The 125,703-nt window shown below is 35.5% G+C and overlaps 1 protein-coding gene and 2 long non-coding RNA genes across 4 annotated transcripts; all 3 read left to right on the forward strand.

The window, feature by feature from the left end:
* The first annotated feature begins 35,062 nt into the window (after positions 1–35,062).
* On the forward strand, positions 35,063–51,678 carry LOC127842359 (uncharacterized). The gene is made up of 3 exons (XM_052371820.1): positions 35,063–35,575; positions 49,311–50,275; positions 51,668–51,678. The coding sequence occupies exons 1-3, from the start codon at positions 35,238–35,240 to the stop codon at positions 51,676–51,678; spliced, it is 1,314 nt and encodes a 437-aa protein (XP_052227780.1). The 5' UTR covers positions 35,063–35,237.
* Positions 51,679–53,314: 1,636 nt separating this feature from the next.
* LOC127841878 (uncharacterized) lies at positions 53,315–53,773 on the forward strand. 2 transcript variants are annotated; one of them, XR_008031389.1, is made up of 2 exons: positions 53,315–53,545; positions 53,652–53,773. It is a non-coding gene; the product is annotated as an uncharacterized LOC127841878 (long non-coding RNA). The 2 variants fall into 2 exon arrangements; XR_008031390.1 differs by having other exon boundaries at positions 53,315–53,537.
* A 15,575-nt stretch (positions 53,774–69,348) lies between these two features.
* LOC127841870 (uncharacterized) lies at positions 69,349–100,004 on the forward strand. Its single transcript, XR_008031378.1, has 11 exons — positions 69,349–69,715; positions 70,328–70,385; positions 74,252–75,055; positions 87,014–87,229; positions 87,638–89,728; positions 91,554–92,077; positions 93,979–94,178; positions 94,981–95,054; positions 96,911–97,147; positions 97,647–97,716; positions 98,055–100,004. It is a non-coding gene; the product is annotated as an uncharacterized LOC127841870 (long non-coding RNA).
* The last annotated feature ends 25,699 nt before the right edge of the window (positions 100,005–125,703 follow it).

The following is a 125,703-nucleotide window of genomic DNA, read 5'->3' on the forward strand; positions in this document are numbered from 1 at the left end:
TCAGAATTAAATATCTGGCTTATTTCGCATTTTTCGACATATGTTCTTCTTAACTTTTATTTTAATTTATATTGAAATATATATATAATAAGTTTTTTACACAGTTTATATAAATTCATAAATATTTGACAAAATCGTATATACCCGCTTTAAGTGAAACACTTTTTGGCAGAATAATGGTCCTTGTTATCCCCCTCAAAGGCTGATGGATATAGAAATGGCCTTTTCCGTCCGTTAGTCGGTCAGTTAGTCCATCTTTCTGTCACAAAGCTTGTTAGGGCTATATCTATGAAACTATATAAGATATCAACATGGCACTTCATGGATGTGTAGATATCAATTAGGAGAAGTGCCATGCACAATACACATAACTCAAACTATCTTTAATAAGAGTTATTGCCCGTTGTTTCCGTTTCATGGAACATTTTAGCGCTTTATCACAGATGCCATGCAAGATTTCAACATGAAACTTCATGGGTGTAGCAATATTAATTAGGAGAAGTTCCGTGACTAAGAACCATGACCCTTCACTTTCTTAAATAAGAGTTATTGTCTTTTGTTGTTTTTGTACAATGGAATTTTACATGGTTATATCTCAGATATGATAATTCATGGATGTGAAGAAATCAATGAAAAGAAGTTACATGAACATAACCATAACCCTGCATTTTCTTAACTCATAGTTAATGCCCTTGGCTGTTTTTGTATGATGTAACTTTTCAAGGCTATATCTCAGATGCAATACCATATTTCAACATGTAAATTCATGGGTGTTAGATATCAATGAGGAGAATTCATAAACCAATTACCATACACTTAATTATTATTTATGAGTATACCTTTATATCAAAGGATTTGCACCCATCCACAACTCAATTTATGTTTCGGGGGATATGAATTCAACGAATGTACTGGTTCTTTTTTTACACACCTGAGTACAAAATGCGGTGAGCTATGGTAGTAGCTGGCCCAGCGGCGTGTCGTCTGTTGTCATTTGTAAGAGGTCAGTTGTCAATTAGCTCCAAACCGCCAAGCGTATTTTCATCAAAAAGCACAGATTTCATAGTTGTTATGTCACATCATCAGTGGTCGTTTATAGTATTTTGTTCAAATCTAACCCAGCGACTACTTTAACTACCTGCTTTGACCAGCGCGCTTTCTCTGTCAGTACGATCTCAGACCAGAAAGTGGTTGACGATTGTCCGTGCTTACTAAAGGAAGAGGTGGAGGAGAGAGTGCGTAGTCTGAAGGCAGGGAAATCTCCAGGAGTGGACAACTTCTTTTCTGAGCTGATTAAGCACTGAAGAGAAGCCTTATGTTTAAATGATATTAAAGAAAGGAATTTTGATGTGTGGAGTGTTGCCAAAATTATGGCCTTGTGTCTGTTTTTTGCCACTAAAGAATATATATTCTCAAAATGTGTTTTATTATTTCCTCTTTTACTTCTGTGTGAATCTTTCCATAACTTTCATAGTTTAAGTACATCAGTAAAGAACGGAATTTTGACAGCCACCAATTTGTGCTGAGTTATGGCCCTTTGTGTTTTTAAAGCGGGTATATACGATTTTGTCAAATATTTATGAATTTATAAAATGTGTAAACAATTATTATATATATATTTAAATATAAATTAAAATAAAAGTTAAGAAGAACATGTGTCTAAAAATGCGAAATAAGCCAGATATTTAATTCTGAAAGTGAAAACGGCTGTACAGCCGAATTCGCCAGCATGTATACCATACATGTACGATGTGAATCTAAACTTAGTTTAACGGTTTATTTGAATTCCCGCAACGATATCTATTCATACGACACACGAACACTAACTCCGATCCTAATACAAAATCGAATGCTTCGGTTATTGTAGGAAAATATGTACGTCACAATCGGCTCGGGGCGCTAATTTGTCTTTGCTGCATTTTATGAAATTCGGATTTAATGTATAATTTTTCTTGCCCATTTTATGTTATTGTAACATATTTTATCAATATATTACAATTAAACATATATATAAAAATCGTATATACCCGCTTTAACCAGGTTTTCCGAAGGAAAAAACTGGTTATTAGATTGGGGATGTCGGCGGGCGGGCTGGTGGGCCGGCGGGCGGAACAAGCTTGTTGGGGCCATAACTTTGTCGTTCATTGTCAAATTTTAAAATAATTTGGCATATTTGTTCACCATCATTAGACGGTGTGTCACGCGAATGAATTACGTCAATATCTCCAACGTCAAGGTCACAATTTGAGTTTGAAGGTCAAAAATGGCCATAAATGAGCTTGTCAGGGCCATAAATTTGTGATTCATGGTGAGATTTTAAAATCATTTGGCACATTTGTTCACCATCATTAGACGGTGTGTCGCGCGAAAGAATCACGTCGATATCTCCAAGGTCAAGGTCACAACTTGAGGTTGATGGTCAAAAATGGCCATAAATGAGCTTGTCTGGGCCATAACTATGTCGTTCATTGTGACATTTTAAAATCATTTGGCACATTTGTTCACCATTATTGGACACTGGTTATTAGATTGGCGATGTCGGCGGGCGGGCTGGTGGGCTGGCGGGCGGCACAAGCTTGTCCGGGCCATAACTTTGTCGTTCATTGTCAGATTTTAAAATCATTTGGCACATTTGTTCACCATCATTAGATGGTATGTCGCGCGATAGAATTACGTCGATATCTCCAAGGTCAAGGTCACACTTTGAGTTAAAAGATAAAAAAATGGCCTTAAATGATCTTGTCAAGGCAATAACTATGTCGTTCATATGTCGTTCATTGTAAGATTTTAAAATCATTTGGCACAGTTACTCATCATCAACGGACGCTGCGTGTCATGCAAAAGAACTAGGTCAATATCTCAAATGTAAAAAATAGTCACAAAATGAGCTTGTCCGGGCCATAACTATGTCATTCATTGTGAGATTTTAAAATAATTCAACACTATACACCATCATTTGACAGTGTGTCGCGCGAAAGAATTACGTCGATATCTCAAAGGTCAAGGTCACACTTGGAGTTCAAAGGTCAAAAATGGCCATAAATGAGCTTGTCCGGGCCATAACTATGTCGTTCATTGTGAGATTTAAAAATCATTTGGCACATTTGTTCACCATCATTGGAAGGTGTGTCGCAAGAAAAAAATTACGTCAATATCGTCAAGGTCAAGGTCACACTTTGAGTTCAAAGGTCAAAATGGCCATAAATGAGCTTGTCCGGGCCATAACTATGTCATTCATTGTGAGATTTTAAAATCATTCGGCACATTTGTTCACCATCATTGGACGGTGTGGCGGGCGAAAAAAGTATGTCGATATCTCCAAGGTCAAGGTCACACTTTGAGTTCGAAGGTAAAAAAAATTGCCATAAATGAGCTTGTCCGGGCCATAACTATGTGGTTTATTTTAGATTTTAAAATGACTCTGTAAATTAATTTTGTTCACAGTCATTGGACGGCGTGTCATGTGAAAGAATTCAAGAGTTCAAAGGTCAAAATGGTTTTAAATGATAATTGCATAATAATTCTTCCAAATTGCCATAAATTAGATTCTCTTGTTTTGTGAAGACAGCATGCAAAATAGTCTGTGTCAATGCGGAACATGAGGGTATACGTCACGTCTGTGACAAAGCTCTAGTTTTGTTTGCAGATTTCAGTTTGAAATCCAACTTTTCTTTTACAACATTTATGCTTGAAATTGTTCAATCTATAAACAAGAAATATCTTTAAAAATGATATATGGCGTAAATAGTTTAATGAATGAGATCAAGGATAGCGAATGTCTTTTTCTGTGCAGTTCTTAGCTGCATCACACGCAGTACGGGATGTTACGGGGAGTTTTCGCGGCTTATTTTACATTATAACATATTGCTGGTCATAAACCTATAGATACAAAACAGAAAACCAAAAGAAGAATGGAAGTGAAATTTAAACATATGAGTCAACCGGCCACACGAGAAGTATCCGTATTTATAGGCGCGTTCTTCGAACAAACCTGTTTTAGTGGTTTGTCGGGCATTGCTATTTGATTCGATTATTAACAGTATCAATTATCATCGTGCTAATGCTTAAAGTGATATTATGGGCATTTTGCACTGTTGAATTGAGCTGAAAAGAATTAACAGGTCAAAATAGTTAGTTAAAATGTGGTTACTGATTAATTATCTGCAACTCACCTTGCTACCAGTTGTTTATAAAAATATATTTTATATTCGATATTCTTACGTGACCCACCCAGTCCTGTAAGCTGAAATGATCCGTAAAACAATTTCGTGTCTTTGTGTCGTATGAACAAACCTGCACTAAAACTTAATTTAGGTTCAACTCGTAAACGCATGATCAGTTGTCAAACGAAAGTACGGTTGATATTCAAATGCATTATTTTTCTCTTTCTGGTATATTGTTTTAGTATGATGATGCTGCATTAATTAATATAAGTGTATATGAAGTAGAAACATCAAAAATAATCAACGGTTGCGATAGACACCTATAAACTGTTACATGCTCATAATATCACTTTAGTACATTAGGCAATATGGACGAATAATTATTGTTAAATTTATCAACAATAATATTTATAATTGTATTGTTGAAAACACATTAAGAATCTATTATTTACATACCATAATTATATTGCTGAATATCTTCATTTAACATATTTCTGGTCTAAAGAAAATTCCAGGTCACCTAGTTCACGGATAGCGTCTTTATTATATAACGATTATTTTACTGGCCGCCAACTCCGGTGATGACCTGTATATAAACTCTGAATGTCCGCGAATTGACCCGATATACCTCGCGGGTTGAAATGCAATGCTTTAAAGTGAGGCCTCGCTTCCATTGCTCTTTATACTTTTACATGTTAACATGTTGACAGGAATAAGGAAGTAAGTACTAAATATGAGAACATAGCCTTTTAAGTATAAACGCTCTTGCGCTGGTAATTCTCTGAAAATAAAAGGTGTACGCACAAACTGTATTGATGTCGAGAATTGAGTGTAAAACTGTTCTATCTATTAAGCCTTTTCATTCGAGATAAAATTGTTTCATACAGTAAAACAGTGTTACAAAGACGCGGATATGTTTCCAATGTTCTGGTGGTATACTCAAATCAGCCAATGGAATAAATGAAGTGTATTCATTCGTACCTAGCCGCGGGAAATTTTATTGGAATTTTATTGGACACTTATAAAGGTCAGGCTAAGGTGAAAAGCTGGCTTATGCAGCTTACGCCGAAAAAAACACTTTTAGTAGGAAATTTTGTTATTGCCTCTTTCAAAAAGCACTTTTGATATTTAAACCTTCAGACTGGAGGAGGATGTATGGTACATTGTCCTTTAGTGGTTCAATACAGAGTCAAGAATAAACACTTCAGCCACTAGTTCATAACAATCAGTGTCCTCCGTAACAAGGAAGATTTTAGGCGGGCTAGTCTATTAATGATGACAAATTTTAAACTGAAACTGAAAGACACACTCAATTAACAATGCTTTCATTGTTACTTCTTACTTGGAAAAGTATTTTTAGTATTACTAAGCATTGGTTAAAGAGGTTTGTACTTAGAAGATTCAATCTGCACTCTTATTATACAATTTCAAACAAGCCCCACAATAAACTTTGCAAACAAATTGTAATTGACGGACATGTATATGTTAACATAAAATATATCAATGTGCTATGTTTTCTCCTAGTTCATCTATGACAGTATAGTACTTGCATATAACTGCATATACAATTATTGTTATCATTTATGTCAATGGTTTTCATACCTAGATACAACAAATAATGTCCCTTTTGCCTTATAATAATGTCTTGAGCAAACGTGTTGGTTCAAATTGAAGTCATAAGTGAATTTTAATGAGTTAAAAATTTTACTGCAATTAACATTATAATTTCACCATTGGTAATAGGGCCTATATAGGAGTCACTTTGTCAGTCGGTCTGTCTGTCGGTCTGTCTGTCTGTCCATAAATTTTGTCCGGACCATAACTATGTCATTTATTGTTAGATTTTAAAATGACTTGGTACATTTGTTCACCATCAAGGGACGGTGTGGTGCGCGAAAGAATTACGTCGATATGTCCAAGGCCAAGGTCATACTTGGAGTTCAAAAGTCAAATGCTTGTCCTGGCCATTACTTTGTTGTTCATTGTGAGATTTTAAAATAATTTGCCATATGTGTTCACCATCAGCGGACGGTGTGTCCTGAGAAAGAATTACGTCGATATCTTAAATGTCAAGGTCATACAGTTTTAGCTCAAAGGTAAAAGATGGCCATAAATGAGCTTGTCCAGGCCAATACTATGTCGTTCATTGCGAGATTTTAAAATCATTTGGCACATTTGTTCACCATCATTGGACGGTGTGTCGCTCGAAAGAATTGTGTGGATATCTCCAAGGCCAAGGTCAGTATACTTTAAGTTCAAAGGTCAAAAATGGCCATAAATGATCTTGTCCGAGCCATAATTATATCAATGTTTTTTTTCAAAGTCATTGGACGGCGTGTCATGTGAAAGAATTCAAGAATTAAAAGTTCAAAATGGCCATAAATGAAAATGGCATAATAATTCTTAAAACTTGCCATAAGTTAGGTTCTCTTGTTTTGTGAAGACAGCATGCAAAATAGTCTGTGTCAATGCAGCATGTGGAGGTATACGTCAGGTCTGTGCCAAAGCTCTAGTTAATTTTGTTTTAATTAGTCCCCTACCATTTTCACTGGAGGGGACTTATGGTTTTGTATCCGTCCGTCCGTCACACTTTTCTGCGATAACTCTAAAAGTTCTTAGTATTTTTTCATGAAACTTGGAATATGGATAGATGGCAATATGGACATTATGCACGTTATTTCATTTTGTTCCTACATCAAAAATTCCAGTTGCTATGGCAACAAATAGACTAGAAATACTGCTTAAAATGGTGATGTTTATGTCCCCCACTATAGTAGAGGGGGACATATTGTTTTTGCCCTGTCTGTTGGTTGGTCTGTTGGTTGCTCTGTTGGTTGGTTGATCTGTTGGTTGGTTTGCGCCAACTTTAACATTTGCAATAACTTTTGCAATATTGAAGATAGCAACTTGATATTTGGCATGCATATGTATCTCATGAAGCTGCACATTTTGAGTGGTGAAAGGTCAAGGTCATCCTTCAAGGTCAAAGGTCAAATATATGGGTCAAAATCGCTCATTTAATGTACACTTTTGCAGTATTTCAATATTCAAGCTAGCAACTTGATATTTGGCATGCATGTGTATCTCATGGAGCTGCACATTTTGAGTGGTGAAAGGTCAAGGTCAAGGTCATCCTTCAAGGTCAGATGTCAAATATATGTAGCCAAAATCGCTCATTTTATGAGTACTTTTGCAATATTGAAGATCGCACCTTGATATTTGGCATGCATGTGCATCTCATGGAGCTGCACATTTTGAGTGGTGAAAGGTCAAGGTCAAGGTAATCCTTCAAGGTCAGAGGTCAAATATATGTGGCCCAAATCGCTTATTTTATGAATACGTTTGCAATATTGAAGATAGCAACTTGATATTTGGCATGCATGTGTATCTTATGGAGCTGCACATTTTGAGTGGTGAAAGTTGAAGGTCATCCTTTAAGGTCAAATATATGGGTCAAAATTGCTCATGTAATGTCACTTCTGCAATATTGAAGCTAGCAATTTTATATTTGAAATGCATGTGTATCTCATGGAGCTGCACATTTTGAGTGGTGAAGGATCAAGGTCTAGGTCATCCTTCAAGGTCAAACGTCATATAGGGGGACATTGTGTTTTACAAACACATCATGTTTCTGGATCCTGCGATAACTCTTAAAGTTCTTCATATTTTTTCATGAAACTTGGAATACGGATAGGTGGCAATATGGACATTATGCACGTTATTTAATTTTGTTCTTACGTCAAAAATGGTGGTTTTCTGGATCCTGTGATAATTTTAAAAGTTCTTAATATTTTTTTATGAAACTTGGAACATGGATAGATGGCAATATGGACATTATGCGCGTCATTTCATTGTGTTCCTACGTCAAAAATTCTGGTTGCTATGGCAACAAATAAAAAAAATGTTCTGACAATGGTGGAATTTCTGACAATGGTGGAGCCGGTAGGGGACTTTTATTGCTTTGCAATAGTCTTGTTAATTATCCTTCTACAAACACCCGCAACCTATTTTCTGTAGACATAGACTAAAATTCAAGGATGTTTTGCGATAAATCATGTGGTTTTACTGCAATAAATCATGGAGTTATTCTGCAATCAAAACCTATACATATTGATGGGCTTTTTTACTTCTTTGAGTGTGACCTGCATGGGTCAGCCATCTCACAATTTTGATGCAAGCATTTTTCAAATGGAATATATTCACAATATGTCACAATAAACAGCCTTTCTAAACTGTTTGACATGTACTTTTAAGCTTTACACTGTCAAAAGCATACATTTGACATTCAAAAGTACAATATGTGTTCCTGTTTTTTTGTTTGCATTTCTGATTTTGCAAATTGTGTTTCCCACTCAGATTACGTGTTATGCTTATTTAAATGCAAAAGGCGCAGGGATATAGCTTTGTCATTGTCCGTGCGTCAGTCATCAGTCCGCCTATCAGTTCGTCCATCTGTCTGTCTGTCACTAACGTTTAGGGCTATATCTCAGACACTATATAAGTTTCAACATGAAACTTCATAGGTGTATAGATATTAATGAGGATAAGGCGGGGGATATCAATTCAACGAAATTGCTTTTTGTTAAGAATTGAAAATTATAAAACTGGTGAAACCACTGTTGTAACATAAGATCGGCTTATAAACCACAGTTACCACACCATTGCATTTGACCATAAGTAAGTTGTATAGTCAAACTTGAGATACCTTGTTTAAGTGCTTTTTCTCAGATTTGTGCATGTATTGAAGTTTGTCACTAAATGCTCTATATTGATACATGTAAACATTGGATCTAAAAAGTTTCAGGAAAAAAGCAAAAATTCAATTATAAACATTAAATAGTAACCCTCAACTCGAACCACTGGCCCCTGGAGTAAAAGTCTACCTCTTATACCAATCGGCCATCTGTGCTAATACAATGAGGGATGTACATGTATTTTTATGCCCCCATTTCGAAGAAAAGGGGGTATATAGTTTTCGCACTGTCCGTCGGTCGGTTGGTCGGTCGGTCGGTCGGTCACACTTTGTGTCCGCTCTCTAATTCAAATAGTTTTCATCCGATCTTTACCAAACTTGGTCAGAAGTTGTATCCAGACAATATCTAGGTCAAGTTCGAAAAATGGGTCATGCCGGGTCAAAAACTAGGTCACGGGGTCACTTAGTGCATTTCAATGATTAAGCATGGTGTCCGCTCTCTAATTGAAGTAGTTTTCATCTGATTTTTACTAAACTTGGTCAGAAGTTGTATCAAGACAATATCTAGGTCAAGCTCGAATATGGGTCATGCCGGGTCAAAAACTAGGTCACTGGGTCACTTAGTGCATTTCAAGGATTTAGCATGGTGTCCGCTCTCTAATTGAAGTAGTTTTCATCTGATCTTTACTAAACTTGGTAAGAAGTTGTATTAAGACAATATCTAGGTCAAGTTCGAATATGGGTCATGCCAGGTCAAAAACTAGGTCACAGGGTCACTTAGTGCATTTCAAGGATTAAGCATGTTGTCCGCTCTCTAGTTTATGTGGCTTTCTGATTTAATTTTGATATTTTAAGACATTTTTATGCCCCCGAAGGAGGGCATATAGTGATCGGACTGTCAGTTCGTCTGTCTGTCCGTCTGTCCGTCACACCTTGCGTTTAGATTTCGAAAAATGCTCATAACTTCTATGTCGCTTCAGATAGCAATTTCATATTTGGCATGCATGTGTATATGGACAAGGCCTTTCCATACGCACACAAATTTTGACCCCTGTGACCTTGACCTTGAGCTTAGGGTCCGCGTTTAGGTTCGAAATCTGCGTTTAGGATTTGAAAAAACTTAATAACTTCTACCAAGCGTTTACACAGTTATACTTTTATGTAGTGACAAAGTTACAGTTGGGGGCATCCGTGTCCTGTGGACACATTTCTTGTTATACTTTATATAAGCAATCGTCATGGTTTCAAAAAATATAACCATAACAACAGAACACTCCAAATTATTGAATCGTTTTGCATTGCAACGCTTTATAATTATCAGATTTTTAAATCCTCAGAAGATGCATATATAGTGGATATTTAAGATAATGATAAATGTTCAGTAGTACTGTTTCCTCACAAATATCCTAACTGCAACGAAAAGTTACGAATCTGAAAAAACTTTGTTAAATTTAGTCAATTTACCAAAACATGAAAAAGGCCCCTTTAAAAAAGTCAGTGTAGATTCACTTTAAAGAAATAACATTAGATTAAAGCATGCACTTTTACAACGGAAATAGCTTGAACAAGAAAGATCATGTGGCGCAAGTGAAAACACATGAGTAATGTAGTGATGACTGATAGCCAGATAAATGCAGCAATCTGGAGTTGATTTTGTAGTCTTATCCATTTATAACTTTAAATATTGTTTGAATCTTTTTTTTCAAATTGATTTAATTGCATTTTCATAAAATGCATTAAAATTTCAGACATTGTAGGAAATCCTGCGGGCATGTGACATGGAACAATTATTATTGACAAAGGGTTTAAACTTGGAAAAAAATATATGGCTAACATTTCTCACAAGAGAACAAAAATCAATGTATTACTAATGTGTCAAACCAAGCAATAGACATAACATAGACAACATTTTAATGTTTGTCATATTGACTATGGATCCTTGACGATACAGTTAACCTGTCAGAATAATGTTGTTCATCTGATATATGATTTTATTTTTTGAACGCACAAGTGCCCAGCCAAAGAAAATATGATAATAGTGTACTATATCTATGCATAGAAACATAATTTTACAATTTCTACAAGTATTTTGATTTTGCATAAATAAATGTGTTTTCATGACAACACCACACCCAAACTGCAACAAAAAATGTCCAAGATGACAGTAGCCAAATGCAGATTGACGACGAACATGACGAAGCTATTTGTACAAGTCTTATGATACTTGAAACTGTTGATGACAAAGTCTATGCACCAAGCAATGGTGCTCAGTAAACACTGGAAACAGTGGGACAAGTTGAAGATGGTGTAGGCAAATTCATTGAAATACCATTCTTCAATAGGTACAATTCAGAACTTGATTTTCCCAATTGGAAGATTTTGCGACTCATTTTGAGCTCCACTGGCCAAAGGCCAGCAGGGCTTATGTCATGGTCCTGTGTCTGTCGTGTGTGAGTGCGTCCGTGCGTGAGTTAACTTTTTCTTTAAACATCTTCTTCTCCTAAACTACTGGTCCAAATCTGATGAAATTTCTCAGGAATGTTCCTATGGTGAACCTCTTTCAAATTTGTTCAAATTATGCCCCTGCACGGGGTCAAATTTGACCCTGCCCCGGGGGGTCAAAAAATTGAAAATTTGCTTATATAAGGCCTATTTTGTGCAAACTTTAAAAATCGTCTTGTCCGTAACCATTGGGCCTAGGGCTACCAAATTTGCTATGTAGTGACATCTTATTGTCCTCTACCAAGTTTGTTCAAATTATGCCCCTGGGGTCAAATTTGACCCTGCCCCGGAAGGTTAAAAAATTGAAAGTTTGCTTATATAAAGCTTATTTTGTGCAAACTTTAAAAATCTTCTTGTCCATAACCATTGGGCCTATTTCTACCAAATTCGGTAGGTAGTGATATCTAATAGTTCTCTACTTAGTTTGTTCAAATTATGCCCCTAGGAACAAATTTGACCTTGCCCCAGGGGTCACAAAAATGAACATATGCTTAAATAAGGCCTATTTTGTGCAAACTTTAAAAATCTTCTTGTCCTTAATTATAGAGCCTAGGGCTACTAAATTTGGTATGTAGTGATATCTAATAGTCCTCTACCAAATTTGTTCAAATTATTCCCCTGGGCTCAAATTTGATCCGGCCCCGGGGGTCACAAAACTGAACATATGATGTTTACCAGTGGAGATTACTGCGGCCGTTTGGCTGTGACCAACAACAACATCAACATCTTGTAAACATGAGATAAAACCCTGTCATTTAGTGCCATTTTAGGTCAGATGGTGACTGCTTACAAAGGCATTGAAGTAAGAACATGTGTTATGAATGTTTTTCTTATAAACTGAAAAAAGTCGGGTTTTATTTAAATATGTCGAAAGTGACCATATATCCGGATGAAAATTTTTTGGATGACATGTTAATTTCATGTCCTTTTTGTAGTGTTTAAACCAGTTTAATAATATATTATTGATGTTAAAAACACAAATTCTATGAACATGATATAATTATTTCAAGGAAAGTCAATATATGATACTGCACGGTAAACTCAAACTTTGTATCCAAGAGAAGGTGTTGAAATTAATGAAGTGCAATGTTCTTAACTATCGTATATGCTGCTTTTTAATAACTAATGATTCATTGTTCCATTTGTGACTCGTGACTGATCATGAATTGTTGAAATGATTGTCAATTGCTCAACAATCCATATATATTTCTGACCATTTTATAATTTTCTTAATATAAGTTATGAATTGATCTTAGAAGTCAAATGTATTACTTAATTAAATACATTTATAAATATAAAGAAATAATCTTTAGATTATCATAATATTCTCAGGCCTGTTGGTCGTAGGGATGTGTGGGTTGATGAGCAATTTCTCCTTTTATCACAATTATTTCTACCCTACCTGATCATTTCCTTCATATTCCATTTTAATTCAATTGACATCTGCAACCTCTTTCAAATTGGGAAAGTCCAAAATGTGTTGTTTGGTAAAGGGTTAAGGCATTTTGATTCCTATGGGACTTGTGAATCTGTTTCAAATCAAATGCGTAGATTTGATCTTCAGCATCTAAAAATATGAGAAATAGAAAGAACGACAATATCTTTTGGAGAGATAAATGTACCTACGTTATAAGCAAAGGACCTGTGCAACAATTCCGAAGCTTTTTTGTCTGTTTAGTTAACACGGTAGTAACTTTTTCCATATATAAAAATGCTCACCCTTCCAACTTTAAGCGCCCAGTGGGACGAGGGATAGAAAGAGAAAGTCACATGCTTGAGTACATTTCAACCCATGCGCATTACACGTTTTTTTCGCAAAGAAAAAACAGTGGAGCGATACAGGGCCATCATGGCCCTCTTGTTTCCCAATCTGATGATTTCACAACGCGAAAAATTCTCAAGGGCATGTGTACCGGACCCGTTCCCAATTGGGTGAAAAAAATGACTAAAAGTAGATCACAGTTACAGTACAGATCTTGTAAAGTTAACTCCGACATTAAGATATGACAAATTAAAACATATTCCAAACGAATTCATGCGCATAATTTCACTATAGAAATAAAACTGTTTATCTGAAAAATATTTAGGTCTCGGTAAAATTTAGGTCAATGGATATAAAAAAAAACTGGTCAACAGGTTAAAGGTTACGCAAAAATTGTTAAAACTGTAGAAGCTACACTTATGATTCATTGGTCTGAATTTGTATCATCGCAATATCATAAAAACCGTCAATTCTAAGTTAAGTGTATTAAAAACTTAGGTTACCATTTAAATGCTTAGAAAAACTTATAGACACTATAAATGCTATATTTTGTTATAGTCAAATGAAACTTGGTCTGAATGGTTAAGGGTCACATGGTTTATGTAGATTTTATAAATATTAACATACTATGCACCGTCAGTGCCCCCAACATGCAAAGCCAATAGGTTTATTATTTTTTATGTTGACTAACATCCTTAATGTTAGTTATGATCCTGAAGTCTAGATTACATTTCGCACTCCATGAACCACATCCTTTTAAACACTTTGACCAAAACTACTTATAACTTGTTATACTCTGAACCGGCTTGTCACTTAGGTTTCGCAAATTTATTTATAATGTTGTAAATGCATAGTGATTCTCTACAACAGTGGTTTAAATTTGAATGCAGTTGTATAAGCTGGTCACAAAAAGAGGTTGACATAATTTGTATAACAAAATGACTGTTAAATATTCTTTGCTTTAATATATTCATTTCATCTTGTATTTTGGTCCTATAAAAATAGTTTTAGCAAATGTGGTTATTTGCCTGTCAGCTAACCAACTGAAGGGAACGACTTATTTTTCGTGGGAATGTTACGAGTTAGCTATGCGAGAACGGCTTACTTAGTACAGGGAAAAAATCGAGATAGAAAACAGAGGAGTGCAAAACTAAATAAAAGAGGAGTGCAGTATTTTGTTTAATGCAATCCTCCTTTATTTAATGCACTGCTCTTTTTTCATTGCATCACTCATCATTTAGTTTTGCATCCCTCTTTTTTCCCGCTTTCTCTTGACTTAGTTAGTCATTTCCACGACATAGCCTACTCGTTCCATTGAGTTATTATCAGGGCTAGTGCTGGCCCAAAATTTCTTTGAGCCACCCAGTTTTCGTGTGTCGACACGCGAAAACTGGTCATCAAATAATAATATATACTATTGATTTTTTTATATTTCTTTTAATGACAGCAAGCACAATTCACATATAATAATATAACATACAGTTTTCAATATTATAGTCAATAATGATTATTGTACTTGTCAAAAAAAAACATACATCATTTAATAGATGTACATTCAATCAAAATTAACAAAGTAATAGTGCAATTTTTAATCAGCAAATTTTTTGACAAAATAGTTGAATGGCATGTAAAATATCAGCACATATTTCAATCTCAAAATACATTGCAAACACATCAATACATATACAGTGAACACAAGTCATAGCATATCTCAGTACAATTCTATTTCATTAGTATTCTGCGCTGCTTTTTTCCAGCCCACAGTTTGTAGATCCCTTTAAAGTCTACATCTTTACAATCTTTTCCCTCAATAGAGATTTTCAACAGATTTTCCAAATTTTTAACACTCAAACAATTTCTTAAATCTGTTTTAATAACATTCTGTCTACTGAACACCCGTTCACAATCTACTGTAGACACTGGGGACACTAGCAATCTTTTGGCAGCTTCTGCTGATGCTGGATAGGAATTCACATTTTTAATTGCCAAATTTGCTGCAGAGTGTATATCAGTCACTGACTTGTTACCAGAGTTATGGCTGGCTCTTGCAAAATTGGCAAAGCAGAGCAGTTCAGACTGTGAGCCTTCAATACCTACAGTCCCTAAGTAGTCAGAGACAGTGTCAATGTCTGACAGTATTTGAGTGACTGGAATGCTGGGGTCAAATAGATTGCTCATGGCAGTAAGGACAGACCCATCACTGTTGTCAGAAAACCTGCTGTTGAGACTTTTGACCATGTTGTTAAGGAACTGTGTGCACACAGACTCAGCTTCAGTTCTTTGTTTGACACTGTCTGTGATGGTATGACCTTCATAATCAAACATGCACAAGCCATCTTTATCAAACTATGGTGTTTGGGGGGTGACCTTCAGAAATTTTGTCATCATGGGACCTGACCTAGTCTCTGACAGGTGCTCAAGAGTCTGAATAGTGGCTGTCAAAAGGGGGGTAACCTCAGAATAGCACAAGTCTTTCTTCTGGTACATTTTTGACAAAATGGCTATGGGTTTGAGCACATCACACATAAAGTGAGCAGTGTACAGAAATTTGTATGTTGCGATGGGTTTGTACAGGCTCAGGGCTTTACCAGATTTATCTTCGAGAAACAGAGAAACCAGGCTTGGGTAGTTTGTGACCAGGGCATCAACAGCACCCTCAAAACTTAACCAACGTGTGTGGAAGACCTCTTTGAACCTTAGAGTTTGACCTTCTAAAATAGACTGGATAGCAGAGAGCTTTGACATGTTCTTGGGGGAGTTTCTAAAGTACTTGTAGATTGAATTTAATGTCTCCTGAAATTTGACCAAATAGGGAATGGAATCTGCACTGCTGCAACAGCTCAAGGCTAGCCTATGGGCAATGCAGTGTGTAGCAAGGATGCCAGGGACACGTTCTTTTAACCTTGTGACTACCCCCGACTTGTGTCCGACCATGACCGATGCCCCATCAGTACTGACACCACATAAGTTGGCAATGTCTATCCCTTTGCTCAACAGAATGTCACACACCTTATCAAAAATTGACTCAGCATTAGCACTACATAAATCTGATATGCCTAAAAAGTGTGTCACAGGATAGACTTTTCCAAAACAATCACTGTCCAGAATTTTAACGTAACATATCCAATTTTGTGACACAGAAACATCTGTTGACTCATCTAACATAAGACTGAATTTTGGAGAGTGTTTCAATATGTCCAACAATTCTAAATGCAAAGACTCAGCTGTACATTCTTGGAACTCGCTAATTGATTGGTGGTGCTCATAGGTGGTATGGCCGTCAACCCTTAGATCACATAGTTGTGAGACACCTTGATTTATGCAATGAGCATTTAGGGCAGGAATCACAGAACTAGCAAGATTCTGCTTAGCAGCAAAGTATACATTCTTTAGAGCTGCAGTTACCGCTGCCTCACTTTTTGTTATGGCCACGTCACAGGCGGACTTCATGAACACCGACTGCTTGCTGGCATCAACGGCATGAGTGTGATCTGAAAATAAAAAATAAATAATAAATACAAAGTATATCTGCAGATATTCATAATAGACTTTAGCATTTCAAAGTAATTTCACATTTAAATTTGTATCATCTTCAAAATTCTTACCTTTAGACTTTGCATGTTTTGTCACCAAGTCTTTTTTCAAGATATTGCAACCTACAGTGAAAGTGTTGGAATTCTGCACCTTAATACATAAGTCACAGTACATTAATTTTGATTCATTGTCAAAGCGTAGCCAATTGTTATCAACTTTCCAAGACTCTTGGAATGCTCTAGTTTTGTGGGATTGTTTTTTTTTTGTTTGGTTGCTCAGACTCTTTTTCGTCCAAAGGACGCTTTAATGTTAAAGAAGCCATGTTAGCGACTGTACAGACAAAGTGGTTACTTCCATTTTTATAGTCAACTAGATAAATTACTCTTCCGAAGTGTTACAAACTCGATACTTTAATTTTACTTTAAATACAATAAACCGCTTGTGTTTTTCACGTTTCTCTTTAATTAAAATATGCCGCTGTTAGTTAGCATAGTGTGCAAGTAAAACGATCAAATTAATTTATTATAACCTTTTCATTTCAATCGAAAATCGGCAGAAAGTTGTAACATCAACGACATAGAACTAATTATGTAATTATCACTCTTTAATTTAGATCGATAGTCAGCTTGGAAATAATTAATTTATTGTCACGCTTATTTTCATTTTTAATCTTATAATGCAACATTTGCGACCGGCCGCTATTTTGTTTGCAGACGACAATATTAACTGTGTATTCAAAGCTCCACCCATTTATACGTTTCATTCAACAACGTCATTTCATGTGAAAGCGAGCTCAGTTTTGATTGGCCAGCTACCATGCGCACTTCAATAACAATATGGTCAAACGATGTCTCGATACATGTGCAGACCGGTTTTCGTTCACTGTTCAAATTGCGAATTTTTTCAGTGAAACAAAGAGAAAATTATAGAAAACCAGTTTCGGGTTAAAATGGCGGCTGTTTTCAATGAAATTTTACGAGATTTTAGCATTTTCGCAAATCGGATTTTTCTTGAGCCAAATTCTCAATATTTTCGCAAATGGCTCAAGTGGCGAACAACAGCGCAAGCCCTGATTATGTGGTAGGAACGCGATAGAAAAAGAGGATTGCATTTAAAACAAAAGAGGAGTAAATGTCACATCTATGGAAACGTACATCAGAGATCTAGATAATATATTTTTTAAACCTCAATCAAGTGTCTTAATATCATGCCACTTGAAATAAAAGAGATCCCAGTGGACACAGTTTTATATACCATTTATTGACGCAATATATTTAAAATGTGCTGAAATCATTATGTTATTGATAGTATACTACAGCATTTTTCTATCATGTATAATACCAGAAAAATGAACTTGTTCTGTAATTATATTTCCGCTAGGTTATGTTTTTGTAATGTTCTTGGTGTTGCTAACCCTTTCCCAAATAAGAAGCAAAGTGGAAATGGCTTTTGCAACCATCATACAACCTGAACAGCCTGCGAGTAACTCGCAGGCTCTTCAGGTTTTATGCTGTTTGCTGCTTATCAGTGGCTCATGGTTGGAAATGAAGCCTTTAAAACTTAAAACTAGTAAGAAATGTATTGTATTTAATTTAACTTTCAAATGGACTTCAAATGAGTCAATTTGAAAGTGTATCTAAGTGGTAAAGGGTTAAACTACATTCGGCAGCAATCATCTATACACAACATGTAGTACCTTTTAACATAATATATTATTTGATAAAATTCTAATTTGCTTACTGACATGGAAATTACATGTACTTATTTTAATATTTTCATCAATAGTAACTTTGCATAAAACAGGGATACTACATTATGAAGCTAACATTGACTTATCAATGCCAATTTGAAGTTTAAAACACCAAAATTGTAAAATATATAGAAGCTTTTAGTTGAATTTGCTATGATAACATTACAATTGTAAGAATTTAATATTCATCCTCTACATATACACCATCTATGTACTGCAGCAGGAAGATTTTAATACTTAGTCATGTCAGCACACTTTAACCGCTGCTTCAAAACCATTAGTGTTCTTCTTAACAAGGAAGATTATTGACAGCTGGTCTGTTGATAGTGAGAAGTGTTCAATCCTAACTAAGTGATGTCGGAAACATATATAGACTAGAACAATACCGTCTTTGTGAGTATGCACTTGACAAAGTATTTTGCTTTTATCAAATAAAAACCCCTGTTTAGTCAACAAGTTTCTTTTCAGAAGATTAAATGTGTACACTTTTGATTGTATTATTATAGTGAAACAGCCTATTTACTAATATGTTGAATAAAAACCCTGTTCACAGTGCTCTGTTAATTCATACACATATGCACCTAGCTTAATATGTTCTTCTTAGCTAACACTATCACAATGTGTTGACTGTTAGCTTTTGTGATGACATTTTGCCCATTGTTAAACATGCATTGTCCGTTGTCAAAATTTTACACGGTTAACACACTAGAGATTATTTTTGGTTCCAAATTCATGAAATGCTCACTGATGTCCTGACTCCTGAAGAGGCCCTCCCTGCTGTCCATTGAGAAGAACTGTAAAGTATTTCATTGATTCATAACCAGTGTGTCTAGTTTAAATATTGATGGATATTCTTCTGTCACTGTCACTCTTAACTATCAGTTTCTTGAAATATTAGTTTTAACAGCAATTTTCATACCAGTTTAGTGCAAATTTCTTGATTGTTCGATTAATAAATTATGCTGTTTTGAACTGTTTACTGGTTTAAATATTTTATTTCGATTACTGTGTAAAAGTGTTGTGATTGGTCATAGTTCAGTGTTCTTTTGTTTATTTTCAATGTCTAGTGGACATTGTCCACTGACCAAGTTATTTGACCAAGTTCTTCATGGGATACAGCACTTATTCTAGATCATTAAGATTTTGTTCCCTAAAAAAAGAGTTGATCTTTTTAGCAAGTGCATTATTCATCTGCTTGCTTAAATGTTATGATTGTGTTCAGTCCGTTAATATTTAAGACCTTTCACTGTTAATGATTTAATCAGTAAACTCAAATTGCTTGCCTTTTTTTTTAGGAATATAAAGAATAAGTGTCTCTTTAATTATTGTTCTCCAATCTTCATACATACAGTGTAACTTTAAATAGATAATCGTTGTTAACCAGGTTTTCCGAATTATTGTACTCCAATCTTCATACATACTGTGTAACTATAAATAGATAATCGTTGTTAACGAGGTTTTTCGAAGGAAAAAACTGGTTATTAGATTGACGAATGTCGGCGGGCTGGCGGGCGGGCGGAACAAGCTTGTCCCGGCCATAACTTTGTCGATCATTTTGAGATTTTAAAATCATTTGGAACATTTGTTCACCATCATTAGACGGTGTGTCGCGCGAAAGAATTACATTTCCAAGGTCAGGGTCACACTTTGAGTTCAAAGGTCAAAAATGGCTATTAATGGGCTTGTCTGGGCCATAACTATGTCATTTATTGTGAGATTTAAAATCATTTGGCACATTTGTTCAACATCATGGGACGGTGTGTCGTACGAAAGAATTACGTCAATATCTCCAAGGTCAAGGTCACCACGACTAAAAAAAGATTTATTTTGAAATATATGGGATTAATTATAAACAATCAGTTCAGTTTGAGTTGTCTCCCTTTATCATACTATTTTTCACATTGAAAACCTGATTTTGTGACAATTTTATTGTAGTTTTATTTGAAGAAATATTACATTTTAAATTTAAACTGCATATCTAGGGGAAGTTTCATTTATTGCAAGTCTATATGAGCTTTTGTAAGTATTGTAAACATTGTAACAAAAGAAGTCATTGTCTTTTATGATTTACTTTTTAATTCAGTAATATGGTTCAAATGATGTCTGCACAACACAAGGAGCAGGTGTCTAGATAATGTTCTTAAACTATTTTACCACATGCTATACCCTGTTTCCAATGTAATACAACCATTACATATTTTTTTTTATTACACATGTGTAATACAACATTTTTAAGCGTTTTCATTGGCTTAGTTTTCGTTTATTGACCAATCGCCGTTTGTTATTTTGCTTTGTAAAAGCTGAGGCATTCCAAATGACGTCAGGAAATGTAAACAATATTTGAGATTAATCATTATGTTTGCGTAAATATTTATTTAATTTGCTCATTTAAAAGCATGTGATAAAACAGATCTGACACTCGTTGTCATATCATACCATATTTTATTAAACTCGTCCAGGAAATTCGTTAGTAAGCTCGCCAAAGGCTCGCTTACTAATAAAATTCCTGAACTCGTTTAATAAAATATGGTATGATATGACAACTCGTGCCAGATCCTATATAACTAAAATATTCAAATAAGAAATAGATTACACATGGTAGGAAATTAATCGTGGTAAAAGAGCAATATCTCTTAATCCCGTATTTTTTAGAACTGTCTTCAAAAACGTCGTAAAATCCAGTTATTGTTTGGAAATTAGTTAAAGAGTCAGCTTGTTTAATAAATCCTATATTGCTTGTATTCATAACAATCCTTTAATAAACCAACATTATCTTTGCACCCCAAACATAAAGATTTGTTCAAAATTGAAAAAGTTATTTTTGGAAAAATATTTAGCACCATGGCCATCAGCCTAAAATAATGTAATGTATTGTATAATAAGACTTGAAAACAGTATTGTTATAATGGGGAAATTATATGCTTGTTTATAGTGTTATTTTTACAGAATGTTAATTGTTTGTTGAGATTGATTATAGCAGTAGACAAAGCATACTATTCAGTACCTATTCATATTCAATGTAAGGAAATAATACTTGGTATTACAAATACAACAAGATGTGTTTGTGAAACACTATGTCCCCCCCCCTATATTAGACCTTTGACCTTGAAGGTTTCTCTTGACCTTTCACCACTCAAAATGTGCAGCTCTATGAGATACACATGCATACCAAATATCAAGTTGCTATCTTCAATATTGGAAAAGTTATGGCAAATGTTAAAGTTTGACGCAAACAAACAAACAAACTGACAGGGCAAACACAATATATATAGACTGGGGGAAATAAACATTAACGATATAAACACATTGTGGCTAGAGATTGACAGTATATATTTTATTGTCAGAGGAAATTTAAAAGACCTACACAGTATAGATTTGTAAATAGTATTAAACACAGATTTGACATACCGGTATACACAATACAATTAAAGCAGATGAACAAGTACGGGTCTGGTCAGTTTGTTAAAATATTTACTTATTTCTCCCATAATGATATGAACACTGTATTATGTGAATTGGGAATAAGACATCAATTTGGGAATAAATTGTGTTTTATCAAAAGTGCATAATATGCAGTTTTATATTTTGCATTTATCTAGTTTTACAAATTATAATTAAAACATATACTTGCATATATAATAGCATTATTTAAAGTGATTTTACTTAAAAACTGGATTTTTTATGAATTAAAAAAAAATCCTCATGAAATGAAACTGTGTCCATGCCACGCATGGACACGGTTTAAAAATACACTTTAAATGATACAAATTCAATCACTGTTAATGAAAAAGTCATGGAAAATTTCTTATTAAGCTTAAATTATAGATAATATATTACAAAAATATATGTAGATCATGAAATGAATAGTTTTGTTTGAGAAAATAACCAAAATGATGTCCATTCTCAGTTTGATGTCTTATTCCCAATTCACATAATAAAGTGTTTATAACAAATCATCGCATACAGTGTTCCAACCAAGATGCTTATTTGTTGAAATCATAATTGTATGTCCCAATTTGTGTTATAATTCATCCTGATCTAAGACAAACAATGTTTTAAAGTTCTGGATGGGGTTGTAGAAATTAACGCTGATTTGTTCATGCTGTAGTAAAACTCTTTGTTGAGGTAAATTCTCATTTTGAAGATTCTTTAGGTCGACAAAGTTTGGCATGATACCGTCTGGGAAGTGGTCTGAAAAAACCTGTCTATAAAACATTGGAATATAATTCTTCTGGCTATTTGCTCTTTCCCAGTCTGTTTTTGTATAATTACTATATTAGTCCCTTGGTAAATTTTTTTTTTTAGAAAATGTACTGACTCTGCTTATAAAATTGTGGCATTCAAAGATGCAGCAGTAGTATTTTCCTAGTGTTTATATTGAAACCAGAAGTAGGTATACCGTCCCGCACGAACGACAACTCTGTCAAGATGGAATTATGAAAATCCGGAATTACTCAATTGCAACAAATTAAGCAACTTTATTCATTGAAATTTAGAAACAACCTTATATTATGATCCTGCTTATAAATTCATGTTGGGTTGCTGGCTGAATTCATGGTAAATTTAAAGAGTATTACTCTTAATACGCAAATGATTTTCTTTCTATAAATTTAGATCGATGTATGCTTTTAAAGTGGCACTGTGGATTGCACTTGGTGTTGGTCTGGTCAAAGCTCAAGTCAATTTTACTGATGTAGAAATATTTGTTCCTCTAAATAACTTAAATCATGTGCAATCTGTACAATCCATTTAAGATCAACATTTTGGTAATGTCGTCATAGTGATAATAATAGCTTTTGAACTAATTGCACGTTTACAGATAGTAAAAAAAAATCAATATTACTAATAGATTTTTACTTGCATATAACTGAAGTAGGGGCTAGAGTTATTGGTGTGAAATAGTGATTTTATTGAATATGCAAGTTCAAATGAAGTGTCATAATTTCAATATTGAGGAACACTTAAGTTATTTAAAAAGTGTTTGGCAAAGAGTTGGTCAAACGTGGTCCATCTTTGATAATAATGAGGTTCTCAAATACATGTTTAGCTCACCTGAGCACAAGCTCACCTTGTGATTGCCTTGTCTGTTGTGTGTTTGGCGTCGTGCGGCGTAAATATTTGCCTTGTTTACACTCTAGAGGTAACATTTATTGTCCGATCTCCATGAAATTTGGTAAGAAGATTTGTCCTAATGATAACTTGGGCAAATTCGATAATGTTTCTGGTTGGTTGAAAAACATGGCAGCCATTGGGCTGGGCATTTTACCTTAAATGGCTTTATTAAAAGCTTGGTAACACTATGGAGGCCACATTAATTGTCCTATCTTTATGAATCTTGGTCAGAAGAATAGTCCCAATGATATCTTGGACGAGTTCGAAAATGGTTCTGGTTGGTTGAAAAATATGGCCACCAGGGTTGGGGCATTTTTCATAATACATGTATGGCCGTAGTATTAACTTGTTAACACTCCAAACGTCACATTTATTGTCCAATCTTCATGAAACTTATCAGAATATTTGATATCCTGGATGAGTTAGAAAGATGGTTTTGGTTGGCATTTTTCCTAATGCTGCTATATATTTCTTTCGTAAAACCTTGTTAACACTGTAAAGGCCACATTTATTGTCTGATCTTCATGAAACTTTGTCAGAATTTTTTTCGCAATTATATCTTTGTCAAGTTCCAAAATGGTTCCGGTTTGTTAAAAAACATGGCTGCCAGTGGGCAGCACATTTTTCCTTATAATTATGGTTTTGGTAAAAACTTGTTTACACTCTGAAAGTCACATTTATTGTCCAATCTTCATGAAACTTGGTCAGATTTGTTTTAATGATATCTTGGATGAGTTTGAAAATGGTTCTGGTCTGTTGAAAAACATGGCCACAAGGGGAGCTTGCAATTTATCCTTATATGGCTATATTAAAATCTTGTTAGCACTATTAAAGTTACATTTATAGTTCACTCTTCATGAAATTGGGCTGGACAGAACATGTCAGTTTCTTTGTATCTGAGGTGAGCGAATTTGGGCTTTTCAGACCATCTTGTTTGTTATAATCTGTGGATTTTCAATATGTTTGAGTATTTTAAATAAGAAGTATGTGACCGATAATGATTAGTTTTTAAAATTATATTGATAACATGAACGATTAATCCATTATTGGTCCTTAATTGTTATTGTACTTAGTGTAACTAATTAACAATTGTTTTACTAAGTTGCTTTTCAAATTAATTGAATTTATGTCACTTTCAAATGACTTTGCAACTTTAAATTGAAATTAAAAAAGATATTATATCATACAAAAAGCAGCCATTAGTGTTTAAGTGCATGTATAGTTCTTCAATAGGTCTTTCATACAAAGCTATGGGTGCTTCTTTGATCCTGTCATTGAGAAACAAAGAAACGTACTTGGTGAGAGCCGTTACGCCTTGAATATATTAAACATGATATCTCTCCCCAGTGAATTCTGTTCTGAGATAAATGGCCATGCAAGCTCAATATAAGATATATTATACCTATTAAAAGGTTACTAAAAGGAAAATAACTTTCAAATTAAAAATAATTGACCAGTCGCCAAATACGCGATTGCACCGCCCACTGAGTTGTGTTTTCATAAAACGCTTTATCCATTACTCCGACAGTCTTTGTTTGTCGTACACTGTGGCCGCAATAAACGAAATCTGATTGAGTATTGCTTGAGTTTGATTGACAGCTGGTGAATGATAAATTGTGTGTATATGCCCCCAATAGAGTGGCATATGGCAGTCTCACTGTTCACCGTCAGTCCGTCAGTCTGTCTGTCTGGAATCGGTTTTAAACTATTTCAGACACTGACCTACGTTTTGGTGTAAGAGTGTACCTACATTACCATGGAGTTTTCTAGCCATTTTTGCTAAAGAAATCTGGTTAAATAGAGTTTTGTTTTTATCGAGAAAAGTGGCAAATTTGGGAATTGTTTGTATCAACAAAAAGGACCATTTCGGGATTTTTTCATCATCAAATATTGACACAACATTTATTTTCCTGGCCATTTTGGGAAAACATTTTATAGATTTTATTTATATATCATGTAGGATGTTTAAAAAATTAAATTGAGATATAGAGTCTAATAATCATAAGACACTTATTTCTAAGTGTCTAAGGGGGGGAATGGGGAATTGGGATTTTTTTTATAATTTCGGGTTTGGATTGGGTCCGTTTGCTTTAGGATTTACGGCCTATTTTACATAGCAGGAAAACCCCTAATTGACTTTGAGTTTCGTTCTTGAACATTTTGATTTTTGACGAAGTAACATGACTTGGACTTGAAACTTTTCTCTATAATAGATCTAGCTGCTGTGCTGTTTCAAAGTGCAGTAGAAGGCATTGTGTTTCACAAACGTAGTTCGTGTTTTTAAAATTTACTGGTTGATAATTTGAACGGGCAAAAAAATTCAGCAAATCCATATTGTAATATATTTGAATACTGTTAACCAGTATTGCGATAGGTATTTGATACACTGAGAGCAATTTGAAACAAGCAAATTTGTTGATTTGATATCCTCCACCATAACTAAAAAGTGTTTGACCGGCTGACAGATGGGCTGACAGCAGACGGATGGACTGATGGATGGACAAACAATGCCAAAATTATATCCTTCTGCCTTTGGCGGGGGATAACAAGTGAATTCGTTGAATTGATATCCATGGCTATAACTAAAAGGTTTGTGACACACGGATGGAGGGACTGACAGACTGACAATGTCAAAACTATATCCCTCTGCCATTGATGGGGGATAAAATTTGTATGAAAAACTAGAACACTGATGGTAAACATCTTGAACATAATATTATCATAAAATTAGTTGTTGTCTAACGGAAACGTTTTTTTTAATGTATAATTTGCTGTACAAACTGAATTATTAAATGTAAAAGTCAATTTGCTTATTTAAAAGTAATTTATACTATTTTTAGTTTGATATGTACTGTAAACTTCACATTTGCATATCGATGGTCCCCATTTCAAATGTCGAACTTACAAAAACTCAACTTTCCAGGAGGGCTATTTTTTCATTTTCATAACTATATGCAAAAAGCAGCAGTTAAAAATTATTCGGCTTCGCATTTTACAATAATATTCAGCTTCCCATTTTTTAGTATCAGCTTCAAATGTTTGCATAATTTTATTTCCACAATCACAGTTCAGCATTTTATCATATGGCCAGTTTGGGGTGTTTTGATTGGTAAGGTGGTTCACCATTATTTTCCGTAAAGCCTTTGGCTTTACATGTATCAATAGCATGTCTGTCAGACGCTGCGCATACGGCCCGCAATTATAAAGATCCGGAAAATACACCATGCACTACGCTCCGCACAGTACCGTAGGTTTCCACGTATAGCGCGCACCCGTGTATAGCGCGCAGGCTGTTTTTTAAATGCAAAAATGGAGAAAAAAATATTTCAAGACAATAAAACCACCAAATCGGACCGAAAATGGCCGCCATTTTACTATTACACAGTCCAATAATCCGGGGCATTGGAAAGCTTAATTAAGCATTCAAAATAGGAAGCGTCATTATGATTAGGAGCAGGGGTTGCATAGCACTATACTTTTCTGACAATTTTATAATTTTCTTGCAAAAGATTAACAGTCCACGTGCATTTCGTGAAAAACGTGAGAAAATAAGAATTAGTGTACATCGTGTGTTTTTTCCTCGGGGAAAGCGTGGGCATTACCGGTAAATTTGAATTACGCATAGAAGACAGGGATACAATTGTTGAGGTATGCGGGCAAAGGACGATGTCAATATCTCTCTGTGTTGTAGTTCAGGCGATTGCTAACGATAGTTTGAAACACCACAGTTGAACGTTGAATATTTATACACACAAAATGCAATTGCATATTGTCACAAGTCGTGGCACATATTACTCAATATCATCTGCCAATTACGAAGTGCAAAATGATCCCCTTTCACACCTACCGTTACCCGTAAAAAGACCTCGTTCGCACCTACCTTTGCCTGCTCTCGACAACAATCCCCATCGGAATTCATCGAAAAGGAAGTGTTAAAACACAAACAAAGAAATGTCCGCAAGTTTATTCAAACAAATTTATTTTGACAAAACTTCTTCTACAGCGTTCATACCTACCAGTAGCGACTTATGGTTGTTTCGACAATGGCCCCTCAGTCAGTAAGATTATAGGGTGGTGGTTTTCTGGAAAAAAAACATTGATTATTTACGATTACACAACATATTTTTACCAATTTAGCAGCCAGGATAGCGTTGTATCAATGTATAACGCGCATCAACTTTTTAATTTGATTTTTGGAGGTAAAAAACTGCGCGCTATACGTGGAAACCTACGGTACACATTGAAGAACCCGGATAATCATTGTCTTTTCGGCGCTTGAAGCGAGAGCACGATTTTATCGGTGAGTTTCACATGGCCCGATATTTTTTAAATTATATTGGCTCCACCTAGGACGTAGTCCAGGTATTTGTTGATTTTATTATTACAGAAAGTTTCCGTTTATACAGTTATTTGCTGTTATTTATTTGTTAATTGTAACTCTGGTTAAAATTAAAATGAGCCAGTCCGAGAACGAAGTTCTCGAGTACACTGCAAATGTTCTGTTCTCATCTTCGGAAAGCGAAGGTGAGTTTTCAGGGTTAGAGGCAGATAGCGCCGAACCAAAACAGTGCCAACAACGAAAGCTTAAATCGGTTGTTAAGCGAGTACATAAAAGTTCGACACGAACTGACGTAAATAATAATTCTAAAAATGACTCAAAACAGACAAAGGGAAAGTAAAAAGCAACAAAGAAAACAACCCCTTAGTCAACAAGTGTAGGCTTATTTGATTTAGATAATTTGTCTGCCAATGATATTGATGTACTGAGAAAAAAGCTGGGCATTTTTGATATGCCAGTAGAGGAAGTGTATGATGACTTTGAGGGTTTTGACCCCCAGAATGCCCCAAATTTGAGAATAGAGGTTGAAAATGAAAATGAATTTACAGATTCAGATGCAAATGATTCTATAGGTGCACGAAAATATGCCCAAGACTCTAGCAATAACATGACATCTAAGTTGAAAAAAAGTCTTTTTGACGATTCTGATCAGGTTGAAGATCGATCAGACTGGAAATTGCCCAAGATTAAAACAAAAGTTAAAGGACCAGCTATTACACAATCTTTGGCTGACTTAATTAGTGTGGCTTGTACATCACAGTGTGACATTGAATTTGTTTTAGAGAAGTATCATGTTCCTGAAAATTGTGAGAAATTAAATCCTCCCACTGTTAACAATGAGATATGGAAAATTTATGATCGTCTTTTCCAAGACATACAATCACTACTTTCATCAGGCATTGTCCCAATTCTGAAATTGGTCCAAGTGCTTAAGCAGTCATTGATGACCAATGAAGAGGCTAAAGAGTTAATCTCTGACTCTCTGACATTATTGGGTCAAGCCCAGTTCAATTTGAGTGTCCGTAGGCGATATCTTCTTAAACCTAATCTAGACCAGAAATACAAAAATTTGTGTAGCATAAACATGCCTGTGACAACCCAACTGTTTGGGGACGACATTGCCAAGGAAGTGAAGAATTGCGAGACCAGTCTTAATCTTGGAAAGATGAGACCGCAGCAAAGTTTTCAGCCCAATTTCTTTCCAAGGGGAGGATTCCGTGGAAGGTTTCCACGTAATTTCAATAGAGGTCGTGGCAATGTAATATACATGCCATATGGACAGGCACCTGCCTTCAATCCTCGAGGATTTAGAGGACCCATGAGAGGAGGACCTAGAGGCAGTAGAGGTTTTAAACCCTCGGCAACTGTATCAGCCCCAAACGAGGGCAATTAGGAGCGGTAGGTAGACTCAAACACTGTTATAAGTCCTGGGAATTTTTTACCAGTGATCAATGGATTCTGAATAATATAAAAGGCTATGTCCTGGAATTTGAGTCAAAACCTTTTCAAACAGTTATTCCAAATGAAATCTCTTTTAATGAATCAGAAATTCAGATTATTGATCAAGAGGTGGATGATTTATTGAAAAAAGGAGCTATTGTCGGTTCTGAGTGGGAGCCAGACCAGTTTATTTCAAATATATTTGTGGTCAAAAAACCTAATGGAAAATTTAGACCAATTATAAACCTCAAAAGGTTAAATAATTTTGTTCATTATGAACATTTTAAACAAGAGCATTTTAAGATAGTGCTTGAATTAATTCAAGAAAATGATTTCTTTTGTTCTGTGGATTTACAAGATGCTTATTTCTCGGTTCCTATTCATCCAGATTATCAAAAATATTTGAAATATACATGGAAAGGAGTTTTATATGCATTTGTTTGCCTGCCGTTTGGGTATAGTGCAGCACCCAGAGTATTTACAAAGTTGTTAAAACCAGTTTATGCATGGTTTAGGTCCCAAAGTATTAGATGTGCTTACTATATTGATGATTCTATTAATATGAGTTTAGACAGACATATATGTTTACAGAATGCTGAAACAATTTGTTCCACATTACAGTCTCTTGGTTATGTGGTAAATCCCACTAAGTCAGTTCTAGTGCCAACACAAAGGATTGTGTTCTTTGGTTTTATAATAGATTCTGTTAAAAAATTATTCTTAAAGCTCGAAGACTTTTGTCTAGTAGAAGAGTAATAGTTAGAGACCTGGCATCGTTTATAGGTCTTTTAGTTAATGCTTTTTATGCAGTTCTAGAGGCTCCTTTGCATTATAGACAACTTGAACGTTTAAAATTAGAAGGACTTGGAAATAATAACAGTTTTGATAATGAAATAATGTTAAATGGGAGAGTTATTCAAGACTTGCATTGGTGGATTGGGAATGTTAATTGTAAAAATGGTAAAAGGATTAGACCTAAGAAAGTCAGTTTCATTTGTCAAACTGATGCATCTTTATTAGGTTGGAGTTGTGTTGACAACGAATCTGGTAGATTTGTTAATGCTGAATGGACGAAAAAAGATTCCGAATATCATATTAATTTTTTGGAGCTTAAAGCGATTTTTCTTGGGTTACAGTCATTATATGATAAAACCAATGATTGTCATATAAGAGTTTTTTCTGATAATGTATCTGCAGTGACCTATGTTAATGATATGGGAGGAATGACTTCTCAAAAAATGGATGGTTTAGCAGCAGAAATTTGGCAGTGGTGTTTAAAAAATAATAATTATCTTTCAGCTGCCTATGTGAAAGGATCAGAGAATAATGTTGCTGATTTTTATTCTCGATATTTTAATAAATCATCAGAATGGATGTTGAAACAAGAGATTTTTTAAAGAATTTGTTCAGAGTATTTTATACCTGATATTGATCTCTTTGCATCAAGCCTTAATTGTAAATGTAATAAGTTTGTTTCTTGGGTTCCTGAACCTCAAGCTTATTTCAATGATGCTTTTTCAATTTCATGGTCAGATTTTGAACCATATTTGTTTCCGCCATTTGCCTTAATTGGTAAGGTACTGAACAAACTAGTACAAGATAATGTTAAACGAGCTATATTGATTATTCCATTATGGAGATCTCAATTTTGGTTCCCAAATGTTATTGATTTATTGATATCAATTCCTGTTAGATTACCTCGTCACAAGGATTTGTTGACCGACCCAGAGGATGGAACATCACATCCACTATCCAAAAGTATGGACTTGGTCGCAGTGCAGCTATCAGCCGACATTTGCTTGTGCAAGGAGTTCCTTCAGGAGCAGTCTCAGTTATCCTTAACTCATGGAAATCAGGAACAGAAAAACAGTATAGTTTGTCATGGCGTAAGTGGTGTATTTGGAATCAAGAACGAGGTAAAAAACCCATTAAAACCTCTGAGACGCAGGTAATAGCTTATTTATTTTACCTGTTAAAAAACAATAAGTCTTATTCAGTGCTGAACACACATAAAGCAATGCTTTTGCAGACTTTAAATATTTTAGGCAATAAATGGTGTGAATCTCAACATTAATTAGTAGGTTTATGAGAGGTGTAGCTATTATGAAACCTGTGGTTCCAAGGTACAAATTTACATGGGACGTGTCTTGTGTTTTGCAACTATTAAAGTCGCTTATGCCTTTGAAACAGTTATCTTTGAAAACATTAACGCTAAAGTTAGTTGGTTTGGTGGCTTTGGCTGCTGCCCCTCGTGCACAAACTATTGTGTCCTTGAATATTGATTGTGTTAAAATTGATTATACTACTTGTGAAGCGGGGTTTTATTTCAAAAATTTGTTGAAAACTACGCCAGTGGGTAAAAAACAAAGTTTTTATTTAAAATTGCAGCACTTTCAGGAAGAAAGTTTATGTGTGTTTCATACCTTAATTCATTATATGAAAAGAACTAAGCATCTTAGACTTTCATCTCAGTTGTTTGTGTCTTATGTTTCTTATAAAGAAGTGTCTACAAGTACTATTGCACGATGGTTGAAGGATGTTTTAGTTATGTCAGGTATTGATGTGGCTATTTTTAAGCCACATTCATTCAGATCAGCAGCAGTTTCTGCTGCAGTTAAAGGAAATTGTTCCATTAATAATATCCTTAAAACGGCAGGGTGGAATACTGATTCCAATTTCTACAAGTTTTATTATAGAGACATTGTTGAAAGGTCTGATGTACCATTTGTTCAGGCAGTTTTTTCGCAGGTTTAATTGTATCATTAAACTTAGTGTTTTTTCATATGTTATATGTTAAAATATACATGTATACATATACAAAGTGAAGGTTTATTTAACCGTATTGTTTTCATTTGTTGACGTTTCAGGTATTTGTATGAACAGTCACAAATGTTTTTCTATTACCTTTGTATTCTGTCATATATGGTTGGGGTATGGAATGCCTATTATCATATTGTATACCTATTGTGTATTATTTTGTTAACATGTTGAAATAATACAATCTAGACAGGAAAGGAACTTAAGAATTGGTTTTATATCTGTGTCCTGCTAGATTTGTTGTCAGTCTTTAAAGATGCTATTGATACATGTAAAGCCAAAGGCTTTACGGAAAATAATGTCCCCTCATCCAAGCGTTTGTGACGGATGAGGGTCATTATTAGAAGTAAAGCCGGAGGCTGAGCATGTATCAACCCACCCCTGTTGTTGTATAAGGGTCATATGGAAGTGTTATTCTTCTTTTTCACCCTCCCAGGTTGACATTTACTGACAACAAATAACTTTTAAACAATGATTATCCGGGTTCTTCGATGTGTACTGTGCGGAGCGTAGTGCATGGTGTATTTTCCGGATCTTTATAATTGCGGGCCGTATGCGCAGCGTCTGACAGACATGCTATTGATACATGCTCAGCCTCCGGCTTTACTTCTAATAATGACCCTCATCCGTCACAAACGCTTGGATGAGGGGACATTTTCTGGGCATGTGCGCACTGATTTCCTGCCCTACACAGTGCAAAAATCACGATATGTCAAAAAAATGTAGGTTCAGCATTTTGAATGGGGATCATCGATATACCACCTAAATAACTGTTTATGAAATGGAATACTCTTATCAGATAATAATATCCGTTCACAAGCTATAGCTTCAATGGATTTTGATGTCTATTTAAAATCAAGTTCAAATAATAATGATTTATTAGTATTACTGCTATATAGGATTTCATAACGAGGCTGAATGTGTAACGGTCTTTTCCTTTGCTAATGCAAATTTTGGAGAATACGAGTTACCCATTATCTTAACATCGATAATTGCTCAAAACAAAGATATACAATAGGCGTATAATACTAATTACATAAGTGTACCTAAGTACAATTATCAAAAGTATCAAATCGATTTGACAAGAACAAGGTGTTGAGAGTGGGATTTAAATCTCTTTGGTCAAAACAATAGACACTATGTAGACAGGGACGTTTTTTACTAGCTAACCGCATTCCGGAGGATTTCGGATATAGTCGCTGTATCACGGTTGATATCAGAGGTCTTATTTTGATGTTAAGAGTGATCACCCATCAATAGTAATTTGTGCTGGAATTTTGGGGTTTTAATACTGGTTCCCTTTTTTGTAATGTGAAATATTATATAATGACTGTGTATGCAGAAAAGAAGACTAATTCTGAATCAGAGACGCAATAGCTATCGACTTAAGAAGTACTATAGATCCACAAAGATGTTAACAGATAGTAAAATTCAGTAGCAGCATAGCCAAATGCACATAGTAAAACAAAGAACAAAGAACATCTTTAGAAATAGCATTAATACAAATTTCGAAAGTTTAACTTCAGTTGTCAATAAGTTGTGTAGAAATGAAGAAGTTATAGCAAAAGGCAATTTTGGGTGGGTGTAGTCTATGTGGGCGGTGCGCCCCATGGTTGATAATGGGGCCATGTATAGTTGAGATTGACCGTATTGTCATAAGAGAGGTTCAGTATCAATTTGAAGTGAATCGGTGTAGAAATGAAGAAATTTTAATAAAAAGTAATTATGGGTGGTTGTGGTCTAAGTGGGCGGGGTGGGGTGCCCCAGGGTGGATAATGAGGCCATGCATAGTTGAGATTGACCGTATTGTCATAAGAGAGGTTCAGTATCAATTAGAAGTGAATCAGTGTAGAAATGAAGAAGTTTTAGTAAAAGGCAATTTTGTTTGGGCGTGGCCTATGTGGGAGGGGCGCCCCAGGGTTGGTAATGGGCCATGCATAGTTGAGATCGACCGTATTGTCATAAGAGAACTTCAGTACCAATTTGAAGTGAATCAGTGTAGAAATGAAGAAGTTATAGTAAAAGGCAATTTTGGGTGGGTGTAGTCTATGTGGGCGGTGCGCCCCATGGTTGATAATGGGGCCATGTATAGTTGAGATTTACTGTTTTGTCATAAGAGAGGTTCAGTATCAATTTGAAGTGAATCGGTGTAGAAATGAAGAAGTTATAGTAAAAGGCAATTTTGGGTGGGTCGGGTCTATGTGGGTGGGGCGCTCCAGGGCTGGTAATGGTGGCCATGCATTGTTGAGATTGACCCTATTGTCATAAGAGAGGTTCAGTATCAATTTGAAGTAAATCGGTGTAGAAATGAAGAAGTTAATGTAAAATAACCTAACAAAAATGAATGAAAATCTCTGACCCGGCCCCACCCCAACCCCCATAACTTTTGACCCAGGGGTCAGATCAAAATTCCGAATAGTGCAGGGTCGCACATATGCTCATAGCTACCATGTGTGTAAGTTTCAAGGTTCTAGTGCTTATAGTGTAGGAGAAGATAGTGGCCAGGACGGACGGACAGACAGACGGCAGGGATTTTCAAAAAGCGTGTGGATAACTAGGAAAAATGCAACTGCCATGTATCAGAAAGCATATGCCAGTAGTTAAATAAGAATATCAACTAACAGCATGCATGTACTGGCCGATATTCTCTTCCATATATGTACATCATTATATTAACTGTCAGTTTTAAATACTGTTTGAGGAAAATGTTCAGATATATTATACTAAAATTGGTTTATGTAAGAACCTACTTTATTGTCATTATAATTCTATGTTCATAACATAGCATTTATTAGAGCAATTAAAAATGTGGTGTGTTAAACACTTTGGGATAAAGTTTGTATCTACACAGCTTGTTTGTGCAGTTTAAAGTAATCAATACACTCAGTACCCAATAGTACGGTGACAGTATACATAGTTACACTGTTTGCTCCTATCATACAAGCGCCATTTGACAGTAAACTTGGTTGCTGTTTAGTTCAGTTCAAAATTTCATATTACTTGCCTGTGTTAAATAATAATTGTGTGTGTTTTCTGGGATATTTATTGTAAACATATACTTGGACATAAATATTTCAATTGATTTTAGATTGTATAATCTTGTTTGTTGATAGTGAATTATCAAGATGGCGACATCTGCATTTTCTAGAAATTTTGATTTGGTTAAATATTATTGTTGTACAATCTGCAGGAAAGAACGGTCTGTAGAAATAGATGCAGATTTTTACTGTAAAACATGTCTTAAATACTTCTGCAGAAGATGTATAAACTCCCACAGACAGCATGTTTGGTTGTTTTTAAAAAAATCTCCTTATGGAAAGGATAAAATAATGAAGTGGCCACTTTCTAAGAAGATGGAGACTTCTCTTTTAACATGCGTCATACACAAGAGTGAACAAATAACAAAGTACTGCGAGGACCACAGTCAGCTGTGCTGCTCTAAATGTGTTGAACTTAATCACAGGTAGCTTATTATTACTTATTTTATATCAGTATACATTATTGCATTGTATTACCTGTATGCAACAGCGGCGCCGGAAGCACATTAACATTGGGGCGGCGGATGGGGTGGGTATGGGAGAGGGTATCCCCCTCCTGTTGGTGGGGGTCCGGCCTAACCCGGATTTTTTTTTCAAATTTTAGCATCAAATGGCGCATTTTGGTGCTTTGCTATGCCTGATACCTGACCTTATACACGTCTATTGCAGGCAAGTGATCGCTATATGTCGCAGTTTGTACTTTGTAGCAGGCGACACAACAACAGGGATCATGTGGGTTGAAAGAACGTTCTTCAGGATTTTTTTGTGCCGCAATTCCATTTTAGAAATAAGAAATTTGTTGGTTGCAGGTTTGGAGTACACATATTGAAATGACACAAAAAGTGGTAAAAAACATTAAATAAGTTTTAAAAATTATAGAATTACTTTGAGTTATTACAATTAATTCAGGTATCTTGAGGTATCTTTAATTCTGTGATAATTAAGGACTATTGGATGCAGGGTTTTCATTAGGATTCTTTGTAGCAGGCTTTAGAGTCATTTGAGGAGGCCAACCTGGGGGGGTCCGGGGGCATGCTTCCCCTGAATTTTTTTTAAATAAAGGTGCCAAATCGTGGCTTCTGAGCGATTTTGGGCACATATTTTACATAACTTTCCTCAGTTAAAATAGAGGATATTAATGTGAATTGTTAAGTCCTCAGGTTGCATCAACTCTCAGGGGTGTCAATTGTCCCAAATTTGAAATCCTGAAAATAAAATCTGGCTGCCGATAGGGCCCACGGTGGGTTCAGGGCACACCCTGGACAGGGGGCCAGAGGCCCCCGGAAGCACCTGCAATTTAGCTTATTTGAAACAAAGAAATCGCTTCTCCTGAGCTTTAAGACACCTGTATTTTTAAGAGATTCAAAACAGAAAAAAATACTTTGGCTAGCAAATATCACAATCTATTTCTTTAAATTTTCATGTAGATGCATGGATCTGAGGTGGAATGTCCCCGTCGGGGAGGAAGGGCCCGGGCCCTAGCTTAATGTATAATTTCTGTGCAGTACATAACATGTATTCTTTACAGTAATAATGAAAATCTAAATTAAACAAACACTGCAAATTTTAACATTTTAATAAGTTGTAACTTCCAATAATGACAATGACTTTTCAAAATATATAACTAAACCAATTTAAATGACTAGTCCACAAGTAGTTATTGCAAATAAGACTCACCCTCCTGTAAAATGTGGTAACAAATAAATCCACTTACTGCTCGGAGGATCAAAACTCTGCGGAGAAACCAAACATCAACTAAATCTGTCGAAAATCGAATAAAAAACGAAATGTAAGTGTAGCAGGAAAGTGCATTTAGCCGGAGGTTCCGGTAAATGATAAAACGTTAACAAAACTGGAACAAGATAACTTCAACAGCAAACTATCGTTCTTACTCGAAACACAAACGAAAAAGTCGTTTATTTTTCTCTTTTTTTTTGACATATTCAATTGTTGACTTTGTCACAGTTTGTGACCTTGAATCAAAGTCGTACAGTCTCGTTACCCGCTCCGTGATTGGACAATTATATCGATTGGACTAATGAGAAAGGAGTTAACATATATCGGTTAAGGTTGTTTACATTTGTACTTCCGTTTCAGACAGTTAGTTTATTAACGAATACTAAATATCTCGTCATCGTCGTGAAAATTTGCCAATGTTTTTTTTTTAATTTTTTTTTCTGAATTTGAGCCGGCCTGAATAACATTTGAGGCGGTCAAATCGGCCGCCGGCCGCCTCCTAATGAAAACCCTGTCGATGTCGGCACATTTGTTTCATGTCATACTTTCCTTTTTATTAATAGAAAGAAGCAAAGGCTTAGATCATACGGACAATTAAAGATTCCCAGGTTTAATTACTTAATAATTAAGGGATTATCGTTATAAAAGAGACCGATTAATTACCCACGGTAACAACATAATTGACACGTACATTTCCGAGGGCGGGTGATGACAATCAACAATACACGTGTTATAACTGCGAAAGCGTGATAACCTTGCTTCGTGGTAAAGATATTTTCAAATATATGTGTATTGAAATGATTTTTTTAAAGGTCTTTGCCCAAATTTCATTTTTGCCAAAAATATTGGGGCGGCGGCCACCGCCCCTGCCGCCCAGCTCCGTTGCCTCTGTGCAATTACCATCATGCATGTTAATTTGTTTGGATTATTCTATTAAGTTATATAAGGTTTTCAAAATCATTTCTTGTGTGCAATTTTTTCTTGTGCTTTAATTTGTTTATTTGTGTTTGTTTGAAATAACATTTCAAAGTTCAAGCATATGGCAACATTTTAGCAACACATGTAGTATATAGTATAGCAATACCTTAAGGCTTTAATCAACCTGCCTGATTAATGTCTCATGTATATGTTCCTTTACTCTATTTATGGAGGATAGTTCACACTTGACATTTGCTTGTTTGAGCCTTCATTTTTAACCTTCTCATCAAGACCTTTTCTCAGTTTTGTTTATGCTGGTTGTTAATTTATTGTCTGTCATCAACAATTTGCATATGAACATTATAGAGGCGCCACATGTCTTGCCCAATATCAATGGAACTTTGTATTAACAGTTCGTGTAGATTAAATATACACTCAATAGTGCCTTTTCAACGATTTTTAGTTGGTCGCGTTAGATTGGTCGAGTAAATTTACAGACCTTGTTTTGCTAAACAGTATATGCTTAGAAGCCTTAGCTATGCTAAGAACCGTAACTCACTATGCTAGGAACGATTACCGCTGCCTGTCTGCACTGCAGATGACGAATACTTAGGAGCGTCTGCTCTACTAATCAGTGAGTGTATTTACCAGATTGTAAGACGACATTGGCCTGTCTAGTGTTTATCATTTAAATCTGTACATATTGGCTGCTTTCAGGGAAAACAGGGTTTAATGCATGTCAAATAAGATTAGCATGTACACACTGATTAGCCTGTGTTAACACTGATTAGCCTGTGTTAACACTGATTAGCCTGTGTTAACACTGATTAGCCTGTGTTAACACTGATTAGCCTGTGTTAACACTGATTAGCCTGTGTACACTGATTAGCCTGTGCACACTGATAAGCCTGTGCACACTGATTAGCCTGTGTACACTGATTAGCCTGTGCACACTGATTAGCCTATGTACACTGATTAGCCTGTGCACACTGATTAGCCTATGTAGCCTATGTACACTGATTAGCCTATGTACACTGATTAGCCTGTGCACACTGATTAGCCTATGTAGCCTATGTACACTGATTAGCCTGTGTACACTGATAAGCCTGTGTACACTGATTAGCCCGTGCACACTGATTAGCCTAAGGAGGACAACAGCAAACAACTTCAGCGCTTTGATTATAATTTTGTGGCCGGTTTGTTGACATTTGTAGTTTAAATCTGAGTTTTCATGTAATTTCCAGACCGGGAAATATATGTCCTTGACCCAATATCCTGTGACCTTAAAATACTTTTGGGAATGTCTGGTTTGTCTGATCTTCATTAAACTTTTTCAGAGTTTTTATGTCCCCCACTATAGTAGTGGGGGACATATTGTTTTTGCCCTGTCTGTTGGTCTGTTGGTCCGTTGGTCTGTTGGTCTGTCTGTTTGCACCAACTTTAACATTTTGCAATAACTTTTGCTATATTGAAAATAGCAACTTCATATTTGGCATGCATGTGTATCTCATGAAGCTGCACATTTTGAGTGGTGGAAGGTCAAGGTCAAGGTCATCCTTCAAGGTCAGAGGTCAAATATACGTGGCCAAAATCGCTCATTTTATGAATACTTTTGCAATATTGAAGGTAGCAACTTGATATTTGGCATGCATGTGTATCTCATGGAGCTGCACATTTTGAGTGGTGAAAGGTCAAGGTCAAGATCATCCTTCAAGGTCAGAGGTCAAATATATGTGGCCCAAATCGCTTATTTTATAAATACTTTTTCAATATTGAATATAGCAACTTGATATTTGGCATGCATGTGCATCTTATGCAGCTGCACATTTTGAGTGGTGAAAGGTCAAGGTCAAGGTCATCCTTCAAGGTCAGAGGTCAAATATATGTGGCCCAAATCGCTTATTTTATGAATACTTATGCAATATCGAAGATAGCAACTTGATATTTGGCATGCATGTGTATCTCATGGAGCTGCACATTTTGAGTGGTGAAAGGTCAAGGTCAAGGTCATCCTTCACAAGGTCAAGGTCATCCTACAAGGTCAAACATCATATAGGGGGACATTGTGTTTCACAAACACATCTTGTTTTCTATTCATAAAGCCACTAAGTTAAAAACTAGTTCCAGCTTTTTAAATACATGCCGGACAGAGGGACATGTTTCTTACATGCCGATGGTGATACCTTGCAAATACTTTACACGTCACATTAAAAGCTCACCTGAGCACAACATTCCCATGGTGAACTATTTTGATGAAATTTTGTCGTCCTTTGTCCATCATCAACATTTGCATTTTGAACACCCAAGGACGGAATTTAGTGGAAAATCTTCATAAAATTCATTCAGAACATTTTGTCCTAATGATATGTCAGCCACGTTTCAAGTCTGGTCATGTGAGGTAAAAACTAGGTTACATGAAAGAACAATCTTGTGAACACTCTAGAGGACAACAAAATTGCCCAGTTTTTTTATGAAACTTTTTGTCAGAATGATATACCCAAAGCATTTTAAACTGGGTTGTGTATGGTTTAAACAAATAGTTTGTTAGATCAAATAAAAAAAAGCATGTGAACATTAAAAGACCACATTTATTGTCTAATGAAACTTAGTACCATTATCCAATTAAAATCTTAGCCAGATTGCAATCTTCCTGAAAGCTCAAGAAGAGTATCAGACATTCAGCCCAGCAACCATATTTTACAGACCAATACAATATAAATATGTCATCGCTTTAACATATTCTTGGTCTATCACAGCAAACATACTTTTAAGCTCTACTGCCAAAGGCAGAAGAGCTTATGGGATGGCATGGTGTCTGTCTGTCTGTCTGTGTGTGTGTGTGTGTGCGTGCGTGCGTTAGACTTTTATTGTTTATCCGATAAAGTCCACAGTTTTCAACCAATTCTTTTCAAACTTGTCCAATGTCTTTATATTAATGAGGACTGGAACCCTATTGATTTTAAGGTCACTGGGTCAAAGGTCAAGGTCACAGTGACTCGAAATAGTAAAATGGTTTCCTGATGATAACTCAATAATGCTTAGGCCTAGGATCATGAAACTTCATAGGTACATTGATCATGACTGGCCGATGACACCTTTTCATTTTCAGGTTACTAGGTCAAAGGTCAAGGTCACAGTGACTCGAAATAGTAAAATGGTTACTTTTTCTTTTGATTAGTTGATCAGATAAAGCCCACAGTTTTCATCCGATTCTTTTCAAATGTGTTCAGTGTCTTTTTATTAATGAGACTCGAACCCTATTGATTTTCAGTTCACTGGGTCGAAGGTCAAGGTCACAGTGACTTGAAATAGTAAAATGGTTTCTAGATGTTTACTCAAGAATGCTAAGCCTAGGATCATGAAACTTCGTAAGTGCATTGAACATGACTGGCTGATGACCCCTATTGATTTTCGGGTCACTAGGTCAAAGGTCAAGGTAACAGTGACTCAAAATAGTAAAATGGTTACTTTTTCTTGTTTATCAGATAAAGTCCACAGTTTTCATTTGATTCTTTTCAAACTTGTTCAGTGTCTTCATATTAATGAGGACTCGAACCCTATCAATTTTCAGGTCACTGGGTCGAAGGTCAAGGTCACAGTGACTCGAAATAGTAAAATGGTTTCCGGATGATAACTCAAGAATGCTTAGGCCTAGGATCATGAAACTTCATAGTTACATTGATCATGACTGGCAGATGACCCCTATTAATTTTCAGGTCAAAGGTCAAGGTCACATAGACTCAAAACAGTAAAATGGTTTCCAGATGATAACTCAAGAATAATAAGGCCTAGAATAATGAACCTTTATAGGTACATTGATCATGACTGGGATATGAACCCTGTTGATTTTCAAGTCACTAGGTCAAAGGTCAAGGTCACAGTGACAAAAAACGTATTCACACAATGCTGCCACTACAACTGACAGCCCATATGCGGCATGTTTTACAAACAGCCCTTGTTTAAAAAGAGCAATATCAAAGCAATAAGTCCAGAATGACTTCCCCTTGAATATGAGAAAATTTTGAAATCCCGCTTGTTTACGTAATTAAGTCCACAGTTTTCATCCAATTATTTCAAAATTTGCACAGTATCTTTATATCAATGAGGACTTGAACCCTATTGAATATAAGCAGTATCGGAGAAATAAGTACACATAATCTCCCCTTGAATTTGAAAAAATTCTCCTTGTTTGCGCGATTAAGTACACAGTTTCCATCTTATTCTTTCCAAATATGCACAGTGTTTTAGCAGTAGAGCGATTCAGGCCCTCATGGGCCTCTTGCTTATTTATTAAGTCCATATCCAGCAACATAAAATTATACAAATATTTTATAGTGTTTATCAGTAGAGCGATTCAGGCCTTCATGGGCCTCTTGTTTATTTAAGTCCATATCCAGCGACATAAAATTATACAAATATTTTATACAAATAAATACAAACTGACAATAATAATAATGCATGTCATTGGTAAAAAACAAATCATTCATTTGTACTAAGCACATTACTCACATGTTTAGTCCATTTTCATGAAAGTTGGTAATAACATTAAATTTTGTTCAAATGATATCAATAGAGTTCAAAACTGGTCATGTTGGATTTAAACTACAGTCAAACCTGAATTCAGCGGTAAGTCAAGGGAAATGATCAAAGTGACCGTTGTCCACAGGTGACCGTTGAATTCGGATCACAATTTTAAGAAGGTTGGTCAGTTGGTAGTATTACTACGTCATTACCCCACCCAGTTGTTTGCATACAGTGTAAAACAAATGCTCATTGCATTAACAAATCATAATAACAGCATTAACTTACGCGTGTACATTGAATAATAGAGAATAATATCTTTTAGATTGATTTAATTTCATATTGTTAAATTAAACAATGACTTTATCAACGCTGGTATAATTGTTTACTCATGCATCTCATTCATTCAGTAAATAAAGCTTGTCACGTTCCGTTGTGGAGTGGAATATAGTGGCCGTTGGCCGTTATGGTCAGTTGGCCGTTAAATTCAAGTGTAATATAGAGTGTTTTTCGTCGGGGGGATTCCAGACTGACCGTTGTCTGCAGGTGACCGGTAAATTCAGGTGGCCGTTAGGTCAGTTTCGACTGTAGATCACTAGGTAAAATTGAAGAAAAGGTTTGTTGACATACTTGTAGATAACATTTATTGCATATTTTTTTCATGACATTTGGTAAGAACATTTGTCCCAATCATATCTCAGACTAGATCGCAAATGATAAGTGGATGCTGTAGGGTGAAAAACTAAGAACATTGTATTATGTGAATTGACATGACGCCGCCTGTCAATCAAGTTCTTATCTAAGAACTGATCTACCAATCAGCCATCGATTAATCAGGCGCGTTAGTTAGCAACGAACTGTCCGCCATTTTCTAGACAAGCTATGTATAGGTTCACTTTTACTTAAGCGAGTTTCTTTTGTTATCCACTTAAAAAAAAGTAGATTAAAAATGGTTAAACGGTGTCGATGGGGACTATGTAACTCGGACAATCGATATCCTGAAAGATGAGTTGGTGACATTTATTTTATATCGTTTCCAAAGCCGACAAGAGATCTTGAGAAGTGTAAGAGATGTATAAATGCATGCGGTCGTCACCACGAACAACTAAATGTCAACACTGTCAAAGACAATTATAATATATTTTTATCGGATATACTAGCAGATTTAAATAGTTTATGTTATCGATCTGATTATCACATAATATTTCGCGTTTAAAAAAAATAGTTTTATCAGTTACTAGGTCATTAATATACAGAAGCGAGGTTCATCTGCATTACTTAAAGAGAAATAAAACCCAGCATGGAGCCTAATTTGTGCTGTGTTTAATTACTCTGATAGTAATGCACTTTATTGCCATTATACATGTTATTAGAAGTTGACACGTGATATATTATATTAATAACGGTATCTACACATGTGGTGACATGTGATGTCACCAATGAACGCTTTAAATCCACCTTTGAGATCGAATAGTTTTCATTTTTTATGTCCCCCACTATAGTAGTGGGGGACATATTGTTTTTGCCCGGTCTGTTGGTCTGTCTGTTGGTCTGTCTGTTGGTGTGTCTGTTTGCGCCAACTTTAACATTTTGCAATAACTTTTGCTATATTGAAGTGTATCTCATGAAGCTGCACATTTTGAGTGGTGAAAGGTCAAGGTCAAGGTCATCCTTCAAGGTCAGAGGTCAAATATATGTGGCCAAAATCGCTCATTTTATAAATACTTTTGCAATATTGAAGATAGCAACTTGATATTTGGCATGCATGTGTATCTCATGGAGCTGCACATTTTGAGTGGTTAAAGGTCAAGGTCATCCTTCAAGGTCAGAGGTCAAATATATGTGGCCCAAATCGCTTATTTTATAAATACTTTTAAAATATTGAAGATAGCATCTTGATATTTGGCATGCATGTGCATCTCATGGAGCTGCACATTTTGAGTGGTGAAAGGTCAAGGTCAAGTCATCCTTCAAGGTCAGAGGTCAAATATATGTGGCCCAAATCGCTTATTTTATGAATACTTTTGCAATATTGAAGATAGCAACTTGATATTTGGCATGCATGTGTATCACATGGAGCTGCACATTTTGAGTGGTGAAATGTCAAGGTCATCCTTCACAAGGTCAAGGTCATCCTACAAGGTCAAACATCATATAGGGGGACATTGTGTTTCACAAACACATCTTGTTTTCAACGAGTTTCGTTTAATTTATTTGAAAAGAAAGCGGAAAAGAAATAAGGCAAAAACGGTGTGAATAGGTTTTATGTAACTCTGACATTCGGTATCCATAAGTTAGATTAATTAATTGTATACCATTTTAATCGCGGAAATGCGGTCTTGACAAGAGCAACAGGAAACTTCAATGTGTAGAATTACCAAGATCACCCTTATGGAGCATTTATTTATTTAAAAAAAATGGAAATGTTATGTTAGAAATAACTACGCATTATTAAGTATGAATTATATCACGTGTGCTTATAGAATAATATAGAAGATTGGTACCAACTTTGCGTAACTTAACGAAATCCCTGTTATAAATCGAGTTTTGTGTGTGTCAGAAACAAGTGAAAACGATTATATGTTTCTATTTTAATAGTATCGAATCAATAAATGCCACATAATAAGATTTATTATTACTGATATAACCAATAAATGCCGATCTTGGGAGAAGTCGGTACCTGCGCCAGCGTCTGATACAGGTAGCTTTACTGAATTCCCCTTCATACAGCGCTACTTTATATTTGAATGACCAAACTTATTGTGCTGTCTTGCACTTTCAATTAAAGTGATTGATAAATGTCCCATAAGCAATGTTTAATATTATTAATATCACTTTTATACGTAATAACATGTGGGATTTTGGTACACTCTGTGTCAGAAAGCCTGTAAAACTTCACCGAAATCCCAGTTTAAAGCGCTATTTTGTTTCAAATACACGAGTGGAAATGTTTCGTAAATAACATGGGTAAATGCCGTTGAAGAAGTGTTAATTTATTGCTAATACCAATATCACACGTTATAAGAGGTTCGATTTCGGTCAGCGCGCAAGCGTTTGAGAGCGTTATTCATGTACCGAAAAACCCGTTATAATTAGCTGATGTTCTCTATATATATATTTTTTGCATTCGCAGAATAACTTAATGACACAAACCCTTATACAAGTGTCATATGGTGTCAAAAAGTCCATTAAAATAATCCGGAATATTGCGTTAATCTACATGCAGTATATAGGCAATGAAGCCACTTTGGTGTTCGCTTGTCTAGGTTTGCTACCAACTGAGCCACGTGATTAAGTGGGCGGAGCAATCATAGATAAGGCGTCATGTCAATTGGGAATAAGACATCAAACTGGGAATGGGCATTATTTTTAAGATTTTCTCAAACAAAACTATTCATTTCATGATCTGAATTTATGTTTGTACTATTTTATCTATACTTCAAGCTTAATAAGCAATTTTCTATTACTTTCATTTACAGTGAATTTTTTTAATTTTTTGAAAAAAATAATTTTAACTGAATTTTTTAAACTGTGTTCATGCGTCGCATGGACACAATCTCATTTTATTAGGATTTTTAAAAAATCAATAAAAATCCAGTTTTGTAGTAAAATCAATTTGAATAATGTTATTATATATGCACATTTATATTTTAATTATATTTTGTAAAACTCAATAAATACAACTTGTAAAGCTGAGTATTATGCACTGTTAAAAAGCACAATTTATTCCCGAATTGATGTCTGATTCCAACTTCACATAATACTGTGTTCAAGTCACTATGTAAAACTGCATGATTACAAATCGATGTCTTATTCCAACTTCACATAATACTGTGTTTAAATCACAATGTAAAACTGGATTATTACAAATCTTATAAAAACTCTAGAGGCCAAATTGATTCTATAATGCTCATGAAAGCATTTGTTTCAATGATATCTCGGCTGATTTGAAAACTTTTGAAGTAATAACATATGTCCAAATGATTTCAAGGTTGAGTTCAAAGCTAGATCACTAGGTCATATTTGAAGAAAATATTATGCACACACAGTAGAAGTATAATATGTTTCCTCAATATTCTAGAAACTTGCTGGACATTTATTTGTGTTATTTCTCCACAAAATAAGATATGATTTAATAAACATGTCTTCAATGCGGCGGGTAGTTTTGCTTATAATGCTACAGTAAAATTACATGTATCTTTTTTCACTCAAGAAGTCACACATGTAACCCGCTTCTAATAAAACTTGCTCAAAACATTGATAAAGTGTGCTGTCATAATATCTGTTCTGCATAAACATTAAACAATTTTTTAAATGACCACCAGATGTTGGGGCTGTTTTAATCACCAGGCCAGGAAGTGCTATAATTGTAATCACCCTTTTCGGTGTAGTTCGGTGTGTGGCTGTAGTGTTAGTGTCCGTTTTGTACCATCTTTGTTACCACTTTAGATTCACATTTTAATATATTATCAATGGAACTTTAAACTTTGTTAGAATGTTTATCTAGACAGTATTAAGGCCAAATATGAATCTGATTCATGTGCGCGGCCGGCGCATACAAAACTTCATTATTGAATACGCCTGAAATTGGTGCCAAGATTTCACGTTGCATGCAGCACAACCGTGTATATGAATTCATTACACATCATATGTTTGGCCTATAACAAAGGCTTATTAAATAAAGTAATTCCAATGTTTTTCACACTGTCATACACCGTATAAAAACAGATGTGTATGCACTGTTTGAAATTCTTAAAAAATGATTTAAAAGTTATTGGTAAAAAGCATCACTTACCGGTGTGTTTACATCCATTGACATGAATTAGTGAAAAAAGCATCACTTACCGGTGTGTTTACATCCATTGACAAGAATTAGTGAAAAAAGCATCACTTACCGGTGTGTTTACATCCATTGACACGAATACGTGAAAAAAACATCACTTACCTGTGTGTTTACATCCATTGACATGAATTAGTGAACCCTTTTAAGTCATGTGATCCTGCTTCCTGAATATATGTCAAGGCCGAGTTCAAATTTTGTGTCATTTGTGTGTTGAAAGTAGTTTACCAAATGAACAATAAGAACATCCTTTGTGCAACTACATAGACCATATTTCATGACTCATTTTGGAAACAACTCAGAATGTGTATCGGTATCTTGACTATATCTAGGCCAAGTCTGAAAGTGGATAACATGCGTCTAGAAACAATGTCACCAAGTCAAATCTTAAACTAAATTCTGAACACTCCAGTGGGGTCAACAATAGACCACCAGTTGAAGCCTTCCACAAATTATGTCCAGGAACTCAGATTAGCCCTTAAAGGGACTGTCAACCACGACGACGAAGAAAAGTTGTAAAATACCGTATGTTTTTACCATTATATGTTTATATTGATTAAAATAGCACGACTGGTATAATACATAACTTGAAAAAAGTTGTTAAGTTTTCATATTTTTAGTATATTCGGTAATAAATTTTACTGGGTATGTCTACCAGGTAACTACCAGGCAAAAATATAAATAACGCCAGTAGATTGAACATCATCGTCACGTGCTAAACCCAGGAATGCAAATTGTGCATGCGTAGTGAATTGTATATATCTTATATGTAAAATGATCAATATACTTGCGTTATTTATAGTGTGTATATCGTTATGTCACATATTTTCGCGATGTACTTTTGATTTCACATCGTGAACTTGTATTTCCTAATATACTGAAAATATGAACTTTTTTCAAGTTATGTAATATACCAGTCTTGATTTTTTAATCAATATAAACTAATAATTGTAAAAAAATGCGGTATTTTACAACTTTTCTTTTCTTTCTAGTCGTGGTTGACAGTCCCTTTAAGGGCCATGATGGCCTTCTTTATTCATACTATGTTTTTTGTTTAATTATAATATGACATGATATTTACATTCTTTATACTCAGAAGAAAGTCAAGTGTGGGCTATTATGCAACCAATTATGATGGGAGCTAAACATTTTGAAACTATTATATTCAAAGAAATGGTTTCATAAATGATAACATGTTTAAATGCAAGATCAGTTCGCCATATTGATGCCAAAATTGCTATGTGCCTTCTCATTTCAATGTCATATGATACCTTTTTGCACCAAGGGGGCAAATTATACTTTTGAAAAATCACTTGAAATTTGTCCATTGCTTTACATTAGACGGTAACAAGAATTTATCTCTTGATTAAAAATTATGGAGTTTCAATATTTGTCAATATACTTGTGATTTGTGTCAAAATGGTTGAGTGTATGTGTGTATGTGCTAGTCCATTGTTAATTTTTACAGTATTTAACAATAAGTATGAATTACCACATCATTCTTCATCTATTTATTAATGAAGCTAATGCCAATTTATGCAAGAAAGCAATAAGTACAGAGGTATTAAGTTCTCATAATTTATAAAAAAAAGAAAAATATTATACTAAAAGAGACATATAAACGGCTTATGCAAAAACATATTTTATTTTATACTTAGATTGCCATTTCATAAGAATTATTTCAATTTGAAACACTGAAAACACTGAATGTCTTAATAAAAACACACTTTGTCCTGTGGCACTTTAATCAGTGTAATAATGATGAGTTAAATATTCATAACTCTATGTTATACACATGCATTCTAGTAATGACATTGCTAAAGAGTGGTAATAGCATTATAATGAATAAATGCACAATTTGTTGTTCAATGCGGTCTGCATTATTTCCCAAACACTCAGTAGATAGATACATATTTATTTATATATTTTTATTTTAATAATAATCCATATAGTATTGCCTCTAGAAAAGTAACATGTGAATTGATGTAACATGCATTGTTATTGTATGTGCCTAAATATTTTTTTTGTTAAAATGCCCCTTTAAATTTGTATTATAATTAATATCGTTTCGGGGTAAACAGTTGGTTATTGGTCAGTTGATTACTATTCAATCACTTACTGTCTCCTGTGTGGTTGTTTTTCAGACTATGCTTACAAGTAACTCCATTACCTCAGGCTGCCAGAGGGAAGTCAACCAACTTCAAGAACCTGTCTGTCAGCACGGAAAATACTCTTTCACAAATGAAACAATGTCAGACGTATCAGGAGGACAGAATGATGTCTCTTAAGGTTTCATACAAAGAACATGAGAGGCTTATTGTGGATGGTTTGCGTGTGAATATAATATCGTATTTACGCGAATGTGAAACCAGCACAGTTAATACAAGACATGTATATATGCAAAACCCAATCAGTGAAATGCGTGAGGAAATCAAGTATTTATTAGCAGATTTTGAGAAAAGCACTATTAAGGAGAAGAAAGAAGAGCTAAACCTGAAACAAGCTCCTCTCAAAGTTGTGAGAAACAGCTGTATTAGACTTCAATATGAATTGTTCCATCTCCATGTAGCCATACCGAAAGTACTGGGTAAAGAACCCTCTTTTATTGCCAGGAAAAAATGTCTGGAAAATATACAACAATCTGATATATTTATAAAAGAGAACTTTTCAAACAAGGTGTTCACTGTGAATGGGAAGTCTGTCCACAATGTGAAAATGCGAAGTGATTCAGACGAATGCAGGATCACAGCAGTATGTGCTCTCCCAAATGGACAGGTCCTGGTTGCAGACTACTTTAATAAGACAGTAAAGCTTCTGAACCAGCAGTACCATGTGGTGAGTCACTTGGATTTCAGGGATTCGCCAGAGGACATGTGTCTTATCACACCCACTGAGGTTGCAGTGGCTATGGATGATGAGGTCCAGTTTATCACAGTAAGCCAGAGCCAACTTGCCAGAGGCAGGAAGCTTAAGTTACAACATGATTGTAATGCTATTGCCTACCTTCATGATGACCTATATATCTGCTCTGGTACTGCCCTGTACAAGTACAGATTGAGTGGCAAACAGGTCTGCAGACTGTATGAAGATACATCAGCTTATTCAACAGGTAAGAATCATGGTGGATTCATCCTAATAACATGTGTGATATGTACAGAGATTTTCTAGCCATTTTAAGAAAAAGAGTCTCGTCAAATTGATATTTTTAAAATGGATAAAATGGCACATTGGGGAATTTCGTAATCGACTAAATGGACCGATTTTTTCTTAACAACAAATATTCGGTCTTTTCGAAACTAAGGGTAAACAAGAGTTGTCTCGCATTCAGGTAGGTATCGGGTAACAAGTAAACGAACCAAAAGAAAACAAGTTATCATATGCTTCTCAGATCTCTGAAATCGTAATATTTACTGTTCATTTCAATTTACGTATACAGTTATTTCTTTATTGATTGATATACTTATATACTAGTTTGTGTTCATTAGTATTTTAATGTATTGCCATATAACTTTGCAACCAAAAGCTCTTCATCAGTATAAGTTAAGCACCACTGATAATTAAGCTTTCTGCTTTTAAAACTGTGCCTGTTTTATTATTTAATTGATTCCCAACATTTATTACGTTCTTGTCAAGTATTTCATTGATTCATTCACCTCAGTAATGTGGGTTTATTTTAAATATTAAATATTCTTCTGTCACTGTCACACTTGACTATCAGTTTCTGAAAGAAAAATTGTTTTAACAGCAATTGCATACCAGTTAACTTAGTACATTATTTTCTTGAATTTACGGTTAATACATTATGATGTTTTTTAACTGATTTTTTGGTTTAAATATCTTCTTTATTATACTGTGTGAGAGTGTTGTGATTGGTCATAGAAAGTTCAGTGTTGTGTTGTTTATTTTGAATGTCCACTGACAAAATTAATTGACTTCTTCTTCGAATACAGCACTCCTAGCACTCTCTTATACTACGGTTCATTACATTCACCTTTGCCGTGGGCTTACGGACTACTTTCTACCGCACGTGTCTTTTAGTCACATGATCATAGTCGCATATTCAAAATGGCAGTGCCCATCAGCTTTGCTTTATCTGATAGTATTTGAAGTTTACAACTGGGCACATATGCTATTAAATTTTATTTCATGCACATATTTAACTAAATGCATATTGCAATATTAACAATGAGTCAAAGCTGTATATCTGTATTAGAAAATAATATAATACTATACAGAAGCATCAATAATTAGTTGCTGCTTTGACAAGATATTGAGTGAATGAGAAATGTTGAATATAAATATTGACCAAAGTAAACAGTCTGTTAATGTTTTACCAATGCAATGCCAGTTTGGTACACATAGACCCTGAAGATGTTTACTCAAACTAATTCTATGTTAAAATACACATCTTAAAATAAATTGCAGGCCAACATCAGTACAGTTGTTTTGTTATTGTTGTTTTAACAATATACATTTCATTGTCCCATGCTTTTCCTGACAGGGGACAACTAGAAGCATCTATCATACACTTACAAGTTCATTCAGGAATAATGTTTAAAAATACAAAATTATATAAGAGAAATATGACATTCTGTCAAAACAATACAGAATCAAAACTGCACAGCATCAAATTAACCTTTACATGATCTTTTAAATAAATAATAAATTGCAATACTTGTAATACTCATGCCCTTTCCCCCGGCTCTTTAAGCACCTTAGTGCCTGAATCTTTAATTTATTACTTTATCTCACCAATTTGTGTTGCTGTAATTCTTCAATATCATGAAAGACATTAAAGATTCATCAGGTTTTTAAAGGCTGATTAGTTTAAATATATATTTGTTCAATTATTGCACTTTCTTAAGTACAGTAACATATGGTTAAGTGCCTAACATTAAATAAATTCAAAGGAGTAACCCAGTACCCTGTAAATCACACATATTTTCCTCTGTGCAAATTTCTGGAGAAAGACCTGCATTGCTGATACAGTAGTGCATGTCCTTGTTTTGTTCAATGTCAATATCATTATTCAGGATATTCAGAAGGTTCAGCATTGCATCAAAGTACACACATTTAAACAAACATGATTACATATAACAGGATTTTTTAGGTATTCTTCGCAAGTGTAAAGGATGAGTTCAATAATAGAAAGCAATACTAGAAAAAGGGACGGTCGCTAGGGGGGTGTAAATTCAAATGTCCTTAATTAATACTTTTTATGCCCCCAGATCGAATGATCGGGGGTATATTGTTTTTGGCCTGTCTGCCTGTCTTTCTGTCTGTCATTCTGTCCCAAAACTTTAACCTTACAGGAAAGTTTTGCAATAACTTGAAATATTGAACATAGCAACTTTATATTTGGCATGCATGTGTATCTCATTGAGCTGCACATTTTGAGTGGTGAAAGGTCAAGGTCATCCTTCAAGGTCAAAGGTCAAAAATATAAAACTTTACATAGTAGAGTTTTGCAATAACTTTTGAGATATTGAACATAGCAACTTGATATTTGGCATACATGTGTATCTCATGGAGCTGCACATTTTGAGTGGTGAAAGGTCAAGGTCATCCTTCAAGGTCAAAGGTCAAAAATTTAAAAATTTAATATAGTAAAGTTTTGCAATAACTTTTGAAATATTGAACATAGCAACTTGATATTTGGCATGCATGTGTATCTCATGGAGCTGCACATTTTGAGTGATGAAAGGTCAAGGTCATCCTTCAAGGTCAAAGGTCAAAATTTAAAAACTTTTTCACTATTTAAGATAGCAACTTGATATTTGGCATGCATGTGTATCTCATTGAGCTGCACATATGAGTGATGAAAGGTCAAGGTCATCCTTCAAGGTCAAATGTTAAATTTATGGCGTCTGTCCGTCCGAAAACTTCACCATTGGTCATAACCTTTTCAATATTGAAGATAGCAACTTGATATTTGGCATGCATGTGTATTTCATAAGGCTGCACATTTTGAGTGGTGGAATGTCAAGGTCAAGGTCATCCTATAAGGTCAAAAAAACAAAACAAAAAATTTCAAAGCGGCATTCTCATGAAGCTGCACATTTTTATGCCCTCTTCAAAGAAGAGGAGGTATATTGCTTTGCTCATGTCGGTCGGTCAGTCCAGCAGGTTCTTGTCAGCCGATAACTCAAGAACGCTTTGGCCTAGGATCATGAAACTTCATAGGTACATTGATCATGACTTGCAGATGACCCCTATTGATTTTGAGGTCACTAGGTCAAAGGTCAAGGTCACGGTGACCCGAAATAGTAAAATGGTTTCCGGATGATAACTCAAGAACGCATACGCCTAGGATCATGAAACTTCATGGGTAGATTGATAATGACTCGCAGATGACCCCTATTGATTTTGAGGTCACTAGGTCAAAGGTCAAGGTCACGGTGACCCGAAATAGTAAAATGTTTTCCGGATGATAACTCAAGAATGCATACGCCTAGGATTATGAAACTTCATGGGTAGATTGATAGGTCAAAGGTCAAGGTCACGGTGACCCGAAATAGTAAAATGGTTTTCGGATGATAACTCAAGAACGCATATGCCTAGGATCATGAAACGTCATAGGTAGATTGATCATGACTCGCAGATGACCCCTATTGGTTTTGAGGTCACAAGGTCAAAGGTCAAGGTCACGGTGACCCGAAATAGTAAAATGATTTTCGGATGATAACTCAAGAACGCTTTTGCCAAGGATCATGACACTTCATAGGTACATTGGTCGTGACTCCCAGATGACGCCTATTGATTTTCAAGTCACTAGGTCAAAGGTCATGGTCACAGTGACAAAAAACGTATTCACACAATGGCTGCCACTACAACGGACAGCCCATATGGGGGGCATGCATGTTTTACAAACAGCCCTTGTTAATGGTGGAAGTTCAAGGTCAAGGTCATCCTACAAGGTCAAAGGTCAAAAAAAAAATCAAAGCGGCGTTATCATGAAGCTGCCATTTTGAGTGGTGGAAGTTCAAGGCCAAGGTCATCTTTCAAGGTTAAGGTCATCCTTCAAGGTCAAAGGTCATTTTTTTATATTCAAAACAGCGTTATCATGAAGCTGCAAATTTTGAGTGGTGGAAGTTCAAGGTCAAGGTCATCCTTCAAGGTCAAAGGTAAAAAAAATATATTTCAAAGCGGAGTTCTCATGAAGCTGCACATTTTGAGTGGTGGAAGTTCAAGTTCAAGGTCATCCTTCAAGGCCAAACGTAAAAAAATGAATTTAAAAAAATCAAAGCGGCGCAATAGGGGGCATTGTTTTTCTGACGAACACATCTCTTGTTTCTTTCATACACTTGCATACTTTTCCATTAATAATAAATGATTAAAATAAAAAGGAAAACACAACTTGACTTTTAATGTTTAATCCCTCATGTTCAGCTTTATTTATTTTTCAACATACAGTACCATACCAATAGCATATTTTTGAGTCTCTTTTCTATCTTAACCATAATAAATATACATGTACATGCAAGCACTTCAAGATAAAAATATTCTAGCATTAAAATTTGATCTCACCATTTTATCTATATGAATGCTATTCATAATCATGAATTCTATTATTATGAATTGGTACATAATATTGCACTGATAAATGTAAACATTGATTGAGTGAAGTTTAGTTATTAAACAATAACTGTGATAATTTACTCATTACTATTATATTGTAATAATTACAATTAACTAATTAAGATAATACATGTTTATGGTATTTTTGTTTAAAAAATATTAACTTATATTGTGAATAATTTGTATATGGGGCCTATTGTACCACAAGCTTTTTCAGAATATCAACTTGGCTTGGAAATATAAAACTTTAAACAAATTTCATGATACATGTACATTACATTAATTAAGAATGGTTCTAAATGAAATCTTAGTTATTTATCAAAATTAAAGATAACACATATATCCTAGTAAACCTGTTTAAAGGAAAGTGTAAGAAAATTTGACCTCTTTCCAATTGGGTTGACTGGAAAGTATTTTCTCTTGAAATACAAGGGAAGGAATTAAGAATTCAGCAACGTTAAGCATTTCATTTATCATAATAAATTATATCTGTAAGTGGCAATAAGACCTAGAACTGCAGTTTATACATTTATAGTTTTAAGCAATGTGAACAGAAACAATCATCTACTATTCTACATGTACATGTAGGTTAGTCAATTTACTCAGAACTTGATATAAATGACCAATAGTATGATCCCACAATGGTGGCAGTTCCAAATTAGCAAGTTACCGGTAACCATTAATAGTGATCAAGAAATTAACTATATATTTATTAATTGTACACATGTAAACAGCATAATCCTAGACACTGGCCCTGATAGCCAGGGGTAAAAGATTCGAGTTCCGGATTGGCTGTACAATTGTCCCATCCTGCAACATTTGGTGCCCAATGTGGGACCATGGCGCAATCTATTCTTAACAAAATCTGTTCATGGTTTGAATGGATCAGGTTTACAATGATCCCAGTGACTTGAATTCTCGAAAAAAATCCAGCTTGGCAGAGGAGAATGTTAGTGCACGAACTTAGTGATTGTCACTAAACGGGAGATGTTTTTTGGCATTTAGCTCAATCAGAAAAGCAAGGGGTCCCTGGTTAAAATCCCGGGCTGGCTGCACAATTTTCTCATCCTGTGTCATCAAAACATAAAATACCATAGTATATTTAAAATGCCCAGTATGCATTATGCTTGAGCATTAATTATGTGTATAATTTTTACCACAGGAGTTTGAAATTCTATACATGAAGCTAATCTTGTGGCCAAATAATAAAAATAGACCCCTATATAGTAAGTCTATATACTATATTAGTATATAGGGGTCTAGTTTTTTATTATTTAGCCATTAGATTATTAGCTTCATGGAGAGAATTTCAAACTCCTGTGATTTTTACTGAAAAGCATTAAAAGCAAAATATTGAACAAGCACAGAAGTAACATTTCTAAAGTAATTAATGGTGCTTGGTAAGCATTAAAGGGGCCTTTTCACAGATTTTGGCATGTTTTGAAGTTTGTCATTTAAAGCTTTATATTGATATATTGATAAATGTAAACATATTGGATCTAAAAAGCTCCAGTAAAAAATATAGAATAAAATTTTAAAAAAGGGAAAAGTGGAAAATTCTAAAAATGAGCAATATCTCTGTATCCCATAATTTTTAGAAATGTCTGCAAAAATATGTAATTAGATATATGCTCGTTTATAATGAACCAAAAAAGTTTCCAACAGTTTTTTACAGATACCTGAAGTGTTTCATTTTGACATCAAAGAAAAATACTTATAAATTCATATGGACACAGTAACAATAAAAACTATTTTCATATTATTCTTCAAGTCTTTGTTGGTTCATTATATAAACACATGGCCAATTGTTTAGTTTTAATCAATTGGGAAATAAATATGGACTGTTGTGATAAATATATCAATCTATACTTATATGGCCTGTGATATATGTGATTTGAAAGTATATGTTACTGTCACATGTGACTGTACATAGTACTCAAAGAACAACAATACAATGAAAAGATACAACTCATTCAAAATTAACAAATGTTTTATTTATCAATACAATACTTGCAATGAAGAGTTTTTTTTTTCATTATGTTGCATCACAATTCAAATAATTTGTTTATTATGTCATTGAAACTCATCAACAGGTCAACTTTTTTTACGCCTTCTCAATCTTAACAGTTTTCAGTTTTTCAGAACATAACTCGTAGGCACCAAATTCAATCTATGTCAAAAACAAAGAATTAAAAATAACGAAAGTTGGCAAGCCAGTATAAAACATGATTTTATCGTCTGAGGCATTAACATATTTGATGGCTATTTCTGATTTGTAGCTCCATTGGCCAAAGGCCAGCGGAGCTTATATCATGGTCCTGTGTCTGTCGTGCGTCCATCCGTGTGCTTACTTTTCCTTCAAACACCTTATTCTCCTAAACTACTGGTCCAATTCTGATGAAATTTCTCAGGAATGTTCCTAGGGTAAACCTCTTTCAAATTTGTTCAAATTATGCCCCTGGGGTAAAATTTGACCCTGCCCAGGGGGTCACAAAATAAAAAAAATCATATAAGGCCTATTTTGTAAAAACTTTCAAACTCTTCTCGTCCATAACTATTGGGCATAGGGCTATCAAATTTAGTATGTAGAGACATCTAATAGTCCTCTACCAAATTTGTTCAAATTATGCCCCTGGGGACAAATTTGACCCTTCCCCAGGGGTCACAACATTGAACATATGCTTATATAGGGTCTATTTTGTGAAAACTTAAAAAATCTTCTCGTCCATAGCCATTGGGCCTATAGGGCTACCAAATTCGGTATGTAGTGGCATCTTATAGTACTCTACCAAGTTTGTTCAAATTATGCCCCTGGGGTCAAGTTTGACCCTGCTCCGAGGGTCACACAATTGAACATATGCTTATATAAGGCCTTTTGTGGGATTTTTTTTTTAATCTTCTTGTCCATTACCGTATGGCATAGGGCTACCAAATTTGGTATGTAGTGACATGTTATAGTTCTCTTCTTAGTTTGTTCAATATGCCCCTGGGGTAAAATTTAAAACTGCCCCGGGGGTCACAAAATTGAATATATGCTTATAAAGGGCTTGTCAATAACCATTGGGCCTAGGGCTACCAAATTTAGTATGTAGTGACATCTTATAGTCCTCTACCAAGTTTGTTTATATTATGCCCCTGGGGTCAAATTTGACCCTGCCCTGGGGGTCACAAAATTGAACATACGCTTATATGGAGTCTATTTTGTGAAAACTTTAAAAATCTTCTTGTCCATAAACATCAGGCCTAGGGCTATCAAATTTGGTATGTAGTGACATCTTATAGTTGTCTACCAAGTTTGTTCAAATTTTATTCCTTGGGTCAAATTTGACCCTGCCCCGGGGTCACAAAGTTGAACATATGCTTATATAAGGTCTATTTTGTGAAAACTTAAAAAATCTTCTTGTCCATAACCATCTGGTCTGGGGCTGTCAAATTTGGTATGTAGTGACATCTAATAGTCCTCTACCAAATCTGTTCAAATTTTATCCCTGGTGTCAAATTTGATCTTGCCCCGGGGGTCACAAAATTGAACATATGCTTATATAATGCCTATTATTTTCCGTAAAGCCTACGGCTTTCACATGTATACTGAGCATATCGGGATGACGATATCAAGTGATCCGCATTTTAAACGAACGCTTTAAACACCACGTGACTCACCCGGATGTTCAACCCGTTTCTTACCATTAATCGTTTTGGCGTGTTATCGAGTGGTTCGGTCGATTTTACTGTGTAGCAAGGTAATTACCCGTTGAAATATTTTGATTTATTTGTTTAAATAGTTTACTATTGCCTTACTAAGGACGTTGTCCTAGTATTTTATTTGTTTTTGGTAACAATTAAGAGATAAAATGGAGGACGAGCTTTCGCTCAAAGAAGACACTGAATTTTCGGGATTCGGGTCTGATGAATGTGTTTCGCCTGTGGCTCCACAAAAGACATTAAAGTCTGTAGTTACTAATGTTACTAATAAAACGAAAGGCAAGGCAGTTGGTACGAAGAGTGCCAACAATAAATGTACAATTAAAAGTAAAGTAAAAAAGACTGACAGAAATAAGTCGTCAGCTTCTACAAGTACATGTACAAATTCAAAATCAAGTTCAAATGTGTTGGATTTTTCTAAATTGTCCAAGCAAGAAATTGACAATCTGAAAGTGGCTCTTGGACTTGGTTCTGTTGACGTGGTCACGGAAAATGATGACATTGCTCAGTATGGCCAAAATTTAGATCATTTGCCAAACATCCATGTGCAATTTGACCATGATCAAAGTGACAATGATGTAGAATTAGATTACAATAACAATAATAGCAGGAATATTGGAGCTGATTTTTCAGCAGCTTTGTTTGACGGTAAGGATGATAATCCTACCTCAGAGGATTTTTGGGATTTGCCAAAGTTAAGGGCACCTGAAAAGGGAGCTGCCATTTCCCAATCTTTGGCTAAGTTGATAAACACTACTTGTTCTGCTCAGTGTGACACTGATTCAATTGTGGCTAAGTATAAACTGCCAGAAAATTGTGTCAATCTTGGAGCACCTTTGGTTAATAATGAACTTTGGAAAGTCTTAGACAAAAGAGCAAGGTCACAAGATCGGGGAATGGTAGAGATCCAGAATTTGGCAGCAACAGGAATTGTGCCTATGATTAAGTTGGCGGAGATGTTTAAAACTCAGATTTCAAGTAGTCCTGAAGCTAGGACATTAGTTTCTGACATCATGACAATAATGGGCCAAGTACAGTATAACCTGTCTCTTAGACGCAGGTATATGATTAGACCAAACATAAACAAAAAGTATTCCAATCTTTGTAATATTAACACACCGGTTTCCTCAATGTTGTTTGGTGACGACATTAGCAAAGAGATTAAGAATTGTGACAATGGTGTTTCTTTGGGAAAGGATATGAGAATGCGAGAACAAGGGTACTCTGCAAGACCCTTTAGAGGCTCTCGGGGTAGAGGTTTTTATCCTGCTACCTTCACTGGAGGTTTTGAACCCTCTCATGCCATGAGGTTCACACCATACCCTCAAAGGGGTTCATACAGAGGGGCATCTCGATCATTTGGTGCCAATAGAAGAGGGAGATCCACTTTCCCCACTGCTACTGTTACTATGGCAGACCAGTCAAAAAACTAGTGGTGAGTACTGTGGGAAAATTGAAGTTTCATGTGCAAGCATGGGAGCAATTTACACAAGATTCTTGGATTTTACAAGCTATTTCTGGCTATAAAATTGAATTTCATACTCAACCGGTTCAATATGTCATTCCAAATGAAATTCCATTTAGTCTTGACCAATTACAAATTGTTAATGAGGAAGTCAATGTTTTACTTAAAAAAGGAGCGATTGTACGTTCAAGTGATGAAGACAATCAGTTTATTTCTACTATTTTTATAGTGCCTAAGCCTAATGGAAAGTATAGACCAATAATTAATTTGAAATATTTAAATGAATTTATTGTTTATGAGCACTTTAAACAAGAGACGTTTAAAATGGTTTTGGATCTCATTCAGAAGGATGATTATTTTACGAGTATAGATCTGCAGGATGCATATTTTTCAGTACCCATACATGAACATGATCAAAAGTTTTTGAAGTTCAGATTGAATGGAGCTCTCTACAAGTTTGTATGTCTGCCGTTTGGGTTATCCCCAGCACCAAAATTATTTACAAAAATTTTACGGCCAATTTATGCTTGGTTTAGATTTATGGGAATCAGATGTTCTTATTATATTGATGATTCAATTAATATGCATCAAATTAAAGAGATCTGTTTACAGAATTCAAACAGAATTCTAGACACGTTGAGATTGTTGGGATTCACTATAAATGTTGATAAGTCAGTGTTACATCCTTCTCAGAAAATAGTATTTTTTGGTTTTGTTATCGATTCTGTCCAGTTTATGGTGTTTTTAACAGTTGAGAAAATACAGAGGATTGTGACTGATGCTGAAACTTTATTGCATACTAGGCATGTGAGAGTACGTGAAATTGCTTCTTTCATAGGCAGACTAGTTAATGCATTTTTTGCAATTCTTGAGGCGCCTTTGCATTATCGATGTCTTGAGCGCGATAAGTTGAAAGGGCTTGGAGATACCAATGACTTTGATAATGTTATCGAGTTAAGTAATGAAAGTAAGGATGAGTTAAAATGGTGGGTCAAGTATGCTGTCTCTAGAAACGGAAAGATTATAAGGCAAAAGGATATTTTGTATCGCTTAGCAACTGATGCATCTTTGGAAGGCTGGGGTTGTTCTCTGGCAGAGGGTGAACAACATGCTAATGGTAGATGGAGTGAAGAAGAATGCATACATTCGATTAATTATTTGGAGTTATTATCCATCTTTTATTCTTTGCAATCCTTATTTTCTCGTTACCATGATATTCACATTCAGATTCAAAGTGATAATGTTTCTGCTGTGTCTTATGTTACAGATATGGGAGGAATGAATTCACTCCCTATGGATTGTCTAGCTAAACGCATTTGGGAATGGTGTTTAGAGAGAAATATTTTATTTCAGCAATATATATTCCGGGAAAGACTAATATTAAAGCAGATTTCTATTCTAGAAATTTTTCAAATTCTACGGAATGGATGTTAAAACCTGATATTTTCTTTAGAATTTGTAAACACTTTTTTCAGCCAGACATAGACCTTTTTGCATCCAGGCTGAATAAACAATTGGATAAATTCGTTTCATGGTTCCCAGAACCAGGAGCTTATGGTGTTGATGCTTTTTCTATGTCTTGGAGAGAAATGAAGCCATATATTTTTCCACCATTTAATTTGATCAGCAAAATAGTTAATAAGATTATTTCTGATGAAGTAGATCAGGCAATTTAAGTTTGTCCCGAGTGGAAAAGCCAATCATGGTATCCCTTGGTATTGTCTAATCTAATCTCTTTGCCAGTCAGGTTACCAAGGCATCTGGACCTGTTGTTTCTTCCCCACAACAGCATGGTGCACCCTCTAAGTCGATCGCTGAAGATGGTCGTGGTTATTTTATCTGGCAGTCGTTGGCGAGTGGGGAAGTTTCACGAGGAGCTGCGAATATTATCCTGTCAGCCTGGAAGCCAGGGACCAGAAAGCAATACGGTTTGGCCAGGGAAAAGTGGTACTTATGGTGTTATTCAAGGGCTTTCAGTCCCTTTCAAACAACTGAAGGTGTAGTAGTATCTTATTTGTATGACCTTCATAAGGATAAAAAATCTTATTCAGTGTTAAATACTCATAAGGCCATGTTATTGCAGACATTACCATTTTTTGGTAACACTTGGTGTTCTAATGTGTTTTTGATTACTAAATTTATGAAAGGGATATTTAATATTTGTCCAGCTCTTCCTAGATATAGGTTCACATGGGATGTGAGTACTGTTCTCAAGTTTTTACGGACTTTGTATCCATTAAATAAATTGTCTATGAAAATGTTGACCCTTAAGGTGTCTGCTTTAATAGCATTATCGTGTGCCCCAAGGGCTCAGACTTTAGTGTCACTTAATCTTGAGTATATGAAGACAAGTAATAATAAGGTTTATTTTGTATTTCCTAATCATCTTAAAACCACAAATAAGCATAATAATTATCAGTTAGTTTTAGAACATTTTCATGATGAGAAATTGTGTGTTATGCATACAGTGTTGTTTTATGTACAGTGTACTGAAGCCTTAAGAAAGGCAAATAATTTATTAGTGTCTTATGTAACCTATAAATCTGTCACCACCAGTACTGTGGCAAGATGGCTTAGGGAAGTTTTACAACTTTCTGGCATAGACATTGGTATTTTTAAGGCTCATTCGTTTAGATCTGCAGCTACCTCTGCAGCTTATAATAAAGGGTGTTCTGTAGTAGATATTTTGAAAACTGCAGACTGGAAATCCGATAAAAACTTTTATAAATTCTATTATAGAACTGTGGAAGAGAAAGCAGTGTCATTTAATGACGCTGTATTTGGTAGTAAGTAATTACTATAAACGACTATTTGAAGTTTTTTGATGCAGATTTTGTGTCTAAACAGTTGTGTCAATTTGTTTTAAGTGGGTTGAAACTGCAATGAAAATGTATGTAGTGTTTTGTCCATTAATGGTTTATAAGTATGTTTATTATGACATACATGTTTGTTATTTTTGGGCTCGAAGACTTTTGTTTATTTAGTATGTATTTCTTTAGTAAAAGATACATGTACCTAACTGTTACTATTGTGTGTGTCTTTGGTTTTGTTGCTTGATTTAAAGATGCTCAGTATACATGTGAAAGCCGTAGGCTTTACGGAAAATAATGATCCCTCATCCAAGCTTTAGTGAAGGATGAGGGACATTATTTATAGTAAAGCCGGAGGCTTGAGCATGTATACTCCCTCCCTTTTTATACGCCCGTATAAAATACGGGACGTATTATGTGAAACCCCTTGGCGGGTGGGCGGGCGGCGGGCGGGCGGCGGGCGGCGGGCGGAAGGCATCACTTTGTCCAGACTCTAATTCAAATTGTATTCATCCGATCTTCACCAAACTTGGTCAGCAGTTGCATCTAGTTGATATCTAGGCCAAGTTCGAATATGGGTCATGCCGGGTCAAAAACTAGGTCATAGGGTCAATAAGTGCATTTTCAAAGGGGCCACTTTGTCCGGACTCTATTTCAAATTGTATTCATCCGATCTTCACCAAACTTGGTCAGCAGTTGCATCTAGTTGATATATAGGCCAAGTTCGAATATGGGTCATGCCGGGTCAAAAACTAGGTCATAGGGTCAATTAGTGCATTTTCAACGGCGCCACTTTGTCCGGACTCTAATTCAAATTGTATTCATCCGATCTTCACCAAACTTGGTCAGTAGTTGCATCTAGTTGATATCTAGGTCAAGTCCGAATATGGGTCATGCTGGGTTAAAAACTAGGTCACTGGGTCACTTAGTGCATTTCAAGGATTTAGCATGGTGTCCGCTCTCTAATTGAAGTATTTTTCTTCCGATCTTCACCGAATTCGGGCAGAAGTTGTGTCTAAATGATATCTAGGTCAAGAACAAATATGTGTCTTGGCGGGTCAAAAAATAGGCCACAAGGTCACTTAATGAATTTCAAGCGTTTAGCATGGTGTCCGCTCTCTACTTGAAGTAGTTTTCATCTGATCTTCACTGAATTTGGTCAGAAGTTGAGTCTAAATGATATCTAGGTCAAGAACAAATATGGGTCTTGCTGGGTCAAAAACTAGGTCACTTAATGCATTTCAAGCATTTAGCATGGTGTCCGCTCTCTAATTGAAGTAGTTTTCATCCTGTCTTTACCAAATTTGGTCAGAAGTTGTGTCTAATTGATATCTAGGTCAAGTTCAAATATGTGCTGCTTAATTTTCAAAAATATATCATTTTGCCACTCAAATGGTAAAGCTATCAAGTTGTCCAAAACCTTCAAACGGGCGTATCTTGTGACAGTTTGGCACTCTTGTTTATGAAATTATATTGATTGGTCTGAGATAGTTATTAAAAAGATTGTCTATGGTTGATTGGAGTTTATCAACTCTTTTTTCCCTACCCTTTGTGCTCTTGTGCTTTTTTGAAGCAACAAAACTTTGTTTTAAAGAATGGTAAGAAACGGGTTGAACATCCGGGTGAGTCACGTGGTGTTTAAAGCGTTCGTTTAAAATGCGGATCACTTGATATCGTCATCCCGATATGCTCAGTATACATGCTCAAGCGTCCGGCTTTACTATAAATAATGTCCCTCATCCTTCACTAAAGCTTGGATGAGGGATCATTTTGTGAAAACTTAAAAAAAAAAATTTTCATAACCATTAGGCCTAGGGCTACACAATGTACAGTCCTCTATATAGTTTGTTGAAATTATGCCCCAGGGGTCAAATTTGACCCTGCCCTGGGGGCCACAAAATCGATTATATGCTTATATAGTGCCTATTTTGTGAACACTTTAAAAATCTTCTTGTCCTTTAACCATAAGGCTGTGGCACTTCTAACCTTATGTGAATATATTAGTGTTTAAAGGTTCGTTTAAGTCGCATTGTGTAATTTTTTGTTTTGACTTAAATGTTCCAGGTTCGTTTAACTACTCATCAGTTTGCGAAAGAAAGCAACAAGTCTTTTTATAGCATATATAGTCTTTTATTCTTGTTTAAAATGTTTGTATATGTTGTTTTGTAAATGTATATTATTCTTATTTGTATTGTAAATGTATGTACTTCTTATTAAGAAATTGAACAAGATCAAAACAAGAAAGAAACAAGATACTCCAACACAAATATAATCCGTCCAGAAAGTAAATCTCCGTCTCTCCTGCACTTACTGTAAAGCCGTAAAATTATAATGTTTACTGTGCAAGTTGCTATCAATAATGGCTCGATTTTTTCGGCGTAAGCTGCATAAGCCAGCTTTTCACCTTAGCCTGACCTTTGTAAGTGTCCAATAAAATTCCAATAAAATTTCCCGCGGCTAGGTACGAATGAATACACTTCATTTATTCCATTGGCTGATTTGAGTATACCACCAGAACATTGGAAACATATCCCCGTCTTTGTAACACTGTTTTACTGTATGAAACAATTTTATCTCGAATGAAAAGGCTTAATAGATAGAACAGTTTTACACTCAATTCTCGACATCAATACAGTTTGTGCGTACACCTTTTATTTTCAGAGTATTACCAGCGCAAGAGCGTTTATACTTAAAAGGCTATGTTCTCATATTTAGTACTTACTTCCTTATTCCTGTCAACATGTTAACATGTAAAAGTATAAAGAGCAATGGAAGCGAGGCCTCACTTTAAAGCATTGCATTTCAACCCGCGAGGTATATCGGGTCAATTCGCGGACATTCAGAGTTTATATACAGGTCATCACCGGAGTTGGCGGCCAGTAAAATAATCGTTATATAATAAAGACGCTATCCGTGAACTAGGTGACCTGGAATTTTCTTTAGACCAGAAATATGTTAAATGAAGATATTCAGCAATATAATTATGGTATGTAAATAATAGATTCTTAATGTGTTTTTAACAATACAATGATAAATATTATTGTTGATAAATTTAACAATAATTATTCGTCCATATTGCCTAATGTACTAAAGTGATATTATGAGCATGTAACAGTTTATAGGTGTCTATCGCAACCGTTGATTATTTTTGATGTTTCTACTTCATATACACTTATATTAATTAATGCAGCATCATCATACTAAAACAATATACCAGAAAGAGAAAAATAATGCATTTGAATATCAACCGTACTTTCGTTTGACAACTGATCATGCGTTTACGAGTTGAACCTAAATTTAGTTTTAGTGCAGATTTGTTCATACGACACAAAGACACGAAATTGTTTTACCGATCATTTCAGCTTACAGGACTGGGTGGGTCACGTAAGAATATCGAATATAAAATATATTTTTATAAACAACTGGTAGCAAGGTGAGTTGCAGATAATTAATCAGTAACCACATTTTAACTAACTATTTTGACCTGTTAATTCTTTTCAGCTCAATGCAACAGTGCAAAATGCCCATAATATCACTTTAAGCATTAGCACGATGATAATTGATACTGTTAATAATCGAATCAAATAGCAATGCCCGACAAACCACTAAAACAGGTTTGTTCGAAGAACGCGCCTATAAATACGGATACTTCTCGTGTGGCCGGTTGACTCATATGTTTAAATTTCACTTCCATTCTTCTTTTGGTTTTCTGTTTTGTATCTATAGGTTTATGACCAGCAATATGTTATAATGTAAAATAAGCCGCGAAAACTCCCCGTAACATCCCGTACTGCGTGTGATGCAGCTAAGAACTGCACAGAAAAAGACATTCGCTATACTTGATCTCATTCATTAAACTATTTACGCCGTATATCTTTTTTAAAGATATTTCTTGTTTTAAAAATACCCCACTTTTATACTCATGCTTATATAAATGCTTATATAAACGGTCATGTTCCAGAAAAAGTGATCTCAGCAAGTAAACAAAACGTTCCATCACCCTGTCAGATTGGAGTATTTTTTCCTAACCCCAGTAAACAAGCAGTTTGTGACTGTTTTAACATCGGTCTGACCGCCAAATAACCAAGGCTTAAGAGCATCCCTACATGTATGATAGTTTGAATTGAATTCAGTCAGCTTACTAGGACAAAAGTGTTACAAGGCATAAGGCTACCAAATTCGGTATGAAGTGACATCTAATAGTTCTCTACCAAGTTTGTTCAAATTATGCCCCTTGGGTCAAATTTGACCCTGCGCGAGGGTCACAAAACTGAACATACACTAATGGGGCCTATTTTGTGAAAACTTTAAAAATCTTCTTGTCCATAACCATTGGGCCTAGGGCTACCAAATTTGGTGTGTATAGACATCTAATAAACTTCTACCACATTTGTTCAAATAATGCCTCTGGGTCAACTTTGACCCTGCACCTGGGGGTCACAAAATTGAATAAACGCTTATAAAGCGCCTATTTTGTGAAATCTTAAAAAAAAATCTTGTCAAAAAACATTAGGACTATTGCTACCAAATATGGTATGCAGTAACATCATTCTTATAGTCCTCTTATACCAAGTTTGTTCAAATTATCCCCTTTGGGTCAAATTTGACCCACGGGTCACAACAGTGAACATTATATACGCTCATATCTTGCTTATTTTGTGAAAACTTTTAAAATATTCTTGTCCTTAACTCTAGGACCTAGAGCTACCTCATTTTGTATGTAGTGAGATATAGTAGTCCTCTACAAAGTTTGCTCAAATTATGCCCCTGAGGTTAAATTTGACCCAACCCAGGGGGTCACAAAAGTGTACATGTGCTTAAATAGGGCCTATATTTAAGTATTTGCACATGCCAAGAATATTTGTTTCAGCCTTTTCTTCACCAGTGAAGTGATACAGGGCTATCATGGCCCTCTTGTTTGTTATTTGTAGAGATTTCATGCTTGTCAGGAGATGCCTGCCCACCGACACTTTCAGAGCTGCCATCACCGACACTGGTGTCATCAGCATGTGACCTGGCATAAATGAAATATATATATCTTATACATATTTATTTATTTATTTATTTATATATTGTATAGTTTAATGATCTTGTTGTGGCATTGTAGATATGGTGCCTGCCTAGCCATTGGGAGGCCACAAGTTTGATCCCTACTTGGGGAGGGTTCTCATGATCTTTACAAAAACACTATGTACTGGTTCTTCCCAGAAAACAGACTTGAGAGTATCTCAATAAGCCTAAAGCTTTGGATGCAGTCTAGCTAAAATGAATAAGTTTATTATTATACATACATTAATCTTAATGTAAATTTGAATGGTTTTCAATAAAGTTAATATTAATTTCCTAGTCCTACCACATAAAGTATGTTATGTTTTGTTCTCACAAAAACCATTCATGTCCATATTAAAAAAGTGGTTGTTAATCTTAAGAATCTTTTAACTAGTGGCATGTTACTGTTTAGTTAAAATTATATCTACATAAATATATACATAAACAAGCTTTCGCAGCCGAGCGTTGGCACCTGTTATGCTGTGCTCTTGTTTTAAATCCATACAATCACAAATTGGAAAAATTTTATCGCCTTAATGAACCGAATTGGCATTTATTTTTTTAATCAACAAATATTGACTCATATGGCCTTTATCTTGTTTTTTTTAATCATATAAATTATAGTTATATACTTTGTGAGATGAAAATAAAATAACAGTCGGATGTCATAGCAGAAAACCTGCTGATGTATTATAAAATATTTGTTCTATAATTCATATGTGCCCTTGAATACTACAGTGCATTGTAGCCAAAACAAGATTCAGAAATATTGATTTATAAACATGAGTAATGAAGTATTTTGACTGTCACTACATGGCATGTCTATAAATAGAAACTGAGTTCCTGGCAGTGAGACACTTTCTGACCTAGTCCTAATTTTGTGGTTTTTAAATGATTGTACATGTACAATATCTTTGATAAATTGAATAATTTCATAACATCATATAACAAAGGTACTCTTGCGGTTGTATTCTTTTATGAAGTGTTCAAATGTATGTATTAATTTCATTGTAATTATAGTAGTAGATCTATGTTCATTTAAACATTTTGCTGTTGAAATTGGTTTGGTAACTAACTAGCTAGAAAAGTGTCAATAACTGCTGTTTTGAATATTATTTTTTTTGTTATTAACACTTGAAAAACACAAATAATGTTGTAACACGGCACATGAATTATAACTGCTTTGGTCAATTTCACTTATTTCAGTACATAGTTATCACATGTATACATGTGTGGGAAATCTATTCATGCTGCACATAGTAACATGGTATAAACTGTTGATTGAACTGTGCAATTGTTTCTGTATGTGTAATTGTTTCCATCTGTGTAATTGTTTTACTTCAATTCATATCTTACTCACCAGTCGCATTTCAACATGTCAAACGTTAACACAATAGCTTTGCTACTGAAGTTTATTGTCACGCTTAACTATTGAATCATTGAAATGTATGCATATATTTTAGATGTGTAAAGGCCTCTTTATAGCAACATATGCGTAATACAAAATCACTGCAGTATGTTTAATAAGATTATTTAACATTTACAGTAATTCAATATCTTGATGTTACTCTGTTTTGCAGTATACAAGTGTGCTGTGAGTCCCACAGGAGACAGGCTGTACATCATCAGCTACTGGCAGGACAAGCTTCTCACCCTGGCCAGGGATGGCACACTCCTGGCTACATTGACAGTCCCAGCACTAGGTAGCCCACGTGGTCTACATGTGACCCCTGCAGGCCAGGTGCTGCTGGTCTGTGAATGGGGGTCCCACACTGTACTACAGGTGGGCTGGGAGGGAGAGAGTAAGCTGACTACTCTTGCTACTCAGGAGGATGGAGTGTGGTTCCCACGGTCAGTCTGCTACAGCAGCACCACATCATCCATCATTGTGGGACTGTGGAGGGACGACAACATCCTGGTGTTCAGAGTGGAATAGTGTGTACATGTATGTATTAGTTGTTGTAATTAGTGATTAGTATTTCAATGACAATGTGTTGTTTAGCATACAAACATAGTAGTGTGTGATGTTACAATACAACATTAAGTGTGTAGTTAAAGATACAAATAATTTTTGTGCACATATTGTTATCTGATTATACAATGTGAGTTTTGTTGGAACATTAGATTTAATGCATATTATGTTATTGTTGTCATAACATTTATGTAATTATGGTCCTAAAATTTAATTCTTGTAAACTTCGCATGAAAAAAACAAAGCATTTCAACTGAAAATTTAATATTTGTACAAAGATGCACATGTACATAGCAACTGAGGCTATTTTTAGACTTTCATTTCTATAAAACATGCCATGTAAGAAATGTATATGGATGAATATTTTTTAAATAAAATATGAAATTGTTTAAGTAATCTTTGGAGGAGTATATATTGATATTTTATGCAATGTTTACAGAAAGGTAACACTTGATGTGAGATTTATTTATTTGCCATATTTCATGATGTTGAACATGTCTTATTGATTTTTATTACATTTACATAAATGTGTGTGAGTCCTAAATATACATACAAGAAATAAATCAAGCTTTTCTGCTGCTCCAGTTGCTGCTGGGTCGGGACAACGATGCTGAGGATGTGGGGGACAAGCATGACGCAGAAGGTAAAAGAGACGCTTTGTCAGGCCTTTTCTTGGTCACTTTGGGAAAAAATGCAATTTTGGGATTTTTTATTTGTTTCGTGCTAAAAGTCCATTGATTTGGGAAAACACATTTAATATAAGTATTTATAATACTTCAAATTATAGGAATAAAATCCTATTATAATAGTTATAAACTTTGTTAGATCTATTTGAAACATAATTGAGATATAATTTTCATAAGGAACAGCATATAACACACTTTGGGTATGGGTCCGTTAAACAGACCCATAAATACTCAAGGAAAAGCCCTGCTTGTGTATTTCCTGTTTATTAAGATGAGGTGGAAAAGAATGGTATGAATTAACAAAAGGTAAAATATCCTTTTAAATTGTTTGTTTATTGTAAAATCATATATATTCGTCCGCATGTTATTTCGTGGTTAAAAAAAGACTTTCATGGACGTGGTAGTTAATGCATGACTTTCTCGGTTTGAAAACAATAAATATGGAATTTGTGTAAGTTATTTTCCAGTGTGTTTGTATTTAATTTGTGGATCGTTCAACCCTTAAAATCAATAAAAAATAATGTCCCGCGAATAATAGTGTTTTTGCAGTGTATAAATAAGTGAAGTGGACGAGAATGATATGATATGATTTCACAGAAGGTAAAATGGCGTCTATTCTTGTGTATATCGTGTTTTCAGTACAACTTATTTTACTTGATGATCAATAACTCAAACCCTTCTCCAGCTCTATGCTTTCCAACTTACCGATACAGACACCTCAGAAACACAACACCGCAATAATTTCTGTCATCCCCATGCAGGCCTTGAGTTTTTGTAAAGCTGTGAGATATTTAATTAAACCTATTTGATTGGAATCTATTCCATCTAATGCCGTATAGAGTCTGTTTGCGAGGAGGTGTTAAGTTTTCATTGTGTATACAGTGTTGTTTTTTTAGTCATAACAGGCCCCATCACAAAGGAGCATGATTTACATAAAACCACCATTTTTTCATGGGATATTATGCGTTCTTGTTAGTTTCATGGAATAAATGCGTTTTGCTTCATGGAGTTAACGAGTATTGAAAAGTGTAACGAAAAATAATTAAATTGGAAAATTTGTATGGGAAAATAATTAAAACAAGCAAATCCGTTGAATTGATAGCACACGCCAATATGCTTCTGGACACAAAAGTATTATATTTGACACTCAAAACAACATTGTTACAAGATACAAAGGGCCAAAACTCAATTATTAACAGATGATGTACAATGCCATTTGGCGTGCATCATCCTCTTATCCATATATATACGCATTACAGGTTTCAATAATATCCGCCAAAGCACTTCAAAAATATGGCTCCGGACACACAAAAAGCATTTTTCAAGATACAAAGGGCCATAACTCTGTTATTAACTGATGGTGTACAATGCCATTTGGCATGCATCATCCTCTTATCCATATGCATACTCATACCAAGTTTCAATGAAATCCACCAAAGCACAAACAAGATATGGCTCCGGACAGACGGGAGGAAAGACGGACGGACGGAAGGACCGACAGACAACGCCAAAACAATATCCCTCCGCCTATGGCGGGGGATGATAAAAAGTAGAGAAACTCGTATTGAGCACCTCTAAACTCACAAATTCGCACTGAAAGAAGCCCAAACACGTTTTAATAATATTATATTTCTTCTTCGATATAGCATATAAGAAGTTTACAGTATATTTACTGTATAATGTTATATAAGTTAATGTTATTTGCTCTTGAAAGCCCTTTATAAATCTAAGCATCGACAATGGAAGCCATATGTCTTATCAGGCATTAATATAATTATTTTCATTGTTCAAACATTTCTATGTGAAGGATCGATCTAAAATTTGGCATGCACATTGAGGATAGATGAAAAATGATAAGGAAGTGCATATTTTTTGCGTTTTAAACAGTTCAGGTTTTCTTATAGGTAACATTATACTAAATAATCGTTTTATGTTGGGCTGTTCTCAATAAAAAAAATCATATTTTACTCGAGGCCATGTTTTACACTTTAGACTGGTGTTCTGCCTTTATCTCTTGGATATATTGGAAGGGAAAGAAAAGGTGCTAACTACTTAATCCCTGACATATGATAAAAATATAGAGACTTAAGTACAAATTTGACCTGAAAACAGTTACATTGCACTAGAAAATGGCAGGAAAATTTAAGGTGCAAAAGAAGTAGAGTTTGATTTGAGTAAAGTTAATGTTTGGTTTTAACATGACATATCTTTTTTATTGCTTAAATTGATTCAGCTTAGAATGAACTTTCAGTAAAAGTATGGTTATGGTGGTCTCTATGTTCAAAATGTTGCATTTATTTTCTCTTTAATTTGTCGCTTTTACATTGAATTATATAGGGAAATCATTTAGTATATTGTGGCCTTTAATAAATTTAGCTTACACTAACAAGGGAGAGAACTGTCAATATGTACCAGCAGTGAGTTGTTGCCATTAAATTGTTTCATATTTATTAATTTGTAATACGTCTTACAACTTTTATGACATGATGGTTTACTTTGGAATTGTTGTCTAGTGTGAATTTAAATTTCGAAGAAGAGGGGGTATATTGCTTTGCTCATGTCGGTCTGTCGGTCGGTCTGTCGGTCGGTCCGTCCATCAGGTGGTTGTCAGACGATAACTCAAGAACGCTTGGGCCTAGGATCATGAAACTTCATAGGTACATTGATCATGACTCGCAGATGACCCCTATTGATTTTGAGGTGACTAGGTCAAAGGTCATGTTGACCAGAAATAGTAAAATGTTTTTTGAATGATAACTCAAGAACGCATACGCCTAGGATCATGAAACTTCATGGGTAGATTGATCATGACTGGCAGATGACCCCTATTGATTTTCAGGTCACTAGGTCAAAGGTCAAGGTTACGGTGACCCGAAATAGTAAAATGGTTTTTGGATGATAACTCAAGAACGCATACGCCTAGGATCATGAAACTTCATAGGTAGATTGATCATGACTTGCAGATTACCCCTATCGATTTTGAGGTCACAAGGTCAAAGGTCAAGGTCACAGTGACCCCAAATAGTAAAATGATTTTAGGATGATAACTCAAGAACGCTTTTGCCTAGGATCATGACACTTCATAGGTAGATTGATCGTGACCCGCAGATGACCCCTATTGATTTTGAAGTCACTAAGTCAAAGGTCAAGGTCACAGTGACAAAAATCGTATTCACACAATGGCTGCCACTACAACGGACAGCCCATATGGGGGGCATGCATGTTTTACAAACAGCCCTTGTTTTTGTTGTTATGCAGGAAAAACTTGCTAAAAACATCAATGAGCCGCGCTGTGAAAAAATAGGGCTTAATGCATGTGCTTAGATTGTAGTCCCAGATTAGCCTGTGCAGTCCGCACAGGCTACTTAGGGACAACAATTATCTCTTTAAAGGTTTGTTTGTTGAAAATAAGTATCTTCTTTTGTGAACATTCAGTATCGTCAGAAAATGTCCTCCCTGATTTGCTTATGTGGATTTCACATGCTAAAATGGGACGAAAGCTTCTAATATTGATGAGCGGCAATTTGGCTTATACAATTACACTGAAAGTAAAGTAAGAATAATTATTATGAATTTACAGGTTATTAAAGCATTAGCCAACACTTAATGTTTTAATACGAAATGGTTTAATTGCATTAATTTTCATTAATTGCTATTTAGGACAAGGCACCAATTAAATTCCAAATTAGAAATTCAGATAATTATGTTTTGCTGTTGAAAACCTTCACATCCAATCAAGAGGCATATATGTAGTGTATTATACATTGTAATATAAAAATGTGTTACAAGTTCATATCCCCCACTCTAGTGTTGTTGTTTTCAGGTGAGCACCAGCATTGATATCCAGTTGGCCAAGCAACAGCACCAGTCCGGCCTGCAGGAGCCCCAATACTAAATGATCCTTTGCCTTCCCTGATCCCTAGCTCCTCCCACTGGACCTCCGGCCACAAAGGGTCAGCATCATAACACAAGTCTGTTCTGCAATAAATCCTCAGCACGTCAAGTTTTCACGCGCTGTTATGAACAGCTGAAATGTCTGTGTTGAGATTTCCCCAAGCAAGCCCGAGTAGTTTTGTTTAGCTCTAGTGCCCGAGTGGGATGAGTGTTACAGAAGCGAGACGTTATAGCAGCACTTATGGTAACGCTAACAGTTAACGCTAACAGTTAGTTCTCACTGTGGACATCACGAAGAATCTCACGAAGGATTAAACATTGAATAGTTTGTTTAATTCTTTATAAGACAGCTATATATTCAGCGAGGAACGGGAGCAAATCAAGGAACAATCGAAACGATTCATTCAGAAGTATATCTGCTGTAGATAGTTATGACAGTAGAAGCGTTACGGACTATCCTCAGCGCACAATATATTCATGTGGTGTGCCTAAGACGCGAATTCCCCACATTATTGAAAACAAGTTGCTAAAAAATTCAACACGTACGGTTTTGCACTCCGAGGCCAAAGAGCATCGCATTGAATTGAGACTAAAGAAGGCTTAAAAATGTGACAACAGTTTTGTTGTATGGTACAGTACGCCCTTCGACTCAACCCGAAGTTAATCAGAACTCAAACTCAGCCCTTAACAATATCCGCGAGGCCAGCATATCAGCTCAGCTTCTGAGCTTCAGGTGAGACCTTACAGTGTTATTAATTTTGTCAAAGATTGGGCCTAAATTCAGCCCCATTCCTCAAAAAGTCTATTTTTTTATAAATATTTACTGGTTAAAATTTACAATGCAATATTTGCCAAAACAAGTGTTTGATAGATTGCAACAATGAGTCACTTTCCTTATAAAGCCCTATATGTTGAAACTTAGTACAATTAAAATACAAATCAAAAATTCTAAATTTATAAGTATTTGTGTTCACGTATAACTGATTATGATCTAATATGATTTTTATTTAAATTAGAAACCGGATGTTTGCAAAGACAAAATCACTATACTGCTTTCATATCTTTATGCACACACTTTCAACGCCAGTGACTAAACTTTACATCTAAGGTCTGTCTTACAAAAACAATGGCATAAAATGTAGACATCAACTAGTATCGATTCAATATCACGTACATATAATAGATTTAACCATAATAGGCTATAATTACTAGTATAATGGCCCCTGGTAGCAAGACAAAGTATCATATACTTAATTCACCATAGACTTTCATCTGTTTTTGCATTTCTGTCTAATCCATAGGCAATACGTGTTTGATCAAGTACTCATATACTTACAGTATTGTTACTTATGACTTGTTGTATTGTCTAACATTTAAAGTTGTTTAGTCTCGCGTAATAGCTGTGCACATTTAAATGTGTACAGTCTCATATTTTAAGTTGTTCAGTGTCATGTTAAAAGTTGTATTGTTTTACAGTTAAAGTTGCCGAGTATCACATTTAAAATTATGTAGTCTTACATTTAAAGTTGTTAATTCTCACATTTAAAGTTGTAAAGGTTCACAATGAAAGTTGTTGTAGTCAAAACTATTAAGGGGGAAAGTCTCGCACTTAAAATTACTGAAGTCATGCCTGTTTTTTTAAATTTATTTTTATGCCCCCGGTAGGGTGGCAAAATGGCAGTTGAACTGTCTGTCAGTCCGTCCCTCTGAAAACATTAATATAGGCCATAACTTTTGCAATATTAAAAATCATAATGTGATATTTGGCATGCATGTGTATCTCATAGAGTCACAAAATTTAAGTGGTGAATTTAGGTCAAAGTCATCCTTGAAGATAAAAGGTAAAAACAAACAAATCCAATGGAAGTACCGGTAACACGCTTAAAAGGGAGATAATTTATATTTATCATTTGGCAAGTACAGAGCATTTTTACAAGGGAAGTAATATTTGTAAGGGGGTATAATCAAAATCAAAAATATATAATCAAAGCGGCGCAGTAGGGGCATTGTGTTTCTGACAAACACATCTCTTGTTAAAAAAAAGTATTACACATTGCTATGAACTGTACTTTACTATGTATTTTTCGCGGTTTAAAACCCAAAAATTTCAAAATTAAGTTTTTTGGGTATAACATATTGATACAACAAATAAAATGCTTTGGGTATGGGTCTGTTTAACAGACCCATAAATACACCAGTAAAGCGCCGACTTGTGTAATTCCTGTTTATTAAGAATGCAAAAAAAGATGAGGTTGTAAAGAGCAGTATGAATTTACATAAGGAAAATTATCCTCTTTAATTGTTTGTATATTACAAAGTCATTGATATTTGTCCATATGAAATGTCGTCGTAAAAAAACCCGTTTATGGACACAGCAGTTAATGCATGGATTTTTCAAATGGGAAAAATAAATAGGTTTTTATGTCAGTTATTTTCCGTTGTGATACATTTGTGGATCAGTCGACTCTTAAAATCAACAAAAAATAATGTCTCACAATTAATAATGATTTTACAGTGTTACTTGTGTATTAAGAATGTTAAAAATGAAGAGGACAAGAATGATATGATTTCACAGAATGTAAAATGGTGTCTTTTCTTATGTATATCCTTTTAAAAACACAACTTCTTTTACTTGAGGATCAATAACTAAAAACCTTTTTCAGCTCGATGCTTCCCAACTTATTCATAAGAAACCTCATTAACACAACACCTCGAGAATTTATGTCATTCCAATGCAGACCTTGAGTTTTTAAAAAAGTGTGAGATATTTAATTAAGCTTGGAATGCCTTGGTTGTATAGAGCCTGTTTGCAAGGAGATGTAGAGTTTTTAGTATGTATATAGACAATCCCAGAATCGATAATATGGGCGCCGCCATATTGGCTATTACGTAACCCGCGATTGAAAACGGTACTGAAGAATATGACAGATTACAACGTTATCATAGTGCACGCCCGCTTTATTCCAATAAACAGTACTTTATGACTTTGCACATTAGGATTGAAAACAAGTGAAACATGAAACCAAGTGTCGATATGTATCACATCGTAAATCAATATAATTTAAATTTAAAATATACACGATTGATTCATAAAATGTGTCTTTGCAACAATATTCAGTGACAACACGTAATGTTTAAGGCCAAGTTGGCATTTTTAAGCATACCTTTCAGCATAATGCCTTTTTATAAAATTTAATTATTTCTTTATGGAATATAATTATTCAAGCATAATTATAAAGGTATAGAAATATCTAAAGTGTGAAGTAAACGTTGTGATTTTAGCGTAAATAGTGCCGGAGATATTAACAAAGATCTATCAATATATAAAGATTGGAAACATCCATTCAGACCATATTTTTTTGATAGATCTTTGATATTAATTAGATAGATTTAAGATCGATGTAGACAATTAAATTGATATCTGTCTTTGTTTAAGCCTATATTATTTCTTATTAAATGTCGTACTTTCTATACTTTCCGGAGATATTCATTAAGAAACGTTGTACATGTAAGATTAAAGACTTAGGACGACTTCTTTAATTGAATAATACATCTCTTTGTTTGTCTAAACAGTTACCATTTCGCTATTAATATTTCTCTTGTAAGTGTCATTTTAAAGGTAATATACAAATCTATAGCCGAAATGAAGTTTGTGATTCTAAAATTGTTTCGTAAATCTTTATAGAAACTCTGTAAGATTTTTAGGTAGAGATTTTTTTTTTATTAAAATAATGTATCTAGTTTAGTCTAAAACTAAAGTGGTTTTGAGCAATATTTTATTTAAAAATCGCTCTCAAGCTAATACAAAAATAACTAGCCAAAAATGAATTTTGTGATTTAAATGAACAAGTTTCGGAGTTATTCGCTTGCAAAACTGTGTAAGATGTCAGGATATGTCATACTTTTTTTATTGAAAAGGACAGCTTTTGTCTACAACTTTCTTATATTATTATTTAAATAACGTTTTACATGTTGCCTGAAATATTATTAAATTTTCTTAATAACATCTTAATTCACAATTGAAATGTTCAACATGAAAAATAATGAGCCTTAAATAAACTTAAATAGTTCCAATTGTGTTCTCTAGATTTCCTAAACGTACGTCTTTATTAAATGTTCGTAAAACGGTCAAAATTTACGCTTAAAAAATAAAAACACGCTCAAAATAAGTGATTGATTTTTCTTAAATTACGGATTATAAATGACAGCAACATACATCTCTTGAAAAAAAACATCAGCGATAAAGGCGCGAACGAATTCGCTCAATGGGAGGCGATGTTCCAAGTGTGGATTAAACGCGTTTATGGGTTTGCCCGTGACACCACATGTCTGCACATGTGTTGATATCGAAATTTAGATAAGATATCACGCGTCACCTTTAAATAACATGTTAAATGACAATCAAGACCTTATTCATGCCAGGGACCTACACAAATAGGTCCATGTCCATGCTGTGTGTTATTACTCTTAAACGAATGCAGATGAACCTTATTTCTACTAATTACGTAATTTATATTAATTTTAAAAAAACACGAACTATTATCTGGTTGTCAGATCGATAACAGAAACTCTTTAAATCCTAAAATATATTTGATAAACCCATTTCGTTTCCTTGTTTTGCGTAGGGACCTATACACACATATAAAGGTCCATGTTTATTTCTTCAGTACCGTTTTGGAGGCACGCCAGAGTATTCAGGGGCGGGTAATCCGGGAGGTTTCGATTTCTGGGATTGTCTATAGTGTTGCTGTTATTTGTCAAAATTGGGGTCTGAAATCGACCCCATTTACAATCCTAAAACAATGTATTTTTCCCAAACAACTGCCTTAAATTTCCATTGAAGAAACACCAAGAATATTCCCTATTAGAAGGACTCCGGCCTCATTTCACAAACTTAAGTTAAGTCTGCTAACAGTCTGTTGTTGAGTGTTTTTTCAAGAAACATATGTGCCTCCCTCTGGGATAATGGGACTAAATGCATGTGTGTAAAGTGTGGTCCCAGATTAGCCTGTGTAGTCTGTACAGGGACTAAATGCATGTGCATAAAGTGTGGTCCCAGATAGCCTGTGTAGTCTGTACAGGGACTAAATGCATGTGTGTAAAGTGTGGTCCCAGATTAGCCTGTGTAGTCTGTACAGGGACTAAATGCATGTGTGTAAAGTGTGGTCCCAGATTAGCCTGTGTAGTCCGTACAGGGACTAAATGCATGTGCGTAAAGTGTGGTCCCAGATTAGCCTGTGTAGTCTGTACAGGGACTAAATGCATGTGCGTAAAGTGTGGTCCCAGATTAGCCTGTGTAGTCTGTACAGGGACTAAATGCATGTGTGTAAAGTGTGGTCCCAGATTAGCCTGTGTAGTCTGTATAGGGACTAAATGCATATGTGTAAAGTGTGGTCCCAGATTAGCCTGTGTAGTCTGTACAGGGACTAAATGCATGTGTGTAAAGTGTGGTCCCAGATTAGCGTGTGTAGTCTGTACAGGGACTAAATACATATGTGTAAAGTGTGGTCCCAGATTAGCCTGTGTAGTCTGTACAGGGACTAAATGCATCGGTGTAAAGTGTGGTCCCAGATTAGCCTGTGTAGTCTGTACAGGGACTAAATGCATGTGTGTTAAGTGTGGTCCCAGATTAGCCTGTGTAGTCTGTACAGGGACTAAATGCATCGGTGTAAAGTGTGGTCCCAGATTAGCCTGTGTAGTCCGTACAGGGACTAAATGCATGTGTGTAAAGTGTGGTCCCAGATTAGCCTGTGTAGTCTGTACAGGGACTAAATGCATGTGTGTAAAGTGTGGTCCCAGATTAGCCTGTGTAGTCTGTATAGGGACTAAATGCATATGTGTAAAGTGTGGTCCCAGATTAGCCTGTGTAGTCTGTACAGGGACTAAATGCATGTGTGTAAAGTGTGGTCCCAGATTAGCGTGTGTAGTCTGTACAGGGACTAAATACATATGTGTAAAGTGTGGTCCCAGATTAGCCTGTGTAGTCTGTACAGGGACTAAATGCATGTGTGTAAAGTGTGGTCCCAGATTAGCCTGTGTAGTCCGTACAGGGACTAAATGCATGTGCGTAAAGTGTGGTCCCAGATTAGCCTGTGTAGTCTGTACAGGGACTAAATGCATGTGCGTAAAGTGTGGTCCCAGATTAGCCTGTGTAGTCTGTACAGGGACTAAATGCATGTGTGTAAAGTGTGGTCCCAGATTAGCCTGTGTAGTCTGTATAGGGACTAAATGCATATGTGTAAAGTGTGGTCCCAGATTAGCCTGTGTAGTCTGTACAGGGACTAAATGCATGTGTGTAAAGTGTGGTCCCAGATTAGCGTGTGTAGTCTGTACAGGGACTAAATACATATGTGTAAAGTGTGGTCCCAGATTAGCCTGTGTAGTCTGTCCAGGGACTAAATGCATCGGTGTAAAGTGTGGTCCCAGATTAGCCTGTGTAGTCTGTACAGGGACTAAATGCATGTGTGTTAAGTGTGGTCCCAGATTAGCCTGTGTAGTCTGTACAGGGACTAAATGCATCGGTGTAAAGTGTGGTCCCAGATTAGCCTGTGTAGTCCGTACAGGGACTAAATGCATGTGTGTAAAGTGTGGTCCCAGATTAGCCTGTGTAGTCTGTACAGGGACTAAATGCATGTGTGTTAAGTGTGGTCCCAGATTAGCCTGTGTAGTCTGTACAGGGACTAAATGCATCGGTGTAAAGTGTGGTCCCAGATTAGCCTGTGTAGTCCGTACAGGGACTAAATGCATGTGTGTAAAGTGTGGTCCCAGATTAGCCTGTGTAGTCTGTACAGGGACTAAATGCATGTGTGTAAAGTGTGGTCCCAGATTAGCCTGTGTAGTCTGTATAGGGACTAAATGCATATGTGTAAAGTGTGGTCCCAGATTAGCCTGTGTAGTCTGTACAGGGACTAAATGCATGTGTGTAAAGTGTGGTCCCAGATTAGCGTGTGTAGTCTGTACAGGGACTAAATACATATGTGTAAAGTGTGGTCCCAGATTAGCCTGTGTAGTCTGTACAGGGACTAAATGCATGTGTGTAAAGTGTGGTCCCAGATTAGCCTGTGTAGTCCGTACAGGGACTAAATGCATGTGCGTAAAGTGTGGTCCCAGATTAGCCTGTGTAGTCTGTACAGGGACTAAATGCATGTGCGTAAAGTGTGGTCCCAGATTAGCCTGTGTAGTCTGTACAGGGACTAAATGCATGTGTGTAAAGTGTGGTCCCAGATTAGCCTGTGTAGTCTGTATAGGGACTAAATGCATATGTGTAAAGTGTGGTCCCAGATTAGCCTGTGTAGTCTGTACAGGGACTAAATGCATGTGTGTAAAGTGTGGTCCCAGATTAGCGTGTGTAGTCTGTACAGGGACTAAATACATATGTGTAAAGTGTGGTCCCAGATTAGCCTGTGTAGTCTGTCCAGGGACTAAATGCATCGGTGTAAAGTGTGGTCCCAGATTAGCCTGTGTAGTCTGTACAGGGACTAAATGCATGTGTGTTAAGTGTGGTCCCAGATTAGCCTGTGTAGTCTGTACAGGGACTAAATGCATCGGTGTAAAGTGTGGTCCCAGATTAGCCTGTGTAGTCCGTACAGGGACTAAATGCATGTGTGTAAAGTGTGGTCCCAGATTAGCCTGTGTAGTCTGTACAGGGACTAAATGCATGTGTGTAAAGTGTGGTCCCAGATTAGCCTGTGTAGTCTGTATAGGGACTAAATGCATATGTGTAAAGTGTGGTCCCAGATTAGCCTGTGTAGTCTGTACAGGGACTAAATGCATGTGTGTAAAGTGTGGTCCCAGATTAGCGTGTGTAGTCTGTACAGGGACTAAATACATATGTGTAAAGTGTGGTCCCAGATTAGCCTGTGTAGTCTGTACAGGGACTCAATGCATGTGTGTTAAGTGTGGTCCCAGATTAGCCTGTGTAGTCTGTACAGGGACTAAATGCATCGGTGTAAAGTGTGGTCCCAGATTAGCCTGTGTAGTCCGTACAGGGACTAAATGCATGTGCGTAAAGTGTGGTCCCAGATTAGCCTGTTTAGTCTGTACAGGGACTAAATGCATGTATGTAAAGTGTGGTCCCAGATTAGCCTGTGTAGTCTGTACAGGGACTAAATGCATGTGTGTAAAGTGTGGTCCCAGATTAGCCTGTGTAGTCTGTACAGGGACTAAATGCATGTGTGTAAAGTGTGGTCCCAGATTAGCCTGTGTAGTCTGTACAGGCAAATCAGGGACGATACTTTCCGCATTTACGGAATTTTTCTTATATAGGAAGTCTCTTCTTTAAAAACAATCTGTCTAGTGGAAAGTGTTGTACCTTATAAGCCTGTGTGGCTGTACAGGCTAATCTAGGACAAAACTTAGTGCACAATTTATAAAGCCCTGTTTTCTAAGAATGAGGCTCAAAGTAAGTCCCCCTACCATCTGTTAACGAGTTGTACAAGATAATACCAGGTGAGCCTCGTTCTGGGAAAAGGGTGCTTAATGCATGTTAAATGCCATCTACAGATAAGCCTGTGCAGTGGGCACACAGATGATACTTTCCGTTTTTGAGGAAATTTTCGTTGAAAGGGAATTTGTATGCCCCCGGTAGGGTGGCATATAGCTGTTGAACTGTCCGTCAGTCAGTCAGTCAGTATGTCAGTCTCTCCGTCCGTCTGAAAAAAACTTTAACATTGGCCATAACTTTTGCAATATTGAAGATAGCAACTTGATATTTGGCATGCAAGTGTATCTCATGGAGCTGCACATTTTGAGTTAAAAGTTCAAGGTCAAGATAATCCTTCAAGGTCTAGGGTCGAAAATACAAATCCAAGGAAAGTAATAAGCTTTAATGGAGATAATTATCTGACCTGCCAAATAAAATATTTTTTTTAAATATATCAAAGCGGCGCAGTAGGGGGCATTGTGTTTCTGACAAACAAATCATGGTAAAAGGTCAAGGTCATTCTTCAAGGTCTACGGTTGAAAATACAAATCCAGGGGAAGTAATAAGCTTTAAAGGGAGATAATTATTATACATAATCATATGAAACCATACAACTGAAGCATAATCTAAATGACATTTTATGGTCAAGCCAAGCACACAATGACACTTTTTGGCAGACAAGTATCTTAGGTACGTTAAGGTTACCTGGGAATCTACAATCACGGTAGTGGTTTATTATTAATTGCTACTAAAAATAGAGATTTGACAGAGGCAATTATTTTCAAGGGAAGTAATTTATATAATTATAAATCTCAGATTATATATTACCCTATCAAGAATTTAAGTTATTTTCTCAGTTACTGTACATATTTTGTATTTTGTTTATTTATAACTTAAATGATTGATTTGTCAAAGATTTTTTATGCCCCCTTTCCATCACACTTTGCGTTTAGGTTTTGAAAAATGCTCATAAATTCTATGTCCCTTGAGATATAACCTTCATATTTGGTATGCTTGTGTATATGGACAAGGCCTTTCCATACGCACAAAAATTTTTACCCCTGTGACCTTGACCTTGAACTTAGGGTCCGCATTTAGGTTTCGAAATCTGCGTTTAGGTTTTGAAAAGTGCTCATAACTTCTATATCCATTGAGATATAAGCTTCATATTTGGTATGCATGTGTATACGAACAAGGCCTTTCCATACGCACACAAATTTTGACCCCTGGACCTTGACTTTGAACTTAGGGTCCGCGTTTAGGTTTCGAAATCTGCATAAGGTTTTGAAAAAAGCTCATAACTTCTATCAAGCGTTTATAGGGGGCATAAGTCAACCTATGGTGACAGCTCTTGTTTTTAAATGATATATATAACTATCATTTCTTTCCTGTACTAATTTGTGAATGGTTGGTTTCATTACTTACATGTGGACTTATGTACATAGATACATGATGAACTGTGGCAATGATCTCTTTGATAAACCACAGGCCTTGCTGGTCAGTGATGTCTGACTTGGTCATTTTTTACTGTCTACAGACCGCCCACACGCAGTAGGGTGGCATATAGCAGTTGAACTGTCAGTCCATCTGTCTGTCGTTGGTCCGAAAACTTTAACATTGGCCATAACTTTTGCAATATTGAAGATTGGAACTTGATATTTGGCATGCATGTGTATCTCATGAAGCAGCACATTTTGAGTGGTGAAAGGTCAAGGCCATCCTTCAATGTTGAAGGTGAATAACAAAATCCAAGGGAAGTAATAAGCTTTAAAGGGAGATTATTTCTATATCTGCCAAATGATAAATATAAATTTTATTTCAAAGCGGCGCAGTAGGGGGCATTTTGTTTCTGACGAACACATCTCTTGTTTCTAAACAAAAATCAAGTCTTAGTAAAAAAGTGTCGTCTCAGGTTAGCCTATGAGGACTCCACTGGCTTATGTGGGAAGACACTATTCACATTGATTAAGTCACGTTGTTCAAGATGCTCAAGTTAAGTCCGTTTAAGGGTTGTATTTATACATTCTTAAGAGAATGAATTTGGTATAACAAATAATATGATTAAAAAACAATGGTGTTCATGTTAATGCAAATTAAAAATAATTGTTAAGAGATACTAATGTAAGCAATGAGTGATTGAATTCAGAGCGCTTAAAATTGAATGGCTCTTGTGCTATTTTAAACTTTTCTCACAGTGGTGAAATCTCAATAATGTTATAAATTACTGTAAACAAGTATCCAAACTAGAAAACTAATTCTTATATAATTGTGGAAACTTAATTTATTTAAATAAAGAAAGAATGAACATAAAATGCAATAATAAATACAATAAAAATGTATTAAGAGAACCTATGAATTTTGACTTGTTCTCAGATAAGCAGAATAGTTATTTTCTAAACATTATAATTTACAGTCAAAACCTGTTGGCTCAAACTCCCTTGGCTCAACTTTCAGGTTTGCTCTGACTATCCTCGAAGCATCTTTTTTGTATTGCTAAATATTCATATACATTTATGTCAAATGGCTCAAATTTGCAGGTGCGGGATTACTTAATGTCTCCTATTTTTTTAAGTCCCCGTCACAATTTTCACATTGTTTTGTTTGCCTGGCTCTAAAGCGCCTAGGGTCCCATAAAGCTGTTACTTGATTATGAGCACTTGATTAAAGGCTCCCTATAATTTTAAACATGTTATTGACTCAATCGTTAATTGATTTGAGTAAAAGATGACAATCTGGCGTTTTTGTAGATTATATAATATTATGGCTGGAACAGCTGCATCACAATATTGTTTATTAAACAAACCATCCAGAAGGCCAAAAGCCCAAGTGGACAAAGCAAGCATACAGTGTTTACAAAATACACAGCTTATGATTATACAAAATTAAGTTATACTATAATAGTTAGAGTTACAGTTATAATATGTCAACTTGAAGCAATAGACAATTTTGTATCTATGCGTCATGTCATTCTTAAATAAAAACACAAGCAAATAAAGTAATACACGTGTTGTTTATTACTTGGGCAATGTGCATATAATGCTTATATATTGTTTTGTTTCTTAGCGTTATTCCTTACATAAGATCATTGTTTGATTGTTTGTGTAACTGTTTTAAAATAGTGATTACTTAAAAATGTCAAGTATATTAATTCTGTTCTTACTGATTCAAAAGAAGAAAGTAGTACGGAGATTAGGCAGTATGAATACTCTTCAACTGGAGATGTAAATCTATTGCAGATTTATGTTAGTAAACATAAGTATATTCAGATCGGTTGGATCGAATTCTGGATGGCTAAAACTTTTGTTGTCAGTCCAGGCAAGTAAGAGTCATTGGGTTTCGACTTTATTCAGCAATTAATGTTTGCATTGTATTTAAACTAAGGAATACACCGGACTTACAAAAATATAAATTATTGTTCTTAATGAACATAAATTCATCATAAATTTAGATTAAAAATAAGTAAAATAAATCTTGTCAAACACATTTCTAAAAACATGTTGATTAAGTACTGTAAATTTGTTATAATTTGTGGTACATTAATTAATGTTGATTTCCTGGGTTTACTGATCCACGAAATTTACTCAAACACATAACAAAATGATCCAAGCAAATTGGTGTTTTTTTTTCAACAAGTAAGAAATGCACGAATTTACATGTCCACAAAAAAGTATTTCTTTGAAAAACCTCCAAGTGTTATGCCAACTAATATAAATGATTTTCCAGGATCAGGGGTGTAGCATTCCAGTCTCTAGCTTGAATTGTTGACCAATATTTTGCATCTCTTTCATCAGTCAGTGCCTTTTTTAAAGTTGTATTTTTTCTAGCTTGTGCAATCCACACAGGCATATTTGGGACAACAATTTCATATGTTAAGGTATTTTTGTTGAAAAGAAATATCCTCTTTATGAAAATCCAGTCAAAAAGTGTCCTTCCTGATTAGCTTGTGTGGACTTCACATGTTAATCTGGGACGACTATTTGTAATATTTAGGAGCCGCATATTGGCTAATGAAATTACATCAGTCTGAATATACAGGTTGGTATACAGTGTATTAATAGCAAACAATGTTTTAATGCGAAATGGTTTGATGATATTAATTTTCGTGCTATTGAGCACAATACACCAATGATATGCCAGATTAGAAATTCATTAGAATGTAATTTTGCCTATTAAACACCTTCACAACCAACCAAGAGGCATAGTTTCGTATAGATTGTAATGTAAACATTTTTTACAAGTTCACATCACCCACTGTGCTGTTGTTTTCAGGACAGCACCACCATTGATATCGATTTTGCCCAGCAACAGCACAAGTCCGGCCTGCAGGAGCCCCAGTCCAGGACGACCCATCCACTTCCCTGACCCATAGCTCATCATACTTGATATCCGGAAAGATGGGGCCTAATGCATGCGCTTAAATTGTTGTCACAGATAAGCCTGTGCAGTCCACACAGGCTAATAATGGACAACACTTTCCTCTTAAAGGTATCTTTCATTGAACAAATAATCCTCTTTGTGAAAATCCAGTCTAGTCAGAAAGTACCCTCCCTTATTAGCTTATGTGAATTTCACATGCTTATCTGGGACGACACTGTCTAACATAAGTGCTCCGCACATTGGCTTATGAAAATACATCTCTGAAAATGGAGTAAAGATAATATATATAAATGTACAGATAAGTGTAGCATAAGCCAACACTTTTCTTGTTTTAATACAAAATGACTTAATTCTATTTATTTTCATGCTATTAAGGACAAGGAACCAATAAAATGCCAGATTAGAAATTCATGTTGTTGAAAACCTTCACAGCCAGTCAAGAGGCATAGCTTGTTATAGATTGTAATATAATTTGTTACAAGTTCCTATAACCCACTGTGTTGTTGTTGTTTTCAGCAGAGCACCAGCATTGATATCGAGTTGGCCCAGCAACCGCACCAGTCCCGCCTGCAGGAGCCCTAGTCCAGAATGACACTTCCCCTCCCTTGACTTCTAACTCCTTCTCCTTGACCTCCTACCTCAAAAAGTCAGCATCGTTGAACAGCTCTGTTCTTCAGGAAATTCTGAGCATGATTCTGTTCTGACAAACGCAATGTCCACGTCACGTTTTCCAAACATAAGCCTGGGTAGTTTTGTTAAGCTAGAGTTCCGCGTGGGCCTGATAGGATGAGTGTTACAGACACGAAAAGTTATAGCAGTAGTTATGGTAACGCTAACAGTCAGTTGTTGCTGTTGGACATAACAACAAATATCATGAAGAATAAAACGTTCAATAACTTGTTCCAATTTTTATGGGACAAACAGAAATTGAACAGGAGAAAATCAAGGAATAATTGTTGTGAACACCCAGAGCACGATACATCCGTGGTGACACAGATAGGCAGTAATGACTTGGTTGTGAACTCCCAGAGCAAAATACATCCATGCTGACACAGAAAGGAAGTAATGACTTGGTTGTGAATACCCAGAGCATGCTACATCCATGCTGACACAGAAAGGAAGTAATGACTATGCAGTGAACACCCAGAGCACAATACATCCATGCTGGCACAGAAAGGCAGTAATGACTTGGCTTTAAACACACAGAGCACAATACATCCATGCTGACACAGATGGGCAGTAATGACTATGCTGTGAACACCCAGAGCACAATACATCCATGCTGAAACAGAAAGGCAGTCATGACTATGCAGTGAACACCCAGAGCAAGATATATCCATGCTGACACAGAAAGGAAGTAATGACTATGATGTGAACACCCAGAGCAAGATTTATCCATGCTGATACAGAAAGGCAGTAATGACTATGCTGTGAACACCCAGAGCACAATACATCTATGCTGACACAGAAAGGCAGTAATGACTTGGTTTGGAACACCCAGAGCACAATAAATCCATGCTGACACAGAAAGGCAGTAATGACTTGGCTGTGAACACAGAACACGATACACCCATGCTGACACAGAAAGGAAGTAATGACTCGGCTGTGAACACATAGCACAATATATCCATGCTAAAACAGAAAGGCAGTCATGACTATGCTTTGAACACCAAGAGCACGACGTATCCATGCTGACACAGAAAGGCAGTAATGACTTGGCTGTGAACACCCAGAGCAAGATATATTCAGGCTGACACAGAAAGGCAGTAATGGCTATGCTGTGAACACCCAGAGAAAGATATATCCATGCTGACACAGAAAGGCAGTAATGGCTATACTTTGAACACCCAGAGCAAGATATATCCATGATGACACAGAAAGGCAGTACTGACTATGCTGTGAACACCCAGAGCTCAAAACATTGATGCTGACACAGAAAGGCAGAAGGAAGTAATGACTCGGCTGTGAACACATAGCACAATATATCCATGCTAAAACAGAAAGGCAGTCATGACTATGCTTTGAACACCAAGAGCACGACGTATCCATGCTGACACAGAAAGGCAGTAATGACTTGGTTGTGAACACCCAGAGCAAGATATATCCATTCTGACACAGAAAGGCAGTAATGACTTGGTTGTGAACACCCAGAGCAAGATATATCCATGCTGACACAGAAAGGCAGTAATGACTTGGTTGTGAACACCCAGAGAAAGATATATCCATGCTGACACAGAAAGGCAGTAAAGACTTGGTTGTAAACACCCAGAGCACAATACATCCATGCTGACACAGAAAGGCAGTTAAGACTTTGTTGTAAACACTAAGATATCCATACATCCATGGGGTTTGCCACAGACGCAAATTACGCCCACCATTTTGAACAAGGTGCTTAAAGTGAACACGTCTGGTTTTGTTATGAGCACTTATGAGTCCAAAAGGCCTCACATTGAATTGATGCAAGAGAAAGGCTTTGACAAATAACAGCAGTTTTGCTGTGTGGTCCAGTGCGCCCTTCGACTCGCAACCTTAAGAAAGCAGAACTCAAACTCGTCTCTAAGCAATATCAGCAAGGCCAGCATGTCATCTCAGCTTCTTGAGCTTCAGGTGAGACCTTACAGTGTTAATTATTTTGTTGAAATTGGGGCAGAAATTCAGCCCCATTCTTATCTCAAAAAGTCTATAGTTATGATAACTGGCTTAAGTTCTCAATTCATGGTTTCCCGGAAGAAAAATATTGTTTTGATAGGTTGCAACATTGAGTTAATCAGAACTCAAATTAAGCCTTTGGCAATATCAGCGAGGCCAGCATATCAGCTCAGCTTCTTGAGCTTCAGGTGAGATCATACAGTGTTATTCATTTTGTCGAAATAGGGGCCAAAATTGAGTCCCATTCCTAATATTTAACAGTTCATATTTTCCATAATTACTGGCTAAAGTTCTCAATTCAAGGTTTGACCACAAACAATGTTTTAATAGGTTACAAATTGAGTTTGTTTCCTTATGCAGCACTATAAGTTGAACCTTAGTGCAATTTATCTTGATAGCACTTATTCTCAATTTTTAAATTATGTTTAGCAAAATCTACAACCATTTTCCCAATTAAATTCAAAACACTATGATTTTTTACGAATTGTCCCAATCCAAAAATGGTTAAAATTAACTCTGCACAAAGCTAGCCCCTAGTTATAGCACATTTTAAAGTTTTTATCAGAATAACTGGCTTAATTATACCCCCACAAACGAAGTTTAGGGGGGTATATAGAAGTGAACTTGTCTGTCGGTCTGTCTGTTGGTCCGTATTAAGTGTCCGCTCTCTAATTCAAGTAGTTTCCATCCGATCTTCACCAAACTTGGTCAGAAGTTGTATCTATATGATGTCCAGGCCAAGTTCGAACATGGGCCTTGCCGGGTTAAAAACTAGGTCACGGGGTCACTTAGTGCGTTTTTAACATTCAGCACGGTGTCCGCTCTTTAATTCAAGTAGTTTTCACCCAATCCTCACCAAGCATGGTCACAAGTTTTTTCTAAAGGATCTCTAGGACAAGTTTGAACATGGGCCATTCTGGGCCTTAAACTAGGTCACCAGGTCACTTTGTGCATTTTTTAACATTCAGCAAGGTGTCTGCTTTCTTATTCAAGTAGTTTACATCCGATCTTCACCAAACTTGGTCAGAAGTGTAAGGGAGATGAACTTAAGGCCAAGTTAGAACATGGGCCTTTCTGGGTGAAAAACTAGGTCAAGGGGTCACTTAGTGCGTTTTAAAAATTGAGCATGGTGTCCGCTGTTTTTTGTAAAGACGACATGCAAAATATTATGTGTCAATGCGGCATGTGGGGGTATTCATGTCTGTGACAAAGCTCTCGTTTGCTTATTTCACTAAGTTTAATTACTATTTTGAACTCACATCTATTGTTTCTTATTAAATGCCATACAGTTGTATTGTCACACATCTAAAGTTGTTAAGTCTCAGGTATAAGTCATAAACTGTCACATTAAAAGGTGTGCAGACTCACACTTAAATATGTAGATTGTAACATTTAAAGTTTTGTTGTCTCACATTTTAAGTTGCTAAGTATCACATTTAAAATTATGTAGTCTCACATTTAAAGTTCTATAGTCACACAATTAAAGGTGTACAGTCTCACATTCTAAATTGCTCAAGTAATGCCTGTTTTTGATTTACAAAAAATAAATATTACACCTTGCTACAAACACAAAAATTCCAATTTCAAGTTGGTGCGCGTAAAACATTGATACTACGTTATTCTGAGTTCTAATTAATGAAAAATTAATTGCAATATTCTTAATATCAATTATAACCACAATGTTTGGCATTTAAAAAACAGGTGTGTAAGGTAAGGTGTTGCAAGGCTTATTCATGTGGCACTTAACAATCCGGTTTTAGTTTACTTTCCATTTCCTTTTCAGTGAACTTAACTAGCAAACATGACAGACGTCATTGAAGTGAAAGTCGATGACAACCCCCTTCTTGCACAAATACTACAATTGCTTAAGAAAATCAGCACGAAGACGTCTTCCGTCAGACTACCAAGCCTCCTATCAATATCTCCTCCCATGTTGGCTACATCAACACTTCCAACAGCAGAGCCTTGGTGAGTTCGACTTCCGTCTCGGCATCGATGTCGCTTAGCAACAATTGGATGATGGGCGTCGACAAATTAGGCCGGACAAGTCGCTCGAACTGAAACGATCTGATCCAACAGGTAGAGCAAGCGTTGCGTGACACGTCCGTTAATGTGACTGACCTCGATATGTTGTTCTCGGATAATGTGAACCTTAGGCCTGGAGAGCAGCATGCGATCGACACCATTCAAGAACAGTTGTTCTTGGCAATTCTCAGGTTTGGGGTGGCGACTTCAGCGTCAGGACTTGCTCCATCTCTGTCTATGGCCCAGTCGCAGCAGCAGCAGCAGCAGCAACAAGAACAATAAGTAGTTTCTTAGAGGTGTTCTGTGATATGGGGCTTCATGTATGTGCTTAAATTGTCATCCCAGATTAGCCTGTGCAGACTGCGCATACATCAAGTCCTATTAAAGTGTCATCCCAGATTAGCCTGTGCAGACTGCACATACATTAAGTCCTATTAAAGTGTCATCCCATATTAGCCTGTGCAGACTACACATACATTAAGTTCTATTAAATTGTCATCCCAGATTAGCCTGTGCAGACTGCACATATATTAAGTCCTATTAAAGTGACATCCCAGATTATCCTTTGCAGACTGCACATACATTAAGTTCTATTAAAGTGTCATCCCAGATTAGCCTGTGCAGACTGCACATTAAGTCCTATTAAAGTGTCATCCCAGATTATCCTGTGCAGACTGCACATTAAGTCCTATTAAAGTGTCATTCCAGATTAGCCTGTGCAGACTGCACATTAAGTCCTATTAAAGTGTCATCCCAGATTAGCCTGTGCAGACTGCACATTAAGTCCTATTAAAGTGTCATCCCAGATTAGCCTGTGCAGACTGCACATTAAGTCCTATTAAAGTGTCATCCCAGATTAGCCTGTGCAGACTGCACATTAAGTCTTATTAAAGTGTCATTCCAGATTAGCCTGTGCAGACTGCACATACATTAAGTCCTATTAAAGTGTCATACCAGATTAGCCTGTGCAGACTGCACATACATTAAGTCCTATTAAAGTGTCATACCAGATTAGCCTGTGCAGACTGCACATACATTAAGTTCTATTAAAGTGTCATTCCAGATTAGCCTGTGCAGACTGCACATACATTAAGTCCTATTAAAGTGTCATACCAGATTAGCCTGTGCAGACTGCACATACATTAAGCCCTATTAAAGTGACATCCCAGATTAGCCTGTGCAGACTGCATATACATTAATTCCTATTAAAGTGTCATTCCATATTAGCCTGTGCAGACTGCACCTATTAAAGTGTCATCCCAGATTAGCCTGTGCAGACTGCACATACATTAAGCCCTATTAAAGTGTCATCCCAGATTAGCCTGTGCAGACTGCACATACATTAAGTCCTATTAAAGTGTCATACCAGATTAGCCTGTGCAGACTGCACATACATTATGCCCTATTAAAGTGACATCCCAGATTAGCCTGTGCAGACTGCATATACATTAATTCCTATTAAAGTGTCATTCCATATTAGCCTGTGCAGACTGCACCTATTAAAGTGTCATCCCAGATTAGCCTGTGCAGACTGCACATACATTAAGTCCTATTAAAGTGTCATCCCAGATTAGCCTGTGCAGACTGCACATACATTAAGTCATATTAAAGTGTCATCCCAGATTAGCCTGTGCAGACTGCACATACATTAAGTCCTATTAAAGTGTCATCCCAGATTATTCTGTGCAGACTGCACATACATTAAGCCCTATTAAAGTGTCATCCCAGATTAGCCTGTGCAGACTGCGCATACATTAAGTCCTATTAAATTGTCATCCCAGATTAGCCTGTGCAGACTGCACATTAATTAAGTCCTATTTATCCGAGAATGAGGCTCATATAGTTCACTTAACGTCAGTCCTTTTTCTGCCTGATTGAAGAAATGTTCCTAACTTAAAATGTGAATTCTCTGCTTTTAAATGTATCAAACTTGGTAAATAAATAGCAAAAAAAAGTTAATCTGATATCAGTTTTAATCAAAGGTCAGGGCATAGTTTTGTCTATTTTTCTGCTGAAATTTAGCCCTTGAACAACAGTTTCTCCTTGCAATAAAAAAATCCACTTTAATTATTAAATTCTATTAAATTTAAGTAAAACAATTATTTAATGCCTTCAGCACATTATAAAATTATTATCTTCATTTATTTTCAATATTTATTTAAATTGACGAATTTTGTTTTAAGAGCTAGTTCCTAGCAATCATAGATCGGTACCCTGCTGAAAAACAGAATCTCTGGTCAGCTGGTTCCAGATGCCCAGCAACACTTCCAGGCCCAGGACCTTGGGGCAAATGCTCAACATGTCCTATCTGCATGATTAAGCCAGTCTAATTCTTGGGCTCCAAACTCTCCTGCTGTGGGGCCAAGATTACCTCATCCATAAGGTACATTGGTACTGTCATTTTCTATGTATAATGTTCAGTTTTTATGCCCCCTGGTAGGGTGGCATATAGCAGTTGAACTGTCCGTCAGTCAGTCTGTCCGTCCGTCCGAAAACTTTAACATTGGCCATAACTTTTGCAATATTGAAGCTAGCAACTTGATATTTGACATGCATGTGTATCTCATGAAGTTGCACATTTTGAGTGGTGAAAGGTCAAGGTCATCCTCTAAGGTCAAAAGTAAAAAAATACAATCCAAGGGAAGAAATAAGCTTTAAAAGGGAGATAATTTCTAAACCTGCCAAATGATATATTGAAATTTTATTTCAAAGCAGCACAATAAGGAGCATTGTGTTTCTGACGAACACATCTCTTGTCTACTTCAAATTTCAATTAAAATAGTTTGTGCTTTTCATATATTAATAAATCTCTATCATGGCTGCTTACTTAATAAAATCATTATGTTATCGTTAATATTCATAATTGCCTTGAAATGGCAAAGGGGGGTGCATACTGATTTGTCCTTGTCTGTTGAAGTGCACTTAATAAATATTGGTTTAAGATGGATGAAAAATGTTTGCTTCTAGTGTACAGTATATAGTAGTCTATGTTTGTATGTTTGTATGAAGTGTTTTGTGTATATCTCATTTGTATCAAGAGTTTTCAAACATAATGTATTTCTTTTTTTACTCAAACAAACTTGATTTACATCCAATGAATTGATGACATTTCAGAATGCATTGAATTATTTGGTTTACAGGGACACATTTCTAGGATGCGCTAAGGTCCTTTTATCTGTTCACAGAGGGCTTATACTCACAAGTTCAGGCCCAGAGAGCGGTGTTCCCCAACTACAACACAACCAGTACGTCTCAATAGGTAAGTCCCATCGCTAAAGGGGTCACTGTGGCATTGCCTAATACTTTAGATGGAATCAAGTTTTAACAAATAAGGTTAAACCCTATGCAAACTGGGGTTTCTGCTCTCCAATTAATTGACCAGTTTATCTTATCTAAGTTTAAGGGTTCAGCCACAAACTATTGTATCGTATATAGACATGTGAAGAAAATGCATTAAGTTCAAGCTTGACCCTCAAATTTGTATTTTAAAATGAACATCTACAGCTACCATTTTGAATTGTTTTCAATTATGGAACATTTAGATTGATTTAGAGCATAATCAATTCCATATGTATTTTAAGTAACTGAAAATCAAAAAACCCTTTTATGTAAAGATTTTGCTCTAAAGCAATCTAAATGCTCCATAATTGAAAACAAGGCAAATTCATCATTTGTTTTTAATTTCATTCACGAGTTACAAAATTGTCTTTTTTATGCCAACCTCAGCATTGTTTGGTTACTTTTGTCTATGGCAAAGTGAGTTCAATGTTTACACCAAGCCATTCATCAAAAATTAAAACAGAAACAACAACACATTAAAATGATTAGATATAACAGATTATATTCACTTTGGGTTGTAATATTAAGAGTAATAGAAGCTTTAAAAACAGATATGAGCCTTGCACTGGGAAACGGGTTGAATGCGTAAAGAGTTTGACTTTAATCAGGTACACCACTTACCGCCTAAACTGGATTTTACTAAGAACATATTTCTTTAAAACAAAAATTCTATAAAAGCGGAAAGTGTTGTCCCTGATTAGCCTGGTTATTCCTGCAAGGTACATGTATAATAGAACAACCAGTAGCAGCTGCATGTTGGCTGTTGGGCAGTTGGCATCCACTATTATTACATCTGCTCACTATTTCAAGGCAATTTAAGTTGAATCTTCATGAAAGTTGTCAATTATATTTGTGGGCAGAATATCGTGTACAAGTTTAGTAACAAGCCAGATTCTCTGTACTTGTTTAATGAAGAAAAAATGACCAGTAAACATGTGTGCCAATGTACTCTCGATCAATGTAAACCAGTCTTGTAACTGGGTGTATTTTGTTGGCATTCTCGTTCTTAATTTGTGTGTGTGTATGAACTGCCTGAAAAAATGCTACTTGTCTGAGCATAAATGCCATCAGAATTTATGCAATCGGCGTAATTTTCCTGACAGTTTATACAGTTTTAAGTGTACTGTCACATTGCAAAACAGTGTTATATTGTCTTGAATAGTTTATGGCCTGTGTGGATGCTATATTTTTTAATCTTTCTATAAAGAAGGAATGTAGTTGACACTTGTTCATTGTTTCATTACATCGTTCCTCAAAAAGTTGTAACTCTGTTGCTCTGGCATCTTCAATACCATTGAGTAATTAAATGGTAATTAAATTGAATGCTTTTTAATTCCCTTTTATTATTGTTTAATTTGAGTTACAATGCTATGAGGTTAAATTTTATTTACACTTAAATGTATTATGAATATTGCTGGGCCAAGTGTGAGGTTGAGCGCTCCAAAACCCGTTTAAAACCCCAATGCTTTGCATTGACCGTTCCTAGGCGGTGATCCCAGCTTTATTCTTATTTGTGTTTATGTTGTTTTGTATTGTGCTGTATTGTGCTGTTTTGTACTGTTTGGGCAATCTGTCACTTGCCTTAAATAAAGGACCTACTAATTGTTTATAATAATAATTCAATACTAGTCCAGCAGCTGGAGTTTCACTTCTTTATACTGTGCCTAATTTAATGTCAAATGGTGACTTGTTGTCAAGGTTGGACTTTGCAGTAAATATAAGAATGACCTTCTGCTGATGCAGCTAGATATTCACTTTGTTGATATTTGATTTCAGAGAACACCCTTCCTGAAAACCTCGCTGAGTGCGACTGCGCCATACGTGACCCTTCAGTGAAATGAGATTGCAGGCGGAATGTCAAACCGGTACTACTCAGGTCTCCAGCAATAGCCTCAGCCTTGGACGCAGGTTCATGATGCACCCATGGCCTTACTTATTTCTGAACATCTCAATCTCACAGCAATTGATGTGAATTAATGATAATAAGACTCCACAAACCACGTTTTTGAGAAGGTATATTGGAGTCAATGTTTTGTAATTTGTTTAGTCAAAGCGTTTTTTTTGCATATATTATAAAAAGATTTGTATCAAATCTAAATTTCACAAAGGATTAAATTGGAACTTAAACTGTGTGAAACCGTTGAACAGTAAGTTTTAAGTGGTGATTTTGTTGCATGCAAAGCCCCATCGTTTCATTGGCCTAGTCACTCTTTTACCCCGTATTATTTTACTTTCAGTATCTCACCATACATGGGAAATCAGAAGATATGAAACTTATATTCTAATCAGGGTTTTAACTAACATTTTGCCCACAGTTGCGCTGTAACCTATATGCAATTCTGGGTTATAATTAACATTGTGTCCACAGTTGCGCAAAGTTGTTTGAATAGTAGTGTCATAAAACAAAGAAAGCATAGTCACTTGCATCCCCTGAAATCAATCATGTTCATGAAGAAGCCATTGTGAAATATTATGTTGCAGTTTGACTAATTGCCAAGTATATGTCTTTTAGCGTATCTTGTTCAGTGTCTGGCAGTACCAAGCCACGTCGACGCAGCAGCAAAAACAACAGTAGCAGTCTAGTAAGCTGACTTACTCGTTTGAGCTTCCTAGTCGTAGCAGTTTTCAGCAATGTTGTCACAATATGGATTGTTTTAATAAAACCTAATGGAGTTATAAAGCATAATTACTGATTCTCCTGTAAGATCATACTTTTATAATGCACTTAACATCAACAACACTGATGCATATGCATGACAGCTAATACATGTATTAATGCACAAACTAAAGTTTGAATTTCTTTATAATTAATTTATTCGCAAACATTAGTTTCAAAACATATTAAAGCACATCGATATTTTTTACTTTGCTTTTATTTATTGTTCGATTTTTATCACTTTGCCTCTCTTATCCTAACCAGGTGAAGGGTCACCCCGCAACTTTCAGTGCCTAGCAATGAAATCATCCACCGTTACATGTAGTTGGTCAGTAAAATGAGCGTTTTAACTGCATATAAAGTAAAAAGATATTATCAAACAACATCTACATTTCTCACGGGATTAAATTGATACTTCAGTTGTTTGATCCCCATGAAGTCTTGGTTTGATTGGTAGATGGTCATCTTGTGACAAAGCCCTAAATTATCATTGGCCAATTCACTTTTGCACAAGATCAAATTAATATCACTGTATCTCACCACACATGGGAATTCAGAGGCTGTACAACTTATATTCTATTCAGGGTTAAAGCCACACACCTTGAATTGAAGTACTTGTTAATCAATACATATAGATGCAATTTGAAAGTGTGCAAAATTGTCATTAAATCTATAGCCTTCTTAGCAAGAAATGTATTCAAAAAAAATTAAACCGAAAGTATGATTACTATACGTTTACGTATATTTTGACAAACGCGATTATTTTTAAGTTTAAGCGCAAAAAATATGGATTTTTACCTTGTAACCACCAGATATATTATAATTGAGATAGATAAAAATAAATGTATAGCCTAGATAGCAAGTTCTTTTTTTTCAAACGTTTCTGCATTTAAAACCGAAAGTAGGATTTCTAGACGTATACGTCCATTTTGACAAACGCGATTATTTTTAAGTTTTGAAGCGCAAAAGAGACGGATTTCTACCTTGTAACCACCAGATATATTCTAATTGGCATAAATCAAATATGGTTCTTATTTATACTTAAATTTACTATGTCATGTATTGCATTTCAAGGTGCGTGGCTTTAATAACTAACATTGTGCCCACAGTTGTGTAAAGCTGTGTGAAGATTTTTGTTTAAAAAAAAGAATAAAGCATTTGCGTAACTTGTAATCAATAGTGTTCAATGAAGGAACAATCATTTTGAAAATGACCAATACTCCAGAATTTATTTGTCTTTTAACGGATCTTGGTCAGTGTCTAGCAGTTTCCTTTCGACCAAGCCACGTCAGCAAAGCAGAAATAACAGCAGCAGTCAAGTAATTTGTCTTCCACGTTTGAGCTACCTATTTGCCACGGTCTGTTGCAAAGTCCACTCAACATGGATTGTTTTAATAAAACAAATGGAGTTAAAGAAGATTTTTGCTGATTCCTGTGTATGATCTTAATTGTATATGAAACAATACATGAACAACACTGATGCATATGAAAGGTAGCTACTACAAGTATTAATGCACAAATTAAAGAATGAATTTCTTTATAATTTTTAGTCATTATCTAAAATTTGTTTCCAAACATATCTAAGCATATTGCTATTGTTATGCCGTATAACAAAATAAAACAAAGGGTTCATTCAAAATTTCTAGTTTTACTTTCAAATTCAGTTTCATTATTATTTTCATTACAACAAAATCATATATCCAAAAAATATCATATACAATCAATAATAAAATATTCGTACCTGCATCTTATTCTGTATCATAATCTCTTTTTTGATTAAATAATCTATCTTAACCGGATGTTTTTCGTTTAAATCTGTATTCCAAACTGAAACTTGTTTATTTTCGAATCAGCTATTTATACTTTTTCGGGCATGACGTCAATGACACGTGACGACCGTTAAAGTAAAATATATACCAATGAACGTAATGTGAAATGGCGGATTTATTGAATGAATGAGAATCAAGTTTGAACAATAATATTATACAAATACAATGACAAAAACGTAAGTTAAGCCATATACATCAATGGAAATCAATAAATATGATGTTTATGAATATCAATTTATTTAGATAATAAGCATTTTAATTTGATAAGGAGTGTTTGTTTACATTTCACCATGTATTACGGAATGGCCAATGGGAGGAGTAACGGCCTAGCAATATAATATATTGACTATGCTTTGATTTATTGTTTGATTAAATCACTCTGCCATTCTTTGACTTACCAGGTTGAGGGTCGCCCAAAACCACCCAGTGCCTTGCAATGAAAACCTCACACGTGACTGTGACCTTGCCCTTGTACACACCTAATGGTCAGGTTGACGATCACTTGGGCTTAGATAGTCACTGCAGTAAGAACGTGTAAGATTTTAAAGGTACTTGTTCACAGATTTTATGAGTACTTTGACTTACCCGAATGACATAACTAAAGCACATTTAAAAGTGGCTACATATAACTATACAGTGTATACCAATATTTTGCAGTATGTTATTGTAAATTGCTTTCACTGCTTTTGACAAATAATAATATCAATAATCTCAGTTTAGAACCTAAAAGAAGGCAGCTTTTATGATTTTCTTTTTTTAATTTTGTATATTTATTACTTTAGGTTATTCCATAAACTGTGTTGATGTGGTTTTAATAATGGTTGAAAAATGATATTGAAAACTCGATGATCAAGCTATTTTATATTGTTCCATCTGTATTTGTAAACAAAATGACTGCAGAACAGGGCATCACTAAGTAAATCTATTAACATTTACCTTTAAATTTGTTTTTTTTACATGTTTGTATTTGTCAAAATGACTATAAAACAGGGCATCAACTGAACCATCTATCTGTATTAACATTTTCATTTAAATATTGCTCAATCACTCGCAGTAAACGGAATTTCTACAGAAAGAAAATAAAACAACAAGACTATATCTTTAAACATTTCCCTTTAAATAGTGTATATCATTTTCAATAAAGAAGATGACTTCACAATAGGACATCCGAGACTGCAATGACGAAATGAGTGTCCTCACTTCAGCAGTGGAAGCCAATACACAATACGAGAGTTTCCAGCGGCTAACCTTATCTGGTATGTATGGGTTTATTTTAAACCTAATTATTATATGATTTAGTTAGGTAAGAATATATATGTATGTAGTTTAAATATAGATTTAATATTATTCACTGAAGTAAAAATATGAGAACAATTATAACAATATTTGTGTTCAACATCAGTCAGCCAGTAAATTATTTTTTATCCCCGCCGAAAAAAAAATCGGAGGGGATATAGTATTAGTCTCTGTCCGTCCGTCCGTCTGTGTGTCTGTGCGTCTGTCCGTCCTTCCGTCGGAAACTTTGTCCAGAGCATAACTCCAAATCTATTCAATGGATTTACTTTAAACTTAGAATATAAACCGATGGAAACTAGGAGAATTGCAGTGTCCAAGAACCATAACTCTGTCTACCTAGGTTTTTTAATTATCTCCCCTTTTATATAATTTTATAGTAAATTTTTGACCGGAGCATTACTCTAAATATACTGAACGGATTTACTTGAAACTTGAAATATAAACAGATGGCAAGTAGGGAAAGTGCAGTGACTAAGAACCAGAACTATATCTACCTTATATTTTGAATTATCTTCCTTTATTTAATTTCAAAGTAAATTTTTGTCCGGATCATAACTCTTAATTTACTGAAGGGATTAACGTGAAACTTGAAATATAAACAGATAGCAAGTAGCAGAAGTGCAGTGACTAAGAACAATAACACTATCTACCTTAGTTATGGAATAATCCCCCTGTATTTAATTTCAAAGTAAATTTTTGTCCGGAGCATAACTCTGAATCTACTGAAGGGATTAACTTGAAACTTAAAAAGTAAACAGATGGCAAGTAGGAGAAGTGCACTTACTAAGAACCATAACTCTATCTACCTTAGTTTTTGAATAACCTCCCTTTATTTTATTTAAAAGTAAATTTTGGTCCGGAGCATAACTCTAAATCTACTGAAGGGATTTACTTGAAACTAGAAATATAAACAGATGGCAAGTAGAAGAAGTGCAGTGAACATGAACCATAACTCTTTCAGCGGTAGTTTTTGAATTATCTCCCTTTATTTTTTAAATTTATTTTTTTTAATTATTTTTTTATATTATATTTTATTTATTAATATTTTTTAATTATATTTAATTAAATTTTATAGTACATGTTTTAGCTTTTTAATTTTTAATATCTCCATTTATCTTATTTTACAATAATATTTTAATTTTAACAACGAAGAATTCACTGTAAAATAAATAGATGAGTTTAAGGAAAAATACAGTGACAAAGAACAGTAACTGTTTATAGTCCTCTTCTTTAATTACCTCACTTTCTTTTATTTCCTTATATTGTATTCTCTACAGCATATCTCAAACACTGTATAACTAATTGATCCTTGAAATATAAATGGATGGCACAGGTGCCATGTTTTACAAATATTATTCTACTCTCTAAAACAAATGTTGTCATACACGCAAACACATGTAGGCAGGGATTTGGCACTATTGTGACAAGCTCTTGTGTTTCTAAAAAATGCAAATGTGTGTCGAATATCAATAGGACATTGTGTTTGTCATAAATCAATTTAAAATATTAAATTAATATACAACAGTGCACTCATTCTGACATGTTTTTTTCCACCACACTTTTTGTCGGTTTGTAAGGGTGCAATTAAAAAAGTGTGTATCCGACTTTGCATCAGACCCCTATTAGAAATAGAGCCCTGCCTATAAAGAGACTAATCCAGTACCGACCTGTGCACATGTCTTTTGCAATAAACAAGCTGTCATACTTGCACTTGTCTTTGGCGTATTCTCACGTCACTATATCAATGTATTCAAGGTTAATTTTTACTTTAAAAAATAACAGTGCGTAAATGTAAACCCTGTAAATTCAAGTTATTTCAAAATAAAACACAAGTAAATTACTTTTAAACTGTTCTCACATTAGTTTTTGTTATTGTACTGAAACATAAAAAAGTGTTTTTTTTTTTTTTTTTTATTCAATATCATACATACAATGTAAACATGTATATGAGCATACATTACAGTGATTGTACAAAGCAATAAAGTTCAGACATGTTATACAAGATATGCTAATATATATATATATTTTTTAGAGAGAAAAGAAAAGAACAACAGAGAAATAGTTATGAACATTGATGAGTTGTATAAAGTCTGAAGAAAACATACTGGACTTGTGTGTTTTGTTGTATATTCACAATGATCTTGTCCGATTGAGAAAAAAAAATAAACAAAACTATTTTAGAGGGATAAACTAACATTAGAGTGAAATGTATATTAGTGGACAAAACATTATGAGAATTTAATCCGATTCCATTTTTGTTCAAAGATTTGTAATGTGTCATTACTGAGGGCTATTTCTTTCTCAATCTGGATTTTTAGTTTAAGACTATGGACAAAACAATTAAAATTTGGTACTTGTTTTTTGTACTTCATGTTTAAGATAAAATATTTCATCAATATAACCATAAAATTCACAATATTATTACAGTCTATTGATTTCAATGAGTTAATTCCGAAACTTACATCTAAGAAAGATAGTTTAATGTTTAGTTGATGTTGTTCAAGAAAAGATATTAATTGATTCCAAATAGGCTGGATGTGTTTGCACTCCCAAAAAAGATGTTCTATAGTTTCAATGTTTTCACTGCAGAAGTCACACAGATTTGAGTTAGATAATTTGCATTTATATAGATATTTATTTGTAGCTATAATTCTATGGATGTATTTATATTGAAAATTTCTCAGTGTGCTTTCAATTGTTGCTTTATATGGCATGGTAAATATGTGTTTCCAATTTAGTTCATTTTCTCCAAAAAGGACTTGCCATTTATTTTTGATTTTGGAGTTTTCTGTAGGGTTTTTAATTTGCAGTGTGTAAAATATTTTATTTGTTTTGTTTTTTCTTCCAAGTATGTTTTCTACAAATGTTGTTTGAGTACATGGTGTATTATTTGTATTGATTTCGGATTTAATATGTATGGGTATGCTTTTGATTAGTGTGTAGTACTTCAGAAAATTATTTGAAGGTATTCCGTATATGTAACATATATTATCAAAAGAGTAGAAATCCTTAATTCTGTAGTCATATAATTGGTCGACATATTTAATGCTTTGTTCAAACCAGTCTTTATAGAAAAACGTCTTATTGTTTGACGTTATGTCTTTATTATTCCATATTATTGTTTTACTGCTGGTTTGGGTTTGTAAATTATGAGTGACATCACTCCACGCTGATAGAACATCAGACAGAAATATGTTTTCGTTTGCAATTTCATGTAAGATAGTATTGCTGATGTTACATTGAAAGAGTAAGGAGTCACCATATTTTTTTAGGATTTTCTGGTAGAATAATTTCCATTTACTCGTATTGGTACTATCTAGGTATCTTTTAACCCAGCTGCATTTGATTGCATTCAAGAATGAGTCAATGTTCGTTAATTGGATACCTCCATTTTCTACAGATTGAATTAGCTGAGTTCTTTTTATTTTATCAGGCTTACCGTCCCATATGAAATTAAATATTGCTGATTTTATATCGTTAATAACATCAATTGGTGGATTTGGGAGAACTGTAAATACATATATTAACTTAGGAAGTGCAAACGTTTTCAATACTGTGTTTTTTCCAATAAGTGTAAGTTTACGATGATGCCATGATTTTAAGCAGTTTTTAAAATTCTGTAATTTAGGTAGTATGTTTTTTAGAACTGTATCCTTTTCATTATTTGTGAAAGTAATTCCTAACGTTGTGGCTTCATCGGATGTCCAATTAAATTTCATTTCTTTATTATATTGAACATTACTTTGTTTTAATTTACCTACTCGTAGCACAGTACATTTACTTTTGTTTAGTTTAAGACCCGATGTCGTTCCGTAAAGGGTTAGCGACTCTATAAGGTTATGGAAAGAATCGTAATTGTCATTTAAAAAATAAGTTGCATCGTCAGCAAATAGGGATTGTTTGATTTCTTCGTCAGGTTCTAGTGATATGCCTTTTATGTGTTTATTTGATTGGATGTGATGTGATAGATACTCGATGCAAATAATAAATAGGGATGATGAGAGTGGACATCCTTGTCGAACCCCTCGTTCGATGTTAAAACTGTTTGAAAAGAAGCCATTGTTAATGATTATACTGTTAATATCGGTATAGAATAGTTTGACCCATTGAATGAGACTTTCACCAAAGTTCATATTTTCTAAGCAAGAGAACATAAATGAATGATCAAGCGAATCGAATGCCTTTTCAAAGTCTGCAAAGAATATTAGACCAGGATTATTTGAATTGTTGAAATAGTTTATGCATTCTTGGATAAGACGAACGTTTTCACCAATGTAACGTCCTTTTATGAAACCAGATTGAGATTTTGAAATGATTGATGGTAATATTTTTTTTATTCTGTTTGCTATACTTTTAGTTGCAATTTTATAATCATTGTTAAGTAAACTTATCGGGCGCCAGTTTGATAATGATTCTAAGTTTTTTCCAGGTTTTGGGATGAGTGATATAATACCTTGTTTTTGTAGCGTAGTTAAGTTTTCGTTGTTAAATGAATAGTTAAGTGAATTAATTAGATGTGTTTTTATATCATTCCAGAATATTTTATAAAATTCGATTGTGATGCCATCAGATCCTGGGCTTTTGTTATTTTGCATTTCTTTTAGGGCTAATCCACATTCATATTCATTAAGCAATCCGTCGCACAGTTGTTTTTCCTCCTGGTTTAAAGCGTGATGTGTATTTTTAAAAAGGGTGTTATTTTCAACATTTTTTCTTTTATAGAGGGTTTCGAAAAATATACGTTGTTCTTCTAGTATTTGAGTTCTGTTTGTTATATCTTTGCCGTTGACTACTAATTTGTGTACAGTTTTTTGTTCACTTCTACGTTTTTCAATGTTTGCGAAATATTTTGTATTTTTTTCATTGTGTTCAACATGCTGTGCACGCGCTCTTAGTATTATTCCATTGAGATGTGTATGATAGATTCCATCTAATATTTGTTTTTTTAATGTTATTTCATTTTCAATGTCGGTGGTATCATTTGTGTTTGTTTGATGCAATTGTTTTTCAAGTGTTTCAATGGTTTTGATGGTGTCAGTTTCAAGTTTGTGTGTTTCTTTTTGTTTAAATGATGTGTATCTAATTGTTGTGTTACGTATATTTCCTTTAATTACTTCCCATAAGGTGTTTGGGTTTGCATCTTTATTATTTTGAACTGTATTTAATATTTCCTGTTTTATTTGTGTTTGATATTGTGTATCTAATAAAATGCTGTTGTTAATTTTAAAGTATCCTGGGCCTCTTTCAGGTTGCATATTGTGGAGTTTAAGTTCAACTAGAGAGTGGTCAGTCATAAATCCTGGTTTTATGTTACATGTGTCAATAATGTTGCAAAGAGATTCAGATATTAAAAAATAGTCTAATCTACAAAATATTGTTGGTTTTGTGTTTGAGTGCCAGGTGAATTTGCTTTCGTTTGGGTATACTGTACGCCAGATATCTATCATATTGTAGGTTACAATTATGTTATTTAAAATGTTTCTATTTTTAGTGTGAGTATAAAGGTTTCCATTCTTTTTATCCATTAATGGGTTCAGGACAGTATTGAAATCACCACCGATTATAATATTTTTATCTTGGTTATTAATTATAAAGGATTGTAATGTTTCGTAAAATGTGGAATCGTCTATGTTAGGGCCGTAGACGTTGATTAGTGTTATTTGTGTTTCGTGTATTTTGATATCTATACTTGCTTGTCTACCAATTATTATTTCCTTAAAGTTATCGACTGTGATCCCAATATTATTTTTTATCAGAAAGGCCACGCCTTGTTTATTAGAATGTTGACCACTAAGATAGATGTCTCCGTCCCATTCATCTTTTAAGGTTTGTGTTAAAGTATGTGTCAAGTGACTTTCTTGTAATAGGATTATACTATATTTTTTTTCGTCTAACCATTTGAAGATTTTTATGCGTTTTTCTTTATTATTTAGCCCTTTTACATTTAAGGTACATATCTTAATCATTTAAAGAAGTGGAGGGTGAGTAAATGATAATTTGTGTATGCTTGTCCAGTTGGTCCCTATTTTAAAAAATGCCCAGTTGGTTTCTAGTATAAGACATAAGATATCATTACATACAAACGAAAAAAGAAAACAAAAAATATGGATACAAACAGCTGAATAGTCCATAAAAAAAAGAAAACAGAAATAATCACAAAAGTGATAAGAAAACAACAATAAACGATTTGTCTCCAAAAGAGACATACATAAGCGCACTTCCGTACACTGGAAATGCACAAAATAGTTGAAATAGTGATCTGAGTATAAAATTATATATATAACATCGTAGATTGTATGGTAACTTATAATAATAATAATATACCAATACAAAAACGACTCAATTGTGTGTGGAGGGTGGTTCGGTGCGTGTGGGTGTGTGTGTGTTTGTGTGTGTGTGCGCGCGTGTGTTATGCGCCTGTGTTGTGCATGCTCGTGGAAAGGAGTGTGCGCGCCGGTTCAGTTTATGTGTGTGAATGCGCGCGTGTGTGTGTGCGCGTGTGTGTGTGTTTGTGTATGGTTTTTGTGTGCGCGGGCCGCGTGTGTGTGCGTGCACGTATTCGTGTGTGCGTGCTCGTGTGTGTGTGTGTGTGTGTGTGTGTGTGTGTGTGTGTGTGTGTGTGTGTGTGTGTGTGTGTGTGTGTGTGTGTGTGTGTGTGTGTGTGTGTGTGTGTGTGTGTGTGTGTGTGTGTGTGTGTGTGTGTGTGTGTGTGTGTGTGTGTGTGTGTGTGTGTGTGTGTGTGTGTGTGTGTGTGTGTGTGTGTGTGTGTGTGTGTGTGTGTGGTGTGTGTGTGTGTGTGTGTGTGTGTGTGTGTGTGTGTGTGTGTGTGTGTGTGTGTGTGGGTGGGTGGGTGTGTGGGTGTGTGTGTGGGTGTGTGTGTGTGTGTGTGTGTGTGTGTGTGTGTGTGTGTGTGTGTGTGTGTGTGTGTGTGTGTGTGTGTGTGTGTGTGTGTGTGTGTGTGTGTGTGTGTGTGTGTGTGTGTGTGTGTGTGTGTGTGTGTGTGTGTGTGTGTGTGTGTGTGTGTGTGTGCGCACACGCGCGCTCGCGTATGTGTATGTGTGCGTGTGCTGGTTGTGTAAAACGCGTGTGTGCGGGTGCGCGTGTGTATGTGTGTGTTTGTCTGCGGTTGAGTGCGTGCGTATGTTCGTGTGATTGTAAGCGTGTATGTGAGTGTATGTGTGTATACATGCATGTGTTCTGTCTTATTATTTTGCACTGTGTGTACCTGTATCTCGTAAAAAAAACGTTGTAATAATTGATAAGCTTAGGTTACAATAATGACTATAACATGACTATTACAATGACAAAATATGTATTCTTATACAAACATGTTGTGCTATTATTTGTCTAGAGGTTCACGACAATTAAAAAGAACCTATGCATCTACTGTATTTGAAAATCATCTATTGATTATATATGTATATCTTCATTTATTGTTAAACACAATTAATGCAATCAGTACGTTTTAATAAACTGTTGTCTGCGAAACGTTTAACAAATATCAACATTACACGATATGTGCTAAGATCAAAGACATATACACGAAAAACATTCGTATGTCCGTCGCATTGTCGATCTGAAATATACGAAAAACGAAACCTACTTAGATCGACTGACGGACATTCCCACGTTTTTTGTTTGATAAGCAAACGTTTTTTAAGCATTTTGTACCTATAAAATGTAACTCTAGTATTTTCATTTTTACTGTATCTGGTCTGCAGTTAATCTAGTTCCGAAAACAAAATGAACTAGAGATACCACCAGATGTGTTTTTACTCATATAACAGAATTATGAGCGTCTTACTCTCAATAAATATTTTAATTTTTATTAACAAAAATGATTACAAAAATGTGTTGCCCTATTTGGAAAGAATTTAATTGGCAACATAAGTGATGTGGAGTTGTAGAGCTAATACAATATACTGAAAATTAAACAAATTATATAAAACACATATTTTCTGTATTTTCTATAACACATATATTCTACGCACCGCATGCTATATACATAAATATAGAAGTAGATACATATCCTCCTTTCATAGCTCATGAGCCACATAAAAAAGCGCACTTCCATACACTGGAAATACACAAAATAAAAAGTTTATATAAAGCTCCGTAGATTGTATGTAACTTATAATAGTAGTAATATAACAGTAAGAACTACAAAATTGTGTGGGGTAGTTCGGCGCGCGTGTGTTTGTGCGTGTGTGTGTGCGCATGTTGCGCGAGTATGTAATGTGCGTGTGTTGTGCATGTACGTGTAAGGGGGTGTGTGCGTGAGTTCGTGCATGTGTGTGTATTCGCGTGTGTGTGAATGTATGTGCGTGTGTGTGCGCGTGTGTGTACGTGTGCGTGTGTACGTGCTTGCGTGTGTGCGGGCGTACATGCGTGTGTGTGCGTGTTCGTATGCGTGTGTGTGCGTGCGCGTGTGTTTGTGTGTCTGTGGTTGAGTGCGATTTTCTATTCTAAGAAACGCTCGCTACATATATAAATATAGATATAGATTAATATTTTTTAAAATGCCACAGTTCATGCAAACAAAAATACAAGTAAACAATGCAGACAATAATTATGTATATGATAAGAATTTATATATTTTTTATAGATATATATGAATACCATTATATCTTTTCATAACTGAAATTTCATGACTCTCATAATAGGAAAAAGTTATTTTTTTATAGCTATAGATAAATATCCTTAAATCTTTCATAGTTCACGAAAACATAAATACAAGTATAACCGTACATACAATAATTATGTACATAATAAGAAAATGTTACTTTTTAGCACTTTAACAGTAGTGAATGTTCAGTTTCATATTAAATGCTGATTTTTCCGAAAGACTACCAAAAAAACATTACACAACGTTTATTCGTAGATTTTGCCTAGGCTTATTCAATCATATAAAAAAACAACAACAAATATTTATAAATCATAATATTTATCTTGAGTCTGTGTATGAATGTGTGTGTGTGTTGCGAATTACATTTAGGTAATAGAAACACAGTTACATGCACATTACATTTAGGTAACAATAGTTACATGCAGTGTGTGTGTGTTGCGAATTACATTTAGATAATAGAAACATAGTTACATGCACATTACATTTAGGTAACAATAACATAGTTACATGCAGTATCCAAAAACATAATTGCGAAGGGGAACTACACGGTGGTATCTTCAAAGGTGATAGTTGCCATTTCCGGGTCCAGAGTTTTGTCACTGTTCTATTGTTAATTTATGTTTGACGATTTGAGGCGCTGCCATTTGATACTTTTCGTGCGTACGTTGTTTTGTTTGTTGCGTAGGTTTTGGTTGGCCATGACTTTGCCATCCAGAGTTTGTACTTATCGAATGTCACTTGTTCGTTGCGCTCTTGTCCCCGATAACGAACGAATAGTTTCCCGTCGCGGGACCAGGCCTTCTCTACCAACTCCGGCTCTTTAAGGCGCAATGAAGCAAGAACTTCTGCATTGATTTTAGTCAGGTCTTCATTGATGTAAATGCCAGTACCTTTCAGAAGCTTGGCGCGTTTCATGATTTCAATTTTCGTTTGGCGCCTGACGAATTTAACAATGACTGGCCTGCATTTATGTTGGGCATATTTTCCAAGGCGGTGAGCTACGTCGATATCCCTGGTCTCGATATGTGTGCCAAGCTTTTGATTCAACATTAAGATCGTTTCGTCGGCCACGGCCATTGATGCCTGTTGGTCTGTATCGTTGGAGAGGCCTGTGATACGTATGCTATTCCTCCGGCCGTATTGTTCAAGTTCGTTTAGCTCGGATGTGTGGCTGCAATCTCGGTCATATTGCGTTTTTTTCAGGGCATCTATTTCATCCCTTTGTTCCTTAATTGTTGTTTTCAGTGAATCTATTTCGTTTTTATTTTCAAAAAGGCTACCTTCCAATATTTCGAGTTTTTTCAGTATACTTCCTAGAAATTTTTCCTTTATTTCATCGAGAGTATCTTTTATTATTGTTCTAATTAAGGAAGTGTCATTTTTTGTCAGCACGTTTGATAATTTAGAGCTAATGTCATCGAGGCGCTTTTCAATTGACGTTTCCGTGTGCTCTTTCACGGATTTAGCCGCACCGCTTTGCACAAAGTCAGTCATGCTTTTTTGGTTTATTTTGTCCTGTTCTGTTTTCGATTTTTTAATGCTCTTTTTGTTCTTCTTGTTTTGTTTATTTGTGATTGGTGTTTCGAAGACTGGTACTTCACATAAACTAGCGTTGCTCTCGCTAGCTGTGGATGAGTGTTGCCTTTTGCTCATTATAATTATAGTTATTAGGCTGCATTAGGATTTCCTCCGAGGACGTATAAGTGGTAAACGGTTTATTTGGCACTATGACACTTCTTTATTCTCAATTAGGCGATACGTCGATTAGGCGATCCGGTCATGCGTGACGAGTTCACCGCACAGATCAGGTAGAAAGCTGACAGGATAGAACTTGTTTATCCGCTTTAGATAAGTTTACGATTGCTGTCTATATGTCTATATAACCTGAATATTATGCTACCCCACCCGCGCGAAAGTTAGGCGGGTGGAAAAGAAAATCAAAAATATCATCTAGAACACTTTTAACAAAAGCTTATTACTTGTCTCTCGTGAACTAGTCCATATTAATATAATCCCTCCATTTTAGACAATCCACATTCACTCAGATCACTTGCGTTTATTTTATTTTATAGATTTCATTTTTGCATACGTGTTTACATTTTAGACCGGAACCGGAAAATAAAAAAGTGTTGCATTTGGTAAATCTTCATATATGTATAACACTTTTTCTAGAACAAGTATATTTAAACCATTTCTTGTTAACCCGCCACGTGCATTTTATGCCCCACTTCAAAGAAGTGGGGGTATATTGTTTTGCGGGATGTTTGCCGGTCTGTCGTTCGTGTGCTGGTAGACCAGTTGAGTTCCTATAACTAACTTGTCAACGAATTGATTTATTGGCTTCATACTTCACATGTGCATTGGTCTTGGACAGTAGATGACTTCTAGTGAAATTGGGGTCACTTGTTCAAAGGTCAAGGTCACTGTCACAATAATTGTGAAAATTATCTGATCAATAACTCGTCAGCAAATTGACCAATAGGCTTGATCCTTCACATATGCATTTGCCTTGGATAGTAGATGACCCCTATCGAAAATGGGGTTGCTAGGTCAAAGATCAATGTCACAATACGTATGAAAATCCTTTCCGATCAATCAATCGTCAACAAATTGACCTATTGGCTCGATACTTCATATGTACATTGACCATGGACAGTAGATGTGCCCTATTGACATTGGGGTCACTAGGTTAAAGGTCAAAGTCATTGTCACTATAAGTGCGAGAATCGTTTCCAATTAATAACACATTTACCAATTGACTTGAGACCTCACATGTACATCGGTTTTAGACAGTAGATGATGTCTATTGAAATTTGGGTCACTAGTTCAAAGGTCAAGGTCAATGTGACATAAGGTGTTAAATTGGTATCAATTCGATATGTCATCAAAGGATTGAGTGATGGGTGTCAAGGCTCTGTTTTGGGAGGCATCTGTCTCAGACCCCGGAGCTCTTGTTTTTATTTAAACATTCTTTAAATAAAGTTTGGGGATAAACCAAAACGGACTAATGTTCTCTCTCTCTATTAATTTTAGCTTCAATGCATTGAATGCATTCACAGTTTCAACACGATTTTTACAACCCGAGAACATCGTGGGCACAATGTGGGCTTTAGTTAAATCTTTTGACATTACCTTGTTGATATGATAGGTCGAGGCACTGACAAGCGTTTTTGTCGGGTTGAAATCAGTTGGGTTTGTCCTTGAAAACGCTAGTATTTCCTTGAATTTGTTTTGTTTGATACATGATTTACTTTTATTCCAGAAAACCTGGGTAGCAGAGCAATGAGTATATCCCAGGAGCATTTGCAGTCATCATCTCCAGATTATGAGATCCCCATGCTCCACAACCCTCAGTCTATGAACATCATGCAGAGCGAACCTTGGGTTAGTTTTCCTTTTTCATGGCCTTACTTTCAGAGATTGGTGGGTGCATGTAGATTTAACATTGTGTGTCAATACATCTTTCAATCCAGCTGTGGGTTTTTTTGGTCGTGTGTGAGCTAGTCTGTCGGTCGGTCGCTCCGTCGGTCAGTCCGTATTAAGTGTCCGCTTTCTAATTCAAGTTGTTTTCATCCGATCTTCACCAAACTTGGTCAGATGATGTCTAGGTCAAGTTCGAATGTGGGTCATGCCGGGTCAAAACTAGGTCACGGGGTCACTAAGTGCGTTTTGAAAATTGAGCATGGTGTCTAGTACTTTTTAAAAATTAAGCATGGTGTCCGCTCTCTTATTCAAATAGTTTTCTTTTTTTATTCCATTTTTAGCTCGACTATTATATATGAAAAATATATTGTGGAGCTATCCTACTCACCCCGATGTCGGCGTTTCCATTAGCGTGCAAATGTTAACGTTTTCGTACTACCCCAATTTTTCCTTGACATATTGCTTTCATATTTTGCATACTTGTTTACCAACATGACCCCAACCTATAAACAAGAGCAGACAACTGTATCAAGCATTTTGACAGAAATATTGCCCCTTATATACTTAGAATGTATTATTGATAAAGCTATGTTAAAGTTTGCGTACTACCCCAAGTGCTTTATATACCATTTTGCAAGCTTTTGTATTTTCTGTTATTTCGTAAATTTTCGTATTTCCTAAAAATCTGAAAAATTACCATTATTTGTAACGCGTGATGTTGCATCTTTATAAAATAGCATTACCCACTGTAAGGTGTGCTCACTAAATCTGAAATGGCGAGGCATTTAAACATAAGCCCATGATCCATACTGTCGAAGGCTTTGTTATATCGGAAAAAATCGGAGACCGTTTTCGTTACTTTCATCCATTAGTTCAATCATTTCATGCAAAAGTCTTACATTTTCGCCATTATATCTTCCTTTGATAAATCCTGTTTGATTTACACTGGTTATATTATTTAAAAGAGGTTTTATACGATTGGCAATGGATTTTGTAGCTATTTTGTAATCAACGTTAAAAAGCGAGATGGGCCTCCAGTTATCGATCAAAAGGGTGTCCTTTGCGGTCTTAGGTAGTAAAGTAATTATGCTTTGTTTTTGCAATTCTGTTAGATTATTGGTGTCTAAAGAATAGTTAAGAGAATTAACGACATATTGCTTAATATAATTCCAAAATATTTTGTAAAATTCTGCAGATATGCCATCTGATCCTGGACTTTTATTGTTTTTCATGTCTAGCAGTGCTTTAGCGCATTCATACTCTGATAGGTATCTTTGTTCATTTTGCGTTTGTTCTGGGTTTATTTTATTGCAGATATTGGTATGGAAACGTTCATGATGTTTATATCTATATTGTTGTCTTTTTTATAAAGATTCTCATAAAATTTGGCAGTGTTTTAATATTTCGTTTTGATCACGTATTACAGCATTATTATTAGTTTTTAGTTGTTCAAGTAGTTTTCATCAGAGCTTCACCAAACTTTGTCAGAAGTTGTAGCTATATGATGTTTAGTTCAAGTTCGAACATGGGCCTTGCCGGGTCAAAAACTAGGTCACGGGGTCACTTAGTGCGTTTTAAACATTGATCATGGTGTGCGCTTTTTTGTGAAGACAACATGCAAAATAACCTGTGTCAATGCGGCATGTGGGGGTATTTGTCACGTCCGTGACAAAGCTCTAGTATTGGTTCATTTATTTTATAGTAGTGAAGTTTTCAGTCAAAGGTAAATTGTGGTTGCATCGGTTGCCTTTTGCCTACCTCACACATACATCTCAGTAAAACTCTTCTCCAGCACGTTTTATTTGCTATTGGCTAGTTGGCCCTGTCTTATTGTTATAAATGATAAGGTGATATTTTTCCAATGGAAGAAATGTATGTTTCTCGAATATCAACCCATATTTCCTGATTGATGGTAAGATTTATAGTTAGTTGGTAATAAAGTGGTTATGATTAACTTTTCATGTAACTCAATGTATAAAAGTGCTATTTTTGTTCTTGTTTATCATCTGTAACACATACAATGAACAACTGACATTAACTGTTATGAATCTTTCTTTTTTCAGACGTACCTTGACGAAATCAAACCAGCAAATCAGAAGGACAGCCTGCTGCTACTGTTGTTATCATATTAACCCCATACCGAAAAAGCTCAGAGATATAAAGGCTGTTTAAGATGTGCTTGTCTCTACATACCCCGTGTCTGGTGTGAACATGTACAATTGAATGTCTCTACATACTCCATGTCTGCTGTGAACATGTACAATTGAAGGTCTCTACATACTCCATGTCTGGTGTGAACATGTACAATTGAAGATCTCTACATACCCCATGTCTGGTGTGAACATGTACAATTGAAGGTCTCTACATACCTCATGTCTGGTGTGAACATGTACAATTGAAGGTCTCTACATACCTCATGTCTGGTGTGAACATGTACAATTGAAGGTCTCTACATACCTCATGTCTGGTGTGAACATGTACAATTGAAGGTCTCTACATACTCCATGTCTGATGTGAACATGTACAATTGAAGGTCTCTACATACTCCATGTCTGATGTGAACATGTACAATTGAAGGTCTCTACATACTCCATGTCTGGTGTGAACATGTACAATCGAAGGTCTCTACATACTCCATGTCTGGTGTGAACATGTACAATTGAAGGTCTCTACATACTCCATGTCTGCTGTGAACATGTACAATTGAAGGTCTCTACATACTCCATGTCTGATGTGAACATGTACAATTGAAGGTCTCTACATACTCCATGTCTGGTGTGAACATGTACAATTGAAGGTCTCTACATACTCCATGTCTGGTGTGAACATGTACAATTGAAGGTCTCTACATACTCCATGTCTGGTGTGAACATGTACAATTGAAGGTCTCTACATACTCCATGTCTGGTGTGAACATGTACAATTGAAGGTCTCTACATACTCCATGTCTGGTGTGAACATGTACAATTGAAGGTCTCTACATACTCCATGTCTGGTGTGAATATGTACAATTGAAGGTCTCTACATACTCCATGTCTGGTGTGAACATGTACAATTGAAGGTCTCTACATACCCCATGTCTGGTGTGAACATGTACAATTGAATGTCTCATCTTTGGAATTGGGACACGTGGAAAATTAGTGATTTGATTCAGACAGAAATCGCATAGTGACAAATCACAACAAAAAATGGAAAGCAAGAAAGTCTTGTGGCCAGCAATGTTTTTATGTGACCACTAAGTTGTGTTCAAAGAAAAACAATAGTTCATGTTTTATTGGAACTATGATGCTGTCAGTCATTTTATGTTGAAGGCTTTAAATAACTATATTTAAATATAATAAGATTAAGATTACTTGATAAAAGAAATAATGTTATATAGTATTTTAAGCGCAAAATTTACAAGTCTATCCAATTACTGTGTCTGTATTATGACATTTTATTTTGGAAATGTTAAGGAAAATATAATGTTAGTAAATATATGTCTATGAATGTTGATTTTGACATTTGTCAAAGCTGTTTAAATGATGCTGGTAACTTCGACAAAATTTAAAGAAATGTATTATTTTCATGTAATGAGACATGCTTCAGTTTTTTGTGGCTTAACCTGTAATATAGAGGTGGTAGTTACAAGAATTGTTTAGCCAGATGGAGAATGTTTATGCTATGGCTTTGATACTCTTAAGTGTGCCAATTGGTGTCAGGTTTTTATCAAGAATATTGTTTATTGTCTAACAATTTCTTGAAAATATTGATTAATTTTAGACAAAATCATTTAATCTTCCTTAAATTGTCTATTCTGTATTCACGACCAGTTATTTATTAATTTGCATGATTATGATTTATGAATGACTTTTGTATTGCTTAAAATGCTTTATTTGTTTTGGAACTGAGTATTTAAAAACGAAAATATGAGGTGTAGGAAAAATGGCCTAAGTTATGATAATTATTTTTTTGTTTTTGTAAAGTTTATTATGCTTTATATGTTTGTGTATAGGCATTTAGACGACCAGATTAACTTGACCAATAATTCGTGCTCACTGTATATATCGGTCAGTACATTAGTCACTTATATATATAGCGATTGTGAAATGCTTGTATTTGCAATGTAAATCATGCGTTTATTGTTGCCATTTTGATTTTTGCTGTTAACATTTATTTGTAATAACAATTTTTATCATGTACATCTTTTAGGTGCCAGATAATAAAAAAACATTGCTTGTGGGAATGCTCATTTAAAACTTTCTTAATGATACAGAACAACACATTCTGAAGAGGCTAATAAATTATGCTTTAGGCAAAAGGAACATCTTGTTACTAGTATATGTACTGCTTTTCATTAAATAAAGTCAAACAACTATTGAAAGATTGGTATAACTTTGTTTTGCATTATCTTAAGAAAAAATAATATTTACTTCTTGGAAATCAGTCAATTGCAAATCAAGCGAGAGTGATTTAACATGCTAACACTTGTCAATAATTGAATTGTCTCTCTTTGTACGTAAGATATAGGGATGTTGTTGCTTGGAAAACAAAGTTGTATCCGTTGTTAGATAATGCTTTTGTTCATCTCTCAACATAACAAGTACATTCATACAGTTATTAAAAATATGACACTCTTTATTCTCAGCCATCAGTTTGTATTGGGATTTTGTGGAATACTTACTAAACTAATATACGTCTGTTTAATGAATGAATAGCTATGGTACAATATGATACTCAGTGTTACAAAACATGTGTAATAAAAATATAATGTCATTTATTTGAAATCATAAAATTTAGTTGTCCATTCAATGCTTACAGTTTTGCAATTGCGATGATAAAGGAAATGTTCTGCTCAAAATGTCTTTTTAAGACATGTGAAAATTGTAGCAATCATATTGTACTTGTATTTATATTATACATGATAATGATTTACTTACGGCTGATGATAGCGGCTGTTTACTATTTGTGTTACAGTTAGTTTCGCTCGACCATTAGACCATATTTCCTTAAAAATGTGATTGTTTATATTGAACTTTAATTGAATGCATGAAACATGATTGTTCTGTTGCTTAACAGCTGAAAATAGCTTGATGTTTGTAAAATTGTATGAAATGTTTCAAATAAATCATATTGATTACATAAAAAAATATAATTAGATTTTGCCTTACTTTGAATGCATAACAAACAAATGTTACCATACAACCATATTAGTATTGAACTTAATTAATACTTTAAGATGCAATTTTTACAATAATGTGTTAATATTGTCATCCATTCCAAATAAGCATTGTGCATTCGTAAATATAGGGTGTATATACACTGCTTAGATGCCTTTTTAAAATTGCTTGTGTACGTTATATTGATTAAAGACTCTTATGTATTGCATATTTGTGTGTGCCTATGTCTTACTTATCTCTTGATTGTCCTTAAATTACTGCAAATAGTATTTTAATAATGTTAAAATATTTATATAAACTATAACCAGGTTATCTGTTAATTTTAGTTTCATACATTGTATTGTCTAGCTAATTAAATTGAAGTGTCTATATTCTCGCCAACATGCATTGTCGGTGTATGGTTTAGACAAGCACATTACACAATTCGTGTTGTTTTTCTCCTTCATTAATAACTAATGTTTATTCTGTAGAGGTTGCATTATACTAAATATTTCAGTTGTGCAATTCTTTGCTCTCTTAATAAATCAGCACTATTTATTGATTTTTTATATGGGCACTTCCCATGACTTTATTCGTGAATATTTCTTTGAATGTGCGGTAGGGAAAACATTGTTTGCTTAAAGGTTAGAAACTTAATGTTGACATCTTGAAAGATGGCAGTAAACATTTAACTGCAGAGTAGCTGTGAAAAAGATTGCTGTTAAACAATGTAAGACAGAACTCCACGCAAAATATGTCATGCATGCAATATGCATGAACTATCTTTTTAAAATAATTTGGATCTGAATTATCTTTAAGAAATGGTATGGTTATGAGGGTCTCTATGTGCAAAATGTTGCATTTATTTAGTGTACAAGTTATTGCTTAAACATTGAATTTGTTGTGGAAATAATATAGTTTATGTGACTTAAAGAGATATACATGTTTATGTTAGTGATGTTTTTTGCTAATCCAAGTCTGTTCCTGCACACTATTTAAAGAAGATAACTACAAGTTATCTCATTCAAATGGAAATAGTATTGTTCTGTGGAAAAGTGTTGCGAGTTCAAATAAAAATACTATGAACCGTTGTATTAGTATTATATTGGCTCCCCTATTGAAACTAGGGGACACATATTGATTTTGTCCTATCTGTCCATTAGTTCGCCGTCATACTTTGGTCGACATTGGTCTACAGTCAATATCTTATGAAATATTCCGTTAAGAGCTCTCAAATTTCACATTGTGATTGAGGCTCGCGGAGGTTTAATATCATTTGATTTTGGATTTCTCGGGTAGTGTCAATGTCACAGGGGTCTCTAACGTGAAAATGATAACAATGGCTGGATTAAGACTTGAGCACACCATCGTCTTTGCATTCAGTATAAACTTGACGTAACGTTAAGGAAATCGTTTTAAGAAAAGACACCACTAAGACGTTTGCACACTTTTCATCATGGTGACAGAGACGTTATTGAGACGTCGTCATACATAATAATTTTACTAAATCATGCTGGTAAATCCTAAAATTTGATAACTTCTGTGATGCAATTTGATGCTGACGAAGTGATGTCGCCAGAATAGCTGCATGCTATTGGTCAAAGCAAAATTTGCAAATGCAGACTACTCTCTGTTGATAACACAGTATTGTTTTCAATATATCAAATAACACACATTTTAGGGAAAGACATTTAAGAAAACCTATCGGTAAATGCCATTTGTCTTGTATTGTGAGACAGAACTACCTAATAGTAGAGTGCCCATGATACATATAGAAGGAAAATCGTTTAATTATCTAACCACACATGTGTGACGTATGCAAGTCAAAATAGTCTACGGACATCTGCCAGTTTGCTATAAACATCACAAGGTGAATTCACTGTAATATCGTTAAGTACTGTGCTTAGATGTTCTATTTATAAGACGCAATGAGATTTGTACACGGGTCATGCAAAAATTGATCTTGTGCAATATGATCCCAACGTAGCTTCAGCCAGGCCTGCGCAATCGCACAGTCTTGTAAGAATATGAATACTGAATAAACTTCTCTGGAGTTATTACCAAACCTTGCGTGCCTTTTTTTAAAGCGGAAAGCGTAGCCATTGATGGGAAAGTGCGCAGGCTTGGCTTGAGCTACTCTGGCCGCATATGCCATAAGACCGATTTTCGCATGACGCGGATGATACAGTATTGTTTGAATATGTGGAAAAAACTGCGTCTCAAAGCCAAACAACTTATTTGGCATAGTAAATGTAAGTATAAATAAGAAACATATTTCATCTATGCCAATTAGAATATATCTGGTGGTTACAAGGTAGAAATCGGTCTTTTTTGCGCTTTAAAACTTAAAAATAATCGCGTTTGTCGAAATGGACGTATACGTCTTGAAATCCTACTTTCGGTTTTAAAAGCGGTACCGTTTAAAAGTAATAAATTACTTGCTAACTAGGCTATATATTTAATTTTATCTATGTCAATTAGAATATATCCGATGATTACAATGTATAAATCCATATTTTGTTGCGTTTTTAAACTTAACAATATTCGCGTTTGTCGAAATGGACGTATACGTCTAGAAATCCTACTTTCGGTTTGTTTTAAAAGCGGAGCCATTTGCAAAATAATAAATTACTTGCTAATTAAGCTACATATTTAATTTTATCTATGCCAATTACAATATATCTGGTGGTTACAAGGTAGAAATCAGTCTTTTTTGCGTTTTAAATCCGAGTAGATCTTCTGCGGGCCACTCTCACCTCGGTCGCGACGCGCACGCTCCAGCTGCTTACCGAGTTTGACCGTTCTTACGGCGGTGACTGAATTTAAATTAGTTTTCTTTGTGTGTCTGCAACGTTTTGTACTGAATCAATGGCTTGTGTCTTGTGTCTGACGGGTTTGAAAATAACCAATTGCCATTACTTGAAGGAACGTGTGATATAGTAAGGTGTGTCTACTGTTTGTACAGCTGATTTGTATGTATATTGGTGATAGATACGGTTATCGCATTTGTTTTGTTGAATACAGTGATGTTTGCAATTTGCTAAACGTGGCTTTGAAACACACGACAGAAAAATTGACGGTTTATGTCCCGAACAACTTTTCCCTTGAATTCTCTGTTATGGCAATACTGTTGACAACAGTGATGTCATTTTCGACGTCTCTTGGATGGAATGCCAAGGAATCGAACAGGCTGCATGTAAAGGTCGCTTTGTTGTAGTGGGCGCTGATGCAGTTCTCTGTTTTGGAACAGCTTGATGCGCAGAGAAGATTTGACAGGACCTTCGCGGAAACGTCGATTGCAGTGCCAATGTGAAAATATGCTTGGAAAACCGAATAACGTGTGCCTGAAGACGAGAACATGTGAAAACGTGAACGAGCATTTGTAATAGGATTTGTTTCTACATGTATGGCTATGTTTTGACTGCGGCATCGTCGCTATCTACTGTCTTCTAGGCACTGGTCAGTTAATACATGTATCCTCAAATATAAATTCACGTGTTTTTTCACGTAATGAGCCTGTTCCAACGCCGTTCAGTTGCATATACATTTTGTATTTTTCAATATGAAACCGAGAAATAATAGTTTTATAAATATCTTAAAAATTTACTTATTACGCAACCTACCATTGGCTGCAGAGTACGGAGCACCTTCCACCTAAACCTCGCACAGAGTGAGTACATCGTTAGGAGTGCTACGCGTAATCCGTACCCACTGTCCGTACACCGGTGTAGCTAGCTCAAACGTGCATGAAACGCCGATCTCTCCAGGGTGAAACCCTTCACGAGATTGAAAGCCGGCCTCCGATAACCCGACGTAAAGCTCGACGTCTCTAAGTCTATCACCTGAAATACGTAAAGACTTAGCGGCCTTAGACTTAGAGGTCTCAGTGGTGTAGTGGATATGGTGTCCGCCTAGCGATCGGAAGGTCATGGGTTCGATCCCCACTATGGGAGCGTTCTTTAGATAACCCCTATAAACACCAAGTACTGGTTCTAGTCCCAGATAACGGACTCGAGAGCGCTAATTACTTTGATATCAACTCGTCCAATAAACAGCTAATATTCAAACAATGGATATGCCCGATACACTGTCTTTTGATGCTTAAACGTGAGTATATTGTCCATATATGGACAATGTTTGATTCAATGCATTTTATTTAGTATTATTTTGATATTTTATTGACACGCGCAACGATGGACAAGTCCAGAGTATAGGAATTATCACTCTATATGCAGATGCTTACTCGTGAAAGAAATTATGGTAACCATCCGCTTTTCTTTTATTTTAGACAAGTGACGAATGTCCTACACGACGCATATAAGAACCGCGTTCTGAGAAAATTGGTCTTAATGCATGTTCGTTAAGTGTCGTTCCAGATTAGCCTGTGCAGTCCGCACAGGCTCATAAGGGACGACACGTTACGCCTTAATTGGATTTTTTCTAAGAAAAGACTTCATTTAAACGAAAAATGACATAAAAGCGGAAAGTGTCGTCACTGATAAGCTGTGCGGACTGCACAGGCTAATCTGGGACGACACTTAACACACATGTATTATGCCCGGTTTTCTCAGAACGCGACTCATATGGTTAGGGTCCTTGTTAATTGTCTACTACTAGACATTTCTGAATTCCATACGCCGAAGAGAGTTGTGTAAATATGCATTACCAAACACGGCATTGTTTGACCAAACATATTGACTTACAACACATAGAAAGATTCTGATACGAAACATTATATTTTGACAATCTTTTTATATAAACGATTGAACGGTTTTACATTTTACAATATATTTTCATAACGATTTTCCACACAAGAAATGACAACGCACGACAAACCCATTAATTATGAGTTTCACCAAATTAAAGGTTCACACTTATGTCCTACATTCCTCTTGTAAATCTTGACGCTTCGGATGAGGAATATCTGCTCGAGATTCACCCATCATGACACGTTGTGAGACGCTGTGTGGGTGCACGACTGGTCTTCAATCAAACGCGATTTCGTATTTTCGTCAACGGCACGGTATGCCGTAAATGGACGGTTGGTGTCTGTTTGGTAGGCAGGTTTACCAAAGGCAACGTTAACGGCGTCTGTCTAAGAAACAAGGTTGGGTGAATGTAAATGTAGACATTACTACATTGACTTTGAAATATCGCTTTAATCGGTAAATCCTCCGTGAAAAGGGCAACACGCCAACACGCCAATGAAATATATAGATATACAATATAAATATATACAGTCATCCAGAAAACACACATCGCTTTGAACATTCATAACTTCATCTAGTGTGCATCGATTTCCATGAACTCGGTCTTATTCAACGCAGAAATGAATTTCCTTTCTGACAATGTACATATCTAATGACCATGTAAATGAACGTAGGTCACGCGAATTGTGTATCGTGTTATTTCTTAAAATTTGACCCAGCATCTGTCAAAATATTACAATACATGTACATTTCCAGAAAGGGTAGTTATTTCTGCATTGAATAAGTCGTGAATCCTCAAATTTTGATTTTCTCAGGCAACCGTGTAGGTCAAGTTCACGGGCGGGTTCACACATTAGATAATTGTTATGTTAAATCTGAAATTGCAAACAAACCGTATTATCCATAATCATGAACAACTCTTGTTGGGATATTTTGACGCTTATCAATGGCCTTAGGACTTTTTAAACACGAAATGTGATCATTGAGCATGTTGATATAACGAGTTAAGATGGCAGGTTTCTATTGCAGAGTGATGTATGCCCGTGCACTCTATAACATTTAATAAGTCTATGGAAAAAAACTGTACTATAGGATTCTGGATAAAATTAAAAAAACGGGATTTATTTAAAGAAAAACGCCCAATGGTATCACGTGTCAAGTACTCGAAACGTATTAAGACGGCACCTACTCATGCCAGCGTGGTGGTACTCTTAACCCCTCAATGAATTAAGAATCTCTACCTAAGTGCGTGAATACTGGAATCGGCGGACTTCGCAGAGGAACCACCAGACGATCAACGGGCAAGAAGGTGATTCTCAGCAAAGCCTTGTGGCACGCTACGGGCACGACAAGACACAAAAGAAATCGTGGACGTCCACTACATCCGTCTCTGTCTCAAGCCGTCTCGACCCTGTTCGTCGACGAACTGCGAAAATCTTCCTCACTGAAATCTAAGTCATCACACAAGTCATTCTGCCATCATCAACCTCGCCCCATCGATCAGAACAACAAGTGCTGTGGCGACGGGCGAACGACGAACCGGCAGATGCGGGCACTCTGGAAGCCGTAAGCGAAATCCTGCACGCAGGCGGTTTAGGTCATTGGTTCCCTCTTAAGTTACAAGGAGCAGCAGTGGAGTCCGGCAGAACCATAGACGACTGAGCAGCCCTCTTTAAGAATGCACTGCTCACTTACAGGTATGAGGAAAGGGCTAGAAAATGTGTCCTAATAATTGCTCGCTCAAACCTTCCCAAGACTGCTTATCGCGGCTGGAAGGGGGCCCTACACCAGCAGTCGGAACGAAAAGAAAACAAATAGAACTAGAACAGTTCTTCTCACATTAGACGTATTTTACGTGCGCAAACCTGTGCGCAGGTACCATACAGACATACCACACTAGAATAGCTCTGTTATGGAACGAACTCGTCAGATACGGAATTGACGTCGTAGACTTCCCAGTAAGCTCCCATTTATGAAAGGAAGGAAGAATCGTGCTTTGCTCAGCTCCTAAGCCTTTACCCAGAAGAAGTGAAAACAAAGTTCTACGCAGACCTTCATACCGTCATTACCGAGTCCTTGGACACAATGGAGTGGGCCAATACAACATGAATGGTGTTCTTTTGCCCCAAACATGCGCGAAACAAGATTCGCTGATCACAAACACGATCTTCCGCCAACCAACCCGTAACTGAACGTCATGGATGCACCCTCGCTCAAAACACTGGCATCTTACTGACTATGTTTCCATGAGAAAGAGGAAGAAAGAGGGAGAAAGAGAGATTTATACTAAAGCCACAGACCCATACATATGAGCCGTGCTCTGTGAAAAGAGGTTTTAATGCATGTGCGTAAAATGTCGTCCGAGATTGACCTGTGCAGTCCGCACAGGCTAATCAGGGAAGACACTTTCAGCTTTTATTACAATATTAGTTGAAGAAAGTATATTCTTAGAAAAGTCCAATTTAGGCGGACAGTGTCGTCCCTATTAGCCTGTAAGGACTGCACTGGGACGACACTTTACGCACATGCATCAAACCCCCTTTTTCCAGATCACAGCCGATATGATACATACGAAACGAAAACATACTTAAGAAATGCTTTCACAGGATTAATGGTTAAATCCCGGCAATAAGGTTTTTAAAAAACCACAAAAGTTCTCATTTTGCAACAAATAATTTGTGTCAGTCTTTCCGATTATGTGCTTTAAAAATCGTATGTAAGTTTGAAGAGTTTGCATGTAATTTGTTACTGTTTAACCAGTTTGTTCTGTTTTGCTGACTGCCTCGTGAAGTTCGCGTTTTGCATCGCGTATTTTGTAATTTTGATAAATCTTTTTTTTTCTGTTTTCATGACCCACATACAATTTAAATAGCGAATGCTTATAAAATAAAC

Source organism: Dreissena polymorpha, chromosome 8 (genome assembly GCF_020536995.1).
Source record: "Dreissena polymorpha isolate Duluth1 chromosome 8, UMN_Dpol_1.0, whole genome shotgun sequence".
NCBI lineage: Eukaryota > Metazoa > Mollusca > Bivalvia > Myida > Dreissenidae > Dreissena > Dreissena polymorpha.

Excerpts from the sequence above, each read along its gene's own strand:
- LOC127842359 (XM_052371820.1), top strand. The coding sequence starts at position 35,238 with ATGGCGACATCTGCATTTTCTAGAAATTTTGATTTGGTTAAATATTAT. Across the intron at positions 35,576-49,310 it reads TGTGTTGAACTTAATCACAG|ACTATGCTTACAAGTAACTC; the intron begins GTAGCTTATTAT and ends GTTGTTTTTCAG.